This window comes from Bufo gargarizans, chromosome 2 (assembly GCF_014858855.1).
Source record: "Bufo gargarizans isolate SCDJY-AF-19 chromosome 2, ASM1485885v1, whole genome shotgun sequence".
Taxonomy (NCBI): Eukaryota; Metazoa; Chordata; class Amphibia; order Anura; family Bufonidae; genus Bufo; species Bufo gargarizans.
The window spans coordinates 389,309,232-389,453,410 of record NC_058081.1 but is presented as its reverse complement, the minus strand read 5'-3'; the positions used below and the strand labels follow the sequence as shown (position 1 = coordinate 389,453,410).

The window sequence follows — 144,179 nt, the reverse complement described above, 5'->3', positions numbered from 1 at the left end:
CCTTCTTAGGTTACATCATTTCCGCTGAGGGGTTCTCCATGGATCCTGAGAAGGTTTCGGCTGTCTTACAGTGGCCCCAGCCCAGTGGTCTTCGTGCCCTGCAGCGCTTTTTGGGCTTCGCCAATTATTATCGGAAGTTCATCAGGGACTTTTCCATGCTAGCCAAGCCTCTCACGGATCTGACCAGGAAGGGCAGTAATCCCCAGGTCTGGCCGCTCGAGGCCATCCGAGCTTTTGAGGCTCTAAAGTCCGCCTTTGTGTCGGCTCCGATTCTGTCGCATCCCAACCCTGGGTTGCCTTTTGTCCTCGAGGTGGACGCGTCTGAGACGGGAGTAGGCGCCCTTCTGTCTCAGCGTAGAACACCAGAGGGTCCTCTGCTTCCTTGTGGGTTTTACTCCCGGAAACTGTCTTCCGCGGAGTGCAACTATCAGATTGGTGACAGGGAGTTATTGGCCATCGTGCAGGCTCTTAAAGAATGGAGGCACTTGCTCGAGGGCTCGGTGGTTCCGGTTCTCATCCTGACAGACCACAAGAATCTGACCTACCTCTCTGAGGCCAAGAGATTGACACCACGTCAGGCCAGATGGGCTCTGTTCTTGTCACGTTTTAATTACGTGGTCTCCTACCTACCCGGTTCCAAGAACATCAGAGCGGATGCCTTATCACGGCAGTACTCCGAGCTGTCCGGGGAGGAGTCGATTCCGACTTCGGTCATACCTCCGAATCAGATCCTGGCCGCCATTCGCACCAGCCTGACCTCTCCCCTGGGTGAGCAGATTTTGGCGGCTCAATCTGGTGCTCCCTCTGGGAGACCCAACGGCAGATGTTTTGTGCCTGAGGAGTTGCGCACTCGGTTGTTGCGAACCTACCATAACTCCAAGGCCGCGGGGCATCCTGGAAAGAATCAGCTGTCCTGGGCTGTTTCACGTCTGTTCTGGTGGCCTTCTCTACGTTCCGACATCGCCGCATATGTAGCGGCATGCTCCGTTTGTGCCCAGAGTAAGTCCCCTCGGCACCGTCCGTTGGGCCTTTTGCAACCCATAGCCACCGGGGAGCGTCCATGGTCACACCTGGGGATGGATTTCATTGTGGACCTCCCTGCATCCCGAGGCCATACGGTCATTCTCATGATTGTGGATCGGTTTTCCAAAATGTGCCACTGTGTTCCTCTCAAGAAGTTACCCTCTGCACAAGAGTTGGCCTTGATTTTTGCCAGGGAGGTCTTCCGGTTGCACGGTTTGCCCAAGGAGATTGTGTCGGATCGGGGGAGTCAGTTTGTGTCCAGGCTCTGGCGCTCCTTTTGCTCCCAGTTGGGGATTCATCTCTCTTTCTCCTCGGCCTACCACCCTCAGTCCAATGGGGCCGCAGAACGATCCAATCAGGCCTTGGAGCAATTCCTTCGTTGCTATGTCTCCGATCACCAAGACAATTGGGTTGACCTCCTGCCTTGGGCTGAGTTTGCCAGGAACACGGCGGTGAACTCTTCCTCTGGGACGTCTCCCTTCATGGCCAATTATGGGTTCCAACCTGCCGTGTTACCGGAGGTATTCTCTCCCCAGGATATTCCGGCTGTGGAGGATCACCTTTCCGTCCTACGTGCTTCTTGGGTACAGATCCAGAGGTCCCTTGAGGTCTCTGCGCAGCGCCAGAGACTCCAGGCTGATCGCAGACGAGCGCCCGCTCCTTCCTACCAGGTCGGAGACCGCGTATGGTTGTCCACCCGCAACCTCAACCTTCGAGTGCCCACTCTCAAGCTGGCGCCTCGCTTTGTTGGCCCCTTCCGAGTGCTTCGCAGGGTAAACCCGGTAGCCTATGCCCTTGCGCTTCCTCCTGGCATGCGGATCTCCAACGTGTTTCATGTCTCCCTGTTGAAGCCACTGGTGTGTAATCGTTTCACTTCCTCGGTTCCTCGGCCTCGTCCGGTCCAAGTGGGCAATCGTGAGGAGTATGAGGTGAGCAATATCCTGGACTCACGCCTGGTCCGCGGTCGGGTGCAGTTTTTGGTCCATTGGCGTGGTTATGGTCCAGAGGAGCGTTCCTGGGTTCCCTCCGCAGATGTCCATGCTCCTGCCTTGCTCTGAGCCTTCCACGCACGCTTCCCTCAGAAACCGTTCTTTACTCCGCGGAGGAGGGGCCCTTGAGGGGGAGGTACTGTCATGGTCTTACCTTCTTGCTGTTCTCCTTCGTTTGACATGTGCTGGCGGCCATCTTGGTTTCTGGGTTTCTTGTAGCCTCCCACCCTGCGGCTTCTCCTTCCCACTGGGAGGAGCTGGATGCCTAGCTCATATATATAGGAGGTCTGTGGCTTCAGTTCCTTGCTTGGTCCTCCTGTGTTCACATGCTTCTAAGCCTGCTGCTGCTTCTGGTTCCTGATCCTGGCTTCGTCTGACTACCCTGCTGGTTCCTGATCCAGGCTTCGTCTGACTACCCTGCTGGTTCCTGATCCAGGCTTCGTCTGACTACCCGGCTGGTTCCTGATCCAGGCTTCGTCTGACTACCCTTCTGGTTCCTGACCTCTGGCTTCGCAAGACCCTGCTTCGGTTTAGCCATCCGTTTGGACTTTTGCCTTACAGCTTGATTTTCAATAAAGCCTTCTTATTTCCACTTATCTCTTGTTGTACGTCTGGTTCATGGTTCCATGACAGGCCCATGCGGTCATACTGGAGGTTCCAAAGAGCTCAGTGGGAGAGAAGACAGTATGTTGTTGGCTTGGCTTAGGTCTAGAAGGAGGGGATAACTGTGTCAGAGAGAGCAGCAGATTGGAACATTTCTTTTCCGCATGTTTGCTGCTGTCATTATACTGATTCTGACTCTTATGTGCCTGGATTTAGGCAGATAAGAACCATTTGGCCCATGGGGGGCCTTTTGGGGATGGGGGCTCTGGCCAATTGGCCAGTCCTCTCTCCCACCCAAAGCCAGCTCTGGTCACAATGACAGGCTTTTAGGGGCAACCTCTCAGTCCAGCAGATGAAGGGGAGGATAGCAGAGGATCCAGGATGATTCACAATGAGGATCTCTCCTACTGAACCATGGAAGCTTCCGGTGTTTGTGAGTCCCAGGGGTGGATTGGTCATAGACCCCACAGGGAAATTTCCCAGTGGGTCGATGCCCAGGGGGCCACCCAAGCCCTCTTCTTTCTCTGCCGCTGGTCGGTATCAGGCTCTTATGTACCCGGCCAGCGACTACGCATGACCTCCTGAATTTAGCTGCTGTGGCCTGCATCTCACCTCCTAAACCCCCTGCTCCATATCCTAGAGACAACTGGAGGAGAAGGACAGTAAGTGGCAGCTATTTATGGCCACCATAGAGGGACAGCAATATATTGTACTGTACTGTGGTATATGGTTCTAACTGGAAGGTATTTGTGTTATGGTATTTCTGACCTCACCTACTTGTATTGCCCCACCTTCTGGACCAACAGAAAACACGGGGCCACTTTTATTTTTTTATTTTTTCCAGGACCAATTTAATTTCCCAGTCCACCCCTGGTGAGTCCAGTTGGAATTTAGAACACTGGTACCAGGCAGGTTCTAGATGTCATTAGAACATCCAAATGTCTACAGTGATTCTCTCGGTCAAGCACAATCTAGAACACAGATTTTGGAGCTGTCTTTTTGTGCCAAAGAGTAATGTGAATGAAAATCTGCTTCCATTATACCACCAGTTTCAATTTTCAAACAGTTTTCTGGCATTGAAAAGCAGCAAAATATGTACATATGGCATCTTGTGCAAATATTTGTGACTTTTTCAATTTTACACCAGTCTTGCCTCTTTTGAAAAAGCGAGCACAATGTAGCAGTCCTCCAGTGGCCTGATTTACTTTAATTTTCACCACAAACAGGTATAATTAATTGCACAAATCTACAGCAGCTCATAGCTGACATAGATTCACTTTTGTAGCATACGGACTGTAAGAAGATGCTCCAAATTTATTGGCACAACTTATTCCAGTACACTTCCTTTTAAGACTGGCTTGCTTTTCCACTGGCCTGCTTTAAAATTGCTTATTTTTTTCTGTACATTGAATGCATAATTTTTGGGGCCTGTAGTTCACTAACTACAGGCCCCAAAAATTATGCATTCAGCGTACAGAAAAAAAATAAGTATGAGGCTGGAGGTAGATTACACGATCATTGGATATCAATTTTAAAGCAGGCCAGTGAACTACAGGCCCCAAAAATTATGAATTTAGCATACAGAAAAGAACACGTAAGTATGTGGCTGGAGGTAAATTACACGGTCATTGGATATCAATTTTACAGCAGGCCAGTGTACTACAGGCCCCAAAAATTATACATTCACCGTACAGAAAAGATCAAGTGATTATGTGGTTGGAGGTCTATTAGACAGTCAATGGATATCAATTTTACTGAAGGCCAGTACAAATACAGGTCAAATACATATGTTTAAAGAACTAAAAATATAAAATTGTATTAAAAACATGGGTAATGAAATCCCCCCTCTTGAAAAAAAACCAAATAATAATAGTTGAAATGTTGAATTCCTCCAAGGCCCAAAACATTAGGCATTCACCGGACAGAAAAGGCCTTTTATGCCGCTGTATTTCCCTAAGACAGGGACCATTATTTGTTCTGGGTGGTGGTGGATATTTGTGGGCTGTCATAAGGAAATTCAATTACACATGGTCGTCACATGTGTTGAATTCCTCCAAGATCCATGCCTCATTTATTTTTAGAAATGTAAGGTAGTCCATATTGTCGTGAGCTTATCGGTCACAATCCCCCCTGCTGCACTAAACATCCTTTTGGACAGGACACTCGATGAGGGGCAAGCCAAGAGTTCCACAACAAAATGTGCCAGCTCTGGCCACAGGTCAAGCCTGCACACCCAGTAGTCCTGGGGTTCCTCGCTTCTCAGAGCGTCCACATTGGCCATTAATCCTGTCGGTCTAGGCGTTCCCTGAGGCTGGATCCAGAGGGCAGCTATCGACGGGTTGGCTGCAAGAATGATCTCATATCCGAAGTGACCAACACATCTACAAACCGCCATCTTCTTGCATGCTCTGTTGGATTGGTACCCGCAACAGTTTCTCTGTGAGTGGAAATTCCTCTGCCAGCGCCTGCAAAAGCAGGATGCAGCATTTCTCGAAGCAAGGCCTGGAAATGCTGCATTCTGACAGCCCTCTGTGATGCTGGTAACATGTATCGGGGGTCTAAGTACATTGCCACCCAGTACTTGTCCTTGCCTTTTATGCTTTTTATACGGGGGTCCCTCTTCAAACACTGGAGCATGAAGGCCCCTATTTGCACTAAACTGGAAGTGGTGGAGTGGCCTGGCTCCTGCTCATCGTCCAGGATAATGTCGTCCTCGGTCGCCTCACCCCAGCCACAGACAACACCAGGGATCCCAGAAAAGTTTAAAGCATGCTCTTCTTCCTCCTCCTCTGCCCAGGCACCATCCTCCTCTGACTCCTCTTCAAACTCCTGTTGACTTGTCTCAGATGGAGTAGCCCCCCCTGGGAATTCATCCAGCATTGCAAATTCCTCATCTTCCTGCTCCTGCTCCTCGACGGCTTGATTTATTACACAACACAATGCACGCTCCAGATGGCACCCTGGCTGCGACTGACCAGTTTGGTAATCTCATCAAATGGCTGCAGAAGTCTGCATGCGTCGCGCATGAGCAGCTACTGGCGTGGTGGAAAAAAAAAGCTCCCCAGAACCTGTCCTGCCGCAGAGTTCGTACAGGTAGTTGTTAACTGCACGTTTTTGCTGGAGCAGCTTATCAAGCATATGCAAGATGGAGTTCCAGCGCATCAGGTAGTCACAAATCAGACATCTGACAGGCAGATGGTGTCGCCACTGAATGTCAGCAAGGCTAGCCATGGCTGTGTAAGATCTTCTAAAATGTCCAGAGATTTTCCTTGCCTGCCGCAAAATGTCCTGGATCCCGGGGTATTTGGCAATGAATTGCTGCACGACTAAGTTCAGGACGTGTGCCATGCACGGCATGTGTCTCATTTAGCCCTGTTTCAGCGGGCTCAGCAGATTGACACCGTTGTCGCACACCACTTTACCAACTGTCAAATTGAGCAGAGTTAGCCACTGATCAGCCTGTGACCGCAAAACTGAAAGGAGTGCAGGACCGTTGTGGCTCTTGGCTTCCAGGCACAACAGCCGCAGCACAGAATGGCACGTCTCACCTGGCAGGTCGAATAGGCTCTGGGGAGCTTGGGGGCACAGCGGAAGAGGCGGTAGCAGTAGAAAAGGAGGAGTCAGCCAAGGAGGAGACGGAGTATGGAGTAGGAGGAGGAGAAGAAGAGGCAGGCCTGCATGAAATCTGTGGCGGTAACACCAAATCCACATGGGTGCTACGGGTGGCATGCTTGACAGCGTTCATAAGGTTTACCCAGTGGGCAGTAAAAGTTATGTACCTTGCCTGCCCGTATTTGCTAGACCACGTGTCTGTGGTCAAATGTATCTTGGCACCGACACTGTGTGCCAGAGATATATTCACTTGCCGCTGAACGTGGCCATATAGTTCAGGGATGCCCTTCTGGGAGAAATATTTCCTTCCAGGGATGTTCCATTGCTGTGTGCCACACATTTTCTAAAGGCCTCAGAGTCCTCCAGTTTATATGGCAGTAGTTGACTGGCTAGCAGTTCCAACAAAACAGCAGTCAGCCGTTGGGTAAGAGGGTTATCCGGCGTCATCATCTTTTTACACGCGAACATTTGGGCCACGGAAGCCTGCCTTTTGCCAGATGAACGGGACGACGGCACGGTGGAAGGTGGAGTGGAGGACAAATTGGAGAAGAGAGGAGAAAGAGAAGAGGCAGGACGTGGAGCGCCAATAGTGTGGTTTTGTGGGTTCTGGCGTTGTTGCTCCCACTGGACTAGATGATGGGAGGCCAGGTGCCTTCTTAATGCGGTCGTCCCTAGGTGAGTGTTGGGCTTACTGTGACTTATGCGTTGACAGCACAGGCTGCAGATGGCAACACTATTGTCAGCAGTGGACACGTTAAAAAAAAAAAAAAACACTGCGGAGCCATGTGCTGGCGTCCTGGGAGCGCCAGATGTGACCATGCAAGGTGGGTGGCTCATTCCAGATACATTAGCAGTCTGCTTTTTGCCTCCTGTGCACTGTAAGTTCTGCCTTCTTCTCCTCCCTCTCCTCCCTATCTGCTGCTCCGTCTCTCCTTCTGAATTCCCCTCCTCTTCCTCTCTTGTGGGCACCCATGTGACGTCCATTGACACGTCATCGTCATCACCTTCACCACCACTGACTATAGAGATCTTGGAGTAGGCAGCAACAGCAGGGACCACCCAACTTGGGCTGATCTGGGTACTGTCGGCAGACTGCTGGGTGGCGACCGTTGATACCTCCTCTTCCTGATGGCTGAGCATCGGTAAGGTCTTGGAATGGATGGGAAAATAATTCCTCTCACTCGAACTGAGGGGATATGGTGGTGGTGGTGTCTTTGGGGTTCACACAGCAGAGAGTGAAGAGGGTGCAGATAGAAAGGATGAGGAGGGTGCTAAAGCGGAAGGCTGAGTGAGCCACTCAACCAACTCTGGGGCATCCTTTGACCAAATCGCACGCACATTCTGCAACTTCCCACTTAGGCTTTGTCCTGGTACATCTGCCCAACCACTCCCACCCCTGCTGAATGGCCTGCCTCTTCCTCTGCCTGTCATTTTCAAAATGACCCTGTGACAAAAGTCCCTATAGAAGAGCAGTTTTTGTGGAAGACGGTATATCACACCCCTGCCTCAATTGTTTTTTTTGGGTGGGTAATTGGAATATCACACCAGTAGAAATTATTTGTTCCAATAGCGTTTGTCACTCTGCGTAGCTGCGGTAACGCAGCAAAACCGCAAACAAATGCTGCACTACCCAAATGCACTATATAGAAAGTATGTTATTGGTACATAACACCCCAGCCTCAATCAGTTTTTTGGGGGGGCAACTGGTATATCACACAAGTAGAATTTATTTGTTCCAAGAGCGTTTGTCACTCTGTGTAGCTGCGGTAACGCAGCAAAACCGCAAACAAATGCTGCACTACCCAAATGCACTATATAGAAAGTATATTATTGGTATATAACACCCCTGCTTCAATCAGTTTTTTGGGAGGGCAACTAGTATATCACACCAGTTGAAATTATTTGTTCCAGGAGCGTTTGTCACTCTGTGTAGCTGTGGTACCGCAGCAAAACCGCAAACAAATGCTGCACTACCCAAATGCACTATATAGAAAGTATATTATTGGTATATAACACCCCTGCTTCAATCAGTTTTTTGGGGGGGCAGCTGGTATATAACACCAGTAAAAATTATTAGTTCCAATAGCGTTTGTCGCTCTGAATAGCTACGGTAAGGCAGCAAAACTGCAAACAAATGCTGCACTACCCAAATGTACTATATAGAAAATATATTATTGGTATTTAACACCCCTGCTTAAATTAGTGTTTTTTGGGGGGCAACTGGTATATCACACCAGTAGAAATTATTTGTTCCAATAGCTTTTGTCGCTCTGTGTAGCTGCGGTAATGCAGAAAAACCACAAACAAATGATGCACTACCCAAATGCACTATATAGAAAATATATTATTGGTATATCACACCCCTGCCTCAATCACTTTTTTTGTGGGGCAACTGGTATATCACACCAGTAGAAATTATTCAGTTCCAGTAGCGTTTGTCACTCTGTGTAGCTGCGGTAACGCAGCAAAACTGCAAACAAATGCTGCACTTCCCAAATGCACTATATAGAAAGTATATTATTGGTATATAACGCCCTTGCTTCAATCTGTCTTTTTGGGGGACAACTGGTATATCACACCAGTAGAAATTATTTGTTCCAATAGTGTTTGTCACTCTGTGTAGCTGCAGTATCACAGCAGAAATGCACACAACTGCTGCACAATACAAATGCACTATAATATATTTTCTATGTTAGAAAGTATATTTTAAGTATATCACACCCCTCAGAAAGTCACACCTATCGATAGCACACATATACCAGTCCTTAAAAATACTTTTGTGGCCCTATTAGCTAGAGTTTGGTGTCCCTAACAGTCTGTCCCTGCTCCACACAGCAACCTTTCCCTACAGTGACAAAAGACTGATTATAAAATGGCGGCCAGATTGGGTTTATTTATAAGGTAGTGGGTATGTCTATGTGCTGAAACATCTCAATTGGCTGTCCTGTACCACCTGATGGATGTGTCATGGGTAAAAGTTCTTCACAATGTAAAAGAATATGGTGCCGGCGGACATCGCCAAATGTTCGCCCGTTTGGCAAATCTTGAGTGGCGAAACGACCGCCGGGCTAACCGCAAGGCTATCTCTACTGGTGGATTTACAACTTTTCTATGCAAAAAAGAGGCATAAGGGGAATGCTAAATTTCCTCAATAGAATGAAAAATAAGTGTTAAAGAGGTTGTCCGGGCTTTTACTATTGATGAACTATCCTCAGGATATGTCAATATCAGCTTGGCGTGCGCAGTGCACAAGTGCCATCTCCCTTCTCTCTTCCTGTCCGCTGGTCTGGTCTTTGCCAAAGACAGCAGCAGTGGACAGTAAGAGAGACGGCACATGCGCACTTTCTCCTAATACAGCTGATTGGTGGCAGTGCTGAGTGTTGGACCCCCGATGATCTGATATTGATGACCTATTCTGAGGATATGTCATTAATAGTAAATAGAAAAACCCCTTTAAATGGTGAAGCCCTTAACCACCTTAAAGGGGTTATCCAAGACTATAAAAATGCCCCATTATATGCCGGGCCCCTCACAATGAATATACTTACCTGACTCCCCACTCCCTGCGCCGCTCCTGGTCCCTGCACTGCTGCTGCAGCTTCATCATTTAGTTGGTCTTTATTAAAAATATTGAGCCGTTCTGTCACAAATAAACCTTATCTCTAAACTACTGAGCTATAATGAGTATTTATCATGTCAGAGAGCAGAGATAAGGATCCTGTCAGCTCCAAACTGACAGAAAGGACAGAAAATCCATAACAACCCAGCCATTTTTTTTCACTGCTGTAAGTCAAAGGGGCAGGACACTGTTAAGGGAGCGGAGTGCTGTGGAGGTCACAATTCTGGGGGCCTGGTAGGGTGGCCATTCAGGCCACCCTCAAAAGATGAACTTAAAAAACCCTGCCCACACCTCAAACCGAATTAGGTCACGCCCTCTCCCACTCCGCAGCCAACGGGATTGAAAAAATGAAGGTAAAAATTAACTTCTGTCAGCTGCAGGGGGTGGGAGAGAGGGTGGCTTTTTCTCTGCAGCTTACACTCAGACAGCACAGTGCAGACAGAGTGAGCTGTTCAAAAGAACATCCCTGTGTCCGACCAGGCTTTGCGCCGGACGGAGGACAGGGAGTCTGAAAGTCTGACTGTCTGGCCTAAAATTAAACCTCTGGCCACCATAGGGGCAGGCTGCTGTGGAGGTCACAGTTAAAGGGATGGTCTGATATGGAGGTTAGTGTAAAGGGGCAGATTGCTGTAGAGGCCACTGTTAAGGGGACGGGGTGTTGTGGAAATCACTGTTAAAGGGATTCTGTCACCTCTTTTTATCCTATAGAGATGCGGACATGCACAGCTAGATCGCCGCTAGCATGTCTGCAATATACCTGTCCTATATCTCTGAGTGGTTTTATTGAGTGTAAAAAACTATTTTATATATATATGTAAATCAGCCTTGTAAGGAGCCCAAGGGGCTGTACTAACTGTTCTGGAGCCCAGCCACGCCCCTCTGTGAAGGAGCCCAGCACTGCCTGTACCCACGAATCTCCTACTTGCTATAAAGTCAGATTGCCATAATCTCGCGGTGCGCAAGCACGCGCATGTGCAGTTCCTTTCCTGAAGCTACCAGCACAGGTAAGGAACACTATGCCGGCACTGCGCATGCACGAGCTTGCGCATCGCGAGATTAAGGCGATCTGACTTTGTGAGCAAGGAGGAGATTCGTGGGTACAGGCGGTGCTGGGCTCCTTCACAGGGGGGCGTGGCTGGGCTCCAGAACAGTTAGTACAGCCCCTTGGGCTCCTTACCAGGCTGATTTACATATATATAAAATCATTTTTTACACTCAATAAAACCACTCAGAGATATAGGACCGGTATATTGCGGACATGCTAGCGGCGATCTAGCCGTGCATGTCCGCATCTCTATAGGGTAAAAAGAGGTGACAGAATCCCTTTAAGGAGATGGGATACTATGGAGGTCACTAATAAAGGGGCGGCCGCTGTGGAGGTCACTGTTAAAGGGGTGGTCTGCTGTGGAGGTCACTGTTAAGGGGCCGGGATGCTGTGACGGTCACTGTTAAGGGGGCAGGATGCTGTGGAGGTCACTGTTAAAGGGGTGGTCAGCATATACACAAAGATAATACACAAATGTATATCCAAAAATATATCTTTATTGAAGTCGATAAAACAAATAAATAGATGCATAAATTGGGAAAGACAAACACAACCACATGGAGAGTGCACAAAACACATTGGGACATCGAGTTATAGCATTGCAAGTAATGGAGAAGGTGGGATGGAAAAACAAGAATAAATAAATACAAAATTAAACCATGTTGCTTACCCACCTAGACGGGTCTCTATTGTTTATATGTTGTGAATCATGGTGTTTTATCTAGGTGGGTAAGCAACATGGTTTAATTTTGTATTTATTTATACTTGTTTTTCCATCCCACCTTCTCCATTACTTGCAATGCTCTAACTTGATGTCCCATGTGTTTTGTGCACTCTCCATGTGGTTGTGTATGTCTTTGCCAATTTATGCATCTATTTATTTGTTTTATCGATTTCAATAAAGATATATTTTTGGATATACATTTGTGTATTATATTTGTGTATATGCTGAGTGCCTGGGCTTGTCCCATCTAGGAGCTATTCATTTTTGACACTTGCATTCTATTCGTGTTGTACAACAGTATTTCGGTTTTGTGTTTTATTGCTCATTGCTATCTTGTTAAAGGGACGAGCACTGTGGAGGTCTCTGTTAAGGGGGCAGGGAACGGTGAAGGCCGATCCGCTATGGAGGTCAGTGTTAAGGGGGCGGGGTGTTGTGGAGGTCACATTTTAAGGGAACGGAGCTCTGTGGAAATCACTGTTAACAAGACGGGGTACTGTGGAGGCCACTAATAAAGGGGTGGCCGCTGTGGAGGTCACTGTTAAAGGGGAGAGTGCTGTGGATGTGACTGTTAAGGGGCAGGCTGTTGTGGAGGTCACTGTTAAAGGGGCAGGGTACTGTAGATGTCACTGTTATAGTGTATTCTGTTGATATCTTTTAACAACACACACAAAGATTAAATTAAAAAGATGAAATATACCCATGCGAAACTGTGTAACTGTGTCCTTCTGCTAGTTTTTAATAAAGACCAATAGAAAAAAATATTTTTAGCTCAAAATGAGTACAATGCAATAATAAAAAATAAAAAAAAGCCCCAGAAGGTATACATAGCCTTTAACTGCTCTGCCCCAGCTGCGCTCTGGCAGCTAATATCTCCTGCATAGTAGCAGCTAGAAGCATGGCATTCCAGGCTTTCATATAAAACCAAAATAACAGCATTACAAAATAAAAAAAGAATTTAGAAGAAAAAGTTATGACTTCTAGAACACAAAGGGGGAAATATTATTGGTTCTTAAGGCTAAAATTAATTATGTCACCAAGGGGTTAAAAGGGCAATTGTGTCCCCTGAGTTGTGCACCAACAAGATTTACTGCAGACACACATTAAAAATAGACAATAAAAAAGTGACATTTTGAAGAAGACATATTTTAATGTGCCTGTTAGGAGGCTAAGAACGCAGTTATTTTGTTATCATCACATGCCGAAACACATTGTGACACATACTAAAACTAGGACTTCTGATGCTAGTTTTATTTAGCTGCCTACTACTTAAATATGCACTGAATAATTAAAGGAGTATTTTGGCTATATGAAGGTATCCCCTATCCAGAGATGGCTGAAATGCCAGCTTTCTGCCCGGACAGATTACCGAATTTCAAAACAGAGATGTGAACGTCTCCTTACCTGACTGCTAGAATAGATTTCTGGCAGATTTAGGCCAGTTTTCTGGAGTACATGCTGCTAAATATGGTGTGGTAGCGTCTGCAGGCAAGTGACATGACCAAGAGAAGATGCAACAACTCAGACAATTGTCGCAGGTGGATCAAAGAGTCCCAAAACATCCATTTTTGTGAAACTCCCATAATCTATGCTTGTTTTTTTGGGTGGGATAAGTTCCATTTTTTCATTTGCACTCTTTTGTGGTACATACAGGTCCTTCAAAAAAAAAATTGCATATTGTGATAAAGTTCATTATTTTCTGTAATGTACTGATAAACATTAGACTTTCATATATTTTAAATTCATTACACACAACTGAAGTAGTTCAAGCCCTTTATTGTTTTAATATTGATGATTTTGGCATACAGCTCATGAAAACCCAAATTTCCTATCTCAAAAAATTAGCATATTTCATCCGACCAATAAAAGAAAAGTGTTTTTAATACAAAAAAAGTCAACCTTCAAATAATTATGTTCTTATGTGCTCAATACTTGGTCGGGAATCCTTTTGCAGAAATTACTGCTTCAATGCGGCGTGGCATGGAGGCAATCAGCCTGTGGCACTGCTGAGGTGTTATGGAGGCCCAGGATGCTTCGATAGCGGCCTTAAGCTCATCCAGAGTGTTGGGTCTTGCGTCTCTCAACTTTCTCTTCCCAATATCCCACAGATTCTCTATGGGGTTCAGGTCAGGAGAGTTGGCAGGCCAATTGAGCACACTAATACCATGGTCAGTAAACCATTTACCAGTGGTTTTGGCACTGTGAGCAGGTGCCAGGTCGTGCTGAAAAATGAAATCTTCATCTCCATAAAGCTTTTCAGCAGATGGAAGCAGTGGACCAACACCAGCAGCTGACATGGCACCCCAGACCATCACTGACTGTGTGGACTTGACAATGGACTTCAGGCATTTTGGCATTTCCCTCTCCCCAGTCTTCCTCCAGACTGGCACCTTGATTTCCGAATGACATGCAAAATTTGCTTTCATCCGAAAAAAGTACTTTGGACCACTGAGCAACAGTCCAGTGCTGCTTCTCTGCAGCCCAGGTCAGGTGCTTCTGCTGCTGTTTCTGGTTCAAAAGTGGCTTGACCTGGGGAATGCGGCACCTGTAGCCCATTTCCTGCACACGCCTGTACACGGTGGCTCTGGATGTTTCTACTCCAGACTCAGTCCACTGCTTGCGCAGGTCCCCCAAGGTCTGGAATCGGTCCTTCTCCACAATCTTCCTCAGGGTCCGGTCACCTCTTCTCATTGTGCAGCGTTTTCTGCCACACTTTTTCCTTCCCACAGACTTCCCACTGAGGGGCCTTGATACAGCACTCTGGGAACAGCCTATTCGTTCAGAAATTTCTTTCTGTGTCTTACCCTCTTGCTTGAGGGTGTCAATGATGGCCTTCTGGACAGCAGTCAGGTCGGCAGTCTTACTCATGATTGCGGTTTTGAGTAATGAACCAGGCTGGGAGTTTTTAAAAGCCTCAGGAATCTTTTGCAGGTGTTTAGAGTTAATTAGTTAATTCAGATGATTAGGTTAATAGCTCGTTTAGAGAACGTTTTCATGATATGCTAATTTTTTTAGATAGGAATTTGGGGTTTTCATGAGCTGTATGCCAAAATCATCAATATTAAAACAATAAAAGGCTTGAACTTCTTCAGTTGGTGTGTAATAAATCTAAAATATATGAAAGTCTAATGTTTATCAGTACATTACAGAAAATAATGAACTTTATCACAATATGCTAATTTTTTTAGAAGGACCTGTATAACTTATTGATGAGATTTATTAACTCTTTCGAAAAGGATGAAGAAAAGTACTGCAAAATACACTGCAGCTTGTTCTTTTGGTTCCTGACATTTCACTATATCGTCTGTCAGAATGCTGTTATTTTTTGAAAATCTACTTACATGATCATACAGTCCATACTAATGGACTATAAGTGTCCATTAGTATGGTCTTTTTGCACATTGAACGTGACTGTAATGTGATCTTTTCAGCAGGTTCAACTGCTCCAGGCACACCACACAATTGAATCTGTTCATCCTCTTCTGCTGTGACAGCTTGCAGGGCGCCTTTCATGTTGAACATGGTGACTGAGCTGCAGGCAGCATGTTATAGAGCAGGAGGAGCGGAGAAAATATACAGTTTTATATGTTTTGTGGGAAAAGATTTAGTAAAACCTGTGTTTCATTGATTTAAAATTCTGCTTATTTGTGGCTTTGAAGTCAAGGAGGTGGTCCTATTAGTGATGCACAGCCTTCCCTCTACGATTATGTATACAGAGATAGCTGTCAATCACTGATAGGAACTCCTTTTCTACTTTAAAGCCTAGAATGAGCAGTTATTTAAATGAATAAAATACATGTTTTATTGAATCTTTTCCTATAGAATTACGATGCACCTAGGTTTTTTAGGAAGAAAATAAGAAAAAATATATGTTTGACCAAAAGGTGTGCTTTTGGTGGGTTTTGAACTAATGGTGGTCTGTGGATGACACTATTATGGGGGATCTGTGGATGGCACTGTCATGGGGGCATCTGTGGATGGCACTGTTATGGGGGCATCTGTGGATGGCACTGTTATAGGGGTTATGGTGGCATATGTGGGTGGCACTGTTATGGGGGTTATGGGGCATATGTGGATGGCACTGTTATGGGGGTTGAAGGGGCATCTGTGGATTGCACTGTTATGGGGGCATCTGTGGATGACACATATAGCATCTTATCTAATGTGTCATCCACAGATCCCCCATAACAGTGTCCCTGTGTAGTGAATAGGGGACGGCATCTGGTTCTGTAATGGCAGGGGGCCCGATACAGTCACTGTATTCTACTACACCGGGCCCCGCTCTCTGTAGTATCATCATATCTAACTTGTAGATATTGTTAAACTATTCAAATATCATCTGAAATCCAGTGCTTTACTTACTACTAACTTCATAGTCAGGAAGCCGGGCGGGCGATCGCAGCGTGACTCACTACGTCACGTGCCTGCTTCATTCATAAAGTGGGCGGAGCAGGCGCGTGAGGTAGTGAGTCATGCTGGGAGCGCGGTGTAATACAGCGACTGCATCGGGCCCCACTGCCATTACAGAACCAGATGCCGGCCCCCAGCCCCTTCCTCCCTCTCAGCCGTTACACCCGACGGCTGCAGCATACGCCTCCATAAGACGCACTGCTATCCCCCCCCCCCACACACACACACACTTTTGGGGGGAAAAGTGCATCTTATAGGGCAAAAAATATGGTATATATATAAATCTGCTTAGCTTCTAACAACTCACAGGCACATGATACTACATCAAAATGGAAGGAGACCCAACTAAAAAATATTTGAGAGAGTTAAAAAAGGTAATCAGTGGTCTTCCTGCAGGATCAACATAACTTTTAGAGTTGGTACCTAAGAATCCCAGGATCAGAGTATTCTACATACTTCCCAAAACACACAAACCAGGTAATCCAGGGAGACCAATCATTTTAAGGTATGGGATCATCACTGAAAAAATCTCAGGTTGGATAGAAGGCATCCTCAAACCATTAGTGAGAAACACAAGTTATCTACAGGACACCACTGACTTATTGAACAAACTGTCAACCATAGGTCCTCTCCCTAAAGGCATAATCTTGGCCACCATGGATGTGGAATCCTTGTATTCGAATATCCCACATAATGATGAATTAACTGCTTGCCGAGTATACCTGGAGGCTGATGGGACTGCCTCAGAGTCTGTACTGCAACTCATCAAATTCATCTTCACCTACAACTATTTCACTTTTGGCAAGGAGATATATTTACAATGCACTGGGCAGTAAAATGACACTGCAATATGCAAATCTTTTCATGACAAAACTGGATAATTACTTTTTGGTATCCTGCCCCAAAAAACACTTGGCCTAGTTTAAAAACCTATTGACCGGTCTACATACCTCAAATGGGATAGCTTCCACCCCAAACATATTAAAAAGTCTATCATCTATAGTCAGGCCATCCGATATAATCGGTTCCAGCCCATCAGACAGGGATGAGCATTTACAACATCTGAAAAGGACATTTTTACACCAGAGCTATCATCCTACTTCAATTGAATATCAGATCACAAGAGCCACTAAGATCTCCAAAAGTCAACTTCTCCAACACAAGGATAAGAAAGAGAACCAGCATGTACCTGTACCTCTGGTTGTGACCTACACCCCACAACTAGAGGTACTGAGGAAAACTGCCCAAAAAAATGACACCATGTCCTACATAAAGATGACCAGCTAAAAACAATCTTCCCAGATCCCTTACCAATAACCTCCACATCTGAGGAATATTCTGATCATAAGTTCATGGCCATGTACCACAGAAAAAGGAACCCATCCCTGCAATATAAGAAGACGCAAAACCTGTTCCTATATAATGACAACAGATAAGATCCAGATCCCCAACACATAGCAGGACTATAAGATCTCTGGGACATTCACATGTTCTACATCTAGTGTTGTGTATCTGAATATCTGCACTAAATGTCCTGTTGGGGCCTCTATGTTGGAGAAACAGGACAGAAAGCAATGATAAGGTTCGACCGCTGCACAAATAAAGAGAAGAAGCTACAATTTTTTTGTGAATAAGCATTTCTGTAGCCTGGGACATAAATGTTCTCATATTAAAAGGTAATTTGAAATCTTAAAGAGCCAGAAAAACTTGTGAATTTATAACACTGACACTTTGAATACAGGTTGTTTCTTTGATAGTAGAAATTTTTCATTCAACATGCGGCGATTATCATGTTATGTTTCAGCTCGCAGGCCTTCCTCAGACACTAAGCCGCAGGTGTGGAAAGGAAGAGCACAAGGGTGAAAGCATCAAATGCAACACTTGACGCCCATTTCCCTGACATGTGTCTCTACACATCACAAGTCTTGCGTCTGATGATTTCACCCTTCTACTCTTCCTTTTCAAACCTGCAGCATAATGTCTGAGGAAGGCCTGCGAGCCGAAACATAACATGATAATTGCTGCATGTTTAATAACATTTTTATGCTGTATGCAAAAAAAAAAAAACTGTGTGCACTAAACTATGAGAGGAAGAACACACAGAGCTATATTTACCACCTAATCAAAGTTGCCTGTGGAAAAGGCAGGGCATATTGCACAAAAAACACCCCCAAGGTGGAATAATAGGAGCGCATTCAGACTTGAAGGTGCCACTCCTTCAAGTATATACTACAGACAAAAAAAAAGACTAAAAAAATATTTTAAAAAAAGATCCTGCAAGATATAATAAATAAATATGCAGATGTACATGGCTACATTTAAAAAAAGAAGAATCACTGAAAATAATTGCACTAACAGAATAGATGCAAAAATTATAGGTAAACTAAGTAAGGGGCACATTTATTAACCCCTTAGTGACCACCCATACCTGTTTTTACGGCGGTCCTTAAGGGCCCCACGGCTGGGCCGCCGTGTTTTTACGGCAGCCCAGTCTAAGTGCCGATACGGGCTATTTAACCCTTTACATGCCGGGCGCAATGGCGCCCGCTGCATGTAAAGTGGTGACAGAGGGAGCGGACTCCCTCTGTCTCCCATCAGCACCCTGAAAATGCGATTGAGGGGTGCTGATGTGTTTGGAAGCTTACCTCGCTTCCGATCAGGGCCTCGAGCCTGTCTTCAGTTCTCTCCAGCAGGCTGTGCCTCTCTGGCGCAGCCTGCTGGTCAATCTTTGAATAGCATTGCTATTGAAATGTAATGCATTATAGAGATAATGCATTACATTTTAAAAGCAATCAAAACACTGTATATTATAGTCCCCTTGTGGGATGCTCTTTTTTTCCATTGAAAATACGCTTTTCAATGAAATAAATTGCAAAAAGAAAATATCCCCCATATGTTTGGTATTGGCGCGTCCGTAACCAAACATATATAAATTATCCCCTATGGTGAACGACGTAAAAAAAAAAAAAAAGACTGAATTTCTAATTTATTCTTAGTTTCCACCGAAAAAAACGTAATAACAAGCGATCAAAAAGCGGCATTTACTCCAAAATGATACCAATGAAAAATACAAGTTGTCCCTCAAAAATCAAGCCCTCACACATAGAAAAAGAAAAAAAAAAGTTATGGGTCTTCTGAAGTGGCAATGCGAAATCATTTTTTTGTTAATAAAAGGGGTTTTATTGAAAAAAAAAGTAGTAAAACTTAAAAAAAATTATAAGTATTTAGTACCACTGTAATCGTACTGACCCAGAGAAGAAAGATATTATGTTATTTGTACTGAAAAATGAATGTAAAATTTATAATGTAAAAAAGCAGTGGCAGTATTGCTATTTTTCCCCATCTCCCTCCCAGAAAGAGTTAATAAAAGTTAATCAGAAAGTTATGTGTACCCCAAAATGGTGCCATTAAAAACTACAACTTGTCCCGTAAAAAACAAGCCCTCATAAAGCTATATAGAAACTAAAAAAGTTATAGCTCTTAGAAAAACGCATGGTCATAAAGGCCCAAACAGGCTTGGTCACTAAGGGGTTAAGGCCAGCGTTTTAGACACCAATCTTAATAAACCCCTAAGCTTGTGAGAGATCCACCAGGGTTATGAAGAGACGCCGGCCTCTTAATAACTTTGGCAGATCCTCCTCTAGTTCTAAATTTAGGAAAGCTTCCTAGCTGTCTTACATTTAGACCTTTTTCTGCGCCTGAAACAGGCATAGAAAATGGTAGATGAGATGGCCTGTCCCCTTTCCTGCCGACACCACGCCCACAATTTTAGACTGGCGTGAGCGAGAAGCCGCAATCTGTTCCTGAAATACGCCTAATAAATGACCCTAAGCCCTTATTCTAATATAAAATCAGAGATTATTAGCTGATATATTTTGATCAAAACACATCTGTGCCTGCCTACCAGCAACAAGGTCATCTCAGACAGGCACAGGGGACTTTGATTAGGTGGAACATATAGCTATGCATGCTCTTCCTCTCATTGGAAGCTTGACTACACACAGAGGTAGCAAGTAGCAGCACACTATATGTGCAAGGTCTGCTCTCCTGAATGTAGATGCCCAATTGCAGAGAGATAGGTTTTAGAGTAGGTCCTGCCTGACTTAGATCACCTTATTGCTGGTGTATGGGCACAGATATGTTTTGATCAAAATATATTGGCTAAAAATCCCAGGATTTATCATATCAGAATGAGGGCTATATACAGAGTTGTGAAAAATGATTTGCCCCCTTACATATTTCTTTTGTTTTTGCCCATTTGTCACACTTAAATGTTTCAGATTATCAAACAAATTCGAATATCAGACAAAGATAATCTGAGTAAATACAAAAATGCTGTTTTTTAATGATGATTTCATTTATTAAGGGAAAAAGCTATCCATACCAACCTGGCCCTATGTGAAAAAGTAATTTTCCCCTAAACCTTATAACTGGTGGTGCCACCCTTGGTGGCAACAACTGCAATTAAGCATTTGCAATAACTGGCAATGAGTCGTTTACATTTCTGTAGAGGAATTTTGGCCCATTCTTTCTTGCTGAATTGTTTTAATTCAGCCACATTGAAGAGTTTTCAAGCATGGACGGCCTGTTTAAAGTCATGCCACAGCATCTCAATTGGATTAAAGTCCAGAATTTGAGCAGGCCAATCAAAAATATTCATATTCTTTTCAGCCATTCAGAGTTGGACTTTCTGGTGTGCTTCGAATCATTGTCCTGCTGCAGAACCAAAGTACGCTTGAGCTTAAGGTAACAAACTGATGACCAGATATTCTCCTTCAAGATTTTCTAGTAGAGAGCAGAATTCATGGTTCTATCAGTTACAGCAAGTCGTCCAGGTCCTGAGGCAGCAAAACAACCCCAGACCATCATACTACAACCACCATGTTTGACTGTTGGTATGATGTTCTTTTTCTGAAATGCTGTTAGTTTTATGCTAGATGTAACGGAATGCACACCTTCAAAAAAGTTCAACTTTTGTCCCGTCAGTTCACAGAATATTTTCCCAAAAGGCTTGGGGATTATCAAGATGTTAAATGTGAAACAAGCCTTTGTGTTCTTTTTGGCCAGCAGTGGTTTTCACCTTGAAATTTTCCCATGGTTATAATTTTTGCCCAGTCTCTTTCTTATTGTTGAATCATGAACACTGACCTTAACTTAGGCAAGTGAGGCCTGCAGTGCGTTAGCTGTTGCTCTTATATCTCCTGGATAAGTCGTCGCTGCGCTCTTGGAGTAATTTTGGTAGGCTAGCCACTGCTTAATAGGTTCACCACTGTTCCAGGTTTTCTCCATTTGTGGACAATAGCTCTCACCGTGGTTCGTTGGAGTCCCAAAGCCTTAGAAATGGCTTTGCAACCTTTTCAAGACTGATAGATATCAATGACATTCTTTGTCAGCTGTTCTTGAATTTCTTCAGATCGGGACATGATGTGTTGCTTTTTGAGATCTTTTAGTCTACTTCATGTTCTCAGACATTTTTTAAGTGCCATTAATTCCATGGCGCTGCACATATGAAAAGTTTTAGAGTATAGGGGATGCACGGGAGAAATCTTGGAGATGATTGTGGGAAGAGGCTATAAGAGAGGAGAGAAGTAACTCTTGTGAAGATCAGAGATTACGTGTGGGGATAGTAACATAGTTTATAAGGCCCAAAAAAAGACATCTGTAATATTATTACACTCCAGAAATATACCCAGGCCCCTCTTGAACTCTTTTAGTGAACTCACCATCACCACTTCCTCAGGCAGATCATTCCATAGTCTCACTGCTCTTACCTTAAAGAATCCTGTGGTGAAACCAACCTCGCCACTGGGTTTTGGAGGGGCCTGTTTGCTAGCCTCTTGCCCCAGGATTATGGGCCCTCTCATCAGCCAGGCTTCCTTTGTTCACAAAGGACTGGTACTAACTTGAACCCCTGGTCTAATTCGTGCCATTTTGGGATGTTAAATGTCTATACGTATTGTAAAGGGTGGGACATTGTATACGTTGAGTAGTGAGGTCTGTGTGTATTGGCGATGTCCCTTTGTCCTGAGAGATAATTGAATTACGTCTCGGTTGTCTCCAGTACAGAGGACATTGTGTATTCTCCTGTCTGTGGTGATTATGTTAACCATGGGGTACCATGATTATATCACAGGCAGAGGGAAGGATTCTATGTGGGTTGTAGCCTTGTGTTATTGGTAATTGTATTTTGTTGATTGCGTCTCAGACAATGCCAGTGTGTTAGTTAATTGCGTCTCAGACAATGCCAGTGTGTTAGTTAATTGCGTCAAAGACAATGCTCATTTTATTTTGTTGAGTGCGTTACAGACAGAGGGAAGGGGGTTTTGTGTACAATTGCTGGAAAGGTTTCAATACTGTAAATGCATGAGATTGGCTGTTTTAACAAAACCCTGTGGGTGGTAACCTTGTTGGAAGATGTGTATAAATCAATGCTGTGTGTTCAAATAAAGAGTTCCTGTTTTTACATTCAACATAGAGCCTCGTCGCATGTGTATGGGGATTGCTATACGTGTATACTCTCCTGGCTATTACTCCTAGCTCTTGTAAGAGCTGTTCCTGGTTCCTGTGTTGGTATCAGTGTCGAGCGGAGTGCTTGGAGTCGTCGGGAGGCACTGGGAGCATCCATTAACGGAGGTACCCGGTCGGGATGCCAGGACATCCTTTACAGAGGTGGCAAGCGACGGGATCGTTCCCACAGCCAGAAGGACAGCTACAGGAGATACCATTCCATGGATTTTACAATTTGAGGGCAACGCATGTCCTACTACAGTGACCCTGACAGCACCAGAATGGAAACAGCAGTGGAGTACGATGAGGGTGTCATGGATGACCGAGATACAGCCCGCAAAGGCATCTGGTATCAGGCACTGGGTATTGTGGCGTATCTGCGGGACGAGAGACTCCCCACGGAAGACCAGCGGTTGCAGAAGCGAGTATCCCTGCGGATGCCCTTCCTGGTAGAGCAGCCCCGGGAGGAATGGGTAAAGTGAATTGGAACTCCTAGCATGGCAGGAGCTGTGGCTGGAAGATGCCTACCAGGCGCTCCGGTGGTATGGGGCACAGTACCTACCCAGGACAGCTGAGCATGACAAGCCAGAGGGAGAGGAGTTTGATGGTGCTGGCTTGTTATGGGAGACTTTTTCAGAGCTGGAGTTTGGGAGCCCTACACAAGCCCAGTTTCGTGATCTCTTGGAATGGAGGGAGAGCAGGTATGACTGGGACGACACTCATGAGATTGAGCAGGACCTGGTCCACCTGGTCACCCGGGAGATGGAGCTGGAACAGGGCTACCAACAGCTGTTCCACTACAGTGAGAAGGCTCAGCAGGAGAACAGAGTGTCAGACCCAGGTCCAGAGCCCTTCAGCTGGGAGGATATTGTGGATATTTATTGGGAAGAACCCCAGGTGGCCGGTGGAGATGGGACCGAGGTCTCTCCACTGCTCCTGCAGGGAATTGGGAGCCCAGTCTCCATTCCCTAGTAGCAGGCTGAGTTACAGGGGGCAGAGACAGTCAGTCCTGTTCGCCAGCGGCAGAGTGTCCTACAGGGAATAGAGAGCCCAGTCTCCTTTCCCCAGCAACAGGACACTGTATTGGGAGCGGAAACAGTTGGTCTCCCTCCCCAGAGGCTGGAAGTATGTATGGGAGAGGAGCTTGTTACTCCCTCTCCCTATTGGCAGTGTGAATTGCAGGGAATTGGGAGCCCAGTCTCCATTCCCCAGCGGCTGGGGGATTTACAGGGAATTGAGAGCCCAGTCTCCATTCCCCAGCGGCCGTGTGATTTATTGGGAATTGAGAGCCCAGTCTCCATTCCCCAGCGGCAGCTTAACTTACCAGAGGGAAACAGTAAGCCCCACAACTGTGCAGATGGGACCGTGGTCTCTGCACTTACAGCACAGGCGGTGGGGACAGTCGGTCCAGTCCGCCAGCAACAGGGCTGTTTAGCCAAAGGGGAGACAGTCGCTATCCCCCTCCAGCAGCAGAGATGGGTATCCAAAGGGTAGACAGTTGGTCTCCCCCTCCAACCACCAGGCTCCAACCAGGCTTCTTCCGTGGTAGCGCTGGCACCAGGGCAGAGTACCGCTGATCCCTGCCCACAAAGAAACCTGCACTCCAAGCAAGGGAGCAAGACAGAGACCGGGAGTACCAGTTACCAACATAACCTTGGTGGACTCACTGGACAGATACAGGCTACTAAATTAAACAGGTCCAGTATTTGGTTGTTGGTGAACTGCCAGACTAAATCAGGTACTGACCGGTGTGAGGTCAGGTACCTGGTTAGTCTTCCCTGGAAGGGGGAGATGTGTGGCGAAACCAACCTCGCCACTGGGTTTTGGAGGGGCCTGTTTGCTAGCCTCTTGCCCCAGGATTCAGCCAGGCTTCCTTTGTTCACAACTTGAACCCCTGGTCTAATTCGTGCCATTTTGGGATGTTAAATGTCTATGTGTATTGTAAAGGGTGGGACATTGTATACGTTGAGTAGTGAGGTCTGTTCCATTGTCTCTCTGTGTGCATTGGCGATGTCCCTTTGTCCTGAGAGATAATTGAATTACGTCTCGGTTGTCTCCAGGACAGAGGAAATTGCATATTCTTCCCCCCCTTCAGAGGGGAGGATTCTATGTGGATTGTAGCCTTTGTGTTATTGGTAATTGTATTTTGTTGATTGCGTCTCAGACAATGCCAGTGTGTTAGTTAATTGCGTCTCAGACAATGTCAGTGTGTTAGTTAATTGCGTCAAAGACAATGCTCATTGTATTTTGTTGATTGCGTTACAGACAGAGGGAAGGGGTTTTGTGTACAATTGCTGGGAAGGTTTCAATACTATAAATGCATGTGATAGGCTGTTTTTACAAAACCCTGTGGGTGGTAACCTTGTTGGAAGATGTGTATAAATCAATGCTGTGTGTTCAAATAAAGAGTTCCTGTTTTTACATTCAACATAGAGCCTCGTCTCATGTGTATGGGGATTGCTATACGTGTATACTCTCCTGGCTATTACTCCTAGCTCTTGTAAGAGCTGTTCCTGGTTCCTGTGGTGGTATCGGTGTCGAGCGGAGTGTTTAGAGTGCTTGGAGTCCTCGGGAGGCACTGGGAGCATCCATTAACGGAGGTACCCGGTCGGGGTGCCAGGAAATCCGTTACAAATCCTCTTTTATGTTTGTGTACAAACCTTCTTTCCTCCAGACTCAGAGGATGTCCCCTCGTCACAGTCCTGGGGATCTGACCCCTAATATAATAGATCTCCCCTCAGTCACCTTTTTTCTAAAGTGAATAAAGCTAATTTTGATAATCTTTCAGCTATTACTTTAGTTGCTCTAGATAATCCCATTCCAGTTATTACTTTAGTTGCCCTCCTCTGAATCCTCTCCAGCTCTGCTATTCTGCTTTGTTCATAGGAGCCCAGAACTGTACACAGTACTCCATGTGCGGTCTGACTAATGATTTGCAAAGTGGTAGGACTATGTACTCATCACAGGCATCTATGCCCCTTTTGATGCAACCCATTATCTTATTGGCCTTGGCAGCAGCTGCCTAACACTGATTTCTACAACTTCATTTGCTGTTCACTAAAATTCCTAGGTCCTTTTCCATGTCAGTGTTACCCAGTGTTTCACCATTTAGTATGTATGGGTGACTTGCATTATTCCTTCCCATGTGCATAACCTTACATTTGGCAGTGTTAAACCTCATCTGCCACTTCTCTGCCCAAGCCTCCAATCTATCCAGATCCATCTCTAGCAGTATACTGTCCTCTTCCGAGTTAATTACTTTACACAGTTTAGTTTCATCTGCAAAAATTTATATTTTACTATGCAAGCCTTCTACAAGATCATTAATAAATATATTGAAGAGAATAGGGCCCAATACTGAACCCTAAGCTACTATTGGTTAATACTAAGTCCAGTATGGCTGTCCCTCTAGTCGGGTCCTGAACCAGTTGGGAAAGGTAATTGTCTTTGGTTAATGCATGTGTAGAGGGAAGTCAAGTGGGTGTATATATAGATATATATACAGTACAGACCAAAAGTTTGGACACACCTTCTCATTCAAAGAGTTTTTTTTATTTTCATGACTATGAAAATTGTAGATTCACACTGAAGACATCAAAACTATGAATTAACACATGTGGAATTATATACATAATAAAAAAGTGTGAAACAACTGAAAATATGTCATATTCTAGGTTCTTCAAAGTAGCCACCTTTTGCTTTGATTACTGCTTTGCACACTCTTGGCATTCTCTTGATGAGCTTCAAGAGGTAGTCACCTGAAATGGTCTTCCAACAGTCTTGAAGGAGTTCCCAGAGATGCTTAGCACTTGTTGGCTCTTTTGCCTTCACTCTGCGGTCCAGCTCACCCCAAACAATCTCGATTGGGTTCAGGTCCGGTGACTGTGGAGGCCAGGTCATCTGGCGCAGCACCCCATCACCCTTCATGGTCAAATAGCCCTTACACAGCCTGGAGATGTGTTTGGGGTCATTGCCCTGTTGAAAAATAAATGATGGTCCAACTAAACGCAAACCGGATGGAATAGCATGCCGCTGCAAGATACTGTGGTACCCATGCTGGGTCAGTATGCCTTCAATTTTGAATAAATCCCCAACAGCGTCACCAGCAAAGCACCCCCACACCATCACACCTCCTCCTCCATGCTTCACGGTGGGAACCAGGCATGTAGAGTCCATCCGCTCACCTTTTCTGCGTCGCACAAAGACACGGTGGTTGGAATCAAAGATCTCAAATTTGGACTCATCAGACCATCATATTTCCACTGGTCTAATGTCCATTCCTTGTTTTCTTTAGCCCAAACAAGTCTCTTCTGCTTGTTGCCTGTCCTTAGCAGTGGTTTCCTAGCAGATATTCTATCATGAAGGCCTGATTCACACAGTCTCCTCTTAACAGTTGTTCTAGAGATGTGTCTGCTGCTAGAACTCTGTGTGGCATTGACCTGGTCTCTAATCTGAGCTGCTGTTAACCTGCGATTTCTAAAGGCTGGTGACTCGGATGAACTTATCCTCCGCAGCAGAGGTGACTCTTGGTTTCTTTGTAGCGCTTGATGGTTTTTGTGACTGCACTTGGGGACACTTTCTAAGTTTTCCCAATTTTTCAGACTGACTGACCTTAATTTCTTAAAGTAATGATGGCCACTCGTTTTTCTTTACTTAGCTGCTATTTTCTTGCCATAATACAAATTCTAACAGTCTATTCAGTAGGACTATCAGCTGTGTATCCACCTGACTTCTCCACAATGCAACTGATGGTCCCAACCCCATTGATAAGGCAAGAAATCCCACTTATTAAACCTGACAGGGCACACCTGTGAAGTGAAAACCATTTCAGGTGAATACCTCTTGAAGCTCATCAAGAGAATGCCAAAGCAGTAATCAAAACAAAAGGTGGCTACTTTGAAGAACCTAGAATATGACATATTTTCAGTTGTTTCACACTTTTTTGTTATGTATATAATTCCACATGTGTCAATTCATAGTTTTGATGCCTTCAGTGTGAATCTACAATTTTCATAGTCATGAAAATAAAGAAAACTCTTTGAATGAGAAGTTGTGTCCAAACTTTTGGTCTGTACTGTATATATCTGCCCCTTCATTGATATATATATATATATATATATATGTATATCTGTATATATATTGGCCCCTTGTATGGCCAATAAGGATATATTTCCCTATATGGCTATATATATATATATATACATATATATATATATATATATATATATACAGTGGGATGTGAAAGTTTGGGCAACCTTGTTAATCGTCATGATTTTCCTGTATAAATCGTTGGTTGTTACGATAAAAAATGTCAGGTAAATATATCATATAGGAGACACACACAGTGATATTTGAGAAGTGAAATTATGTTTATTGGATTTACAGAAAGTGTGCTATAATTATTTAAACAAAATTAGGCAGGTGCATACATTTGGGAACCACAAAAAATAAATTAAATCAATATTTAGTAGATCCTCCTTTTGCTGAAATTACAGCCTCTAAACGCTTCCTGTAGGTTCCAATGAGAGTCTCGATTCTGGTTGAAGGTATTTTGGACCATTCCTCTTTACAAAGCATCTTTAGTTCATTCAGGTTTGATGGCTTCCGCACATGGACAGCTCTCTTTAAGTCACACCATAGATTTTCAATTATATTCAGGTCTGGGGACTGAGATGGCCATTCCAGAACGTTGTACTTGTTCCTCTGCATAAATGCCTTAGTGGATTTTGAGCAGTGTTTAGGGTCGCTGTCTTGTTGAAAGATCCAGCCCCGGCGCAGCTTCAGCTTTGTCACTAATTCCTGGACATTGGTCTCCAGAATCTGCTGATACTGAGTGGAATCCATGCGTCCCTCAACTTTGACAAAATTCCCAGTCCCTGCACTGGCCACACAGCCCCACAGCATGATGGAACCACCACCATATTTTACTGTAGGTAGCAGGTGTTTTTCTTGGAATGCTGTGTTCTTTTTCCTCCATGCATAACGCCCCTTGTTATGGCCAAATAACTTAATTTTTCTTTCATCAGTCCACAGCACCTTATTCCAAAATGAAGCTGGCTTGTCCAAATGTGCTTATGGCTAAGCAACAAATCTTTGTTGCTTACCATGATGGTGAACAATCTTATGCACCTGCCTAATTTTATCTGTAAAAAATAAATCAAGGCAACTGGGCTTACTGTTGATTTCTTGAAAAAGTTTCACTTGTTCTTCCAACGAGCTTTCTCAATTCGGAGTGACTGTACAAGAATTCTCTGGGAATAAATATGTAACTGAATCAACATCTGGTAATTATACCCAGCATGGGGGCAGAGGTCATTATACTCAGCATGGGGTCAGAGGTGTTGAGTCAGTAGGTGATAAAGACTTCCCCAAAAAAGGTGTCAAGACAGCATTGTATGTGTCAGACAATAGATGTCTAAACATCTATTTAAGCTAGTTGGAAGAACGAGTGAAACGTTTTCACGAGATCTACAGTACGTCCAGTTGCCTTGATTTATTCTTTACAGATATATCACGACCTGGATAAATGAGAACCTTCACAGACATACTGCCTAAGGTTACTTTCACACTAGTGTTCGGGGCTCCGCTTGTGAGTTCCGTTTGAAGGCTCTCACAAGCGGCCCCGAACGCATCAGTACTGCCCCAATGCATTCTGAGTGGATGCGGATCTGGCACCGCTTGGCCTCCACTCCGCTCAGCAGGCGGACACCCGAATGCTGGCCGTGCGGAGGCAAACGGATCCGTCCAGACTTACAATGTAAGTCAATGGGGACGGATCAGTTTAAAGTTGACACAATATGGCTCAATTTCAAACGGATCTGTCCCCCATTGACTTTCAATGTAAAGTCTGGACGGCTCCGTCTGACTAACTTTCACACTTAGAAATTTTTCTGAAATATAATGCAGACGGATCTGTTCTGAACAGATCCCATCGTCTGCATTATAGGATCAGATCCGTCTGTGCAGACACCAGATGGATCCGCTCCGAACGCAAGTGTGAAAGTAGCCTAATTTTGTTTAAACAATTATAGCACACTTTCTGTAAATCCAATAAACTTCATTTCACTTCTCAAATATCACTGTGTGTGTCTCCTATATGATTTATCTAACTGAAACCAACGATTTATACAAGAAAATCATGACGATTAACAAGGTTGCCCAAACTTTCACATCCCACTGTATATATTGGCCCTGTATGGCCAGTGTGTGCCCAGTATATGGGTATATATGTGGGCTTATATTTTCCCATTTATGACCCAGGTTTATCTCATGTGTGTGTATATACATATATATATATGTAGATATGCCCTAAGAATATATATATATATATATATATATATATATATTTGTGGTCATGGCTACGGCCAAGAGATATCCGAAGAACCTTAGGGAGAGAAACCACGGGAACAACCTAACCCAGCTAGGCGTGTCTGCCAACTTGACTAAATGGCTTGTTGTGTGCCCTAAGCCATGATCGTGGGTAGGCCTATAAGTGGGCAAAAACCAAGCCAAGTAGGGTAGAAAAGGAACTCGAATGGCATGTGCAAACTAATCCCCAAGCCGTCAGGGATCTAGAGCGAAAATTCGGGCTGTATGAGGCAAGACCAGAAGGAGACATACAACCCATCTTGTGGATGACAAGGCCAGAGACATAATGCTCAATATTGCGGATACTGCCCCGAAGCGGAATGGAGGACCGGGAATACGTTGTGAAATGGATCATGGAAACCAACTGAACCTTGTAATGTTTTGGTTCTAGTGCAAGTACTGGCAATGCCCTAGCCTCAGGAGATCGTGGGATCGAAACCTAACTGCCTAGACTAGGCAGGAATGAGGGCCAAAAAGAACTATGTAGATAGTAAGAGAATCCTTGAATAGTTCCCCAGACAACAGCTATCTGCTAGCCGTGGTCCGCGCGTTGTTCTACTGTGTGCCCGAGAATTGTTTTAACACTTGAGACGTGAAGACTGACCTACTGTCTGAATCTTTTACCGTGAGGAAATGCTGGACCTTGTCCAAAACCTGATTCAACGTGATTGTAGGGAGTCTGAGGTTAGTGCGGCAAGAAGCTACAAAGCCATAATATACAAGATTCTGTCTATGCCCTCCCATTAATGAGGGAATGCAATTGCAATAAAGCTACCTGCAAAAATAAATTCCTGGTCGTGGTAAAAGGCAATGACTTTGCGCAGGGACCTGGTTGACAAGATATGATCGACTACGGTCAGAGACTGAAATGCTAGAGGGAATTGACCAACTTGTTCCTCCTCGGGCAGGACCTGAACAAAACATGAACAATTAAAACAAGACGAAATATCTGCGTAAGACATGGCAATGATGCTGTAGGGCGAACCGGACCAGTTTGCGGTCAAAACATAAAGTGAGCAATTAACATGGATTATTAGGAATTTAGAGAAGCAGATATGTATGTAGTATGTGTACGGGCCAAATCATCCCAGATGCACAGATGGACAACCAACCAGGCAATCAGCCCAGCAGGACTGAAAACAGTCATCGGGCCTCCGAAGCCATGGGGCCGAAGCTGTCATCGGGCCCCGAAGCCATGGGGCTGAAGCTGTCATCGGGCCCCAGAAGCAATGGGGCCGAAGCTGTCATCGGGGCCCCAAAGCCATGGGGCCGAAGCTGTCATCGGGCCCTCGAAGCCATGGGGCCAAAGCTGCCATCGGGCCCCCAAAGCGATGGGGCCAAAGCTGTCATCGGGCCCCAAAGCCATGGGGCCGAAGCTGTCATCGGGCCCTCGAAGCCATGGGGCCGAAGCTGTCATCAGGCCCCCGAAGCCATGGAGCCGAGTTTTTTCAAATAAATTATAACTATAATAAGTGACCTGAATAAGGTGCAGGTGAAATTAAACCATGAGCCTGACCGATGTGGCAGGCGATACCTAAGAAACCACGTGGCCTGAATAACATGCAAGGCGAAATATCGTTAGAAACGAGACCTGACCGACGTGGAAGGTGACCCCCAACATAATTTCAATTGCATGACCTGAAAAGACAAAAGGAAACATGACGGACATTAACTAAAATGAAACCTAAATAACATAAGCTGGCAAGCAGGTAAAGATGTGAGCCATTCAAAACCAAAAGCATAGCTGCACAGGTGGACAGACAACCATTGGTCGGACCCCTGAAGCCATAGGGCAGCGAACCCTAAGAATTAAGGACAGCTGGGGAAAAGATTGGGGCTTAACCCAACGGGTTTAGTAATCAACCGGGACTTGATAACCTAGAAAGACAAAGACATGGGGTAAGCTTCTTAAATGAAATGAGGCTGAAATGAACCGCAAGTACTAATCTGTAAAATATAAATGACCAAAAGAAAACTTCTGAAAGGTGTGCCATGGAAAATAGTATCAGATGGCCATATGACCTGTCAATGTTGATGACTATTTTAGTCCTGGTTGCCATAGTAGGAGCGGGGAGCGGGGGAGCGGCATACTTACAGTCTGCGCGGCTCCCGGGGCGCTCCAGAGTGACGTCAGAGCGCCCCATGCGCATGAATGACGTGCCATGCGATCACGTCATCCATGCTCGTGGGGCGCCCTGACGTCACTCTGGAGCGCCCCGGAAGCCGCGCGGACAGTAAGTATGCTGCTCCCCGCTACACTTTACCATCGCTGCCAGGACTTTAGCGTCCCGGCAGCCATGGTAACCACTCTAAAAAAGCTAAACGTCGGATCCGGCAATGCGCCGAAACAACGTTTAGCTTAAGGCCGGATCCGGATCAATGCCTTTCAATGGGCATTAATTCCGGATCCGGCCTTGCGGCAAGTCTTCAGGATTTTTGGCTGGAGCAAAAAGCGCAGCATGCTGCGGTATTTTCTCCGGCCAAAAATCGTTCCGTTCCGGAACTGAAGACATCCTGATGCATCCTGAACGGATTTCTCTCCATTCAGAATGCATTAGGATAAAACTGATCAGGATTCTTCCGGCATAGAGCCCCGACGACGGAACTCTATGCCGGAAGAAAAGAACGCAGGTGTGAAAGAGCCCTAAGAGAAGTCTCTTATCGTGACAAACAAATGAACAGCTTGTGAAAACATAGCAGGAAACTTGCTCCTATTGACCCACTGACCTCCGCTGAGGAACTTTTTGGTGAACTGGGGCAGGAGACCAATCTGAGTGAATACGAACCAGAAGTAAAACGAGACCAGTCTGAGGGATTTTGAACCAGGATTAAACAGAAAAGTAGGCCTATGGAATGTAACAGACCACCGAGGAAAAGAACGTAGGCCTGAAAAGAACGCAGTTATGTTTGTCAGAAGAGAGGTATTAGAGTGGTGGGTGCAGACTGCCTCGACGTAAAAACCATGACGTAGCAATGAACAGGAGAATGCAGCTTTGAGTGGTAGCAGAGTACAACACATGATGTAACAACAAATGGGTGAATGGAGTTTTAGATGTGAGTGGTACCTGCACCTGAGAACACACGCCTGTGAGTGAGGCTGTGGCTCGTATATGAAGAGCCTCTGCCCCTCCCACAAATGCAGGCTGACTAATCAGCCTTACCAACATATACAGTACAGACCAAAAGTTTGGACACACCTTCTCATTCAAAGAGTTTTCTTTATTTTCATGACTATGAAAATTGTAGATTCACACTGAAGGCATCAAAACTATGAATTAACACATGTGGAATTATATACATAACAAAAAAGTGTGAAACAACTGAAAATATGTCATATTCTAGGTTCTTCAAAGTAGCCACCTTTTGCTTTTATTACTGCTTTGCACACTCTTGGCATTCTCTTGATGAGCTTCAAGGGGTAGTCACCTGAAATGGTCTTCCAACAGTCTTGAAGGAGTTCCCAGAGATGCTTAGCACTTGTTGGCCCTTTTGCCTTCACTCTGCAGTCCAGCTCACCCCAAACCATCTCGATTGGGTTCAGGTCCGTGGATTCAGGACTGTGGAGGCCAGGTCATCTGTCGCAGAACCCTATCACTCTCCTTCATGGTCAAATAGCCCTTACACAGCCTGGAGGTGTGTTTGGGGTCATTGTCCTGTTGAAAAATAAATGATGGTCCAACTAAACGCAAACCGGATGGAATAGCATGCCGCTGCAAGATGCTGTGGTAGCCATGCTGGTTCAGTATGCCGTCAATTTTGAATAAATCCCCAACAGCGTCACCAGCAAAGCACCCCCACACCATCACACCTCCTCCTCCATGCTTCACGGTGGGAACCAGGCATGTAGAGTCCATCCGCTCACCTTTTCTGCGTCGCACAAAGACACGGTGGTTGGAATCAAAGATCTCAAATTTGGACTCATCAGACCATCATATTTCCACTGGTCTAATGTCCATTCCTTGTTTTCTTTAGCCCAAACAAGTCTCTTCTGCTTGTTGCCTGTCCTTAGCAGTGGTTTCCTAGCAGATATTCTATCATGAAGGCCTGATTCACACAGTCTCCTCTTAACAGTTGTTCTAGAGATGTGTCTGCTGCTAGAACTCTGTGTGGCATTGACCTGGTCTCTAATCTGAGCTGCTGTTAACTTGCGATTTATGAGGCTGGTGACTCGGATGAACTTATCCTTCGCAGCAGAGGTGACGCTTGGTCTTCATTTCCTGGGGCGGTCCGCATGTGAACCAGTTTCTTTGTAGCGCTCGATGGTTTTTGTGACTGCACTTGGGGACACATTCAAAGTTTTCCCAATTTTTTAGACTGACTGACCTTAATTTCTTAAAGTAATGATGGCCACTCGTTTTTCTTTACTTAGCTGCTATTTTCTTGCCATAATACAAATTCTAACAGTCTATTCAGTAGGATCAGCTGTATATCTGCCTGACTTCTCTACAACGCAACTGATGGTCCCAACCCCATTTATAAGGCTATAAATCCCACTTATTAAACCTAACAGGGCACACCTGTGAAGTGAAAACCATTTCAGGTGACTACCTCTTGAAACTCATCAAGAGAATGCCAAGAGTGTGCAAAGCAGTAATCAAAGCAAAAGGTGGCTACTTTGAAGAACCTAGAATATGACATATTTTCAGTTGTTTCACACTTTTTTGTTATGTATATAATTCCATATGTGTTAATTCATAGTTTTGATGCCTTCAGTGTGAATCTACAATTTTCATAGTCATGAAAATAAAGAAAACTCTTTGAATGAGAAGGTGTGTCCAAACTTTTGGTCTGTACTGTATATATATATATATATATATATACAGACGTGGACAAAATTGTTGGTACCCTTTGGTCAATGAAAGAAAAAGTCACAATGGTCACAGAAATAACTTTAATCTGACAAAAGTAATAATAAATTAAAATTCTATAAATGTTAACCAATGAAAGTCAGACATTGTTTTTCAACCATGCTTCAACAGAATTATGTAAAAAAATAAACTCATGAAACAGGCATGGACAAAAATGATGGTACCCCTAACTTAATATTTTGTTGCGCAACCTTTTGAGGCAATCACTGCAATCAAACGCTTCCTGTAACTGTCAATGAGACATCTGCACCTCTCAGCAGGTATTTTGGCCCACTCCTCATGAGCAAACTGCTCCAGTTGTGTCCGGTTTGAAGGGTGCCTTTTCCAGACTGCATGTTTCAGCTCCTTCCAAAGATGCTCAATAGGATTGAGGTCAGGGCTCATAGAAGGCCACTTTAGAATAGTCCAATTTTTTCCTCTTAGCCATTCTTGGGTGTTTTTAGCGGTGTGTTTTGGGTCATTGTCCTGTTGCAAGACCCATGACCTGCGACTGAGACCAAGCTTTCTGACACTGGCTAGTACATTTCTCTCTAGAATTCCTTGATAGTCTTGAGATTTCATTGTACCCTGCACAGATTCAAGACACCCTGTGCCAGACGCAGCAAAGCAGCCCCAGAACATAACAGAGCCTCCTCCATGTTTCACAGTAGGGACAGTGTTCTTTTCTTGATATGCTTCATTTTTTCGTCTGTGAACATACAGCTGATGTGCCTTGGCAAAAACTTAGATTTTTGTCTCATCTGTCCACAGGACATTCTCCCAGAAGCTTTGTGGCTTGTCAACATGTAGTTTGGCATATTCCAGTCTTGCTTTTTTATGATTCGTTTTCAACAATGGTGTCCTCCTTGGTCGTCTCCCATGTAGTCCACTTTGGCTCAAACAACGACGGATGGTGCGATCTGACACTGATGTTCCTTGAGCATGAAGTTCACCTTGAATCTCTTTAGAAGTCTTTCTAGGCTCTTTTGTTACCATTCGGATTATCCGTCTCTTAGATTTGTCATCAATTTTCCTCCTGCGGCCACGTCCAGGGAGGTTGGCTACAGTCCCATGGATCTTAAACTTATGAATAATATGTGCAACTGTACTCACAGGAACATCTAGTTGCTTGGAGATGGTCTTATAGCCTTTACCTTTAACATGCTTGTCTATAATTTTCTTTCTGATCTCTTGAGACAGCTCTTTCCTTTGCTTCCTCTGGTCCATGTCGAGTGTGGTACACACCATATCACCAAACAACACAGTGATTACCTGGAGCCATATATATAGGCCCAATGGCTGATTACAAGGTTGTAGACACCTGTGATGCTAATTAGTGGACACACCTTGAATTAACATGTCCCTTTGGTCACATTATGTTCTGTGTTTTCTAGGGGTACCATCATTTTTGTCCATGCCTGTTTCATGAGTTTATTTTTTTACATAATTCTGTTGAAGCATGGTTGAAAAACAATGTCTGACTTTCATTGGTTAACATTTATAGAATTTTAATTTATTATTACTTTTGTCAGATTAAAGTTATTTCTGTGACCATTGTGACTTTTTCTTTCATTGACCAAAGGGTACCAACAATTTTGTCCACGTCTGTATATATACTTATGTTCCCCCCCAGTCACGGGTGCCCCCCCTCTGGTATGTGCCTGCAGAAGGAAGAGGCTGACAACTGGACAATTATGTCCAGTTTCGGCCACTTTAAAGGACAAGGGATCAATAAAGATCCTCTGCCCTTTGATAACATCTTCGGCAGCGCCGGAGATGTTATGCATAACAGAGTCAGGGGAACAAAGAGCTCCCCTACCCCTGTGTGCTGTGTACCTCCATTACCAGATGTGTGCGATATCGTCACAGGCGGGAGGATCAAAGGATCCCCCCACCTGGAAGTGCGCACCAGGACGCACAAGCTGGTGCGGTGACGTCATATCACTGCGCCAGTCCACGTGGACTCGGCTGAGCGTGGGAAGACAGGTGCGAGTGCGGCTGGGTTTAAATACCCCAGCCGTCCCCCCTCCAGGAAGAAAGCGCAGTTGGCGCTGTACTAGGCAGAATGCCGGACACCCCCCATAAGTAGGAGAGCGTAGCCAGCGCTCAGAGGAGTGACCCCCGACCTGCCCCAGATGCCCTATTCACCCAGAAGAGAAGAGCACAGGCAGCACTCAGACAAGATCCCCCTAGAAAAGGAAGAAGGCAGGCGATACTGCGATCAGGAAGCCGACCTGCCCAGAGAGGAGAGTGCAGGATCCCGGCAGACAGCTGGCAAAGTATCGCTTGCCCTGCCTCCTCCATTACCCCTGCAGCAGTAACCCCTTCACTGCCTGCTGTACTACTGCCATACCCCTCAGGTGTTAACCCTTGCCCTGCCATTCCCTGCATTATTATGTTTTATTCCTGTGTTCCCCAGCATTCAGCCCTATCGTTAACCCTTTGCTGGGCTGATACCCACTGCAACTAATCTGCCTTGAACCCTTTCCCCTGCTGCTGCAGTCCCTGCACTGCAGTAACCCCTGTGGCCTCAGTGGAGAGTGTCATACCAGGTGTTAACCCTTTCTTGGGTTAACCCTTGCCCTGCTTTAACCCCTTTCCCATCTACCCCTGAACCTAATACCCCTGCGTTCCACCATTAACCTCTATTGCACTGCAGGTCCTTAACCCCTGCATTCTCAGAAACCTTGCAGTGCCACTATACCCCTGGTCTGCATTGTATTCCCCGGCCTGCTTGTATATTAACCCTTGCAGTGCCACTCCCCAGTAGGAATACATCAATAGGGAGTCGCACTCGCCAGATCTTGCGGTCGTTCGGAATGCAGCAGGCCACCTGGAGCCCTAGATCCACAGAGGCTCCTGAATGTACAATCCAATAAACGATGACGGAGGCAGCATGTCCGGTGAAAATCCCTTTATGGGAACTGCTTACATGCAAAACGTTGTTACAAAAGTTGCTACGTTTCGGCTATAGCATAGCCTTTATCAAGCACAGTGTGATCCCCAAATGATACTGCTTATAAAGTGCAAGCCACACCTCCCCAAACGGCCGTGGTCAATCACATAATTACATATTACACTAATCATCCACAGTGTATCAAAGTGTGTGCACATACATTCACTTAAAATATATATAAATATCCTCCCATGTTGAAAGTAAAACTCTATGGAACACATACCTTCGTGATACACGCTTACAGCGCGTCCCCCTGCATCCAGTGGGCATGTCTGGGGAGGAGGAGACGTTCCCTCACGTGACCGACACTAATCACATGATCGCAGACTAACCCGTCCATGCGATCATCAGTGCCGCCAAGCCGCCTCCTACTCCTCCCCTAGGCTACGCTCTGTTACTAGGGATGCATAGCAAACCACCCGCCCCCACCCAGAGCCGCTGGCAGCAGACATACCCATAATAATCTTAAGGACCAGCGATTGTGCATTCATTCCCAGTTAAGGGGGGGCAAGTTCCTCCACATTGTGAATCAAGGAGCAGTGTTCAATGTGCAGAACATGGTGATCTAAGTGAATCTAGCCGTATAGATACAAAAATTAAAAACAGGTACATATTACAAATCACTATACTGAGTACAGAGTCATCATTACGTCCCATGGATAACCTATATATTCCCCACATTAAATTCAATGTTCATCCCATAGGATTCGATCCCTATCGCCCCCACGTCTCATTTTACCAACTGAATCAATAATCCGGAACCGTAGCTGATTCACTGAGTGTCCACGCTTGACAAAATGCTTAGCTACTGGTTTATCCACTTGTGCCCTTCTAATGTTACTCTTGTGGGAGATGAGACCACAAGGGCACGTGATCATGTAAACTACGTCACGAGATCTACATGTATAGAATTATTTTATTTTATTTTATAGGATTTACCGCTATAGGGGTGGGCAAAGGTATCTCCTTTCACCATATTGCCACAGTTGCAGCAGCCAAGGCAGGGATAATATCCCAACCTCCTTGGCACCAGATACCTTTGTCCATCCCCTCAGGAATCCATGACTTCTGTCCTCACCAGCTTATCACGTAAGTTGGCGCCTCAGATACCGCAATGGTAAATTCTAGGCCAGGTACCATATTGTTTGGATGTTGATGAAACAATTGCAATTCATGTAGGGTGCCACCCCAGATCACACAAATGTCATCGATGTAGCGCCACCAACACCGGGATCCCCCAAAAAGGGTCGACCTATATATAAATTTGTCCTACACCTCCGCCATGAACATATTAGCATATGTGGGTGCCATGTTAGACCCCATGGCCACTCCACGCTGCTGCTGGTAAAAGGTGTCCCCAAAGCGGAAGTAATTCCGGAGGAGTAGGAGGCGGCTTGGCGGCACTGATGATCGCATGGACGGGTTAGTCTGCGATCATGTGATTAGTGTCGGTCACGTGAGGGAACATATCCTCCTCCCCAGACATGCGGGGGGGGGAGGGGGCGCGCTGTAAGCGTGTATCACGGAGGTATGCGTTCCATAGAGTTTTACTTTCCACATGGGAGGATATTAATATATATTTTAAGTGAATGTATGTGCACACACTTTGATACACTCTGGATGATTAGTGTAGTATGTAATTATGTTGATTGGCCACGGCCGTTTAGGGAGGTGTGGCTTGCACTTTATAAGCAGGATCATTTGGGGATCACACTGTGCTTGATAAAGGCTATGCTATAGCCGAAACGTAGCAACTTTTGTAACCACGTTTTGCATGTAAGCAGTTCCCAATAAAGGGATTTTCACTGGACATGCTGCCTCCGTCATCGTTTATTGTACTCCCCAGTAGGGACAGTGTGTAGCCAGGTGGGTGGGTGCAGATAATTACGTGTGTGTATGTAAGTGTGTTATTTAGGTAGATTTGGGGTGGAATTGTGTATTATATTGTACTGTGTGTAGTGTAACTAGGTGTTTATTTTAGTGCTATTACTGTACTGTGGTGTGTGCGTCTATATGTACAGTATATATATTTATAATGTGAGGATTCGCTCTGGTAGGCAGGGGAGGCGTACGCAGAACAAAAGAAACAATTTGTAAAACAAAACTTCATTGTTTATTCACACAGGAGAAAAAAAACTAAGCAAAGCAACATTTTTCAGTCTTAGGGTCCATTCACACGTCCGTATGTGTTTTGCGGATCCGAACAATGTGCGTTTCACATGTTGCGGTCTATTAGATTGGTGGTGATAGCCACCTCGTGGGTCCACCTGCCGGCAACCGTGGATAGAGACACCATAGCAGTGGGATAGTCTTTTAAGTCTCCATGAATACACATGACCCCAACTTTCCGGCCAGTATACTCAGTGGACCGTACCAGGGTAGCCCTTACCAGGTAGCCTCTGCTGGAGTGTCTCCCACCTGCACCTGGCACAGGTGATTCAGAGTCTCCGGGGCACCCGCTGCACACAGCTTCCTAGCATATAACGACTGACGGAAGCAATAGTTCGTGTCCATGGGTTCCACCTAAAGTGGACAGTCAGCTTGTACATGGCCAGGCTACCGACACTGCAGACTATCGGAGCTGGATCCACAGGGGGTACATCCTGAGTGGGTTTGGTGGGCACAAATCGCTGGGTCTGGGGTGGAGAGTTACGAGTTTTAAATACTCCCCTCTCAAAAGCACCCCCCTGTAAATCCCAGGTAGCCTCGTAGCGCTCCACCAGGTAGACCATCTCAAGAGCATTACCTGGAGAGACCTGGCCGATCCATTGCTGGAGAGGGGGTTGCAAAGCCCTCCAGAACATATCAGCCAACAGACGGTCCAGCATAGCAGTAGGGCTCAGCATGTCAGGCTGTAGCCACTTTTGCAAGAGGTTTAGCAAGTTATAATACTGGGGTCTCACGGGCTTAAACCCCCACTGATGCACCCGCTGGGCCCAGACCAACACATTCACCCCCAGTCTTGCCAGAATCTCATCCTTGACTTTTTGGTACCGTAGTTGGCCGCTTGATCGGCCGGCAAATCAAAATACACCCAATGGGAATCAGATGTCAGGAACGGAGCAATGACCTCAGCCCACTGATCTCTGGGTAGATTCTCGCTTGTGGCCACCTTCTCATACATCGCCAGGTAGGTTTCGACGTCATCTGATGGTGTCATCTTGGGGATCGCTGCACGAACCGCTTTCAGGACATCATGGACACTCTGGGACGCTCCTGCCGTCTGTAAAGCCATCACGTGTTGTAACAGCAGCTGGTTTGTTTCTTGCTGGCGCGGATTAGCCTCCACGAGGGATTTCATTACAGCCTCCATTTTGTCATGTGACACAGGTTTAAATTTAGCTGGTTTAATCCAGGATATCCAGCCGTACCCGAAAAAAATATTTTGAAGTTTACGCCAGCCTCACTGCATGTGCCCGCTCCAAGCCACCATTTGTAAGTATTCGCTCTGGTAGGCAGGGTAAGCGGACGCAGAACAGAGGCAAAAGAAACAGTTTGTAAAACAAAACTTCAGTGTTTATTCACACAGGAGGAAAAAGCTAAGCAACATTTTTCAGTCTTAGGCCTCACACGGGCATTGCGGGAAAATGTGCGGGTGCGTTGCGGGAACACCCGCGATTTTTCCGCGCGAGTGCAAAACATTGTAATGCGTTTTGCACTCACGTGAGAAAAATCGAGCGTGTTTGGTACCCAAACCCGAACTTCTTCACAGAAGTTCAGGCTTAGGATCGATGTTCTGTAGATTGTATAATTTTCCCTTATAACATGAATTCTGAATACAGAATGCATAGTACAATAGCGCTGGAGGGGTTAAAAAAAATTAAAAAAAATGTAACTCACCTTAATCCACTTGCTCGCGTAGCCCGGCATCTCCTTCTGGCTCCTTTGCTGAACAGGACCTGGGGTGAGCATTAAATACATGAACAGGACCTGTGATGACGTCACTCTGGTGCTCACATGATCCATCACATGATCTTTTACCATGGTGATGGATCATGTGATGACTGTGACGTCACCAAAGGTCCTTGTTACTGCACAAAGCTCAGATGAAGACAGAAGGAGATGCCGGGCTTCGCGATCAAGTGGATTAAGGTGAGTTAAATTATTTTTAATTTTTTTTTTAACCCTTCCAGCGCAATTTTACTATGCATTCTGTATTCAGAATGCTATTATTTCCCCTTATAACCATGTTATAAGGGAAAATAATAATGATCGGGTCTCCATCCCGATCATCTCCTAGCAACCGTGTGTGAAAATCTTGCTTGCGGATGCTTGCGATTTTCACGCAACCCCATTCACTTCTATGGGGCCTGCGTTGGGTGGATTATCGCACCGCAACGCACAAAGAGGAGCATGCTGCGATTTTCACGCAACGCATAAGTGATGCGTGAAAATCACTGCTCATGTGAACAGCCCCATAGAAATGAATGGGTCGTTATTCAGTACGGGTGCAATGCGTTCAACTCACGCATCGCATCCGCGCAGAATACTCGCCCGTGTGAAAGGGGTCTTAGTGTTCTTTCACACAAAGGAAAGTCCAAAGCACAAAACAGTGTTAGCAGGTTTTTTCAGTGGCCCAAAGCCCTCATGCATGCGGCTCTCAGCCCTCTAGTATGGCACCATGCCAAGAGGAGGTTGGTAAACTCACAGCGAAAGTGCATGACAAATTGCAACAGGCGAAACAATGTGCGCCTCAGGGGGATCGATGATTCTATTGGGGCAGAGGAATTAAGTCCGCTGCTTAAAACCCTACTAAAAGAAGCTTTGCCAGGATTATCAGAGCTAGACATAACGATTGACAGAATCCATCGCATTCCAAAACCTGCAGGATTGAACCCGTCCACCCCTAGAGACGTCTTAGCAAGAATACATTTCTTCCATGTAAAAGACGCTTTCATACGAGCCCTAAGAAAGGACCCACACCCCTCTGAATCATTCAATGGAATTACAGTGTTCCCGGATCTATCAGCTGCGACACTAGCCAAAAGGAAAGAATTTGCAGCGATCACCAAAGCATCGAGAGAGAAGCAGATCCGGTACAGATGGGGTTTCCCTGTGAAGCTGCTAATTAAAAAAAAATGGCACCCCACACGTGTGCAATACTCCAGTGGAGGCTTTGAAGAATCTACGATCCTTTGGCCTACTGTCCAGAGAAGATCTCCTTCCCGGAGGTCCGCAGCAAAAACAAGACAAGATCCCAGTTGAATGGATCCAGACCTGAAGGGACATTAATCCTATGCGGTGTTAAGGTCACATCATGGTTCCTTTTTTCTCACCCCACTCACATAGGGGTGCTCGTCCCACCTACAGCTTCATTCATGTGAAGCATTCTGGACTTACTCAGTTTTGTCACGTCTACAGTTCTATACGGTTATATGTTCTTTTTATGTTCTGTTACATTTATTGTTATAGGAAATGTACCCTGCAGGCATGTTTCACCACACCTTTGTTTCCAATGAGACAGACCACGCTGATTCAGTATTGGCTGGACATAGATATGATTGTACATGATTCTAATGGGTCTTAAACTGTTGTCACTAAATGTGAAGGGGTTAAACTCCCCTTATAAAAGAAGGCAACTATGGGTAACAGCTAAGGAGTCAAGCTGTAACATATTAATGGCACAGGAGTCCCATTTACTACCGGAAGATACACTCAGGTGCAGCCACGTAGATTATCTGCACATTTCTCCTTCCCCAGCGTTTAAGAAGAAATGTGCAGGCGTCTTATTGGCTATAAAGAAAAACTTATCTTTCTCCCTATCATCATTGACCACAGATTCCAGAGGCCGCTTCATCATTTTAACTGGAACACTGGAGAATAAACCCATTACTTTAGTGACAGTATATGCCCCCAACAGAAAACAGCCAAGTTTTATTAGAAAATTTCTAAAAAAACTGCAGACATTAGTGTAACGGACCGATTCAGCAGACAAGGGGTTAAAATCCGTTTAGGCGATATGCCCCTTTCTGAGAGACAGGCACAGCTACTGCAGAACACCAACCTCCCGAACTGGATACAAAATAGCACTCCAAACTGGAACCTCGCAAATAGCTGCCAGCAGACGAACAGGAAAAGCATTCAGTCAGCTTACACTCCTGGCAATCAGTCTCCAACAGCATACAGGGAATCCCCCCAATGACGAAACAAGGCTCCGTGATCAGGGTCAAGCAGTGGTCTGACTGTACTTCAAGTACAGCCTCTTTTATTGATAAAAACCAAACATAGTACTGCCCACAGGGTTTTGAAATCCAACCAATCAGTAATTCACAACACACACAATGTAAATACAGCAACCAATCGTTCCCGCCCCCTAGAGGACCAGAAGGGAGACTGCGACACAGGACAGATACAACATATCCCCACAATGCATCATGGTTTCCTCCTCTCTGCCTGGGAGACGACCGAAGACAATCCAATTATCTCTCAGGACAAAGGGGAGATCACCAATACACATGTGGAGACAACAGGGCAGACATCACCATTTAAACACACAATGGGACAATAGAACCACACCCAGCATATTCCTCCCAAGCTGACAAGTTACACTTATTATAAGTTGTTACAACTTTTTGAGGTTACATTGTCCATACATATAACTTACATCAATTTAAACAGTATAACTTGGGGGACAAACCTATCCAAAATTCCCTGGAATAGGTTCAGGGGTTCAAAAGTTAGCATGGGCCATAATCCTGAGGCAAGAGGCCTTCAAACAGCCCCCTCCAAAACCCAGTGGCGAGGTTGGTTTCGCCACACATCCCCCCCCCCCCAGGGAAGACTAACCAGATACCTGACCTCACGCCGGTCGGTACCTGAGTTAGTCTGGCAGCCCACCCACAACCCAATACTGGACCTGCTGAATTTCGTAGCCTGTCTCTGTCCAGTGAATCCACCAAGATTATATTGGTAGCTGGTACTCCCGGTCTCTGAGTTGCTCCCTGGCTTGGAGTGGAGGTTGCTTTGTGGACAGGGATCAGCGGTACTCTGTCCTGGTGCCAGCACTACCACGGAAGAAGCCTGGTTGGAGTCTGGTTGTTGGAGGGGGAAACCGACTGTCTCCCCTTTGGCTAAACAGCCCTGTTGCTGGGGGACAGGACCGACTGTCCCTACCCCCTGTGCTGTAAGTGCAGAGACCATAGTCCCATCTGCAGAGTTGTGGGGCTTACTGTCTCCCCCTGGTGCGTTAAGCTGCCGCTGGGGAGAGGGGGTAACAAGCTCCTCTCCCATACATACTTCCAGCCGCTGGGGAGGGCGACCGACCGCCTCCGCTCCCAATACAGTGTCCTGCTGCTGGGGAAAGGAGACTGGGCTCTCTATTCCCTGTAGGACACTCTGCCGCTGGGGGACAGGACCGACTGTCTCTGCCCCCTGTAACTCCGTCTGCCGCTGGGGAATGGAGACTCGGCTCCCAATTCCCAAAAAATCATGCTGCTGCTGGGGGGCAGGAACAACTACCTCTGCCCCCTGTAACTCAGCCTGCCGCTGGGGAGGGAGGCCGCTGCTCTCCCCTCCCTGCACTTCACACTGCCGCTGGGGAATGGAGACTAGGCTCCCAATTCCCAAAAAATCATGCTGCTGGGGGGCAGGAACAACTACCTCTGCCCCCTGTAACTCAGCCTGCCGCTGGGGAATGGAGACTAGGCTCCCAATTCCCTGCAGGACCTCGGTCCCATCTCCACCGGCCACCTGGGGTTCTTCCCAGTAAACATCAACAATATCCTCCCAGCTGAAGGGCTCTGGACCTGGGTCTGACTTCTTGCTGTCCTGCTGAGCCTTCCCAATGGAGTGGAAGAGATCTCGGTAGTCCTGCTCCAGTTCCCACTCCAGGGTTGCTAGGTGAGCCAGGTCTTGCTCTACCTCATGGGGGTCATCCCACTCATGCCTAGCCTCCCTCTCATAGAAAATGTCCTGAAGTCTGGACTGTGCAGGCCTCCCGAAGTCAGGCTCTGCAAAGGACTCCCATAACAAGCCAGGACCATCAAACTCCTCTCCCTCTGGCTTGTCATGCTCAGCTGTCCAGGGTATAAACTGTGCCACATACCACCAATGCGCCTGGTAGGCATCCTCCAGCCATAGCTCCTGCCATACCCGGTGCTCTAGTTCCTTCACCCATTCCTCCAGGGGCTGCTCTCCCAGGAAGGACATCCGCAGGGCCACTTGCTTCTGCAACTGCTGCTCTTCACTGGGGAGACTCTCACCTCGCTGGTATTGTACATTATCCAGGGCCTGGTACCAGATGCCTTTCCTTAATGCATCCCGGCCATCCAGGTCCTCCTCCTCGTATAACACTGCTGGTTCCATCCTGGTGCTTTTAGGGTCGCTGTACTGGGACATGCGTTGCCCTTAAATTGTAGAATCCACAGAAATGGTGTCTCCTGTAGCTGTCCTTCTGGCTGTAGGAACGATCCCGCTGCTTGCCACCAATGTAACGGCAAGGGGTTAAAATCTGTTTAGACGATATGCCCCTTTCCGAGAGACAGGCACAGCTACTGCAGAACACCAACCTCCCGAACTGGATACAAAATAGCACTCCAAACTGGAACCTCGCAAATAGCTGCCGGCAGACGAACAGGAAAAGCGTATCCGTCAACTTTACACTCCTGGCAATCAGTCTCCCACAGCATACATGGAATCCCCCCAATAACGAGACAAGGCTCCGTGTTGAGGGTCAAGCAGTGGTCTGACTGTACTTCAAGTACAGCCTCTTTTATTGATAAAAACCAAACATAGTACTGCCCACAGGGTTTTGAAATCCAACCAATCAGTAATTCACAACACACACAATGTAAATACAGCAACCAATCGTTCCCGCCCCCTAGAGGACCAGAAGGGAGACTGCGACACAGGACAGATACAACATATCCCCACAATGCATCATGGTTTCCTCCTCTCTGCCTGGGAGACGACCGAAGACAATCCAATTATCTCTCAGGACAAAGGGGAGATCACCAATACACATGTGGAGACAACAGGGCAGACATCACCATTTAAACACACAATGGGACAATGGGACAATAGAACCACACCCAGCATATTCCTCCCAAGCTGACAAGTTACACTTATTATAAGTTGTCACAACTTTGTGAGGTTACATTGTCCATACATATAACTTACATCAATTTAAACAGTATAACTTGGGGGACAAACCTATCCAAAATTCCCTGGAATAGGTTCAGGGGTTCAAAAGTTAGCATGGGCCATAATCCTGAGGCAAGAGGCCTTCAAACAGCCCCCTCCAAAACCCAGTGGCGAGGTTGGTTTCGCCACAATTAGCAACAGGGTCGGTCATTATTGGCGGTGACTTTAATACCCCAGTAGACGTCGAGCTAGATTGTGATAGAAACTCTATGTCACACAGGCCGGCATTAAAGGCTTTACTTAAAGAATCCTATTTGCATGACATATGGAGATATCACCATTGGGGAGAAAGAGATTACACTTTCCTCTCCCCATTCCACTTTTCCCACTTCAGAATAGATTATTTTTTAATCTCCACTGACCTACTACATAAAGCATCCAAATCTACAATAGGAATCACCATGTGGTCAGACCACGCACCTATAACACTAGAGATCCAAAGAGAACTACCCAACCCCCCCCCCCCCCCGATATATTTGTCACTACACTATGGAATGCCCAAAAACCTTATATGAGAGGCATGCTACTCCAAACTGCTGCTCGCTTGAAAAAACAGAGAGCACAACAAATGTCAGATGCAGTGGAAAACCTGACCTCCTTAGAAACAGCATATAAATCACAACACACCCCCAGCTTGCATAAACTAATATTTCAAGCCAGGGCCCATCTCAGGTCCCTTCTAATATACGAGCATGAACGCTCCATGAGACTAACTTCTATCATATGAGAGACAAAGCTGGTGCATTATTAGCAAATAGAGTTAAAAGGAGAACGGCAGCAGGGAAAATTGCCCATCTTAAATCACAGTCAGCAGAACTTATCACACATCCTCAAAAGATTGCAGACACCTTTGCAGAATACTGTGAGTCACTGTATAACCTCAAAGGAGACGTCTCCACCCCCCAGCCTCACTCTGAGGCAATAACCTAATTCTTACACTCCCTATCTCTTCCTCAATTAACTAAGGAGGAGCTAGAAGAACTAAATTCTCCTATCTCTATCAGAGAAATAGAAAGCGGTGAATGCCGCCAAACTACACTCTGCCCCTGGTCCAACATGTCTAGAGCATTTGGGCCCAACTGCGTTTATTTACTCACTTTCTGAATACAGGACAAATTCCGTCAGAAATGCTAAAAGCAACGATAATAACACTACCTAAGCCAGGGAAAGTGGCGGACACGCCTGCAGAAAAAGCTTTCAACAAAGTACACTGGGGGTACCTGGAGGAAGTTCTGACCAAGTTTGGGTTCTCTGGACCAATAGTCTCTGGCATCATGGGCCTGTATACCAATCTTCAGCAAGAGTGTTAGCATCAGGGTTTCTCTCTCTCTAACATTCCATATTACAAACGGCACGAGACAAGGATGCCCCCTATCCCCTCTAATATTTGCATTGGTAATGGAGCCTTTGGCACAAGCTATTAGGTCAAACCCTGTTATCACAGGTATTCAAGTGGGAACACATTATCACTCTATATGCTGATGATATCATTCTAACTGTTAACAACCCAATGATCGCTAGAAAGTATATGGAATGTCCTAAAGGAGCTTCTCTGAAGTCTCATATTATAAGCTAAATGTAACCAAATCCAGCGCTCTCCCAATTGATGTAAAGAATAGTATATTACAGTCGAATAACTTCCAGTGGCCCAAGACCACATGACGTACTTGGGAATTCTGGTAACCCCCTCGGTAGGGGAGTTGGGTGGCGTGAACTTTAGAGTTTTATCAGAACTCAAAAAAGATCACAACTCCTTGAAATGTCACAACCTCTCCTGGATTGCTAGGATAAATATTACGAAGATGCTAGTCCTACCTAAACTGCTAGATTCCGTTGCCTGCCCATTAAAATCCCCAATAGCATTCTGCATCAGCTTCAACAGGATATGCTGAATTTCATATGGGGCTCCTCCAAACCCAGAATTTGCAAGGTAGCTTTATATTCTTCTATGAAACTGGGTGGACTGGGTGTCCATGATGTGAAGAAGTATTACTGAGCGTCCCTAGCAACACAAACCAAAGAATGGTGGCAACCCTCCAAACCTCAAAGGTGGTTACAAATTGAAGACTCACTTATAAAAGGCTCTTCACTCAAGAGCTTCCTTGCGGCGCAGGCTCTGAGGAAATTTAGCTGGACCCTTCCTTTAAACACGATGGAAGCCGCTCTGGAGGCTTGGCATCATCTACTTTCACATTCGGGGCACATGGCTAGGTTTGACAAGAAACGCTTTCCTCTAATATCCTTAGAATATCACAGACCCAATTTATTCCTGAATAACTGGACAAAGTGAGGGGTAGACACGCTTGGGAAACTATATGATGATATGAATTTACTACCATTTGAGTCATTACATTTGTAATTTGCCCTTCCGAACACTATTTTTTTATCAGTATCTACAAATACGTCACTTTTTAAATTCCATAACTATCGAGCCAAACCAGTCCCCTCCTACCAATGTAACACAATATTATGATCGATCTACGGAGGTCAAGAGAGGCCTATCGATTGTGTACTCTTCTCTTTTCACTTCGCACATACCAGCTAAGCCAACCTTTATGCTCAAATGGGAAGAGGAACTTGGGACTTGCTTTTCAACTGGAGAGAAAAAACTGGCAAAAAGCACTGCTGTGGGCAATTAGATCTTCTAAATGCATCAATCCCGCAGAACAGAATAGAAAAATACAACTGAGATGGTATCTCACTCCTGATAGGCTGGTTCATATGAAAAGCGGGTATTCAGCCCTATGCTGGCGGGGATGTGGACAAATAGGTTCTCCTTCGCACATGTGGTGGTTCTGCCCTACAGTTTCCCCCCTATGGCAAGAAACTCGAGCTTTAATTTCGGAAGTGATAGATGTACACTTTTTTCTAATTCCGGAGCTGGCTATACTCTGTATTGGCCTACACCAGATCCCAAGTGAATTTAGATGGGTGGTTGCACACATCCTTACCGCTACTCGTAATATATTGGCGAGACACTGGAAATAGAATGTCACCCCGTCGATATTAGAGGTTAAAAACTTAATAAACCAGCATATGCACCACAAAGTGGTTTTTGCTCCCACACTACAACTTAGAACACGTGTTCTGAGCCAATGGATGCCGTGGCTCTCGTGCGTACATGCGGCTCCCCTGCCTGAGGTGGTTCTATAGAAACTTTATTTTACAGCCAGGCTTGTCTTCTAAAAGAACGCAAAAAACGGCCCGCAAAACGGGAAAAAAACGGTAGTGTGAAAGAGGCCTTAATCCGATGAATTTGTCTGGCAGAAACCTTCCTCATTATGCCTTTATCTAGATGAACCCGTCTGTGCTCTCAATCAGCCACAAATCTCTTCATAGTACAATGATCACGCTTACGTTTTCGTGAAATATCTAACGTTTTTATAACTTGTCCAAGGCATTGTTCTATTTGATGCTTTCCGGCAGCAGAGAGATCCTTTTTCTTTCCTATATTGCTTGGCACCTGTGGCCTGCTTAATAAGGCTACTTTTACACCAGTGTTTTTGTTGGATCCGTCATGGATTAACAAAAACGCTTCCGTCATGATAATACAACTGTCTGCATCCGTTATGAATGGATCCGATTGTATTATCTTTAAAATCACAGGTGTCTGATATTGATTTCAGGGATCTAAAGAGCCCTGAGACACAATACAATCCATGAGTTTAATTGGAAAACAAAAAATTTCTTCTCTATGACACTTAAAGGAGTTGTCTCATCTCACCGTTAATAAGGCGAAATGAGACACAGTCCCGCCAACCTCCAGGCCGGGAAACAGCATCAGTGCAATTATCTTCAGTAACTTATCTATATGTAAGGCCTCATGCACACGGCCGTGTTCCGCGGCCGAGAGCGGACCATGGAAACCCGTCTGGGATTCCTCCTGACAGCATGAGCGCACGGCGTCATTGGTTGCTATGATGCCGTGCACTTCATGCAGCCGCTGCTGTACAGTAATACACCTCCTGACAGCATGAGCGCACGGCGTCATAGCAACCAATGACGCCGTGCACTCATGCTGTCGGGAGGAATCCCGGCCGGGTTTCCACAGTCCGCTCTCGGCCGCGGAACACGGCCGTGTGCATGAGGCCTAACTCTGTAACTTACTTTTGAATAGAATATGTCATAGTCTGAAAATAAAGGTTTTCAAAGGCATCTAAAATGTGTAACATATCTAACCCCTTCTCTTCTGGGATAGGATAGTTGATTTATGTCACATTTTTATTATTTTTATTATTTCACCAGCAGAGATGACCATAGTTGCACTGTGAACTCCGGAGTCTGATCTGTGGCCGAAAAGGTCTGCATGATACTGGAACATCATGGAGACAAACTGGGATTGGAGATCAGCTATGTCAAATACGGAACCCAATAACTTTCTGTTAAATAGAACATGTCATAGCTATCAATATGTAATCAGTTTGTTTTATTAATAGCTTTGATCCACGGTTTAACAACTGATCGCCTTTTCTTCAGGTCAAAAAGCATTTTTTTCCCCCTGTGGCTCAAAATGTGTGAACTTTGTGAACTTGTCAAAGCTTTTTGCCTTCTGGATGAATAGCTTTGGGCATAAGCATGGTCTATACACAGCTCATGTTAGAAAATCAAATCTCTGCTTCCTCATCGCTCCTTGATATTATGAATATTCCCACAAATTCCTGCAGCGTCTATAACTGGGTACTGTATTTGGTAAGTGTACATATGTGCTTGCTGGTATGTAAAGAGGATGTGCACATGTACTTTATATAGTAAATGTGTGCATTATATGTGTATACTTTAATATTGTTACCATCAGTTATACCATCTGCTATAGTCCAGCCTAAGGGAAACCTGTCAGGTTTAGAATGGCATCTGAGCTGAAGGCAGAATGTTACAGATCAGGTGAAGCTGAACAGATTGATATGTGGATTTATGGGGAAGCATTCGATAAAACATGTAATTTATACATTTATTGTATATCCGTGCTGATTCTGGACTTAGACATCAAGGAGGCGGTCCTATCAGTGATTGACAGCTATCTCTGTATGCACGGTCATAGAGGGCAGGCTGTCAATCACTGATAGGACCGCCTCCCTGACGTCAAAGCAAAGAATGAGCAGGAATATAACTGTATAATTTACAAGTCACTCTGAATGTTTTCCCACAAAACTATATATCCATCTGCTCTGCTCCTCCTGCTCTATAACCTGCTGATTGAATTTTAATTTGTATTTTCATGGTGACAGGTTTCCTTTAAAGGTGTTTTCCAGGAGTTTACTGGGAGGGACTGGCGAAGACCCAGTGGTCATGGTCCACATTGGAACTAATCTTAAAGGTTGATTGAGGGTCATTATAAATGATCTCAGGGACCTCAAAGGCAAGGACCTCAAAGATAGTGTTTTCTAAAATACTACCAGTCTCACGAGCCACACCAGAAAGGAAGCAGGAGATTGGAGAAGTAAAAAAGTGACTCAAGAACTGGTATAGGAAGGAAGGGATTGGGTTTCTGGAGAACTGGGTCATCTTCTCTGTCAGCTACAGGTTCTACAGTACAGATAGGCTGCACCTCAATGTGGAAGGGGCAGCTGTTTTGGGTGAAAAATGGCTAGAAGTTTGGAGGAGTGGTTAAACTGGGGGGGGGGGGGGGGATTACATTAAGGAAGTGCAGAAGTGACCTAGGGTGAGGTAATGCAACTGGGGGTAAAAATGGAAGGCGGGACTGGAACAGTTCAAAAGGAAAGGTGTAGGGTAAAAAATATACATAAGCCTCTCAAATGTATGTATACTAATGCCAGAAGCCTGACTAATAAAACTGGGGAGCTGGAATTAGTGATGTGTGAGGAGGACTATGACATAGTGGGAATAACTGAGACATGGCTGGCAGTTAATGTACAGGGTTACAGTCTGTTTAGAAAGGATCATATTTTAGGTTTCATTTGGAGGATAACTGCTAATTATTATAAAAAAGTATATATTTTTTAATTATAGCTTTTTATTTCTTAACTCTTAAAACTAACACAAAAATTAATTATTGCAATGGGTTCCATATTTTGTGACGATCGTTTTCATATATAACATGTATAGGTTTGAGAGAACGGGGCGACTATGGTGACGGTTTCTGTTAGCGACGGCATTTTAAATACTTTTTTTACATTTTTTTATTTTAATAAAAAATTGGGACATAATCTGTCCCCCAGGAAGTCAATAAAAGACCTCTGGAGGACACTGACTTTTTTTTTTTACTGTTTCCACTGTAAATGTGGGGGCATTACACACAGGCAGAGCTGATCAGGGTCTCCTTAGACCCTGCAGCTCTGCTCCTGCCCCTGCTCCAGATTAAAGCGCTGCCAGCACGTGTATATACATGCTAGCTGCACAGGACATGTGCAGATAGCACGTATATAGCATTATGGCAGTCAGGAAGGGGCTAAAGGGAGTCTGTCACCAAAATATGATGTTATACACCGCTTACACGGCTCTCTAGCACACCTATCCATGATTCTGTCATATTTTGGTGACAGACTCCCCTTAAAGGTTTAATCTAGACATGCTCAACCTGCGGCCCTCCAGCTGTTGCAAAACTACAACTCCCAGCATGCCTGAACAGCCTACAGCTATCAGCCAACAGCAGGGCATGGTGGGAGTTGCAGTTTTACAACAGCTTGAGGGCCGCAGGTTGAGCATCCCTGGTTTTAATCCAACACAATTTTTAATTTTTTTTTACTGACCCCTTTAAAGTGGCTGGACCTGCGGTGTTTTCATACTTAACTGGTCCCATCCGCTGGATTCCAGCTGCATAGCTTCATGGTCGCTTCTGCAGGTTTCTGCAGAGATCTGTCACCCATGTCACTGGGTCGTCTGCCACACGTATACGGGTCACCAGAGATTGGCTGCAGCGGTCACTTGATGCCTATCAACAGAATTTGGATTGGCAGAGACCCAGGAGTCAACATATCCATGGCATATGTACCATTTTGAACACTGCATGCTGGGAGTACCAGGTACACCCCTTGTGTCCGGTCTCTTTCTGTCAGCATCTGCCTCTGATCATGCACCAGGACTTTCCAGCTGAGTATACCAGGGGCATGGATTTCCAGGAAGAATCATAGGAATTGATGATTTCAGGTTGTGTGAAGAAAACTTCTCATTCCTTCCATTAAGGTGAATATCTGAACAGCGCTAATGTACAATGTATTATTTAGAGGCAGGGCTTGTGACTGCAGGTAGACTGGAATGTTACTAATGTGCTGCACATATTCCTCCACATGTAATATTTATTACAGTACATTTCCTCCCTCAGTAATGTAATGCACTCTGTCTGGTAACTAATTAGGAAGGTACTGGGCAGAGCTCTGTGCCAGCCTAAGCCATACTAACTGCATACTGCACGTATGAGTGGAAAGATGAAGGCAGCCAACTGTTCGCCATTCAACAAAGAGCCCCCCTACTCCCTCGTGACGTCATGACAGATTTATATAGAGCACGAACATCCCCGAGGGTTCACAAATAAGGGCGGCATCTAGTGACAATCCCAGTGACCAACCACTTTGAAGACCTGACTGAAGACTCCGCCCAGTCAGGGCTGTTCTACCAATCATCGTTAAGAGCTCCATGACAGCTACTAGAAGCGATCAGAGCCGTGTGAACGGGAATCCTGTTAATGCTGATTGTAAAGTTCAGCCAATCAGCAGTGTGTCCGGGGGTGCGGCTGCTCGCTGATTGGTTGGGGTGGGTGTGGTCTGTGATTAGCAGCAGGGTGGTGGGAGTCTGGCAGAGAGTGAGTGGCCGCCCGAGGCTCGGAGCCCCTGGCCAGGCCAACCTATGGAGCTCGAAAATATAGTAGCCAACACTGTGCTGCTGAAAGCCAGGGAAGGTGCGTATATGCATGCACTGGGGTGGCGGAGACGGGCACTAGCTGGGGGCAAAAGTTACATATGTCTTCATGTGTGCACTGCACGGCAGTTGTAGATGTGTACGAGCCTGTGCATAGCTGGGTACACAGTGTGTACTGTAGTAGGGGCATGTGTACCACAAGGAGTAGCAGTTATCATGTGAAACGTAATGTCATTTGGACATTCTTTAAGAAAAATGAAAGGGACTTCCCTTGAAGCTGCCATTCCAGACATGGGGGTAATATGATTAAGAAGAATTAGAAAAAACATAGGGATTGTTGTGGGTCCTAACATCACTGATATTAGTAACCTCCCATCATCTGGTCCAGGCAGGGACCTCTGAGCTGTTAGTAATGAGCTAAGAAGCCTAGCATGGCTAGAGAAGGGTTAATCGGACATGTCAGAAGAGGTTCTGAAGTGTAATGCACAGTTCTTCACCCCTAGGCCCACGTTTGGTGTAAGCTGTGAAATAAAAAGTAACCATTCATGGCACGTACCAAATTTGAAAGTGCTGAGGAGAGGGGTGTGGACTTCACGGTTTAGGTTGATTTATTTAGCTCACATTTGTTCCAGTTTTGTCTTTTAGTCAGTTTGGTGCCGGTCAGCAACCTTCATCACCTCAGCTGCTGTGAAACTACAACTCCCAGCATGCACACTCTTCTGACTCTTCTTGTAACTCCCACAGAAGTGAATGGGGTGCCGTAGGTGGCTGATCTCTCAGAAATGGCGGCTTCTTCACATGACAGTCAAGTCAATGGGGCTGTTCTCACATCCATGATTTATATACTGATCCGAGCACTCGTTACGTGTCCTGTTTTGGTCTGTTTTTACAGATCAGAATAGACCATTCAATGTACAGGAGTGAGAAAAAACTGATCCGTTTTTTTGGGGCAGAAAATCGCACACGGTCATGTAAATGTGGGCATAGCCTATGTAAATCAGGATGCTGACGATGTGTCAGAAATGAAAGATAAGAGATTTGTAAACTGTAAAGTCATTTCCATTTATTTGCATTTTAACAATGTTTTTCCTGAAAAGCGTGCAAGGCCTACTATTCAAAGGCGACCATGGATTTGCCTACACACGTGATCATCTGGAAGCATCTGCTCTACAGAACGATATCTGATGTCTCCCATTTATCTGCAGGTGGAGGGGGGAACCGGAAAGGAAAAAGCAAAAAATGGCGGCAAATGTTGCAGTTCCCTCATATCAGTGAGTGCGAGGAGTTGAGGCGTACACTTGGTGAGTTGTATTTCCTAACATAACCAATATGTAATCCCCCCCCCACCTCTGCCTGCGATTCCTCATCTGCCTCGAACGCAGTTAGTGTTGACTAATATCATTTCATCGCTTCCTCTTCTATGGTGTTCTAACCACTTCCTGTACAAGTGTGTAAATGGGCCATATTACGTGTTTCACAAGTAACTGTGAGAGTGAAAATGTTCTGGATATCAGCTAGTAGTACCAGGATACGATCCTATCGTATTATCTTACATTTTTATTGCTCCAGTACATCTAAGGCCCCATTCACACATCCGCAATTCTGTTCCGCAGTTTGCGGAATGGAATTGCGGACCCATTCATTTCTATGGGGCCGCACGATGTGCCGCACTTCCGGGTCCGCAATTCTGTTCCCGAAAAAATAGAACATGTCCTATTCTTGCCATACAGTTGCACCGTCACTATAGAGTTCCATTGTAAAAAAAAAAAAAGTATACTTTTTTTTTTTTTTTTTACCGGACTCTGCAGGATACAAGAACGTGGTGTGCTGCATTTTTGTATCTTTTTTTTTTTTTTTTCTCTAACGTATACTAACATGTAGAAAAGTGGTGAGGGGCAGAGCAAACCCCCAAAAAGTTGTAAAATTTTCACAAACAAGGCGTGCACCAAACTTTGACTATTTTTGCACCAGTATTGTGGCGTACAGGGGTTGATAAATGTCTCTCAAAGAATATTTTACCATTTAGCTAATCCAAGCAATCGGAGAACCCATAGTCTATTGCATCTTTGAATAGATTGCTCCTCCTGCCCGTCCCAGCCACTGTCACTAGTGATGTACATCAGTGTGTACACAACACCATGTCAGTCACTGCTCCGAGGGACAGGGGAGGTGGGGGAAGCACTCTGCCCCGGAGTACAGAACACTCATATCCAAACTGTAAAGTACGACCTTGTACATGTATTTGGGCAGGAACATACAGGTGCCGGGTCTACAGATCCAAATCGTCCTTATGGTAACAAACTACAAAGAAACTAATATTCTGTTATCTGATGCTGTGGTAATATTGCAATCCATAGGTTCCTTCATTTTTGCTGACCTACCAAATGTAAATTAGTAAGACATAGAAAACAAATGAAAGGCAGTACAAATGCAAGATCAGACTATACAGGCTATACACAGGTTGTTTGTCCCCTGCACTGCCAATTTTTGGAAAAGTGATGAGTGGGTGCAAAGGCCTCAAGGTTGCACATTTTTGCACAAGCGAGATGTGTGGCATAATTTAGAACTTTTTTAAGCCAGAAAACTGCAGTTAGGGGAATGATAAATGTCCCTCTAGGTGCCCATTTTGTTCTGCTCATATTTTAGCTGCCTCTTAAGAGGCCAAACAATTATCATAGATGAAAGTTGGTGCAAAGGTTTGGTCCCAGTAATTGCCCTATGATGTAAAGGTCCTGCCAGTAAGCTGATAGATAAGCAAATACTTGTATGTGAGGTGATCACATCCTTTATATGGCACATAAAATAATCAGTCATCAGCAGCACAGCTGCCATCTACAAGACAAACATTTTAAGGATGGACAATCGTAACGATCATTCATGCCCATATATTACTGATCATTGCTTCATGTACCATATTTTGCGCCCTATAAGACGCCCTTTTTCGGTGAATGCAGCACTCCCTGGCTTCTGTACTCACTGCTTCCTGGTCCTCAGCTGCTTGCTGTGCTGTGACTGCACACAGCGTAAGGACATCGGCGCACTATGACCTCACGCAGTGCGTGTCGGGTCACGGCACAGCCGGCGACAGGAAGAAGAGCGCTGGGTGTGTGAAGCGGGCCTTGCTGAAGAGGTAAGTTGATCTGAGCTTGGGGGTCATTAACGTGGAGGTCTGACTGTGGGTCATTCACATGGAAGTCTGATCTGAGGGGGGGACTTATTAAAGAGGTTGTTCAGGTTTAGAGCTGAACCCGGACATAACCCTTTCTTCACCCCTCCAACCTCTCTGAGTCGAGCATCGGAACATTTCATGCTCCGATGCACTCCATTGCCGTGCATTGCATTGCGCAGGGCAAGGGCTGTTTTGTTTACATCCGCGTAGCAGTGTTCCCGGTGACGTTGCCGACACTAATGGGCGGAAGCCTCCACCTAGCATTCCCATACAGAGACCTGGTACGTCACTAGATCTGCTGAAAAAGCCCTTGCCCTGCGTGATTCAGTGCAGGTCTTGGGAGAGCATCGGAGCATGAAATGCTCTGATGCTCCACTCAGAGGGGCTAACTGGATGAAGAAGGGGGTTATGTCCGGGTTTAGCTCTGAACCCGGACAACCCCTCTATCTTTGGGAGTCTGTGGGGGTCTGATGAAAAAGTATTGTTCTTATTTTCCTCCTCTAAGGCTGCTTTCACACTAGCGTTCGGCTGTCCGCTCGTGAGCTCCGTTTGAAGGGGCTCGCGAGCGGACCCGAACGCTTCCGTCCAGCCCTGATGCAGTCTGAATGGATGCGGATCCGCTCAGACTGCATCAGTCTGGCGGCGTTCAGCCTCCGCACCGCTCAGCAGGCGGACACCTGAACGCTGCTTGCAGCGTTCGGGTGTCCGCCTGGCCGTGCGGAGGCGTGCGGATCCGTCCAGACTTACAATGTAAGTCAATGGGGACGGATCCGTTTGAAGATGCCACAATATGGCTCAATCTTCAAACGGATCCGTCCCCCATTGACTTTCAATGTAAAAGTCTGGACGGATCCGCTCAGGCTAATTTCACACTTGGCAAAAAAAAGCTAATATAATGCAGACGGATCCGTTCTGAACGGAGCCTCCGTCTGCATTAATATGATCGGATCCGTTCAGAACGGATCCGATCGAACGCTAGTGTGAAAGTAGCCTTAAACCTAGATGCATCTTATAGGGCGAATAATCCAGTAAATGCTACCAAACGCGCAAACGCTGTTCGAGAGTGAACATTTCTCTTCCAGATCAGTGCCTGCTCTCATAGCCCCTTATTCTGCACCTTATTAAATCCATTCACTGTGTGGGAAGAGTACAAGCTGTCCTGTAAGTTCTCATTTTGTTCCTAGCACAGATGTTTTACCTGATTGCTTCTTTCTATGTGTCCAATAGAGCATGACTATCACAGTCTTTGTGACCGACAACCAATAGGACGTCTCCTCTTTCGCCAGTTTTGTGAGACTCGACCTGAGCTGCTGCGCTGTGTCCACTTTTTGGATGCTGTGGTAGGACTTTTGGGTGACCATGATATATTAAAGCATGTGTGGGGTAAACATTTCTTCATCACATTCCATTTATTTGCAGGCTGAATATGAGGTGTCCCCAGATGAGAAACGTAAAGAGTGTGGACAGCAGCTTATCGAGAAGTATCTCATTATCACGGTAAGGAATTTGATTCAGGAATATGTAGTTTTCTATGAAAAGTTTCAAACTGCTTGTCGCCAGCACTTTTAGCAGTATTAGACGGGAAATGCCTGGCATATGTTTAAAGAGTCCTCTGCTAGATGCATCGGGTCAAGCAGATGGGGGGACAGTTAATGACAGTGCTCGATCATTATCAGGAGAAGGTCCATAGAACCTCCTGCAGTATCCTTCACAAGATGCCATGCAAGGACCTAGAGTTGCCAATTTCTTCGGGAAGAATTTATTTGGGAAAAACTGAATTATGGCTAATACCAAAGGCTCCCTTTCAAAATTCTTTCCTTCAAACTGGACTCTATAAAATCAGTGTGAATTTGTCTGACTTTTATGGCTGCTTGAAGGTTTCCTTATCTTGCTCTTGTGCTTTAGGATCCTTATAGATTGTTACTTCATCCAATGTTTTTTTTTTTTCTGCATAAGAAAATCTGAATGCAGATAATGGAAAGAGTTGGCTTTTTCCAAGCATCAATGAGAATGCAAACCAGAATAGGATTTTAGTAGCTGCATACATCCTACATGACCAGTAAATCTTCCATATAGTGATTCTTCAGATACAGACCATGCTCGGCACCAGGGGTGGATTGGCCATAGACCTTATAGGGAAATTTCCCTGTGGGTCGATGCACAGGGGGCCGCCTGGGCCCTACTCACTGCCGGCCAGTGGAAGTTTTTGAGGATGAATTTTGTGCTGCTGGCAGTATTTTGTGATGGACTGTGGTATTTGGCTCTGTTGGGGCGGTATAATGTGCACAATATGGTATTGCTGGCCCTGCCTTTCATCAGTTTGGACCCGACTACAAAACGGGGCCACTTTTAATATTTTTTCCAGGGCCACTGTAAGTTCCTAGTCCGCCCCTGCTTGGCACTATCAAGCATATAACAAAGTAGAAGATGATAATCTTTATTTATATAGTGTCAACATATTCCGCAGCACTTTACAATCAGAGGGTTCATGTACAAATAATCTGTGAGGAAATGCAAAAGATAAAGAGCTTGTTTTGTACAATGCTCCTGACATCTTAAAGGGTTTCTGTCATCAGAAAAATCGTTATGTAGGTGGCTGACATTAGCAATGTGCTAATGTCAGGAGAACATAACTGTATGACTTATATCTCCCTACCTGCTGTTCGCGCTAAATAAGGACTTTTATAATATGCAAATGAGCCTGTAGGTGCTAGTGGGGCGTTGGCTGCAGCACCTAGAGGCTCTGTCCTCTCACCGTTTGGCACGCCCTTTTGTAAAGGTGATTGACATCCTCGGTCTCCTCCATACCTCTGCAAATCCCGCGCCTGCGCCGTCCATTTTAGTATTAGGCGCAGGCACAGTGAGTGAAGGACGCTCGCCTGCTGCCATCCTTCATTGCTTGGGGTAGGACATTCCAGAGATCCAAAATGTCTTGGAGACTGCAATGAGAGTTTCGGATTATGGTGGATGTTAGTGTTAAATTTGCAGAGTGTAGAGTGGTAGATGGAGATATAAGGGGTGCAGCATAGTGGATGAGAGTAAGAATTTAAAATTGACTCCTATATTGTATAGGCAACCACTGCAATGACTGGCATATGGTGGAGGCATCAGAGTAGTGGCTAGAGAGATTCAAGATAGATTGGAGAGGGGAGAGTTTAGTGAGGGGAAGTCCAATTAGTGAAGAGTCACAGTAATGAAGTCGAGAATGGCTCAGGGCAACAATGACCGTTTTTGTTGTTTCCACAATAAGAACGGTATGGATTCTAGAGATGTTTTTGAGTTTTGGCTGTATGAGAGGGCAAGCGATTGAATATAGGGGGCGAATGAAAGACACCGAGACAGCAGGCATGCTGCCTCAGAGTTGTGGTAGTGTCACAGACTAACAGGGAGATAGTAGGTTGAGGTAGGCTATAGTAGATGGTGAAACAGAAGTTCAGTTTTTTTTAATAGAATCTGTGTCAGATAAAGTGAAGGTTACAAAAGATGGAAGATGCACTCCTTTGGGGAGAGGTGCAGTGGTATAAGGGTGGGACCCAGTAATAGTCAATATGAATGAAAAAATAAAAAAGTAAAAAATAAATTAAAATATTAACAAATCTCCATATGTGCTACAGATGAAGCATTTTGTTTCGGTCAGATAGACCTTTATCACATCTTCGCTGCAAAAATAGTACAAAATAGAAATATATTAGTGCTAGGGATTAGGAGTAAATAAAGTTATAGGGAGAAGAATAAAAGAAAACTCAATGGTAAACTAGATCATATAGTGAGTTATAAAACCAGGCAAATAAGGAACAAGGTCCGTAAGACAAATAGAGTATAGGTAGTATATAGCTGGACGGCTGCACATAAATACTGCATATATAGTGAGCTATAGTTCCATGGAAATAAGGAACAAGGTCAATAAGACAAATAAAATATAGTTAGTATACAGCTGGACGGTTGAGGTCATGTCACAGGGCATGGGGTATACGACCAGGAGTAGAGGTGGAAAAGAGAGGTGATGCAAGGCTGAGTACAGTGGAAAGATAAGATGCAGAAGTAATGTATAGTATTGCAGACCGATAGTAAACCAATGTGGCAGGGAGAAAAAGGAGAGACAATGCGATTGTATCACACAGGTATAATTATGGTGCTGCCGGGATGCCGCTCTGGAGTAAAGACTTACCTTAGGAAAGGAGAGGTAGGTGTCTAAGCGGTGGCGTCCCACGTGGAGGACGCTGGACCGGGAGAGAGATGGCTGCTGTGGGGTACAGCGGGGAGACAAGAGCACTGGGGACCGGAAATCTGGCCGTAGGTGAGGATGGTGCATGCCCAATGTCAGGGCTCCAGACAAAAAAAAATATCAAGGAGCCATTGGCTCTTAACCTGAAAAATTTAGGAGCCAAATAAAAAAAAAATTGTTGCCAAATTTAAAATACATATAATTACGGTCTAATAATAAAAAAAACACTCGTCTTACCTAGGGTTGTCACGATACCAAAATTTTCACTCTATTTCGATACCATAAAAAAGTATTGCGATACTTGATACCACGTGCAAAAAAAAAAAAAGACAAAAAAGTGTGCATTGCAGATTTTATGGAACGTCTGGACCATAATAGAACAGTCCTAACCAAATTTTTGTCGATACAAGGTGACAAAAAAACGGCAAATTGCACGTTTTAAAAAAAAAAAGTTTTTTTTCTGTTACGGCGTTCAACACATAGGAGATATTTAAATAGTTTGCACTTTTTCAGGCGTGGCGATATGTAATTTTTTGTTTTTTTTATTTATATATAAATATATTATATGTAAAATTGGGCAAGGGGTGATTTAAACTTTTTTTTTATATATATATATATATATTTTTTTTTTAACCTTTTACTTTTTATTTAATAACTATTTCCATGCAATCCCTACATTTCACCCAGCAAAAAACAAGCCCTCACACTGCTCCATCAATGGGTGTCAGACTAGGGGGACAGGAAACAAGTGTCAATTTTTGGGGATTATTGGATAGTGAAGAGATCGGAGTTGGTCTGTTTGGTAAGTTGGTGGGTAAAGTTATAGGTTTTTAGCATAAACCTATACTGGAGGAAATCATGGCTGGTATATGAGATTTTCCCCATAGGCGTTCAGCACTCCTTGAGCATCGTTGAAGAAAGCGAGTTTGAGGTATGTACTTTGATCTCTGTTGGGAGGTTCTGAGTTTAGGGGGCACTACTTCATCCAGAGTGCTTCTGATGGTATTATTATAGTGTTTTGCAGTCAGATCAGGACAAGAGAGGGAAGAAATTCAGCACAATGATGACTGTAAAGTGTCTAAGTTTCCGAGGGTTAATGGCATGTTGATTTCTGTGATGTGTGTTAAGTAGGAGCGTGCTGTGATGGATGAGATTTTGCAATAGTGAAGCAGAGAAGGTTGTGGTCAGAGAGCGGCAAAAGAGAGTTAGTGAAGTCAGAAACCAAGTAAAGCCGGAGGAAAACCTGGTCAAGTGTATTGCTGTCTTTATGCGTCTGTGAATTGGAAAGTTGTGAAAGACCAACAGATGAGGTTAGAGATAGAAGCTGGGAGGCAGGCATGGAGATCAGGTTGCCCAAAGTGTGAATTGGTAATTCTGAGGACAAAAAACGTGGAAGCCATGAAGCAAAGTGATCCAGGAACTGGGTGGGAGAGCCAGGAGGGTGGTAAACACCTGCCACTTTCAGGGAGAGTGAGTTGAAGAGTCTGAGTGTTTGCACCTCAAAAGATGAGAATGAGAGTGAACCTGGAAAGTGCATTTTGGGGAAAGAAGTATGCCGACTCCACCACCATTTCTGAGGGTATGAGAAAAATGTAAGCCACCTCAAGAGCAGCAGGGGAAGCTGTGTCAGATTGCTGAATCCAAGTTTCAACGAGAGTCAGCAGGTTAAGAGAATTAGAAAGAAAGATGTAATTAATATAGGGGAGTTAGTTGCACACTAAAGCATGGATTCCACACTGACCAAAGTCGTGGTATACTCATGGCATACCTGTCTCCTGCCGTGTCTAACTGTCCGTAAATGTAAGACACTTTGCCAAGACATCTACTGCCCTTGTGCCACCCCTATACTATGTCTAAAGTTTTTAATTTAGGAGGGCACCTGCCGCTGCCAGCCATGTCCATAAGTACTTGATGCTTCTAGCATTAATTAATCAGATGTACCCAGCTGGTGGCCTTGAAGATAGCTCGAGAGGCCCCCTGGGCATCGGCCCAAAGGGAAACTTCCTTGTAGGGTCTGTGGCCAGTCCACCCCTGCTTGCTCACTGTCAATACCAGTTTCATGTTTTTAATGTTTATGTTTATTCAGTAAAAAAAATTATAAATAACAGAAAGGGGTCCTTAAAGGGGTTGTCCGGGTTCAGAGCTGAACCTGGACATGCCCTTATTTTCACCCCGGCAGCCCTCCTGAGCCTGGCATCGGAGCATCTCATGCTCCGATGCGCTCCTGTGCCCTGCGCTAGATCGCGCAGGGCACAGGCTCTTGTGTTTACAATAACACACTGCCGGGCGGTAACTTCCGCCCAGCAGTGTGTTCGGTGACGTCACCGGCTCTGAGGGGCGGGCTTTAGCTCTGCCCTAGCCGTTTTACTGGCTAGGGCAGAGCCAAATCCCGCCCATCAGTGCCGGTGACGTCACCGGGGTTCCTGTCAGCCCCATAGAGAGCCCCGGTACGTCACCGGAACTCAGAAAAATGCCTTTGCCCTGCGCGATTTAGCGCAGGGCAAAGGAGAGCATCGGAGCATGAACTGCTCCGATGCTCATGTCAGGGGGGCTGCCGGGGGGGAAATGGAGGGCTGTCCAGGTTCAGCTCTGAACCTGGACAACCCCTTTAATAGTGTAATATGTTGACTATGGAATAATAGTATCAAATTCACATGAAGTAGGGTAGTTATGTAGCTATCACACTAGCCTAATTTGTGCTAGGTGATAGGCACAACTCTCTTGAAGGCTTTGATCACAAGAGTTCTGGTTTTGACCAACCTTTTTCTGAATAAAACCATCAGTTCCCCCTCTACTGGTAACTGTGAATGTGTGTTCACTGTATGCTGTCACTTTATAACAAGCAGTGTCCCTGTAATCTCCCTGTTAAACTAAAAATAACTTTACAGGCAAGAATGTTCTGCCAGGTTTGTTAAACAGCTAAAGAAAAATTACGTTGAAGCTATAGTTTATTGTCTAACATAGTAGGTTCACAGGTTTACTCTCCCCCCACGCGCGCACACACTTTTTTTTTTTTTTTTTTTCTTCATAGAATGCACTTAAAGAGGTTATGTCGTGATTGATGTGAAATCTGACATCATATAGTACATGACATTGCCTTTCTAACAAAACTAGAACCAGCCTTGTACCTCACATGGATCCAGAGATCTCCACATTCACTGCTCCAATTTCTCTGCTAGATTATCTTCAGCCTGGCAGCTCAGGAGATGTGTCCTTTCTGCTGCCGCTTCCATCTTGTAACTGCCACCGCTTCTAACAGAACATATGGGTGGTGGCAGTTGAAGATTTAAACTGAGCATGTTCAACCAGCTCTGTGAGGTGGACAAGAAATAAGGAAAAGAACAAACAGCAGGTGGCGCTATACAGATATATTTTATTGAATAGCTCAATTACATGCAATTAAAAAAAGTATTCAGATCCAGGTGCTGGTTTGAAAATGTAGAATGTTTTGTAACAACCAGGATCCAGGTATTGATGACTTATCCTCAGGATCAATATCTGATTGGTGGGGGTCTGGCAGTCTCCGGCTGGAAGCAACACTCCATTCAAAGTGTAGTGGCTGTGCGCAGTTCCCTGAGGGCATCTACTTTTAGGGGGACCTCCTGGGATGGGGAAACAAAGCCCAGGAGCAGAAGAGACGGATGGGTGGGAGGACTACTTGGGCAGAAAGGGTGGCTATTTTACTTAAGTTTTCAGTACACCACAGTTCTGCTGTTTGTCACAGGGAAAGGGAGATCCATTCATAACTCTCCATATATGGACAGAGCTATATATATATATATATATATTTTACAGTCGTAGCCAAAAGTTTTGAGAATTACATAAATATTGGAAAAGTTGCTGCTTAAGTTTCTATAATAGCAATTTGCATATTCTCTTGAATGTTATGAAGAGTGATCAGATGAATTGCATAGTCCTTCTTTGCCATGAAAATTAACTTAATCCCCCAAAAAAACTTTCCACTGCATTTTTATTGCTGTCATTAAAGGACCTGCTGAGATCATTTCAGTAATCGTCTTGTTAACTCAGGTGAGAATGGTGACGAGCACAAGGCTGGAGATCATTATGTCAGACTTGACCTGTTAAAAGGAGGGTGATGCTTGAAATCATTGTTCTTCCATTGTTAACCATGGTGACCTGCAAAGAAACGCATGCAGCCCTTCATTGCGTTGCATAAAAATGGCTTCACAGGCAAGGATATTGTGGCTACTAAGATTGCACCTCAATCAACAATTTATAGGATCATCAAGAACTTCAAGGAAAGAGGTTCAATTCTTGTTAACCCTTTCATGACCAAGGGTCATTGATGCCCCAGTGTCCAGGTCAAAATTTACAAATCTGACATGCGTCACTTTATGTGGTAATAGCTTTGGAACACTTTTACTTATCCACGCCATTCTGAGATTGTTTTCCCATGACACATTGTACATCATGATAGTCATATATTTCACCTTTATTTATGAAAAAATGCCAAATTTACCAAAAAGTTGGAAAAATTCACAATTTTCCAAATTTCTATTTCTCTGCTTCTAAAACAAAGTCATACCTAATAAAATATTTATTACTTTACATTCCCCATATGTCTACTTTATGTTGGCATCATTTTGGAAATGTCATTTTCTTTTTGTAGGACGTTAGAAGTTTAGAAGCAATTCTTACAATTTTTAAGAAAACTTCCAAAACCCACTTTTTAAGGACCAGTTCAGAAGTCATTTTGTGGGGCTTACAGAGTGGAAACCCCCATAAATGACCCCATTGTAGAAACTACACCCCTCAAGTTACTCAAAACTGATTTTACAAACTTTGTTAACCCTTTAGGCGTTCCACAAGAATTAAAAGAAAATGGAGATGACATTTCTAAATTTCACTTTTTTGGCAGATTTTCCATTTTTTATATTTTTTTTTTCTTTCTTACACTTTATGGGGCAATGTGACCCAAAAATTGGCTGTTTTGGAACAGTTTTCATTTATTTATTTTTACAGCGTTCATCTGAGGAGTTAGGTCATGTGATACTTTTATAGAGAAGATCGTTACGGACGTGGCAATACCTAATAATATGTTAACTTTTTCTTATTTATTTAAGTTTTGCACAATAATAGCATTTCTGAAACCCAAAAAATGATGTTTTAGTGTCTCTATAGTCTGAGAGCCGTAGCTTTTTTATTTTTTGGGCGATTGTCTTAAATAGGGTATCATTTTTTGCGGGACGAGGTGACTGTTTGGTACTATTTTGGGGGTCATACGCCTTTTTGATCGCTTGCTGTTGCACTTTTTGTGATGTAAGGTGACAAAAATGGCTTTATTTTTACACAGTTCTTATTTATTTATTTTTTTATGGTGTTTATCGGACGGGGTTTATCATGTGATATCTTTATAGAGACGGTCGTTACAGACGCGGTGATACCTAATATGTGTAGTTTTTTTATTTTTCATTTTTTATAGGAAAAGGCAATTAATTATTTTAATTTTACATTTTTATTTATTATTATTTTTTATTTTTTTTTATCAAGTCCCTCTTGGATCTTGAAGCTCCAGTGGGGCTGTACTATACTTTGCAATGCTCTTGCATTGCAAAGTGTAATACAATCAGATGCCCTGTAGGTGGCAACAGCGGACGCTTTTGCAAAGCTCAGCAGCCCCGATGGTGGAGAGAGGGAGCCCCCTCCCTCTATTAACCCCATGGATGCCGCTGCCGTCTGACACTCTGATGGTGGCTCAGGAATGGAGCCGCCGCCATCAAACACAGCAGGGAGGCAGACCGAACGCGGGGCAGCTCTGGAAGGGGGGAGGGTGTCACGGCCAGCAGGAGGAATGGAGGGGGCGGACTCGAGGAGGGGCACTGTGGACACAAGATGGGGCACAGATCGGGGGGGGCACGAGGACACTGTGATTTCAGGCTCTGATCTGCAGAGCGCAGATCAGAGCCTGAAACCGGCATTTTTTCACTGCCGCGATCCGATTGGTTAGTCTGCACAGACTAACCAATCGGATCGATTGCCGGCAAGGGGCCACTCTGATTGGTACCTTGCCGGCATTACTGCACTGTATGCTGTCCGTGACAGCATACAGGGCAGGGGCAGAAGCTTTAATTCAAGCGCTTTGCAGCGCTTGGATTAAAGAGCTGCCAGAACGTTTATATACGTGGTAGCTGCACGGGGTATGTGCAGCTATCACGTGTGTATATATATATATATATACGGATTGCGGTCGGGAATGGGTTAAGAAGGCTTCAGGGCGTCCAAGAAAGTCCAGCAAGCGCCAGGATCTTCTCCTAAAGGGGATTCGGCTGCGGGATCGGAGTGCCACCAGTGCAGAGCTTGCTCAGGAATGGCAGCAGGCAGCGCATCTGCACGCACAGTGAGGCGAAGACTTTTGGAAGATGGCCTGGTGTCAAGACGGGCAGCAAAGAAGCCACTTCTCTCCAAAAAAAACCCATCAGGGACAGATTGATCTTCTGCAGAAAATATGGTGAATGAACTGCTGAGGACTGGGGCAAAGTCATATTAACATAGTAACATAGTACATAAGGCCGAAAAAAATTAGTCCATCCAGTTCGGCCTGTCATCCTGCAAGTTGATCCAGAGGAAGGCAAAAAAAACCTGTGAGGTAGAAGCCAATTTTCCTCACTTTAGGGGAATAAAAATTCCTTCCCGACTCCAATCAGAATAAATCCCTGGATCAACGATCTCTCTCTAGTAGCTATAGCCTGCAATATTATTACGCTCCAGAAATACATCCAGGCCCCTCTTGAATTCCTTTATTGTATTCACCATCACCACCTCCTCAGGCAGAGAGTTCCATAGTCTCACTGCTCTTACCGTAAAGAATCCTCTTCTATGTTTGTGTACAAACCTTCTTTCCTCCAGATGCAGAGGATGTCCCCTCGTCACAGTCACCGTCCTGGGAATGAATAGATGATGGGATAGATCTCTGTACTGACCCCTGATATATTTATACATATTAATTAGATCTCCTCTCAGTCGTCTTTTTTTTCTAAAGCCAGAACTGTACACAGTACTCCATGTGTGGTCTGACTAATGATTTGTAAAGTGGCAGGACTATGTTCTCATCACGGGCATCTATGCCCCTTTTGATGCAACCCATTATGTTATTGGCCTTGGCAGCAGCTGCCTGACACTGTTTTTTGCAGCTTAGTTTGCTGTTTATTAAAATTCCTAGATCTTTTTCCATGTCAGTGTTACCGAGTGTTTTATCATTTAATAAGTACGGGTGACTTGCATTATTCCTTCCAATGTGCATAACTTTACATTTTTCAGTGTTAAACCTCATCTGCCACTTATCTGCCCAAGCCTCCAATCTATCCAGATCCCTCTGTAGTAGTATACTGTCCTCTTCAGTGTTAATTACTTTACACAGTGTAGTGTCATCTGCGAAAATTGATATTTTACTATGCAAGCCTTCTACAAGATCATTAATAAATATATTGAAGAGAATAGGGCCCAATACTGACCCCTGAGGTACTCCACTAGTGACAGTGACCCAATCTGAGTATGTACCATTAATAACTACCCTCTGTTTTCTATCATTGAGCCAGTTACTTACCCACTTACAGACGTTTTCTCCCAGTCCGAGCATTCTCATTTTATATACTAACCTTTTATGTGGTACAGTGTCAAATGCTTTGGAGAAGTCCAGATACACGACATCCATTGATTCGCCGCTGTCAAGTCTAGAACTTACCTCCTCATAGAAACGGATTAAATTTGTTTGACATGATCGATCCCTCACAAAGCCATGCTGATATGGCGTTATTTGCTTATTTCCGTTAAGATGCTCTAACATAGCATCTCTCAGAAAACCTTCAAACAGTTTACCCACAACAGATGTTAAACTTACCGGCCTATAGTTTCCAGGCTCTGTTTTTGGACCCTTTTTGAATATTGGCACCACATTTGCCATTCGCCAATCCTGTGGGACATTCCCTGTCAGTATAGAATCTGCAAATATCAGAAATAAGGGTCTGGCTATGACATTACTTAATTCCTTTAGGATACGGGGGTGTATGCCATCCAGTCCTGGCGATTTGTCTATTTTAATCTTTTTAAGTCGCTGTTGCACTTCTTCCTGGGTCAGACAGGACACTTTTAATGGGGAATTTATTTCAACATTCGGCATGTCATCTGACAGTTTATTTTCCTCAGTGAATACATTCTCCGATGAAGCCTCTTTCCGATTGTTTGGGGCATCGGGAAAAGGGCTTGTCCGGAGAAGAAAAGGTGAGCGCTACCATCAGTCCTGTGTCATGCCAACAGTAAAGCATCCTGAGACCATTCATGTGTGGGGTTGCTTCTCATCCAAGGGAGTGGGCTCACTCACAATTTTACCCAAAAACACAGCCATGAATAAAGAATGGTACCAAAACACCCTCCAACCGCAACTTCTTCCAACAATCCAACAACAGTTTGGTGAAAAACAATGCATTTTCCAGCACGATGGAGCACCGTGCCATAAGGCAAAAGTGATAACTAAGTGGCTCGGGGACCAAAACATTGACATTTTGGATCCATGGAAACTCCCCAGATCTTAATCCCATTGAGAACTTGTGGTCAATCCTCAAGAGGCGGGTGGACAAACAAAAACTCACAAATTCTGACAAACTCCAAGAAGTGATTATGAAAGAATGGGTTGCTATCAGTAAGGAATTGGCCCAGAAGTTGATTGAGAGCATGCCCAGTCGAATTGCATCGGCATCTGATCAGTAGGGCCCTGACACTCAGGACCCCGACGATCAGGTGTTAGAGAAGGCAGCGGTGCTCGCGGCCTTTTCTCTTCTTACCAAACACAGCACCGTACATTGTATAGAAGATGTGCTTGGTATCACAGCTCGCCCCATTCACTTGCCAACCACCTCATGTCTATATTCATCTGGCAATTTGGCACATAGCTCTGCATAGATGTTTTAAAACGTCTGTGCAGAGACTGCAGCTGCATGCTACCAGAGCGGAGAGACTGTTGTCAGTCCCAGCAGAACTCCCCATAGCGAAGACAGGGATGTTTTTTCACCGACCCTGCCTCCCTAACCGCTGTATACACAGCGCTGAATGAACACTGTGTACAGAGATCAGAAAGCAGCAATGCTGTTTTCTACGCCGCCCCAGTGATTGTGATTGCCGAAGACCAGGAGTCTGCACAAGCTGGTGGGTCTTGGCCAGATCAGCGTTGCAGTCTTGTATGACCTTATGGGGACATAACGTGTAAAGCTAAAGGGGTTGGCCCCTCTGTTAGCACTTATTAAAACTGTAAAGAAAGGTGGGAGATATTACACTTACTAATATATCTTCTTGAGCAGATCTGCCTGGTTTTCCTGCTATTGGCAGCCCCGTCCTGTCTCCTCCATCCCTGCAGGTGCCATGGAGGAGCTACCTCGTCCATGCCTGAAGGAGTGTGCTGCTGTCTGGGTCCTAAAGCACCCTGCTTGTATCACAGGTGGCTTCTGGCACTCATGGCTGTGCAGGGCTGGCAGGGGCTTAGCAGAGATACTTGTTAAAAGCTGAAATAAAGAAACTTTTGCAGGAGGAAGGGAGACTGTGAGGAGAAGCTGTGATGGCTGATCTGACTGCAGGCTCTGGCCCCTCTGTCTCTCCTGTAGTGAGAGGATCCTGCCAACATGTGAGGATGTAGCCGAGCCAGGAAGGTTCTGAGGACCACAAACTGTGAGGAATCCAAGTGTCTGTCCTGTTTATGGCCCCTCTGTTCTGTGTTCTTCTCACAGACATGATATTACAGCCAGACCAACAGTTCAGGAGCTTTAACCCTTTGTGACCTGTCAGTATGGCTGAGGTCAGTGATATCAGCAGCAGTCACTGGTTTTTATCTGTATAAATCTGTGCCCTCTCCTTCCTGCACTCTGTATATGGTAATATGTGACCCCCACCACTGCATATAGAGATCCCTGACCCCCTGTACACTGTATACAGTGATGTGACCCCCCCCCCACAACTGTATATACTGATATGTGACCCCCCACCATTGTATATAGAGATCCGTGACCTCCTGTACACTGTTTATAGTGATGTGTGACCCCCTGTACATTGTATATAGAGATGTCGGACTACGCTCGTTCCCCTTTTTTTCCCCAAGTGAAGGCCAGTCATATATTCATAGATGATTTTGCGGCTGTCAGCTGGGAAAAGGTTGTGTGATGATAGACAGGAGGCTCCTCGCTATGTGAGCAGATCGATTTGTATAAATGTATTCATCAGAGTTCTTGTGCAAAAAGGGTCTGTCCCCCCACTCAAAAGATCCCTCTCCTCCGGCAGTCCGTGCACCTAAACAGAAATCTCTGACAGCTCAGAGCCGCCGTGGATTTCTGGCTTCATTTGAGTCACGCCCCCTTTTTTTTTTTTCTTTTCTTTTAAAGGCGCAGTTAAAAAGTTGCAAACACATAGTTTGCCAGTTTTTAACGCCACTTGTCAGAAACAAGGAAATTGATGAATCTCCCTCTCTATTCATTCTGTCTATGGCTTACCCCCCTGCAGAAACATATGTGTGCGGTGGGTAGTAAACTCTCTTTACTGCTGGGACGGGGCGTTCCTTCTATTACTATGTCTGTATAGCTTACTGCTGGGACTGGGGCGTTCCTTATATTGCTATGTCTGTATAGCTTACTGCTGGGCCTGGGGCATTCCTTCTATTGCTGTGTCTGTACAGCTTACTAGTGGGACTGGGGTGTTCCTTCTATTGCTGTGTCTGTACAGCTTACTGCTGGGACTGGGGCATTCCTTTTATTGCTGTGTCTGTACAGCTTACTGCTGGGACTGCGGCGTTCCTTCTATTACTATGTCTGTATAGCTTACTTCTGGGACTGGGGCGTTCCTTATATTGCTATGTCTGTATAGCTTACTGCTGGGACTGGGCGTTCTTTCTATTACTATGTCTGTATAGCTTACTGCTGGGACTGGGGCGTTCCTTCTATTACTATGTCTGTACAGCTGTACCTCCCAACTTTTGAAAATCGCAAATATTTGCGGCACACATCACCGCGTTTTTTTTTTTTCTCATACCAGATCACTCCTATAACTCTGCCCAAAGCATAATTACTGACTCCGTCACAACTGCAGCAGCTGGGGATCAGTAAGTTCCTTTTTTTGCAGCATGTGGAGCTCCTGAGATTATTATTATTATTATTATTATTATTATTATTATTATATTTTTTTTTTTTTTTTTTACACTTCAATAGCCAATTAAATATTAGCAGAAAAATCACCGGATTATAGATATTTTAACCCCTTCCCAACATGTGAAATACTATTATGTCATGAAAGTCAGTGACTTCCCGCATTTTAACGTAATAGTACGTTATGGTGATCGGGCGGGCACCGGAGCAGTGCGCGCCTGATCACTGCAGGAGTCCGGCAGTCCCTGATAGCTGGGCCCCTGCTGTCTGCCGCCATTGCTGTTAACAGCGATGCCAGCATATTAACCCCTTCTATGCCGTGGTCAGCGCTGACATTGAAGGGGTTTGCTGCGGGTGAGGGAGCCCATCGAGTCTCTGCGCTGCTGTGGCAGGGCCCCGATAGGTGACAAGGCAGCCCGATGCTGTGCAGAGGCTCCCCAATGCCTTGCACAGCATCGGGACTTGCCTTCTACAGGTGCCGAGGAGATCCAGCTTCAGGTTGGTCTCCTAGGCAACCTGTTAGTGTATTATCTGAGTAATACACTAACAGGCAATGTATTACTACACAGATGTATTGTAATGCATTGCAGAGGGGATCAGACCCCCCAAAGTTGAAGTCCCAGAGTGGGACAGAAATAAAGTTTTAAAAAAAAAGTTCAAAAAAGTGTTTTTAATAAAAAAAGAAAGTTTCAAGTAAAAAAATAAAAAAAAGCCCCTTTCCCCAGATTTCATAATAAAAAATAGAAAAAAAAGAAGAAAAACACACATATTAGGTATCGCCGCATCTGTAACGACCGGCTCTATAAATATTTCACATGATCCACCCCGTCCAATAAACACCATGCATTTTTATTTATTTATAAAAACTGTCAAAAAAAAAAAAAGCTATTTTGGTCGCCTTACATCACAAAAAGTGCAACACCAAGTGATCAAAAAGGTACCAATAAAACTATCACCTCAAAATGAGACCCTACCTAAGACAATCGGTCAAAAAATAAAAAAACGATGGCTCTAAAACATAACTTTTTGGTTTAAAAAATGCTATTATTGTGTAAAACTTAAATAAATAAGAAAAAGTATACATATTAGGTATTGCCACGTCTTTAACGATCTGCTCTATAAAAATATCACATGACCTAACCCCTCAGGTGAATGCTGTAAAAATAAATAAATAAAAACTGCTAAAATAAATAAAAATTTGGTCACCTTGCCCCATAAAGTGTAATAATGAATGATCAAAAAATCATATGAACCCAAAAATGGTACCAATAAAACTGGCACCTTATCCCCTAGTTTCCAAAATGGGGTCACTTTTTGGGAGTTTCTACTGCAAGGGTTTATCAGGGGGACTTCAAATTGGACATGACATCTAAAAAACAGTCCAGCAAAATCTGCCCTCGAAAAAACATATGGCGTTCCTTTTCTTCTGCACCCTGCTGTGTGCCCTTACATCAGTTTACGGCCACATGTGGGGTGTTTCTGTAAACTGTTGAATAAATATTGAGTTTTGTTTGGCTGTTAACCCTTGATATGTTAAATAAAAAAATTGATTATCTGCTAAAAAAGTGAAATTTAGAAATTTAATCTCCATTTTCCTTTAATTCTTGTGGAACACTTAAAGTGTTAACAAAGTTTGTAAAATCAGTTTTGAGTAACTTGAAAGGTGCAGTTTCTACAATGGGGTCATTTATGGGGGGTTTCTACTATGTAAGCCTTTTTTTTTTCATAATTAAAGGTGAAATATATTGACTCAAATTTATGACTATCACAAAGTACAATGTGTCGCAAGAAAACAATCTCAGAATGGCTTGGATAAATAAGTGTCCTAAAGCTATTACCAGATAAAGTGACACATGTCAGATTTGTAAAAAATAACCTGGGCAGAAGGGCAAAAACTGGCCCGTGGTAGAAGGGGTTAAGGTCTAAATTGCACAAAATAATGAAGTTATGGTCTAATATACAGGTTATTAGTAATGGCTCTGGACATTTATGGCATCCAATAGGCTCTGCCATAGTTTTCTGATAGATGGGGGTAGGACCTACTCCTATCTCAAGGATGGGGCCCCTCCATAAATATGTGGCTTCTTCTCCATTCACTGCTATTAGAGTAATGAAAATAGTCTAGCCAATGTCTTCTCCATTTATTTATACTCACCTGATAAATCTTTTTATTTTTTATTTTTTTAATTCTACCACATTCCCTTTTTTAGTATCTTTTTTTTTAATTTTTATTTTTTTAATCTTCGACAACCCTTTTAGGCTTCCTATAAGCAAAGCTAACCGTTACAGCAAACAGGAGTAACGGGTAATATGACAAGTGCTCTAGGTGAGTAATACTTAAGGAATTCCATGAAGAGCAGAATGGCACTTCTGTGTGCTATTATTTACCCGCTAAAATAAAAAACTGGACCGTAAATCTTGCATAAGTCCTTGAGTTATGATTTTGTCAGGTTATTAAACTCTTAATAACCAGCTAAGTTTTTCAGTTTTGCCTCTCCATGTTTAAGCAGTGTGGGGATTCGCTCTGGTAGTTAGGACCGGCTCTTACTTCACCGAGGCCAGGAATGTCGTGACATACCTTCCATCCTATGATGATTGATTCCAGGTACTTTCTTACATACACCCCCCCCCCCCTTCCCCCTTTGTTCAACCCTGAGGGGGAATATGCCATACAGTATACCCGGGACAGGGCATCCGTGTTTCCCTGCAACCGACCTGCCCTGTGTTCCACTGAGAACTTAAAGTTCTGTAAGGACAGGAACCACCTGGTGACTCGGGCATTTCTCTCTTTTGCCTGGCTCATCCACTTGAGAGGGGAGTGGTCAGTCACCAGGCGGAACGTTCTCCCCAACAAATAGTAGCGGAGAGACTTGAGTGCCCACTTGATAGCCAGTCCACTATGCTATACCTGGTTTCGGCTGGGGTGAGCTTGCGGCTTAAAAAGACAACAGGATGCTCCTCCCCGTTGATTTCCTGAGAGAGTACAGCACTCAGGCCTACTTCGGAGGCATCTGTACCACGAACTCCCTATTGAAGTCGGGCATCACCAAAACTGGTGACCCGCACAGGGCTGACTTCAAAGTGGAAAAAGCCTCTTCCGCCCGCTCGTCCCAGTGAACCATCACTGATTTTCGTCCCTTCAAAAGCCCTGTCAAGGGCGCAGGCTATAGTGGCAAATTGGGGAACAAATCTCACGTAATAGCCCATCATTCCTAGGAACGACTTTACTTGTTTAGTGGTGACAGGTCGGGGCCAATTTCTTATCGCCTCTATTTTGTTTACCTACGGTTGGATCACTCTGCGACCAATGACATACCCCAGGTATTTTGTCTCCTCTAACCCTATCGCACATTTTTGGGGGTTAGCGGTTAATCCTGCTTTTCGAAGGGAGTCTACTACAGCCTGCACTTTGGGCAGGTGACTTTCCCACTCGGTACTGTGGATGACAATATCGTCCAGGTAAGCCGATGCGTACTGACTATGTGGTCACAGCACAACACCCATTAGCCTTTGGAAAGTGGCGGGGGCGCCATGCAGACCAAAGGGTAACAGCTTATACTGGTACAGCCCCTCTGGTGTGATGAAGGCCGTTTTCTCTTTGGCAGCCTCCGTTGAGTGTACCTGCCAATACCCTTTGGTGAGGTACCAAAACAGAAAAATACCAGGCTTGCCCTAACCTCTCAATCCGCTCATCCACCCGGGGCATAGGGTACACGTTGAACTTGGATACCTTGTTTAATTTTCGAAAATTGTTACAAAACCGCAACGTCCTGTCTGGTTTGGGTATCAGTACTATAGGGCTGGCCCACTCGCTTCTAGACTCCTCGATGACGTCTAGTTGCAGCATTAATTGTACTTCTTCAGAGATGGCCTGTAGCCGAGCCTCAGGTACCCAGTATGGTTTCAACTGAATTTGGCCTGAGGCTCAGTGACAGTGTCATGCTGGATTATGGAAGTGTGTCCAGGGAGGTCTGAGAACACATCTGTGTTCCTGCTGACGAAGTCCCTGGCCTCCTGAGTCTGTTTAGAGGAGAGGCTGTCAGCAATCTTCACTGTGGCAACCGCTTCCCTTACATCAGACTTAGGGGCGAGAACCTCTCCCCCTAGAAAACTCAGCGTCAGCACTGGTCTCCCTATCCTTCCACGGTTTGAGTAAATTCACATGTTACACCTGCTCCGGCTTCTGCAGCCCTGGCTGGTGTACCTTGTAGTTTACTTCTCCAGTACCTCGTAGGTACCTCTTCTAGTTCTTCTAGTACCTCGTAGGGTCCCTGCCACCTAGCCAGTAACTTGCTGTTCACTGTCAGTACCAGAACCCAATCTCCCAGGTCAAAGGGTTTCTTTCATGAGAAAAATCGTTATGTAGCTGACTGACATTAGCGATGTGCTAATATCAGCAGTACATAACCGTATGATTTATAACTCCCTGCCTGCCGCCGTTCCCTCAAAATAAAGACTTTTATAATATGCTAATGAGCCTCTAGGTGCTAGAGGGGCATTGCTGCAGCACCTAGGGGCTCCGTCTTCTCACCCTTTGGCACGCCCATGTACAGTTGATTGACGTCTGAGTTCTCCTCAGTGTCCCGTAAGTCCCGCACCTGCGCCATCCCGTTTAGTATTCGCGCAGGCGCAGTGAGTGAAGGCTGCTCTCCTGCTGTTGCCTTCCTTCAGCACAGGAGTCCAGCAGCACCTCCGCTTGAGTGACTCCCACTTCCACCTGGCACAAGTGGTCTAGCGCCTCCTGGGTACCTGTGGCACACAGTTTCCTATTATATTGCGATTGTCGGTAACCACAATTAGTGTCCGTGGGCTCAACCCGATGAGGGCACTCAGCCCTGGTGTGGCCAGGTTCCTGACACCGCCAGCAGATTAACTGGGTCCCATAGGTGGAACCTCCCGGGGGGTGGTTTCATTGGCTGATACCGGTGGGCCTGGGGTGGGGAGTTCTGGAGTTTGCCTGCCCTGTTCCCAAAAGAATAACCCTTGAGATTCTTGGTGGCCTCATAGCGCTCCACCATTTTCAGGAAATACCTGACCGATCCAGTGCTGTCAGCTAATAGTCTATCCAGCATAGCCGTGGTACTTGGCACATCAGGCTGTAGCCACTTTTGCAAAAGGTGTAGTAAGTCATAATATTGGGGTCTCGCGGGCACAGCCGGCATAAACTCCCACTGATGTACCCGCTGGACCCGGACCAACACATTCACCCCCATTCTTGCCAAAATCTCACCCTTTACCTTCGGGCAGTCGGCCGATTGATCGTCCGGCAAGTCGAAATACACCCGCTGGGACCTCAGCCCACTAGTCTTGGGGCAGCTTTTCCCTGGTGGCCACTTTTTCATACATTGCCAGGTAGGTTTCGATGTCGTCTGCGGGTGTCATCTTATGGATCGCTGCACGGACTGCTTTCCGGGCATCGTGGACGCTTGGGGTTGCTCCTGCTGTCTGCAAAGCCATCACGTGTTGTAGCAGCAACTGGTTGGTCTCTTGCTGCTGCTTATTAGCCTGCTGTTGGTGCAGGTTGGTCTCTCTCTGCAAATTATCCTAAGAGGGCCTTCACAACAGCCTCCATTTTGTCGTGGGACACAACTGATTTGATGTACGACATACAACTATGCCCAAAAATGCAAGCCCAAAAATATATCGGCGTTCACGCCAACCTCACTGCGCTTGCCCGCATCCTCCACCAATTGTGGGGATTCGCTCTGGTAGTTAGGACTAGCGGATGCAGTATAAAGGCAAAGTACACAGTTCTTGAATCAAACAGCGGTGTTTAGGTGTTTATTTACACATTGGTGTATCACAAAACGCAGGTGGCTTGGTGTTTGTTCATACACAACGAAAGTCCATAAACCTTAAGTCACCTTTTTCTCCTGGGTGTTAATTCAATCCCTGTTAGCCATTCAGCCTCATCAAGTCCATAAGTGTTCGCCTTTAGAGGGGCCTGAGTCCTCCAGCCCGGCTCAAACCTCAAATCCCAGCACAGCCCTCAGTTCACAGCACACAGACTTCTGAGCTTCACTGTCAGAGGAAGGTAAATCCACACACCTGGCAGTGCTGGCTGGTTTTTATGCCTGGCAAAACCCGGCATGGAACATGGGGAGTAGTCACCCACCCAGAACTTTGACTAATCCCAGTAAGAGCCGTCCCGGATCAGCTATAACGGCCATGCTAAATCTTTAGGTGTCAATTAGCAATAGTTGCTGCTGACACATAAAATACCGGCTCTTACTTCACCGAGGCCAGAAACCTTACAGTGGATATAAAAAGTCTACACACCCCTGTTAAAATGTCAGGTTTCTGTAATGTAAAAAAAAAAGAGACACAGATAAATAATTTCAGAACTTTTCCACCTTTTAATGTGACCTATAAACTTTACCACTCAATTGAAAAACAAACTGAAATCTTTTAGTTGGAGGGAAGAAAACAAAAAATAAAATAAAAATAATGTGCACACCCTCTTATAACTGGGGTTGTAGCTGTGTTAAGAATTAAGCAATCACATTCAAAATCATGTTAAATAGGAGTCTGCATACACCTGTCATCATTTAAAATGCCTCTGATTAACCCCAAATAAAGCTCAGCTGCTCTAGTTGGTCTTTCCTGAAATTGTCTCATCCCACAGAAAAAGCCATGGTACACAGAGGGCTTCCAAAGCATCAGAAGGCTCTCATTGTTAAAAGGTATCAGTCAGGAGAAGGGTACAAAATAATTTCCAAGCCATTAGATATAACATGGAACACAGTGAAGACTGTCAACATCAAGTGGAGAAAATATGGCAGAACAGTGACATTACCTGGACAAGGACAAGAACTGGATGTCCCTCCAAAATTGATGAAAAGACGAGAGGAAAACTGGTTTGGGAGGCTACCCAGAGGCCTACAGAAACAATAAAGGAGCTGCAGGAATATCTAGCAAATACTGGCTGTGTGGTACATGTGACAACAATCTCCCGTATTCTTCATATGTCTAGGCTATGGGGTAGAGTGGGAAGATGAAAGCCTTTTCAAAAACACATCTGAAGTCTCCCAAAAGCATGTGGGAAAAGGTGTTATGGTCTGATGAAACCAATGTTGAACTTTTTGCCCATAATTCCAAAAGATATGTTTGGCCCAAAAACAACACTGCACATTACGAAAAGAACACCATACCCACAGTGAAGCATGGTGGTTGCATCATCATGCTTTGGGACTGTTTTTCTTCAGCTGGAATTTGGGGGCCTTAGTTAAAAGGAACCTGTCACTGGGATTTTGGGTATAGAGCTGAGGACATGGGTTGCTAGATGGCCTGAGATCAGTCAGAGCTTGAAAATATGACTCTTCTCTGGTCACACAAGTAAGATATGACTCTTATGTTAATTTGCATATGTATCAAATTGTTTTTTTTTTTTTACACAATAAATGCACAGAGAGCTATGGGGACTGGGTATTGCAGATGTGCTAGTGGCCATCTAGCAACCCATGTCCTCAGCTCTATACCCAAAATCCCGGTGACAGGTTCCCTTTAAGCTAGAGGGAATTATGAACAGTTCCAAATACCAGTCAATAATGGCACAAAACCTTAAGGCTTCTGCTAGAAGGCTGAACACGAAGAGGAACTTCATCTTTTAGCATGACAACGACCCAAAGCAACAAAGGAATGGCTTCAGCAGACGAAGATGAACGTTTTGGAATGGCCCAGCCAGAGCCCAGACCTGAATCCGATTGAAAAGCTGTAAGGTGATCTGAAATGGGCTGTGCACAGGAGATGCCCTTGCAATCTGACAGATTTGGAGTGTTTTTGCAAAGAAGAGTGGGCAAATCTTGCCAAGTCAAAATGTGCCATGCTGATAGACTCCTACCCAACAAGACTGAGTGCTGGAATAAAATCAAAAGGTGCTTTAACAATTAGTTTAAGGGTGTGCACACTTATGCAACCATATTATTTTTATATTTTTTTCTTCCCTCTACCTAAAAGATTTCAGTTTTTTTTTTTTTTTTAAATTGAGTTGTACAGTGTATAGGTCACATTAAAGGTGGATAAAGTTCTGAAATGATTTATCATTGTCTCCATTTTTTTACATCACAGAAATCTGACATTTTAACAGCGGTGTGTAGACTTTTTATATCCACTGTACCATCCACAGTGATTCCAGGTACAATCCTACAGCAGCCTTTAACTTTTTTTGATTTTTCACTGACATGGCTGTACAGAGGTCGCACTACATTTTTTCTGGAAGAGTAAAAATACTCCTCTTACCTGAAAATTGCAGTTATTCATACGTAGTGCTACATAACATTAAGGGGTTGCTATTCATGCAGGAAAACCATTACTAGTCTCCGCTATAATGTCTTCCATGCAGTAATAGCAAATTTTGAAAATTTTACCTTTCTTTAAGGGTACCTGCTTTTATAGACCCTTGAGACTCTATTAACACTTATATCAACATAAGGTCATCTAGAAAAACAGCAGGTACATCGTCTTTTCTCAGCAGAGGCTCCGTTCCCACCATGCTGTCCCTGGCACTTCGTGAGCAGTCAGCAGTGGCGTGTGCTCCCTGTTTTCATAATAACGGAAACATTGTGTGTTCAGTGCGCGGGAGAAGGGGGTTGTGAAAGGAGCAGCCAATGGCACGGCAGCCCACTGATACTAGCAAATCAGCAGCCTCCTACCTAATTACAAAGCTCTGTACTGTGTGGAGCTCTGTTATTGGAGCTTTCAGGCACCAGCAGTATGCTGTGCTGCCTGTGCCGTTCACAGCTCTCAGTGCTCTCATGAATGGCAGTGAAATCATCAAGCTTATTTTTTAGGGAGCAAAACTGCTTGTACAGGCGTTCTTGCGACCTCTGTGGCTTTATAATGCATAGTTTCGTGTGAGAGAAATTGCGTCGCTCCTGATGCTCGCACAGGAGGGATGCTAGTGAGGTTCATTACCATGCGGGCATCAGAAGCAATGCAGGTGCTGAGGAGCGAGGCAAGTATAACCTGTGTGAGGGGCCTGGGCATTTTGGGGAGCATTTTAGGGGTTGGATAACCTCTTTAAGGTTGAATTTTTTTTTAAATATATAATCGAAACGAAATTATTTTAAATTTCTATACTTTGTATTCTATGGCACAAGACTGCGGTTAGGGCAACACTATTGTTCCCCTTCAGCAGGATTACTGAACTTACAGCCCTGGGGTCCCTTCTAGATCCCCAGGGCTTACTGCTTATGCAGTTTCCTATCAAATCACTTGGACCTAATCAGAGGGGGAAATCACCTTTTGATCATGCTGTGGTCACCAACTGCAGCAATCAAAGGGTTAATAGTTCAGCCTAGAGCTACCTCTGATCCTGGTTGTAGAGTAAAAGGCAGTGCTGAGAGCTGGAGATGTTGGTTACAGTTCATTTGTAGAGCAAGGGTCCTCACTGAGGCCCTTTGCTTCCTCTCCTCTAGAGCGGCGACTACAAAAGACAGTGGGTGGTCCAAGTGGTTAAAACACTTTCCAACTGGTTAATTACTCTAGGAGCGGTGGATGAAGAACACACTTTAATGTCTAGCTTTCCTAGAATGCAAACTGGCAAATCGTCGTGTTTCAGTCAATCTGCACAACTTGGCAATTTTACCAATACAGGGGTCTAGTAATAATGAAACTTTGACTTGTGGTTCAATTCTTCATTGTTGTCAAAATCTCTGTTTGCTGTCTGAAACGGGGAACATTCCTCAGACCATTCTCATTTAGCTACAAGGGCCAAAGTCCCGTAGAGATCTAGTCCTGCTCCAGTATGCATGCTAAGTGATTCTAGGTAAATTAGACAGCCTGGACTCCAAGCTGACTATTTCCTGGCCAGAGTTCTTTTGTAGCTTATTAAATAAAGCTTTAGCTTCATGAAGAAAAGTTTCCTACCATTTTTCTATTATAGAGTCTGAGCAACTGCTGTACAGCTGAAACTCGAAAAATTAGAATATTGTGCAAAAGTCCATTTATTTCAGTAATGCAACTCAAAAGCAATTGCATAAATGCAACTTAACCCCTTAGGGACATAGCCTTATTTCACCTTAAGGACCAGGCCATTTTTTGCAAATCTGACCAGTGTCACTTTAAGTTCTGATAACTTTAAAATGCTTTGACTTATCCAGGCCATTCTGAGATTGTTTTTTCGTCACATATTGTACTTCATGACACTGGTAAAATGAAGTAAAAAAAAAGAAAAAAAAATTTAGCATTAAAAAAAATACCTAATTTACAAAAAAATTTGAAAAATTTGCAAAAGTTTGTTTCTCTACTTCTGTAATACATAGTAAATACCCCAAAAAATGTTGATGAATTTACATTCCCCATATGTCTACTTCATGTTTGAATTATTTTGGGAATGATATTTTATTTTTTGGGGATGTTACAAGGCTTAGAAGTTTAGAAGCAAATCTTGAAATTTTTCAGAAATTTACAAAACCCAATTTTTAGGGACCACTACAGGTCTGAAGTCACTTTGCGAGGCTTACATAATAGAAACCACCCAAAAATGACCCCATTCTAGAAACGTAGGTCACGGACAAATCTAATTTCCCCTCGAGAACAGGGAAACAGAAAAAGAGAGAGCTCACAATAGTGTAGTATGTTCAACCGTATAAGAATATCAAAGTGAGAAATATCCAAACTCACCTTATAGGGTTGTGCTCCGGCAGGCACAACTCTACTGTAGACTTAATGCTGCGTCGGCGCGAAATCACTAGTGGAAGCGGTCTTTATAGATGTATTCTTCTTTTAATCAGAAACAATGCGTTTCGGGGATAAAAGACTCCCCTTCATCAGGTTTCACAAACATATAACAAATATTACAGCAGGATAATATTTATAGGTAAATTCTTGTAGGAGGAGCCATCCCCAGGTGTCATCCAAACATGCAGGCCTTCTTGGCATACATAACATTAGGTGGAAATAGTTAACTGTTTACAGTACTGGGTATTACAGCTAGAATCGCATCTTTATTTAACTCAAATTCACAGCCGATTGTTTAATCGGAGATGACATGTAATTCCCGGTCATGTGATCGCTAGTACAAGCGTCACATGACTCGGGAGTCCGGAAGTGCTGACTGCCTCAGCGCCGCTCTCATCTGGCCAACGGGGGCGGGCGGAAGTGGCAATGCTAAGATCGTTCTGGCAGCGCATGCTCACACAGAAGATCTGAGCCGGCGGCTGGAGTCAATAGCAGGGGGTATCACATGATCGCAAATGTGCGGTTATGTGACCTGTCATCTTGCAGCACGAACGTTATTAGACACTGTGGATCTGTATATTTTCCATAGACATAGGGCTAGTTTCCAACCTATTTAGGACAATCCTTAGTCTCTATGTATATGAAAAACATATAAAGAGAGGGGAGAATATATATAGCAGCCTATTTTATAGATCATAAAATATTTTCCATAGATAGATATAGGATTGGTTCCAACCTATTTTGGACAATCTTTAGTAGCTATGTATATAAAAAACATATAAAAAAAGGGGGAGAGTGTATATAGCAGCCAATAGATCATAAAATATTTAATACAATTCAAATGAATCATATAAAATTATAATAAAAAAGACAAATTGAATAGATTTATAATAAAAAAGGGGGTTAAGTCCATATATATCTGTAATACGGACAATATAAAATTGTGATATATATATATATATAGACTTTTGTTTATTTATATCCTTTCTTTTTATAGATTGATTTCAAAGGTCTCATTGAGCCCATACGGATTGAGGCTATTGAGTTTAAATATCCAATACATCTCCCGACGTCTGATGTATTGGACGTCTGTTTGGAGATGTATTGGAATGAGTTCAATCGGTGTTATAGTGAACCCTACGGTATTGCCATCATGGTGTTCCGCCGCATGTCTAGAAACACTGTGTTTCATATATCTTTTTGGGATTTTCGAGCGATGTGTGTTAAAACGTTTGCGTAGGGTTTGTATTGTGCGGCCTACGTATTGTAGGTGACAGGGGCACTCTAGTAGATAAATAACATAGTTGGAGTTGCAGGTCAGGTGATATTGAATTTGGAATAATTCCCCGTTGCTCTTGCTATGAAAAGATGATCGTTGATTAATGCTATTACAGCAGAGGCATCTTGAATGACCGCATTTAAAACTTCCTTTGGGGGCCTCAGTATCCTTATCACTAGCTTGGAGCTAGGATGTTTTTCAGAGTTTTGGCTCTTCTGTATGTAAATTTAGGGTTCTCCGGAATAATTTGGCTAAGTATGGGATCTCTTTTAAGGATATGCCAGTGTTTCCCCAGTGTCGCCTTAATGGCGTTATAATTTTGGTTATAAGTTGTTATGAAGTTATAACAATACGAGCTGGTATCATTTTTATCCTCTCTTTTTTGAGGGGGGGGGGGGGGGGGCTAGGCTTTCTAATTGGGTTAGCTTATTCGCTTTTTCTCTGGCACCAACAATGATGTTACTAGGGTACCCCTTTTGGTTAAACCGGGATGTCAGAATATTGCATTGATCCGTTTAAATTGGCTAAAGGGGACATTTGACTTCCACTTTCTGTAATGTGTACTGCCAAAGTCAAGATAGCTGTTGCTATCTACCTTTTTTTAAAGAAGGTTCGTGTTTTAATTTCATTATTCAGGATGAAAATTTCTAGATCCAAGAATTCAGTTTTTGTTTTGTCATATGTGCCTGTAAATTTAATACCCCAGTTGTTGGTATTTAGATGAGATAGATTAGATGAGAAATTCCTCTATTGTGGATTGTTCACCATCCCAGATGAAGATCAAGTCATCGATTGTATCTTTTAAAGTAAATGATGTTTTTGTGCCAGAACTTGGTTTGGTATATGAAGCATTCTTCAAACCTACCCATAAACAGATTTGCGAAGCTTGGCGCGAAACGCGTCCCCATCGCAGTGCCCCGTATCTGTTTATAGGTCTGGTCCTGAAAAGAGAATATATTGTGGGTGAGGATAAATTCCATGCCTTTGCTGATAAAGATTTTTTTGCTCTAAAGGCATTCCTAGATCATTGTTTAGAAAGGCAGACACACATTCCAATCCTAGATTGTGTGGTATATTCGTATATAGAGCTGATATATCTAAAGTTAACCAATGATAGTTTCCTTTCCACTTGATAATTTTTAGGGATGTTATTAGTGATGCGGAGTCTTTGAGATGTGATTTAAATTTTTGAACGTATTTTTGGAGGTGTACATCAATGTAGTGGGAGAGGTTTCTGGTCAGAGTGGACACCCCAGAGATTATCGGTCTACCGGGGGGATTTATTAGGGCCTTGTGTATTTTAAGCAGATGGTAAATTTACAGGCACATATGACAAAACAAAAACTGAATTCTTGGATCTAGAAATTTTCATCCTGAATAATGAAATTAAAACACAAACTTTCTTTAAAAAGGTAGATAGCAACAGCTTGACTTTGGCAGTACACATTACAGAAAGTGGAAGTCAAATGTCCCCTTTAGCCAATTTAAACGGATCCGCAGAAATTGCACATTAGATTCAGACTTTAACTTACAATGCAATATTCTGACATCCCGGTTTAACCAAAAGGGGTACCCTAGTAACATCATTGTTGGTGCCAGAGAAAAAGCGAATAAGCTAACCCACTTAGAAAGCCTAGCCCCCCCCCTCAAAAAAGAGAGGATAAAATGATACCAGCTCGTATTGTTATAACTTCATAACAACTTATAACCAAAATCATAACGCCATTAAGGCGACACTGGGGAAACACTGGCATATCCTTAAAAGAGATCCCAAACAGACGTCCAAATTATTCCGGAGAACCCTAAATTTACATACAGAAGAGCCAAAACTCTGAAAAACATCCTAGCTCCGAGCAAAATGAGACCAACAACACATCCCGCTAATGATAAGGATACTGAGGCCCCCAAAGGAAGTTTTAAATGCGGTCATTCAAGATGCCTCTGCTGTAATAGCATTAATCAACGATCATCTTTTCATAGAAAGAGCAACGGGGAATTATTCCAAATTCAATATCACCTGACCTGCAACTCCAACTATGTTATTTATCTACTAGAGTGCCCCTGTCACCTACAATACGTAGGCCGCACAATACAAACCCATGCGGCGGAACACCATGATGGCAATACCGTAGGGTTCACTATAACACCGATTGAACTCATTCCAATACATCTCCAAACAGACGTCCAATACATCAGACGTCGGGAGATGTATTGGATTTTTAAACTCAATAGCCTCAATCCGTATGGGCTCAATGAGACCTTTGAAATCAATCTATAAAACGAAAGGATATAAATAAACAATAGTCTTTTGAGAATTTTTTTATATATATATATATATATATATATATATATTAAAAAAAAATTTTTTTTTTATTTTTTTTATATTGTCCGTACTACAGATATATATATGGACTTAACCCCCCTTTTTATTATAAATCTATTCAATTTGTCTTTTTTATTATTATAATTTTATATGATTCATTTGAATTTTATGAAATATTTTATGATCTATTGGCTGCTATATACACTCTCCCCCTTTTTTTAATATGTTTTTTATATACATGGCTACTAAAGAAAATATTTTATGATCTATAAAATAGGTTGCTATATATATTCTCCCCTCTCTTTATATGTTTTTCATATACATAGAGACTAAAGGATTGTCCTAAATAGGTTGGAAACTAGCTCCTATGTCTATGGAAAATATACAGATCCACAGTGTCTAATAACGTTCGTGCTGCAAGATGACAGGTCACATGACCGCACATTTGCGATCATGTGATACCCCCTGCTATTGACTCCAGCCGCCGGCTCAGATCTTCTGTGTGAGCATGCGCTGCCAGAACGATCTTGGCATTGCCACTTCCGCCCGCCCCCGTTGGCCAGATGAGAGCGGCGCTGAGGCAGTCAGCACTTTCGGACTCCCGAGTCATGTGACGCTTGTACTAGCGATCACATGACCGGGAATTACATGTTATTTCTGATTAAACAATCGGCTGTGAATTTGAATTAAATAAAGATGTGATTCTAGCTGTAATACCCAGTACTGTAAACAGTTAACTATTTCCACCTAATGTTATGTATGCCAAGAAGGCCTGCATGTTTGGATGACACCTGGGGATGGCTCCTCCTACAAGAATTTACCTATAAATATTATCCTGCTGTAATATTTGTTATATGTTTGTGAAACCTGATGAAGGGGAGTCTTTGATCCCCGAAACGCGTTTTCTGATTAAAAGAAGAATACATCTATAAGACCGCTCCCATTCTAGAAACTACACCCCTCAAGGTATTCAAAACTGATTTTACAAACCTCGTTAACTGTTTAGGTGTTGCACAAGAGTTATTGGCAAATGAGGATGAAATTTGAGAATTTCATTTATTTTGCCTAATTTTCAATTTTAACCCATTTTTTTCACTAACAAAGCAAGGGTTAACAGCCAAACAAGACTGTATCTTTATTGCCCTGACTCTGCCGTTTACAGAAACACCCCATATGTGGCCGTAAACTACCGTACGGCCAAACAGCGGGGCGTAGAGTGAAAGGTGCGCCATTTGGTTTTTGGAAGGCAGATTTTGCTGGACTGGTTTTTTTGACACCATGTCCCATTTGAAGCCCCCTGATGCACCCCTAGAGTAGAAACTCCAAAAAAGTGACCCCATTTTAGAAACTACGGGATAGGGTGGCGCGGACGCGGCGATACCAAACATGTGTAGGGAATTTTATTTTTTTCATCCACAGAACTCATTGTGCCAGCTGCACAAACAGGCGCTCCACAAACATTGCATCAGCGCTGAGCAGTGAATAAATTAGCAGTGGGGCGGTGCTGGGCTCCGAAGTAATGGGAGCAGCTGGGCTCCAACGGCCGGAGGGACAGCCCCTTGGGCTCCTTATTGAAGTACTTTGCATATTAATAAAAGCGGTTTTGTAGACAAATTACACAGGGCAGTAATACTATTATATTTTAATGTAAATCGTGGAGACTAAAGTGGTGATGTTAATAGCCCAGTAAGTGAAATCCAGGTGACAGTGTCCCTTTAAGTCAATAGTCCTTATAGTTTTTAGAACTAACAAAAATTATAATCACATTTGGGAGATTGTGTCGCTGTTTTAGGTTATTATTTATATTCTGGGTAAACCAATCAGTGTTTTTATGCCCAGCAAGTGTGTTCGGTGATGTCACTCACTCTTATGGCCAGGCTTTAGCGCTGCCCTAGCCTCCGGCTGGCAGCCCTATGGAGAGCCTGGTTCGCCACCGGAACTCTAGAAAATGCCTTTGCCCTGCGCGATTTAGTGCAGAGCAAATGAGAACAATGGAGCATGAACTGTTTTGTGACGCTCTGAGCTGTGATTGGACAGCGCTACAGCCAGGGAGAAGGAGACTCCCATTGAGAAACCCTGGCGTCTCCTCCTCCCTGTTCCGATGCTCAGTATTAGCATACTAAGCAGGAGAAATCCGGCGGGGAACAGTGGGGCGTAAGAGGCAAAATTAAAATAATCAAGCAGGGTGGCAGCATCAGCGGGGGGTACCCCGCAAGTACAGGTATATATCTCCCTTTAATAAAATTGGTTTTTGACTGTCCTTTGCCTGGAATAGTAGGTGTACCTGGCTGAGTAGTTATCACTGCACTGTTCTGCTTGGCCATTCTCTGTTGCATAATGTTTGTGTCCAATTGCATTTGGATGAACTGGGTTTCTGTGTAAATGGCTTCTGCTTATTTTGTGGAGTGGCCAAGCAAAACCTCTTTGTATACTGCTTGTAAATATTTGTTTTAGCTGGTCAATGTCATTCATATTTCATATAGTTTTACACGAAGTTTAAATTCAGTCTGAAGATCTTCCAGAAAAAACAACTTTGTGTATGAAATGCGTCACAGGCCAGTGCATTCAGCTTTCAACCATGATACTTACTTGATATGATGCCCCCAGCCACCGTCGCATACCAGTCTCGGCACGTGACAGCATTAATGGGTCATTGAGAAGAATTAGACAACTATCCACATTGCATTCTGTAAAGAGATTTCTGGCAAAAAAAAACAAAAAACATTTTGTCCAGATTTCTTCCTTTAAATTGTAATTGGGTTAGTTTTAAGAACACTTTTGATTTGACATAAAGACATGTAAAAAAGTTTTGATTTGCGGAGGTCTTTTTTCTCCTTGTTTTCTAGTGATCGGTAGGGCTCTTGGCACTCAGACCCCCCCCCCCCCTCCCAATCACAACATTTTTATATATCTTCTAATTGCATTCAATTGAAGAACAACTGTGGTCAAAATGAATTCCTATACCAGAAACTAGCACGTCTGATAGAGTGGAAGATATCATAGTCTAGCCTTGGCCTAAGTAATAATTGCCATTAGTTTGTCATTTTATCTCAATTAGATCATGTGCATCTCCCAAACCTCACTCATATCTACATATAAGTCCATTCTCTCCCTTGTTTGTGTACATCTTCTCGGGTTTACCCAGTAATGAGGGACATAAAGCCTATGGAATTGCATCCACTTGTTGTACCTACCATATCTGCTGATGACTGACTATGTTCCTCTGTCCCCTCAGAGTGAAGACTATATCACAGAGGTCCCTGAGCAGCTAGTCGGCAAATGCAGGGAAAGTTTAGAAAACAATCCCTGCAAAGAACTTTTTAAAGATTGTTCTAAGTAAGTTATGAAGTTGTGCATAATTTCTGTATAATGTAATTTACCTCATGGCATGAAAGAAAAGATTTACAAATGCATGAAATCAAGTTAGACAACCTATAAAATGGTCATGTGAAGAGGAAGCATGATGCCTTCTTTCTGTGGTTCTAATGTTTCATTTCTTTCAGACTTGTCCATGACTTCCTTAGTATGGCTCCATTTTCAGATTACCTGGACAGCCAGTATTACAACCGCTTTTTACAGTGGAAATGTCTGGAGAGGTAAGACTGTAACAGTAGAAAGCCACTGCACACTTCTACTATCTAAATACCATATATATAATTTTTATTTTATTTTTTTGGCATGTTTAGACATTTGTACTTTTGACACAGTAAGACAAGACTATCATTTAAATCTGAATATTTTTTTTTTTTTTTTTTTTTTTTTTTCCTTCTTTTTTTCCTTTCTCGTGAGTGAACCCTCCTTACATTTCTCCAGTTTTTTTTGGACTGGGTGAGATCCTATTAGGTTTTATAGCCGTCTTTCTATATTGTCTTGTCAAGTGGGTGGAGCGCTGTGTGTGTATAAAATGAAATTTTATAATTTGTGTGTGTTTATATATGTATTATATACACAGTGTCTTTTTTAATTGTATTCTATCTTTTTTTTTTTTTTTTTTTTATAACGGCATGTATTATATTTATGTATTTTCTATTATTTAATTTTAATTCTTACTTCATAGGGAACCAGTCACAAAGAACACATTTCGTCAGTACAGAGTTCTTGGGAAAGGAGGTTTTGGAGAGGTATGTTACTTCACATTGCACTGCACATTCTATGCTTCTTGTGTCACTTCCTCAGAGTGATCATTGATCCTGAAGAATTCTCATTTTGTTAGTTATACTATCCTAACCAACTATTCTGTAACCCATGAAGGTCTGCTTTTTGCTTTTGTTTGTTAGTAAACCTGGTAATTTCATTTGAATAATATATTTTATTTTTAATGCACTCAATTTAATCTGTATGTCAGGAAGTATATATTAAACCGATGCATGTGGGGTTAACAGTTTTTCTAGCTGTGTGACTGGTACACTACCAGGATGTTCTAAACACTTATTTATGCCACATTGTCCAAGAGCAGAGATGAGGAGACCATCTGATCCCCAGATGACGGAAAAGGCAAAAAAATTCACTACAGCATCTTGGCTATGTGCACAAAAAAAGATTAAATTTTTTTTTAATAAAGACCAACTGCAAAATAGATTTTTACCTCAAAATAAATACAATGCAATAATAATAAAAATTTGCCCCAAAGGTTTACATAGACTTTAACTTAAAATATTTTATTGCATAGCGTTGTGTGTACCATAAAAATGGAAAATGGCAGTGCGTTTTATACTGCCATTTTTACTCTGTTAACACTGATACATCGCCGACCGCGATGCATCAACGGGGAGGGAGGAGGGGCTGGCAACTGCTGTTGAAATTGCGGCGGTGCCCGGTGCAGTCACTGTACTCTATTACATCGGGCCCCGCTCACAGCAGTATTCATATGTAAAGTGAAGTAATGGGTAAAGCTTTGTTAAGGTATAGCAATCCTCTGTAGCAGTAGCTCAATCCACGTAGTACTCACTATGAAACTCCCGTAGCAGGCAGGCTGGCCGGTCACTCACTTCGTCATGCGCATGCTCCTCCCACTTTATTAATTAAGCAGGCAGAGCAGGCACATGACGAAGTGAGTGACGTTACGCTGCCGGCCAGCCTGCCTGCTATGGGAGTTTCATAGTGAGCACTACGTGGATTGCGCTATTGCAGAGGATTGCTATACCTTAACAAAGCTCCCATGCTTACACTTTACATATGAATACTGCTGTAAGCGGGGCCTGGTGTAATAGAGTACAGTGACTGCATCGTGCCCCGCCGCGATTCCAACAGCAGTTGCCGACCTCCACCACCTGTTTTGGGGGTCACTATTTACACAGGGACACTGTTATGTATAGCATAAGATGCGATATATGTTTCATCCACGGATCGCCCCCATAAGTGTCATCCACAGATCCCCCCCATAACAGTGTCATCCACAGACCCCACCCCCATAACAGTGTCATCCACAGATCCCCCATAATAGTGTCATCCACAGACCACCATTAGTTCAAAAGCACACTTTTTGGTTAAAAAAAAATTTTCCTCCTCAAAAACCTATGGGGTGAAAAATATGGTACATCCTTTATTTAGTGGTATACTAATGCATGCCAGCCAATCAGGGCTGAAAGCGCACCCTTTTGGCCTACATCTGACAAATGGACCCCTAGGTACAGGATGAGCAGAGCAGATATAGATATATATAGATTTTATATATATTCGTTTTGTGGAAAAAGATTAGGTAAAACTTGTATTTCATTCATTTGAATTCCTGCTGGTTCTGGGCTTTGACGTCAAGTAGGCAGTTCTATCAGTGATTGACAGCTATCTCTGTATACATAGTCATAGAGGGCAGGCTGTCAATCACTGATAGTACCGCTTCCTTGCCTTTAAGCAGGATTTAAAGTATAACTGTCGTATTTATTTATTTTTTGGGAGTATTGGATTGTGGTGATTTAATATCTCCTTGGTGGCCCTATTTCAACTTTTCACTGTGTATTCAATTACCCCTTAATTCCACAGTTTTGTTCCCTGTACTGCCTACTTTTACCTATGCTTAAAATAGGGTTGCTACCAGGCATGGTTCATCTATCTGTTGAAGGACGGAGGACGCAGAAGCAGGCAGCCTGCAAGTTCACATTACTGACAGCTAGGGACTGTAAGTAAATGATTAAAGCCAGGTCCTCCCCAGCAGCTAACAGTGCCTGGGCTGTGTGCACTTCTCCCTGCGCTTGGCAGACGCTCCCTCACTCAGCAGACTTGGAGAATGCAGAGTTTAAGCAGCGCAGACCAGGGAAGGGAGGTCTGCTCAGTGTATAAATGAAAGCAACATGTGGTAAGAGGACCCCTTTGTGCTGCAGGAGATTAACCCTTTAGGGGGAGGGCTCTGGTTACTGACACTTTTCGGGGGCTATTGTTACTGGCTAGTGAGGGCAGTGGCGGCCATCTTAACTGAATAGTGAAATTGCAGTTTTATGCAGACTGGTTGCTAAGGGCTGAATCTTATTAAATATGGGGTAAGTCGGTCTAATAGTAACTGATTCTGGAATATCATGTTATTAGTAACTACATATATGAAAATTGAAATTAGGGTCTAAGTGTGACAGTTATCCTTTAAATGATTGAAATACAAATTATATTGAATCATTTCCTACAAAACTATATATATCCATCTGCTCAGCTCCTGCTCTATAACATGCTGCCTGCAGCTTAGACACCCTTTTCAGTTAGACTGATTCCCTTTAAAGGGAGTCTGTCAGCAGTTTTGACCATGCCAAACTGTTGACGGCTGTAAACAAGGGCTGGAGACCAGGACAAACATATCATTTGTGGAACTTTTACTATAAGGAGTAGTGAGAATATGAACTTTTTTTCTGCCTGGTACTGTTCCTGCAAGAGACCAAGAGACAATGCTTCACTATGAGGTGCTGTCTGCATTGAGCTTCATCGGTCCACCCCTCTGCTTTATGTGACAACTGTAGCATCCAACCATGAGACCACTACAGCTGAGCAGAGGGTCTGTAAAGAGGCTCAATAAAGAGAGCAGAGTGCATTTCACAGTGATGCTCTGCCTCCAGGGCACTTTCTGGAGCAGAATCTGGAGGTGTGAACGTTTACATTCGCATTACTCATGGTAATGGTATCTTTGTACTGCTGTCCTAAGCACCTACCTATTGCTGCCAGCTGTTTAGTATTTTAAAAATTGCTGAAGAACTCCCTTTAAAATTTAAGGGGCCTTCCAGGAGACTTATCCAGAGATAGGTCATCAACATGTGACACCCAACACCCTCACTGATTTTGGTGCTGCACTGTACACTGTATAGTTTCCAACGTCGGCAGCTATCTGGAACTGCTGATTGATGTGGGGTTTCAGACCCTACCAATCTGATATTGATGACTTGTCCTGGAAAATCCCTTTATAATATGGAGTAAATGTTATTTTAAAGATCGATCACAAGGCTTACATTACACAAAATGTTAATAAACTAAATCTGTTTGCAGTTATGAATAGCACTTTTCTAGGGAAGTGAAGATATGCATAATTGCAGCTCCTACATGTGCGTGTGTGTGAGGCTGGAAGGAATCTGGCAGGAAGTGGCCCTAAACCATATCACCTAATCTTTTGTCATTTCTACTTGTGAAGTTTTCTAAATTATGTCATGAGGAAAACAAAATACATGCTTATACTATGAATCTAACCAAATACAAAAATATAAAGGTCATCAGGGTTATTGTGGCTATTGTAATGCAAAGGAAATGCAAATGGGCAGATTTACTAATCCAGTGACTGTGGATCTTGCTGGAAATAAGACAATTTCAGATAACTTTACACAAGTGCATGTTACTTTTTTTTTTTTTTTTTTTTTTTTTTTTTTTTATCATCACACTTGCATTAGTAGTCCACAAATTGTGTTGTAAGTTGGTTCTCCATAGGAGTGAATTGAAAAATAAATGCCATTATGATTTAAGCATAGTAGAATTTTATTTTGCAAGCATGGCAGAATGTCTCCTGTCTTCCCATGCTAGCATAATATATCTGCGTGGAATTCCAGAGCTCAGACTCTGATAATAACAAAGTGCATTCAGAAAGTCTTCAGACCCTTTCACCTTTTTCACATTTTGTTAAATTGCGGCCTTGTGCTAAAATATAAAAATAAAAAAAATCCCCCCATCAATTTTAAATTTCGTATGGACAAAGGTATTCAGATCCTTTGTTTTGACACTTGAAAGTCAGTTCTGGGGCCCACCATTTCTCTTGATTATCTTTTGAGATGTTTCTACACCTTGATTGGAGTCCACCTATGGTACATGCAGTTAACTGGACATGATTTGGAAAGACACAGGCCTGTCTATATAAGGACTTACAGCTGACAATGCATATCAGAGTAAAAACCAATCCATGAGGAGGAAAAAAACTCTGCAGACGGGTACTAAAGCAATTCTGCTGTTCTGAAGTTCCCAAGAGCACAGTGGCTTCCATAATTCTTAAATAGAAGAAATTTGGAGCAACTAGGACTCTTTCTAGGGCTTCCAGCTAATCAAATTATATAATTGGGAGAGAAGAGACTTGGCAAAAGAGGTGACCAAGAACCCAATGGTCAGTCTGGCTGAGCTCCAAAGATTCTGTTTGCAGTTGGGAGAATCTTTCCGAAGGCTATCCATCACTGCAGCATTCCTTTTAATCTTTATGCTTTATGGCAGAGTGAACAGAAAGAAGCCTCTCCTCAGTAAAAGACACATGAAAGCCCACTTGGAGTTTTCAAAAAAGCACCTAAGGGACTCTCAGACTTACTGACTTTGACAGGGCCAAACAATGAAAACCTCATCATAACTGTCCCTTTCAATGAACAGAGGGTGGTAGTTGTAGAGAGAACAGAAGTTTTAGGTGTAACAACAAAGGCTCATAAAGGCTCCTAAAGGCTCATTGGCATATGTTAAAACATCATTTTTCTTAGCAATGCCAGAACATATGAACATGGGACCAACACAAATGCCTTCAGCAGCCAAGTGCACGTCATAGGTATAAGTCTGCTGACAGCTGTCCTTTAATGAAAACCTAATCCAGAGTGCTCTGGACCACACATTGGGTCGAAGGTTCACCTTCCAACAAGACAATAGCACATAGCCTAGACAACACAGGAGTGGCTTTGGAACACAGTAAATGTCCTTGAGTGGCCCTGCCAGAGTCCTGACTTCAAGCCAATTAAACATTTCTGGAGAAATCTGAAAATGGCTGTCCACCGACAGTTTCCACTCAACCTGACAGAGCTTGAGTGGATCTGCAGAGAAGAAAAGCAGAATATTCCCAAATTCAGGTGTGTAAACTTTGTGACATCATACCCAAGAAGGCTGGAGTGGTGCTTCAACTAAGTACTGAGTAAAGGGTCTGAATATTTATGTCAACGCAAGATTTTAGTTTTTCATCTTCAATAAATTAGCAAAGATTTCTAACATTCAGTTTTCACTTTGTCAATATGAGGTATTGAATGCAGAATAATGGGGGAAAACGTGATTTTTTTTAATTTTTTTTTAAAGGGATTCTGTCACCAGTTTTTGACCCCCACATTCAAAAATATGGTTATGTGCATGGTGCCCTTGTGATTCCTAATGTGGTCTTATAAGCTAAATCTGTGTGCTCATTTACTGTAAAAAACGTTTTATCTAACCTGTCATTCATCAGATTAAGGTGCCCAGGAGGACGCTCATGTCTCCAAGATGCCGCCCGCAGCCGTTCGTGCCCAGGTCCTCCTTTGCTTTCTGAAGCGATGTGCCCAGCTCCTCCTTTGCAGTCCTGCTCCAACGGTCTTCAATCTGCCCAAGGGGCGGCGTTTCACCTCTCCTGCGCCCAGCCAGCCTCCCCCAACTGCCGCTTTGAAGCGCCGCCCAGCTCATGAATATTCAGTTTGCTGGGCGGCTTCTGCGGTCCCCGCTCTGAAGCGATGCGCTTAACAGTGCCCTGCGCAGGCGCCGGATCTTGTGAAGTCGGGGACAGTAAGCGCCGCCCAGCGAAGTGAATATTGATGAGCTGGGCGGCGCTTACTGTACCGGACTTCACAAGATCCGGCGCATGCGCCGGGCACTGTTAAGCGCAGCGCTTTAGAGCGGGGACCGCAGAAGCCGCCCAGCAAACTGAATATTCATGAGCTGGGCGGAGCTTCAAAGCGGCAGTTCGGGGAGGCTGGCTGGGCGCAAGAGAGGTGAAACGCCGCCCCTTGGGCAGATTGAAGACCGTTGGAGCAGGACTGCAAAAGAAAAACTGGGCACATCGCTTCAGAAAGCAAAGGAGGAGCTGGGCACATCGCTTCAGAAAGCAAAGGAGGAGCTGGGCACGAACAGTGGCGGGCGGCATCTTGGAGACATGAGCGTCCTCCTGGGCACCTTAATCTGATGAATGACAGGTTAGATAAAACGTTTTTTTACACTAAATGAGCCTACAGATTTAGCTTATAAGACCACATTAGGAATCACAAGGGCACCATGCACATAACCATATTTTTGAATGTGGGGGTCAAAAACTGGTGACAGAATCCCTTTAAGCACAGGGTCACACCATAACAAAATGTAAAAAAAAAAAATGTTAAAGGATCTGAAGACTTTCCGAATGCATTGTAAGTGTAATTATGGCTTTCATCACTCATGTAAATGCAGCTAATTACATATTGTTATTTTGGATGTCCGTAAAGGACCCATTACGCGCTGGCCAAGAATCCTAAAGATATTCGCTAACAAGCGTTCATAGGAACACTCGTTAGAGATTATCTGGCGCTAATTCATCAGGTAGTCCAATTGTTTGTGTACACACAAAAATTGTTGTTTGCTGGCAGAAGATTGTGCTGTGTAAACATGATCTGCTGTCGACAAACAATGATTTAGTATGGGGATGAGTGCTGGCATTAGCGATCACTCCTCCCCATACTATGCAGGAGATCGCTGCCTGTAAATGGTCTCCTCCACCAGCAAGAATGCTTCCTTCCCGACAATCTGCTGCTCTGTCGTCCCATGTAAAGGGACCTTTAGGACCCTCTTACAGTGGCCCAGGATTGAGCCAATTATCAGAAACAAATGTTCCTTTGGCATCAACAATTGGCCCACTAATCACCCGAAACACAAGAAAAATGCATCTTTCCTATGACCCCGAAAATCATTGTTTACACAGGGTAAATAGCTGCTGACCATAAGCAAATTAAATGGATCATAATTAACTATCGTTTGCATTGTTTCATTTTGTATCAGGCCATGTAAAAGGCACTTTAAGTACGCAGTGATTGACTTGCATATCTTTGATCAGCACTAGTATATTGCCCAGCGTTGGCCTATGTAAGAGGACCCTCCCTTCCTATCTCTGCCCATTATATCATTGTATTACATATTTAGGCTCCCAATCACTTGAGTATTGTTGGCTGAGCCTACTATTTTTGGAGAAATCAGACGACGATTTAACATCTAAGGGAAGCTCAGAACTCTGATCCAATACATGATATCAGAGGAGAGAAGAATTGAGTTACAACAACCAATTATTTTGTTCTTCTATGAGAGAAGCTGCTGCTAGATGTGTCCGACAATGTCTTTTACCTCTCACTCTCTAATGAAAGCACATACATGTTGACCCGAGCCTGGCCTGTATGAATACCGGGGCGGGGGGAGGTTTTAGTGAGCTAGCCCTCGCCCAACTTCTGTTAAAGGTGTATGGGCACCTTAAAAAAATATTGCATGAAAGAATAAAAGAAAGAGAAGATAATACTGTTTGACGTATTTGTGATTAAAAGAAATGGTACTTGATGTTTTTTATATATATATATTGCTGTGAATAGAAATTGCTGTGAAAATACTTTTCTGAATTGAATTTCCTCTTTCCTGCAGGTCTGTGCCTGCCAAGTGCGAGCAACCGGAAAAATGTATGCTTGTAAGAAACTGGAGAAGAAACGTATTAAAAAAAGAAAAGGGGAATCCATGACCTTGAATGAGAAACAGATCCTAGAGCGAGTCAACAGCAGGTTTGTAGTAAGTACAGATCCATCTGAAGGTCCAGGGGAGGGCAATGGTAGTAGCATTACATAACAAAGTGTTATAAGGTCACATGTCTATTGGTCCTGTTATATACATTGTTATATTGGCAGAAAATGAATTTGGATGTTTTTGGCTGGTAAAGAGATGAAGTTGTGGACAACCCCTGTCCATATGCCATATTAGAGAATCTGGACAATGTAGGGACCACTTCCACATATGAGCCAGGACTGTAAGGACTACGATTAGCGTATACGCTGGGAAAATCTCCTGTAATACACACTAAACATATCCATAGGGCTCCATGTACCTGACAGAGGCCAAGTGTCCATTTGGATTTGAATTACCGTAGCAATTACTCTAATGCACAGATCAAGAGTAAGCACTATATTACTGTTCACACTGTGTGTATAAGTGAAAACCCGCAGTCATGTCCCTGAACTCGTTGGTTCCTTCAATGATCCGGTGTGTAATAAATTTAAACTCCTCAGCGATGTCAGCCTGCTTAACTCAATTGAAGTATTTCTCATGGAGATCTCACACGCTGAATGAGGATATTCCCCACTGGTGCTCTGTTAGTCACAGATGTAATGCAGGCTGGCATACATACATCCGGAGAGTTGCTCCATCCATGCATTATATGAACAGACATTCATATCATGCTACAGTCCTTTCTGTATATTTCACATTTCTATTTTGATCCAGTTCTGGTGGCAGCATTTTCTGAAAAACACTGTGTGAAACCACCCTAAGGGCCGCTTCACACGAGCGGATGCCGTGCGTGGCATCCGCTCCGTGAAAGAGTGCCAAGACCCGCTGCAGACTGCAGAGGCACGGAGCAGTAACATGACTGTTAATGCTCCGTGCCTCTGCAGTCTGCAGCGGGTCTTGGCACTCTTTCACGGAGCGGATGCCACGCACGGCATCCGCTCGTGTGAAGCGGCCCTAAAGGCCTCTTTCACCTGTGAACACTTGTTTACACTGTACATACATTATGTGGCCAAAGTTATTGGGAGACCTACACATTACTACAGGAGCTTTAAAAGCTATGTTCACCTTCGGGGCAATTTTTTATGATTGCATTTTGCTCATTTTGGGCTAAAAATATTTTTTTTTTGGGCTTTATTAAAAATATTGAGCCATTTTAAAGGGTTAACTGCTTTTCTAGCTGTTTTTCTAGTCATCTAATAACCCTTATCTCTAAACTACTGAGAGGTCATAAACACTTATTTAACCCCTTAAGGACCAAGCTCATTTTCACCTTCAGGACCAGGCCATTTTTTGCAAATCTGACCAGTGTCACTTAGTGGTAATAGCAGTAATTGCAAGTTTCCAAATACGGGATAGGGTGAAAGTATTGTTGGTACTAGTTTAGGGTACATATGATTTTTGGTTGCTCTATATTATACTTTTTGTGAGGCAAGGTAACAAGAAAAGGCTTTTTTGACACCGTTTTTTTTTTTTATTTACAGCATTCATCTGACAGGTTAGATCATGTGGTATTTTTATAGAGCAGGTTGTCACGGATGTGGCGATACCTAATATGTATACAATTTTTTTAAAAAATTTATGTAAGTTTTACACAATGATTTAATTTTAGTGTCTCCATAGACTGAGAGCCATAGTTTTTTCAGTTTTTTGGCGATTATCTTAGGTAGGGTCTCATTTTTTGCGGGATGAGATGACTGTTTGGCGCTATTTTGGGGTGAATTTGACTTTTTGATCCCTTGCTATTGCATTTTTTGTGATGTAAGGTGACAAAAAAAGAGTTTATTTAGCACAGTTTTTATTTTTTACGGTGTTCATCTGAGGGGTTGGGTCATGTGATATTATTATAGAGCTGGTCGATACGGACGCTGCGATACCTAATATGTATACTTTTTTTTTTATTTATGTAAGTTTTACACAATAATATCATTTTTGAAACGAACAAAAAAAATCATGTCATGTCCCATAGTCTGAGACCCATAGTTTTTTTTATTTTTGGGACCATTGTCTCATGTAGGGGCTCATTTTTTGCGGGATGAGGTGACTGTTTGGTACTATTTTGGCGTACATGCAACTTTTTTTATTACTTTTATTACCTTTTTTTGGGAAGTAAGGTGGGCAACGGTATGGAAAGGGTTAAACGGCTGACATCGCAGCACAGAGTCAGGGACCGCGAGGATCAGAAACTGCAGAAAGTGCTGCAAACCGCAGGTCTGAATTGACCTGCGGTTTGCAGCGATCGCCGATAGGGGGGTCACAGGATCCTCCTCGGCATTGACCCTGGGTGCCTGGCTGTGTGTAACAGCCGGGGACTCAGCGTTGTCACCATGTCTGCAGACATGGTGACAGTTTTAATGCCATGACGTGTATACTCGTCATGGAGCGTAAGTAGCAGTGCTCCATGACGAGTATACTCGTCATAGGTCGGGAAGGGGTTAAAACCCTGAAACACAGTGGCCAACATTTACTATGCTAACGTGCCGCTTTCATGTTGTTAATTTGCAACAAAAGTGTTGGCGCAGCTTATTTTAGACATGTTTATTATGCAGATATGCCAAGCAGACATTCTCAATTTTTTTTTACCTTTTTGTGATCTCTGACATAATAGTGTGTTAGCACGGCGCAGGAGGTGTATGGAGCCGCTCTATATGGGGTGGTTTACTGCCATGTTATACAGCACCTGGACCCAACGACATGCATCATTTAACAGCACTGATACCATGTACAATAGCTACTGCGGCATCTGAGCAGTAAGACAGCGGGAGTGGGTATTCAGATGACGATTAAGGGGACATTACTCTGGCCGATGAATATTTGTTTGCCCGCTCAGCGCAAGATGTAAAGATGCCACCAATCGCCCTGGTTTATCGGGTGACTATATCTTTTATGTGTCATGAAAAATCATTGGCTGTTGGAAGCACATCTCCCTTTGTAAAGAGGGATGTGCTGCTGACAATAATGAAAGTGTATGTCCCACCGCTCACATTAACAATGGTAGCGGAATCCATAACGGAATTCTTAGGTAACCCGAACTTTGTACATCGAATTTGAAAACAGAAGTTTGCTCCACACTACTAATAAATGTGGCCATGTACATCCGCATATTCAGTTATTATATCGTGCAGGATGTTTTGTATATTTTACTGTAAAGAGTGGTAATTTGCAGTATAGCTATGTATAGCTGCATATATAGAGAGCAGTCATCGGCAATGGATATGCCCAAATGATTGTTAATGTGAGCGGTGGGACATATACTTTCATTAAGCCAGGGCGATTGGCGGCATCTTTACATCTTGCAATGAGCGGGGGCGAACAAACATTCATTGGCCAGAGTAATGTCCCATTAATCCTTATCTGACTAACCATGTCACTGAGGCATAGACCTCGCATGTAATAATCAGGCTGGAATATTTCTACATGTATACAGAATGGAGCTGAATATTGATCTTGTCCCATTTACACTCTAGGTCAGTCTTGGCTATGCATATGAGACAAAAGATGCTCTGTGTCTGGTGCTAACACTAATGAATGGTGGAGATCTAAAGTTTCACATTTATCACATGGGAGAGGCTGGATTTGATCTGGAACGTGCTGTATTTTATGCTGCGGAAATCTGCTGTGGACTTCAGGATCTACATGAAGAGAGAATAGTGTATAGGTAATGATTAGAATGAATCGCCTAAATTCTGCACTGTCAACTGCCTATGTAGATTCCCTTAGTAAGTACTCATTCTTTCTGTGGAGATCCAACTGGCAGAAGCCTTAAAGGAATCTTCCTACTAATAGTACTTATCCCCTATGGAATATCTGTGGGACTGCCAAATACAGCACTTGCGTTTTGTCCAGCAGTCCCATTGAAGTCAACAGAGCAGTGGTCACTCGTGCACCTCTGGGTGTCCTAACTGCGGGACCCCTGTTGAACAGGCCCGTATTCTCTATCCTGTGGATAGGTATTGTTATTGGGGAAGCCCCTTTAAAGGGTTGCCTGATTGCAAACACTTATCCCATGATTCATTTTATTTATTTAATACATTTATATAGCACTACTATGTTCCGCAGCGCTTTACAGACATTAGCATCAAGCTCACAATCTAAGGCTACTTTCACACTTGCGGCAGGACAGATCCGGCAGGCTGGTCTCCCTGTCGGATCCGTCCTTCCGCCGGACCGCCGCTCCGTCCCCATTGACTATAATACAGCGCAGTACGGCAGTTCGCGGTCAGAGACCGCTGGACTAAAGTCGTACATGCAGGACTTTTAGTCCGGTGGCCTTTCGCCGTGCACTGCCGAAAAAGCGTAAGGACGGATCCGACAGGGAGACTAGCCTGCCGGATCCGTCCTGCCGCAAGTGTGAAAGTAGCCTTAGGTCCCTATCAGTATGTCTTTGGAGTGTGGGAGAAAACCGGAGTACCCAGAGGAAACCCACGCAAAAACATGTAGAACATACAAAGTCCATGCATTTTGTTGTCCTTGGTCGGATTCAAACCTAGGACCCCAGTGCTGCAAGGTACCAGTGCAAACCACTGAGCCACGGTGCTGCCCATAACTAATGTAGATTAATGTAAAACTTGAGATTCAGACCTCATATAGTACATGACAAGCTCTTTCTAACAAAGCTGGCACCAGCCCTGTACCTCACATGGATCCAGAGATTTCCGCATTCATTGACCCAATTGCTCTGCTAGATTTATATCAAGCTGGCAGCTCAAGCGGAGTGTCTCTTCTTCTGTGGCTCCCTCCTTATCACAGCTCAGGAGGCAGGTGAAGGATGAAACTGAGCATCTGCAGCCATGCCACAGAGCCGGACAAAGAAATAAAATAACAAACCGCAGGTGGCGCTATACGGTCTTGAATAACTCAGTAGCTATCCTAAATGTTTAATTACATGCAATTACAAAAGTATTCAGATCCAGGTGCTGGTTTGAAAACTGTGGAAAATATTTTTCGTGGGACAACCCCCTTTAACCAAAGGATAGGGGAAAAGTGTGTGATCCCTTGGGGTCTCGTGGGCCCCATGTTACCTGATTTCAAGTCAAAATAGACTGAGTTGCAGTATGAGAATGGTCACTACACAGAATACAGAGCTGTGGTGCACTGTTTACTTCCTGGACCACGGCTGCAGGTAACAGCTGATCATGGGGGTGCTGGACCCCTACCAATTTTGATATTGATGACCTATCCTGAGGATAGGCCCTCATTATCTTAGTCGCACAAAATCCTTTTGATAAAGGCCTGCTGATTAATTGCCGGTAATGACTAAAACACAGAGCAGAAAGCTTATAATGATGAAAAACTGAGTGTGAGAAAAACTTTGCATAATCCCGTAAACTATTATTTTCTTTGTTTGTGCTTGCTGGCTGCTTTGTCAATCAAATAACTGAAATGTATTTTTTACAGGGATTTGAAACCAGAAAATATTTTGTTGGATGATCATGGTAAGAAATATTATACTATAACACTATAGTTTCAAGGGGAAATCCACCCAAAATGTTTGGCTTGACATACCATACAGATATGTAAGCAGAGAATCTGAGCAAACTGACATTAATGTGAATGGGTACTTGCCTACAGTTTTGTCACATATATCTAACATTGCTTTGTGGTGCTGAATGTTCTGGGAATCAGTGGTGATCAATGGACTACACTAATGTTCTAGTCTGACCCATATCTATGACATGTCAAAAGATCAGCTTTGGATAGAGTAGATTTGCCCTTCTAGTGTGTACATTTAACAGGCCGTTGGTGTACCAGGTAACTACCTGACTAGCCTCACTTTGTCTTCTTCTTCTGGAGGGCACATACGGATCTCGGATCTTGGACTTGCAGTGCACATTCCAGAGGGCCAAACCATTAAAGGAAGAGTAGGCACTGTAGGATATATGGGTAAGTAAAGATCCTGCAGCAGTTTGGGCAGGATGATTTATACAGAATTGCTATTTCATGCTTCCTTCTCTATTAGCACCAGAAGTAGTGAGGAACGAGCGCTACACGTTCAGCCCAGACTGGTGGGCACTCGGTTGTCTGCTGTATGAGATGATTGAAGGACAGTCTCCATTCCAGCAGAGGAAGAGGAAGATAAAGAGGGAGGAGGTGGAGCGACTTGTTAAGGAGGGTCAAGAAGAATATTCTACCAAGTTTTCTCCAGAAGCAAGGTCTCTATGTACTATGGTGGGTAGATACTAGTCAGAAATTACCTTGTTGCCTATCGTTTCTCTGCCTCTTGAGTACACTCCTCTATATGATTCTACGACTGTTAGGCCCCATTCACATGACTGTATTTTTGGACCCACAATGGGACCGCAAAAAAAAATGCTGACGGCACACTGTGCTAGCTCTCTGGCATAAGTACTAGCACTCGGCTGAAAAAATTCCGGAGGGAGAGAGAGCGAGCAGGAGGCTTTCACAGCATGTTACAGAGGGAGAGCTGGAGGCGTCACAGAAGATTATGAGGCGGCGCTGGGCACGAACGGCAGCAGGTTAGGGCGGCAGCTTGGAGCCATTTATATCCCCTTGGGCACCTTATTTTTATGACTGACAGGTTAGTAATAGTGTATTTTTAGCAAAATGAGCCCACAGATTACATTTATAAGACCACATTAGGAATGGTTAAAGCTCCCTGAACATAACCATATTTTTATCTGGAGGGGGTGAAACCTGGTGACAGAATCCCTTTAAATGGGTATTCCAGGATTTTGTTATTGAAGGCCTATCCTCACGGTAGGCCCATCAGTATCTGATTAGTGAGGGTTTAACGCCCCGCATCACCGCTGATCAGCTGTTTCAGTGTAGTGCTGTAAATGCACAGCTCCGCCATTCTGTAGTGGACAGAGCGGGGTACTGCAGCTACTGCTGCTCTTCTCTTCACAATTTCTGACTTCTTGTGTTGTTGTGCCATAATTTGTTCTACTTCTAAAAATAAATGACCTCTACAGTGACAAGCTAAAAAAAAACTTTTGAGATTCCATCTGAAAACAGCGACATTCTTGTGCTTAGGCCGTGTGTGACGTTGCAGCACAGCCCTATTTAGCTGAATAGGGAGGAGCAGAGAGTTCAAGTAAAATAAATGAAGAAATTATAAGTCTCGCTGAATCTTTTTATATATCAGTCTATAATATACTGCCTGCAGCTTGCACTGCCTTTTCATGGTGCCAGGTTTACCTTAAAGAATTAGTACGGTTCAAGCCTGCAGTAATATGTAAGAAATTACATAAAATTTACTTTGCTGTATTTCTACCTGTACCAACATCTTGTAAAGTTCTCACCTGACCTTTATAGCTAGCAAAGTGTCAAATTAACTAGATCTCAAACGGAATCTTTGAATGATCTTATACTTATTTCTAAAGCCACCCAATTTTTCCTTTTGCATGCGTATTACTGTAGCTCTGAATTATGTGGAATGAAACAGAGCCCAGCATTTAATTGAAGAGGACCAGTCATTCTGCAGCATCTGTTCTTTTGACTATGCTGTGTCATTCCTCCTACAAATTTATGACTAAATGTACAACTGGGTGTTACTAGTTGGGGGCGTCTAACACTGTTTACTCAGGTCAGTACAGTGTAGGGACACAACCCCAACTTGTAACACCTAGCTGTTAATCTATTTCTTAATTTCTAGGTGGAATAACCAAGGAATGGTACAACATAGTTATAAGAAAAGATGCTTCAGGCTTGTTTTTTTATGGGGAATACAACTGTTTACTAAGTCAGGAGAGGTGACAGCCCTCATTTCACTGACAGATGTTTAGTTAATTTTATATTATGATTATTATTTATATGAAGGTGCCATTAATTCCACGGCGCTGTAGAAGGATACATACATAATATAAAACAACACAAGTACAATGTAAATGAACTTAGTAACAGACTAATACAACGGGGGAGAGGACCCTGCCCACAAAAGGTTACAATATATGAGGGAGAGAGGAGAAACACATTACGTGGGTGTAAAAGCTGCTCATCTGGCTGTGTGGTAGCAGCATGTTTTCTCTGGTGCTAAACTTTCCGGTTGAGGTTTTTTTCAGGTTACTTTTGAAGGTTTGGATGTTGGAGGAAGTCTGATGTGTTGGGGTAATGAGTTCCAGAATATGGAGGATACAAGTGAGAAAACTTGTAGGCAATTGGAAAACAAACAATAGGAGTACAAAGAAGTAGGTTATGTGAGGATCGGAGATTATGTTTGGGGATGTATCAGGATAGCAGGTCAGGAATGTAAGGATGGGACAGGTTGTGGATGGCCTTATATGTAGTTGCTAGTATTATAAACTGAATTTGCTGGGCAATGGAGAACCAGTGAAGGAATGGGGAGAGGTGGACTAACCGTTCAGCAGAGTTGAGAATAGATTGAAGGGATGAGAGAATGCTAAATGAGGATGTTGCAGTAGTCCAGATGGGAGATGACAGTAGTGTGTACTAGCATTTTAGTTGACTCAGGGATGAGGAAGGAGTGACTACGAGATGTTCTTGAGTTGAAAGTGGCAGGTGGGTGTGGGTTTGGATGTGTGATTTGAAGGACATGGCAGAGTCAAATTTTATCCCCAGGCACAGAGGTTGCAACAGCACCTGTACAAGTGTCATAGACGCCTGTTCAGGCCATTTTACTTTCTGAAAAGTTTTCTCTACCATGCATGAGTGCTGGCACAGGCAGCACAGAGATGCTGCTGGTACCTGAAATAACCAATACAAAGCTCCGTTCGGCAAGAAGCGTCGTTATAGATTGGTTTGGGCGGGCTGCCGGAGTGATATTGTGTCTGGCAGCAGGAGGCAGTTGGCGGGAGCTGTAAAGAGGAGGGGCTAGCTTTCGAGAGTTGTTGTACTCCGGAGAGTAGTTGGAGCAGTGCACTGTGCCCGAGGACACTGGTGAACATGGTGTCAGTGGAGATGAGGAGGAGTGGACTTCCAAAGTGACGGACAACTACAGCCCGGACATCTAGTTGGACGTGCAGGATAAGGTTTAATGTATTGATGTGTGAATTGGATGTGGTGCGGTGTGTGATAGTTGTAGTGAACGGTGTAGTGAATGCACAGCAGGCTATTATAGCCAAGTGATAAAGTTCATGGAAGATCCACTATATTGGACTGTACTTTATCACTTGGCTATAATTGCCTGATGTTATTTAGATTAGTAATGGTTCCCCTGGCATCCGTTAACGTGTGTGTGTGTGTGTGTGTGTATGTATGTGTGTATATATATATATATATATATATATATATAATATATGTATATGTGTATATATATATATATATATATATATATATATATATATATATCGTATGTTAAATGTAGGACAAAAATGAGATGTGGACCCAGCCTAACTGACAAAAACAGAGCTGAAGAGACTCCATTAACTATGATTCAGTTTCTGTTCAGGATCCTGTCTTTTTACCAGACCAAAAAATCCTGCATGCGAGGCTTTTTTGCCCTGTCTTTATGACTGAATCTGGAACAGAGGGCCCGAACTGAGCCTCCAACGCACTTGTGAAAAAGTGTAGGCCTATGTATGATGTATTTGCAACTTTCATACTCCTCATGAGCTAAAAAATACTTTACAAAAATGCTAAGAGGGGTATTTTTACTCTTTCAGAAAAAAAGTTGTGTGATCTCTGCTCAGGCAGCTGACCTGTGAGACTGGAGAAATACATGGTGCTGTTAACTGTAATGGATACCTGTTAGGGGGCTTAGTCACTTGGAGGGTGGGGAGGGGGGACATAATGAATTCAGTTTTTTCCATGTTGAGTTTGAAAAATCAAGAAAGAAGATATAGCTGATAGAAGGGAAAAGACATCTGGGCCAGCTCTGAGCTGTCCCAGGCCAAATGTATAAATGGGAAAAAAGTAGGGGACCCAGGGCAGAGCCTTGAGGAACATGGACATGGTAGGGAGATATATCAGAATGGGTAAGGCTGAAAGTTTTGGTGTTGCGGTACGAGGAGCTCCAGGAGAGGATTCGTTTTCTGATTCAGAGCGAAGAGATTGTTTATTTGCAACTAGAAAGAGAATCAACTGTGTAAAAGGCTTAGGACAGGTCAAGAAGGAGGAGCACAGAGTAATGGCATATTGTTCTGGCAGCTAGCAGATCATGATGACTTGTGTTTGGGAAGTTTCAGTGGAGTGATTGGGTCGGAGGTTGAATTGTAAAGATTCAAAGATTGTGTGGGATGAGAGATAAGAAGACAGTTCAAGGCAGACACGTTGTTCTAGGAGTTTTGATGTGAATGGGAGTAGTGAGAAGGGACGATAGCTAGAGAAAGAGGAAAGGCTTCTTGAGTATGGGTGTGATGATGGCACGTTAAAAGAGAAAGGGAAGATACCAGTGGCCAGTGATAGGCTGAAGACGTGGGTTAGGACAGAGATTACTATAATGTTTAGGTTGGGGATCAGGTGGGATGGGATTGAGTCAAGGTCACAGGTGGTGAGGTGTGATTTTGGAGATTAAGGTTTTCCTCAGTGATGGTGGTAAATTGGGTTAAGTGGGAAGAGCATCAAGTTGTGTATAAGAATGGTGGGTATTGTTGGTTGAGGCTTTCTCAGATTTTGTCAATTTTATGTTTGAAATATGAGGCAAAGTTTTTGGCCGAGATGAGGAGTTTGGGAGTGGGCACTGGGGGGGGGTTGAAGTAGAGAGTTAAAGCGGTTATCCAATGTCTCCAACAGCCTCACATGTAATATACTTGTGCTGTTCCTGTTCCCTGCACTGCCGCTGCTTCTCCCTGTACACAGATGAAAACATCTTTTTTTTTTTTGGGGGGGGGGGGGGGGGGGTTGGAAAGGAGCAGCCAATGGCAGGCGGGGACGAGCCTCCCTAGCATCGCAGGTGATGCTAGGGAGGCTCATCGCTGTCCCCGCCTGCAATTGGCTAGTTGGTTGAGAATGCAAGAAGACTGTGGTCAGATAGGGGTGGAGGAGAGTTTGAGAGATTAGGGAGCAGAGACAGGTAAAGACAAGGTCTAGTTTTTCTCTCTCTGTGGGTGGCTGTGGAGCACCATTGTGTGTGGCCAAAGTAGGAAGTAAGACACGGGAGTTTGAAGGTAGTTGAGTTGCATGTGTCAGTAGGGATGTTGAAGTTTCCTGTGATGATAATAGGGACGTCGGCAGAGTGGAAGAGTAGAAGCCAGGTATTGAAGTGATCAAAAAGGGCAGTAGCCGGGCCTGGTGGACGGTATTTGGAGGGAGAGTAGATGTGGACAGAATAAACTTTGAAAGAAGGCAGGTTGAGGTGGAGACGGGTAGAAGGAGCAGTTACCTGTTCGGAGGTGGCCAACACCACCACCATGTCTGTATGGACGGGGAATGTGGGTAAATTGAGGTTATTCATAGCAGAGCAAGTCAGAGGACGCTGTGTCAGTGACTGTCAACCATGTTTCGGAGATCAAGGAAGGTGTTTTGGGGAAATGAAGACGTAGTGGATGTAGAAAAGCTTATTGCAAATGAAACATGAGTTCCATAATGTTCTGGAGAGAGAAACTGGGGGAGCAGGGGTCAGGTAAATGGGTATGACATTTGAGGTGAAAGAGAAATTTGTGGTAGGAGCTCGGCGATAGAAAGAATAGCGGGGATAAGTTGAGATATGTCTCCAGCAGTAAGAAGTAAAGCGAGGGATAGCAGGTGTGAGCAGAGGTTGCAATAACGCCTGTACAAGCGTCATAGACACCTACTGTACCTGTTCAGGCAATTTTACTCTTTAAAAAGCCAATATGCCTTAGACTTTTCCTTGCCTTTCATGAAAGCAGGGCAGGCTGTGAATGGCACAGGCAACACAGCAGTCCTGCTGGTGCCTGAAAAACACAACAAACCGGCCCTACAGCAAGGATCTTTGTTATTGTTTGGTTTGGGCAGGCTGCTGAACCATTCGGCACACCGCCCTGAAACTGTGGAGGGAGCCTCGTGCATCAGCACCGGGTGGAGTAAGCGGCCTCCTTGTTTTCAGTGTGCCTTAGTTTTAGAAGCTTTTGATATATCATAGGGACATATCAAAGGTGTTGATAGACGGTTGGGGGGTCCAGTGCTGAGATCCCTGCTGATCTCTAGAGTAAGAAGTTTAAAGCGCAGCGCTGTTTCTCCTCTGCTGAGCGCGGTAGTGAAGATGGTACCATAGACTTTCTATTGAAACTGTCTTCAGTATCATGCCCAGAGGGGATCTCAGCACTGGGATTCCTGCCGGTTAACACTTTTTATATGTCTCTATGACATATCAAAAGTTTCAATAAAGTGTAGTTACTTTTTAATATTGGGCAGGAGGCCTGTCTGGGGTTTCTCAGCCCTGGGGTGGTCTGGAAGGAATGCAGGCAGAGTCTTATACTCAAGCGATAACGTATTGGGAAGATGAACTATGTTTGACTGTACTTTATCACTTGGCTATAATAGCCTGCTGTGCATTCACTACAGACCCTTCCTAGGGGCTTATTAACCCTATCATGGTGTGGAGGGATTTTGTTATTTACATGGGACTGTATGTTGGAGGACCACAGGGAGGGGCTGGTTATTTACATGGGACTGTATGATGATGAAGAAGCTGACGGGAGGGCATGTTCACACCACTGCTATTTATTTCTGTTGTCCTGCTCTGTTCAATGAGCTAAACAACGAAAATAATGCAAGTGCTGTATCGGGCACATAACTGACCCGAACGGAGCTAAACATTGTCCATTGACTATGACTGAGTTTGTTCAGTTTTGGGATCATGTCTTGCAGGCAATGACAGAGTCTTGACAGAATCTGCAACAGAGGCCCCGAACGGAGCCTCCAACGCAGATGTGACCAAGTATAGGCCTACATATTATGTATTTGAATTACTGCAACTTTTATAGTCCTCCTCAAAAAATACTCCTCAAAAATTGTAAGAGCAGTATTTTTACCCTTCCAGAAAAAAAATGTAGTGCGACCTCTGGGTGTGAGTAACTGTAGAATAGTGCATGAGGTGGCTGAATGTGTTTAGGAGGTGGTCAGTGGAGGTAGCCAGGCAAGAGGATAGAGAAAGGATTGTGAAATAAATAGTTCCTTGCTTGGTATAATGAAGTGAGATAATGAAATATATATTTTAGGGATATGCAGGCAACAGTGGTGACACCAAAAGAAATATATTTAGTTTAAGATGTAGAGGAAAAAGATGACAGAATGAGTATTGGTGATAATTTCTGTACACCTCTAGGTCAATACCTGGTAGAAATTGATTGAATTGATATCGTGGCTCACCCGTATCTATCAATATGGTAAAGGTGCACTGTTTTTAAGATGAATCACCTATTCATCAATTGGAGAGCAAATGAAAATATATAGATAAAAACAGGCACTCACCAATTGGTATGTCTATAGTAACTATTTTATATTCATTAAAACACATAAAATATATGACTAAAAATACAATATAATATACTGAGGTTCGGGATCCGCTTGCATAGATATATTCATAAATGGATAAACAGTATATACAAATCAGATTGTGCCAAAAGTTAGTAATATACTCTAAAATAGTGTCCTGTGACTGTAAAATTAAGATTATAAGTGTTCTGTGAAAAATAAGTGCAGTTCTCCTGTAAAGAAAGTCCTTCTCCAAAGAAAAAATTAATGGTGATAAAGATTTGTATAGAAACCTTGCAGTAACTTAGTATCTTCTTATAACTTTTTTGCATATAACGTGTATCCAATGCTGTTGTTATAAAAAAGAGAGAGTCTTTCAATTTGTAGCAGCATATGAAATCCACACTTGCAGTAGTACAAGGTAACTCAAGATTGGGTTTGGTTGTTGGGGCGTCCCCCTCTTCCTTAACCCTCTTACCTTGTCTTCAAAGTGTAGCTGCCCTGAAAGTTTTGCCGTTCCTGCGCTCGCTAAGTCCGGTAATCACTGCTTGCTGTTTCGTGTTCTCTGGTCTCAGCGTTCCACGTGGTGTAATTTCGTCTCGCCTTCCAGGAAACACTCAGCTAGAGTGGCTAACTGAGGAAGAGGGAGACCCCTCGAAACGCGTCTGGCTGGTCCTTGAGAGCGACGAACTACCCACCTAAAAACCCGAGCCGAGTCTAAGGGACTATTCAGTCATTAGAAGACTTATGCGCTGGTCTGGATACGACTGAAACAGAAACCAGTCGAAGTTATCGCGAGATTTCGCGACTCTAGCTGAGTGTTTCCTGGAAGGCGAGACGAAATTACACCACGTGGAACGCTGAGACCAGAGAACACGAAACAGCAAGCAGTGATTACCGGACTTAGCGAGCGCAGGAACGGCAAAACTTTCAGGGCAGCTACACTTTGAAGACAAGGTAAGAGGGTTAAGGAAGAGGGGGACGCCCCAACAACCAAACCCGATCTTGAGTTACCTTGTACTACTGCAAGTGTGGATTTCATATGCTGCTACAAATTGAAAGACTCTCTCTTTTTTATAACAACAGCATTGGATACACGTTATATGCAAAAAAGTTATAAGAAGATACTAAGTTACTGCAAGGTTTCTATACAAATCTTTATCACCATAAATTTTTTCTTTGGAGAAGGACTTTCTTTACAGGAGAACTGCACTTATTTTTCACAGAACACTTATAATCTTAATTTTACAGTCACCGGACACTATTTCAGAGTATATTACTAACTTTTGGCACAATCTGATTTGTATATACTGTTTATCCATTTATGAATATATCTATGTAAGCAGATCCCGAACCTCAGTATATTATATTGTATTTTTAGTCATATATTTTATGTGTTTTAATGAATATAAAATAGTTACTATAGACATACCAATTGGTGAGTGCCTGTTTTTATCTATATATTTTCATTTGCAATACCTGGTAGAATTCCTGCTGTACATTTTATCGTTGCACAGAAATGACCAGATAACTACTTTTTATGCAACTAAGAAATACTAATGAATGATAGCAGGTGTGAACAAAAGCTGAGAGAAGCATAAAGCATAATAAGGAGAGAGTCGGATGCCATCAAATACAGATCTATAACAGTTTACCTCTATAGGGGATAAAAAAAATAAAAATAAAACATACCAAAACCAAAGAGCTGCGAATGTGGATCTAATCAGTTTTGAGACAGAATTGCTGGTGTCAGTGGTGCCGGCCTAAGCGGAAACATACCTGTGGTTGAGATAAATGGGATAGGAAATGGAAAGGCAATGGTGAAATAGATAATGCGTGATGTTACACGATGTTCCTGGTTATAATTCCTGCTGTAAACTTAAAGGGGTTGTGCAGCGATTTATATTAATTACCTATCTTCAAGATAGGTCATCAATTTCTGATCTGCAGGGGTCCAACACCCCCATGATCAGCTGTTTGAGGAAATGGCGCTCCATGTAAGAACCGCTTCCTCTTCATTACACTGCGAGTACTCGCTCCATTCACGTGAATGGAGCGAGTACTTGTAATTACATGACGGCGCCGCTGCAGAGGAGACATTGCCTAGTATAATGACCAGGAAGCACAACAGTAGTGAACAGGGGAACACTAATAATATGCTGGAGTGCTAGCTAATAGTACCCAAAATCAATACAATGTCAGCACTACTAGCAGGGCTATACAGGTGAAATCTCGAAAAATTTTAATATCGTGCAAAAGTCCATTTATTTCAGTAATGCAAATTAAAAGGAATTGCATTAATACAACTTAAAATTAGAATTTTGTGAAAAGGTTCAAAATTCTAGGCTCAAAGTGTTACCCTCTAGTCAGCTAATTAATCCATACCCCCTGAGCAAAGGGTACATCAAAATTGTGACTTTGGGGTTTCATAAGCTGTAAGCCATAATCATCCAAATTATAACAAATAGCGGCTTGAAATATCTCACTTTGCATGTAATGAGTCTATCACATATGTTAGTTTCACCTTTTAAGTTGCATTAATGAAATAAATAAACTTTGCACAATATTCAAATTTTTCGAGTTTTACCTGTATAAGAAAAAACTGCACATCCAATGTATAAAAAGATTAGCCTTTTATTTACTACAATTTTTTTTTTAGAACATTGTATACAATAGAAACCTTATGTAGGACTGAATATGTCCATACATCAACGCGTGCGTACCAGGGTGGGACCCTTGAGGAAGCTGATCATTCCATACGTGTGGGGCTAGGCAGTTGTGCGTATATGGGCACTCCATCTTATACCATGGGTATTGTAATTTAATCATATATATTTTTGCAGATTTTTTTTTTGTGATCTGGGCATACAAGATAGTCCGTATCGTTGGACCAGTACTCTCTTGTTTATGTATGAACATATTCAGTCCTACATAAAGTTTCTATTGTATACAATGTTTTTAAAATATTTTATGGTATTAAACAAAGACTGCTGTTTTTATACATTACATGTGCAGCTTTTTATTACATAGTCCTGCTAGTAGTGTTGACACAATGACCAGGAAGCGGTGCTCCCATGGAGCTCTTCTTACTTGAAAAAACGTTCATTGGCAGGTCCGGGGTGTTGGACACCCGCAGATCACATATTGATGACCTACCCTGAGGATAGGTCATCAATATAAATCCCCGCACAACCCCTTTAATAGTTAACTTTAGATGTTACACAGAAATGAGAAAGGTCAGAAGAGCATGATGTCCTTAGTAAGGTTAGGCTTTTGTAGGTACAGTACATTAAAGGTATAGGACAGGCATTCTCAACCTCGGCCCTCCAGCTGTTGCAAAACTACAACTCCCACAATGCCCTGCTGTAGGCTGTTCGGGCATGCTGGGAGTTGTAGTTTTGCAACAGCTGGATGGGCCGCAGGTTGAGCATGCCTGGTATAGGCGAACCAAGCATGTATTGTACTGAAAGCGTTTGTATTTTTCTCTCTTTCCACAGTTATTATGTAAAGACCCTGAGCAACGGTTAGGGAGTCGTGGTGGCGGTGCACAAGAGGTGAAAGAGCATGAGCTCTTCAAGCATATAAATTTCAAAAGACTTGAAGCAGGAATTCTAGAACCACCTTTCAAACCAGATGTAAGATTGTCATTCTGTTTTGGGACCAGCATGGAAACTCAAATTTATGTGAGCTGTTGAGTTCCTTAAAGGATTTTACCGAGATGTTACAGTAATCCTGATGACCTATCCTCTGGATACGTCATCCGTATCTGATCGGTGGGGCTCTGACACCCAGGACCCCCGCTGATCCACTGTTCGAGAAAGCAGCAGCGCTAGCCGTGTGACATAACGTTCATCGGCTGAGCTGCGATAGCAAGCACAGGTGCTGTACAATGTACGGAGAAGGCCATGTGTAAAAGAATCATCACACAAATGCGCTGTAGTCCAAAGTAACATATGGTACGTATAACCATCCCTCATTGTTGTCTATGAAAAAAGTCAGGGACACAGTGACCCTACATGATGTAATGAAGTTGCCCAACGCCAGCATCACAAATCAGCAATTGCATTTAACACAAAACACAGTACACGCTACCATTCATTGCCTATATGTGACATCAATGCTTGCCTTTCTGCAGCTTTGTTAAAGGGGTTGTTGATGGATTTCCATCTCTTCAAGATAGCTCATCAATATCATATTGGCAGGTGTTTGACTCCTGACACCGCTGGTGATCACTTGATTGGAGGGGTGCTGTCCAGGGGTTCTCTTCAATGTTTACCTACATGCTGTCTAGGTCATAGTGGCGGTGCAGTGTAATAACATCTTCTGCCTTTCGCTTGAATGGAAGTTGTAATTACAAAGCACCACTGCTACAATGTGGACAGCATGCAAGTAAAAAGTGAAGAGGATGCAGCGCACGCATAACCCCTTCAAACAGCTGATCAGTTAGGGTTAGAGTCACATCCTTGCCAATCTGATATTGATGACATTTCCTGAAAATAGGTCATCAGTATCTAAAAACCGGACAGGTCTTTTAAATCGGGCAAGGCTATACGATAAATCTCTCTCGCAAAGACTCCTACCTACACCCGTGGATCCAGGCACTGTAAATAACACCAGTATTCTAAGGCCAGGAAGAGCAATGACTCTAAGGGTCCATTTACACATAGTGAGCGTCAACTAATGAAATAGCTAGTCAATTCACACTCATTAAAGGGGTTCTGTCACTTCAGGAAATGGCATTTACGGTCCATTCACACGTCTGCAAATTGCGGATCTGCAAAACACGGACACCAGCCATGTGCATTCCACAGTATGCGGATCGCACATGGCCAGTACTATAATAGAAATGCCTTTTTTTTGTCCGTGGCCGCGGACAAGAATTGGACATGTTTTATTTTTTTTGCGGGGTCGCGGAACGGAAGTGCGGATGCGGACAGCACACTGTGTGCTGTCCGCATCTTTTGCAGCCCCATTGAAAATGAACGGGTCTGCATTTGTTCCGCAAAATTGTGGAACGGATGCGGACGTGTAAATGGACCCTTATCATGTAGAGAAAGCGAATACAAGGCACTTACTAATGTATTGTTATTATCCATATTGCCTCCTTTGCTGGCTGGATTCATTTTTCCATCACATTATACACTGCTTGTTTACATGGTTATGATCACCCTGCAATCCAGCAGCAGTGGGCGTGCTTGCACACGATAGGAAAAAGCACTAGCTTACATATGCTACCACAGTGCCAGCCACCAGAGAGGCTGGTGCTTTTTCCTATAGTGTGCAAGGAGAGTCTGGTGCTTGAAGCAATATGGACAATCACTATACATTAGTAAGTATCTTGTATTAACTTTGTCTACATGATAAATGCCATTTGCTGAAGTGAGACAACCCCTTTAACTTGCATTTCTATGTGACAATAATCATGTGGCTTTCTTTCCATTAAAACGATCGTAGGTGCAATTGTTTGGTTGCCCAATCCCCATACTGTATATTTCTGGGTTTTTCACATGTGGCAATGTGCTGCCAACCAACACTGAAACAACAAAAAAGCAAATTATTCAATCTCCGGGCATGTTTACACTGCAGTGGCTGTGAACAATCATACAGTCGCCCAGGTTTCCTTTTTTGTCTGGTCTTAAAGGCAGTGATTTGGCTAGTAGACATGTTAGTAACTAGATATTTGTTAATTTCTATAAATATATAAACAATTACACATTAATATATACATTTTATGTCTTTCAGCCTCAGGCAATCTACTGCAAAGATGTTCTAGATATAGAGCAGTTCTCAACAGTAAAAGGTGTGGAGCTTGAGCAGACAGACAGTGACTTTTATCACAAGTTTGCCACGGGATGTGTACCTATACCCTGGCAGAATGAGGTAGGTTGTTAGCATGTGTGATATGAGGAGTTCAAAGCTACAAGAAAAAGCTGAATATTTTTTTATGTATCCCATGTTTTAGATGATTGAGACAGACTGCTTTAGGGAACTAAGTAACATTCCAATAGATGGATCTGTCCCACCGGATCTGGACTGGAGGGGCCTTCCGTCCCCGCAACCAAAAAAGGGGCTACTGCAACGATTCTTCAGCAGACAGGTAATTTGGAAAGGAGGGTTGTAATTTAAAGGGTTTTCCCCATGACTAATGTAAAAAATTAAAACCAGACATGACAATCTCTAACCAAGCTAGAACCGGCCCTGCATCTCACATGGATCCAGTGATCTCGCCATTCATTGCTCTGCTAGATTTACAGTCGGGTCCATAAATATTGGGACATCGACACAATTCTAACATTTTTGGCTCTATACACCACCACAATAGATTTGAAATGAAATGAACAAGATGTGCTTTAACTGCAGACTGTCAGCTTTAATTTGAGGGTATTTACATCCAAATCAGGTGAACAGTGTAGGAATTACAACAGTTTGCATATGTGCCTCCCACTTGTTAAGGAACCAAAAGTAATGGGACAGAATAATAATCAAACTTTCACTTTTTAATACTTGGTTGCAAATGCTTTTCAGTCAATTACAGCCTGAAGTCTGGAACACATAGACATCACCAGATCCTGGTGATGCTCTGCCAGGCCTCTACTGCAACTGTCTTCAGTTCCTGCTTGTTCTTGGGGCATTTTACCTTCACTTTAGCAAGTGAAATGCATGCTCAAATTGGATTCAGGTCAGGTGATTGACTTCGCCATTGCATAACATTCCACTTCTTTCCCTTAAAAAACTGGTTGCTTTTGCAGTATGCTTTGGGTCATTGTCCATCTGCACTGTGAAGCACCATCCAATGAGTTTTGAAACATTTGGCTGAATATGAGCAGATAATATTGCCTGAAACACTTCAGAATTCATCCTGCTGCTTTTGTCACCAGTCACATCATCAATAAATATAAGAGAACCAGTTCCATTGGCAGCCATACATGCCCACGCCATGACACTACCACCACCATGCTTCACTGATGAGGTGGTATGCTTAGGATCATGAGCAGTTCCTTTTCTTCTTCGTATACAATTCAGCCATATAACATTTTGAATAGATGAGAAGGATACTACTCACATTTCAGAAGACCTCATGGTACTTTCTTAACTTTATTCTTCACAATTGAAAAGTGTTGCATGGCTCTCAGGCCCACTTGTTCAGAGTTTGCCGAGTTGTAAACCACAAGCGCGATGTTTCGGGGGTCACGCCCCCTTACTCATGCACATGAGTAAGGGGGCGTGACCCCCGAAACGTCGCACTTGAAGTCCAAGTGAGACTCTAAGGGCTGTTTCACACGAGCGGGTGCCGTGTGTGACATCTGCTGCGTGAATGACAGCTAAGACCCGATGCGGACAGCAGAAGCACGGAGCACTAACATGAGTGATAATGCTCCGTGCCTCTCTGTGATCTCTTTACTACGAAATCACAGTGAGATAAAGTGAGAGAGGCACGGAGCATTATCAATCATGTTAATGCTCCGTGCTTCTGCTGTCCGCATCTGGTCCTGGCTGTCATTCATGCAGCGGATGTCATGCATGGCATCCGCTCTTGTGAAACAGCCCTAAGTCAGCTAGAAGTGGAAAACACATAGGAGTACCCTGATTTGATTACAGTTCCTTTGCTTCTCCATACTCTTCTCTTCCCATCACTTTGGTACAAGTTGATCTTGGTCTCATCTGTCGATAGGATGTTGTCCCAGAACTGTGAAGGCTTTTTTAGATGTCGATTGGCAAACTCTAATCTGGCCTTCCTGTTTTTGAGGCTCACCAATGGTTTACATTTTGTGGTGAACCCTCTGTATTCACTCTGGTGAAGTCTTCTCTTGATTGTTGACTTTGAAACACATACACCTACCTCCTGGAGAGTGTTCTTGATCTGTCCAACTGTTGTGAAGGGTGTTCTTCACCAGGGAAAGAATTCTTCGGTCATTCACCACAGTTGTTTTCCATGGTCTTCCGGGTCTTTTGGTGTTGCAGAGCTCGCCGGTGCGTTCCTTCTTTTTAAGAATATTCCAAACAGTTGTTTTGGCCACACCTAATGTTTTTGCTATCTCTCTGATGGGTTTGTGTTTTTTCAGCCTAATGATGGCTTGCTTCACTGATAGTGACAGCTCTTTGGATCTCATCTTGAGAGTTGACAGCAACAGTTCCAAATGTAAATAGCACACTTGAAATGAACCCTGGACCTTTTATCTGCTCATTGTAATTGGGATAATGAGGGAATAACACACATCTGGTCATGGAACAGCTGAGAAGCCAATTGTCCCATTACTTTTGCTCCGTTAACAAGTGGGAGGCACATATGCAAAGTGTTGTAATTCCTACACAGTTCACCTGATTTGGATGTAAATATCCTCAAATTAAAGCTGACAGTCTGCAGTTAAGGCCTCGAGCCGCCATTTTGCAGACAAGAATAGGCATTTATATTGCCGGCGCCCGTTCCATTCCGCAAATTGTGGAAGGCAACACAGGCGGCTTCTGTTTTTTTGCACAATGGCACGGTCATGTGCATGAGGCCTAAAGCACATCTTGTTCGTTTCATTTCAAATCCATTGTGGTGGTGTATAGTGCCAAAAATATTAGAATTGTGTCGATGTCCCAATATTTATGGACCTGACTGTATATCAAGCTGACGGCTCAAGGGGAGTGTCTATTCTGCAGTAGCTAAGGGGGCGTGTCTCAGCTCTCCCTATCACAGCTCAGGAGGCAGTTGATGGATGAAACTGAACATGTGTGGCCATCTCAGTGAGCAGGACAAAGAAATAAGGAAAAAAACAAAATTCAGGTGGCGCTATACAGATAAATTTTATTGAATAACTCACTGCCTTTGCAAAATTGTTGATTACATGCAATTTCAAAACTATTCAGATCCAGGTCCTGGTTTGAAAACTGTAGAATATTTTTTGTGGGACAACCTAGTTAAGTGTTGCTAGTCTAAGATGCTGTCATAGTAAACAAAGTAACATGCAGCATACTGACTTCTCACCACATAGTTAAAGAGAATCCGTCAGCACAAAATGCAGTGCAGTCTGCAGGCATCATGTTATAGAGCAGGAGGACTTGAGCAGATTAATACATAGTTTGATGGGAAAAGATTAACTTTTAGTGTATACATTATAAATTAGACACTTGCAGCGCTATTCTGTCCGCAATGGGGACACGCAACCAAACGGAATGCATTTTGGTGCATTCCGTTTCATTCAGTTCAGTTTTGTCCCCATTAACAATGAATGGGGACAAAACAGAAGCGTTTTTCCCCGCTATTGGGATCATATGACTGATCCCAATAGCGGAAAGGGAAAGAGCAGATGTAAAAGTAGCCTAAGTGTGTATATACAGATAGTACCATCAGTGACTGACAGCTATCTACGTGTACAGCTATCCATGACTGACAGCTATCTCTATATACACACACACTTAAGGTCCTTTACATGGCACAATACAGAAGCAGATTGTCGGGAAGTAAGCATTCTTTCCCGACAATCGCCTGCTCTTTGGTGGAGGAGACCGCTGCATTTACATGCAGGCATCTGCTCTACAGTATGGCATTAGTGATCACTTGTCCCCACACTGAATCAGTGTTTGTCGGCATTTACACAGCCGTATAATCGCTAATGAGCGTTAGCAGGGGTGGATTGGCCATAGACCTTACAGGGTAATTTCCGGTGGACTGATGCCCAGGGTGCCGTCTGAGCCCTCCTCATGGCCAGCCAGTGGAAGTTTTTAGGGATATATTTTGTAATGGACTGTGGTGTATGGCACTGTTGGGCGGTATAATGTGCCACAATATAGTATTGCTGGCCCTGCCTTCCATCATTTTGGACCCAACTACAAAATCGGGCCACTTTTAGTATTTTTTTCCAAGGCCACTTTAAGTTCCCAGTCCGCCTCTGCTCGTTAGCGATTAGCTTCTCAATTCTCAGCCTGTGTAAAGGGCGCTTTACATAGTTAATGGTGTCAATCATTGATAACACCTCCCATGTCAATGCATAAATTGCAAGTTTTACTGAATGTTTTCCCACACAACTATACATCAATCTGCTCAGCTCTTTCAGCTTTATAACCTGCTGCCTGCCAAACCGAACATACCGTACATGCAGCTGAGGCCTCTGGCATGGTGTAATAGGATGCAGGTAAAATTGCAGTACATTGGGATATAGAAATATTGCATGTTAAAGTATTGTAGGAGAACTAAAAATGGTTTAAAAAAAGCTTAATAAAGTTAATAAAATCTTAAAAAGACAAAAAATATTAAAAGCTTCAGAAAAATAAAAATAGCAAGAAAGCAATAACTGGCATCGCCATGTCTAAAAATTTCCCCCCAAAATTCCTAAATTGCTTCTTTTTTTTTTTTTTTTTTTTTGCTCCTTTCACCTAAAAATAAAATGGTATAAAAAAAACAATTAAAACGTATCTGCTCTATAAAAGTACACCATATCATGGCAGCCATGTTTTTATTTTACTGTTGATGGAACTGTGTGAACACTTGTTTTTTTGCAGGACGAGCTGTATATTTATTGGTTCACACAGCTCCATCAACAGTAAAATAAAAACATGGCTGTCATGATATGGTGTACTTTTATAGAGCAGATACGTTTTAATTGTTTTTTTATACCATTTTATTTTTAGGTGAAAGGAGAAAAAAAAAATAAGAAGCAATTTAGGAATTTTGGGGGGAAATTTATAGGCTGTCATAATATGGTGTACTTTTATTGTCCAGGTACTTAAAAAAAATTGGGGGGAAAAAAAATCATTTTTCCTTTGCATTGCCATATTCTGACCCCCATAACTTATATTCTTATGTGTATGGAGCTGAGTGTGGGCTAATCTTTTGCGGGGCGATCTGTACTTTTTATTGATACCATTTTGCGGTGTATCTGACTTTTTGATCATTTTTTTATTCAATTTTTTGTGGGGGTAGCCATTTTGACTTCTTTTTCTGTTTTGCTGTTTGCCATATGGGATAAATATTTTAGTATTATAAAATATAATATAGTATTATATTTAGAATTTTCACACTCACACAGCTCAGTCGAGAGCAAATTTAAAAAAAAGTCAGAAAATGTCTGTACTGGTATGTCATAGGCTGTTCAAAAGCAACATTTGCTGCAAAAGCCAAAAGGTTGCGTTTCCCTACTGAACCCTGCAGTGTACCCAAACAGCAGTTTACATGTACATTTATGGCATTTCAGTACCCAGTAGAACCCACTTAACCAGTTTAAAGGGTGTGGTGTGTCTCAGATGGCACAAGCTGGACATAGCATATTGGGCACTGAAATTCCATACCCTTGGAAAAATTCATTTCTGCAAAATATCTGTAGAGTCAAAATGCTCACTCCACTCCTCAATAAATATCTTGAGGGGTGTAGCTGCCAAAATGGGGTTACTTCTCAGGGGTTCAATTTATTATTTCAACCTACAGCTTCTACAGTCAGCACAAGATGTGTATTTCTCCACTTTGGGCCACAAATGCGCATCATGTTTATTTCGTCCTGAGACCTGTTATATGTACAGGCAAAACATTAGGGCCACATGTAGGGTGTTTCTAAAACCAGGAAGCATGACATAATAATAAGAGGGCTTGCTTTTCACGCGGGCATATGCTGGGAGCAACAGATTGACCACTGAAATGGCATGTGTGTAAAAATGGAAAATTTCACTTTGCACCATCTGCTGTGAATTTATTTCTGCAAAACACCTATGGGGTCAAAATGCTCACTACACCTCTTGGTAAATTATGTGATGGGTGTGGTTTCTAAAATGGGGTCCCTTCTTGGGGGTTTCTTTTTCTTATTTTACCTCAGAGCCTCTGCAGTTGTCGGCCAGTGGTGCTCCTTTCTCTTCTGAACCCTGCAGTGTGCCCAAATGGCAGTTTACAACTACATATGGGGGGTTGCCATATTCAGGAAGCAATGAGCAAGAAATTGTAGGGTGTTTTTTTTCCTCCTGTTACCCCATGAAAAAAATTGAAACTGTGGACCGAAAGTGATATTTTTTTGCATAAAATGTCATATACAGACGTGGACAAAATTGTTGGTACCCTTTGGTCAATGAAAGAAAAAGTCACAATGGTCACAGAAATAACTTTAATCTGACAAAAGTAATAATAAATTAAAATTCTATAAATGTTAACCAATGAAAGTCAGACATTGTTTTTCAACCATGCTTCAACAGAATTATGTAAAAAAATAAACTCATGAAACAGGCATGGACAAAAATGATGGTACCCCTAACTTAATATTTTGTTGCGCAACCTTTTGAGGCAATCACTGCAATCAAACGCTTCCTGTAACTGTCAATGAGACATCTGCACCTCTCAGCAGGTATTTTGGCCCACTCCTCATGAGCAAACTGCTCCAGTTGTGTCCAGTTTGAAGGGTGCCTTTTCCAGACTGCATGTTTCAGCTCCTTCCAAAGATGCTCAATAGGATTGAGGTCAGGGCTCATAGAAGGCCACTTTAGAATAGTCCAATTTTTTCCTCTTAGCCATTCTTGGGTGTTTTTAGCGGTGTGTTTTGGGTCATTGTCCTGTTGCAAGACCCATGACCTGCGACTGAGACCAAGCTTTCTGACACTGGCTAGTACATTTCTCTCTAGAATTCCTTGATAGTCTTGAGATTTCATTGTACCCTGCACAGATTCAAGACACCCTGTGCCAGACGCAGCAAAGCAGCCCCAGAACATAACAGAGCCTCCTCCATGTTTCACAGTAGGGACAGTGTTCTTTTCTTGATATGCTTCATTTTTTCGTCTGTGAACATACAGCTGATGTGCCTTGGCAAAAACTTCGATTTTTGTCTCATCTGTCCACAGGACATTCTCCCAGAAGCTTTGTGGCTTGTCAACATGTAGTTTGGCATATTCCAGTCTTGCTTTTTTATGATTCGTTTTCAACAATGGTGTCCTCCTTGGTCGTCTCCCATGTAGTCCACTTTGGCTCAAACAACGACGGATGGTGCGATCTGACACTGATGTTCCTTGAGCATGAAGTTCACCTTGAATCTCTTTAGAAGTCTTTCTAGGCTCTTTTGTTACCATTCGGATTATCCGTCTCTTAGATTTGTCATCAATTTTCCTCCTGCGGCCACGTCCAGGGAGGTTGGCTACAGTCCCATGGATCTTAAACTTATGAATAATATGTGCAACTGTACTCACAGGAACATCTAGTTGCTTGGAGATGGTCTTATAGCCTTTACCTTTAACATGCTTGTCTATAATTTTCTTTCTGATCTCTTGAGACAGCTCTTTCCTTTGCTTCCTCTGGTCCATGTCGAGTGTGGTACACACCATATCACCAAACAACACAGTGATTACCTGGAGCCATATATATAGGCCCAATGGCTGATTACAAGGTTGTAGACACCTGTGATGCTAATTAGTGGACACACCTTGAATTAACATGTCCCTTTGGTCACGTTATGTTCTGTGTTTTCTAGGGGTACCATCATTTTTGTCCATGCCTGTTTCATGAGTTTATTTTTTTACATAATTCTGTTGAAGCATGGTTGAAAAACAATGTCTGACTTTCATTGGTTAACATTTATAGAATTTTAATTTATTATTACTTTTGTCAGATTAAAGTTATTTCTGTGACCATTGTGACTTTTTCTTTCATTGACCAAAGGGTACCAACAATTTTGTCCACGTCTGTATCATTTTTTTATGGCCAAGTGTTTCTAAATTCTATGAAATGCCTGTGGGGTCAAAACACTCGCTACACCTTTCAATAAATTCCCTGAGGGGTGTAATTTCCAAAATGGGGTCACTTATAAGGTGTTTCCACTAGGGCTGCAGCGAGTACTCGTAATTCAACACAAAATTGTTTGTCACGTGACCACGGAGCGGGAGTGAAGCTTTTGCTACTACTCCCACTCTGTGGTCTCCCGCTGGCCCACAATGCGCTCAGAATACTCATCTTTCCAGCAGGGGCCCTCCGGACACTCCACAGCACATCCATGGTCCCTCGCTGCACTGACGTACGCACGCCGTGACCTGATGCTCTGTGTGACGTCAGGCCCAGAGCAGCGTGGAACGATGGAGTATCGGCGGCGCCCCTGCTGGAAACCTAACCAATGATGTTGTGCACTCCAGGTTTCAGGAGGAGAGCAGCCTAGGCTTTCACGGACCGTGCATCCACTGAAGTGTGGCCCAGCCTTAGGGTAGATATGGCACAAGGGGAGCAGAGACTATCACACAAGAGGGAGAGAGCTTATGGCACAAGGGGGAGTGTAGCTGAAGGCACCTGTTTGTTGCCTGTGTAAACATTGTGGTGCCAAGGCCCTGGTAAGCAAAATGGCAGTGGTCATGTGATTTATTCACATGACCTCTTACTTTTTTGCCTAAGGGTGCTGTACGTTTTTCAGCACTTGAGCTGACCAGCAACTGATTAAGCATCTGCTCAGAAAAGGATGCAGTAGCCTTAGACGTGGTCACGTGAGTAAACCACGTAATAACCCTTTTTTCGTTTTGTTTTTTCTTTGCTTGCAATGGAAACTGCAACTGCTGCACTGTGGTACATAGATAATGGATGAGCATCCGGGAGTTCGGATGACTTAAAAGCATGTTATAGGTTTACTCTGCCACAGAATGGACTGTTTGGTAATTTCAGAAATATTCTTCTGAAGTGCTCAACCCTCTGTCTTTCTGATGCAATGCCGCAAATCACTTACATAGACATGCACGTATAGTTGTTTTCTCTCCTGATTCTGTGACCTCCATGGGCTGATTAAGTGCATGATAGGCTCGGGGCTGTCTACCGAACTTGGGTCCCTCCCTCCATTTTAGTTTTAGTTTTTCAGTAGTGTCTCAGTAGACACAATAGCGCTACCTTACGCTTTGTAATAGAGGAGCATGCAGACAACTGTGAATAAAGATATTGGGGGAGATTTATCAAACTGCTGCAAAGTAGAATGGGCTTAGTTGCCCATAGCAACCAATCAAAATTCCACCTTTCATTTTTCACAGCTCGTTTGGGAAATGAAAGATTGAATTGGATTGGTTGCTATGGGCAACTAAGCCAGTTCTACTTTATACCAGTTTGAGAAATCTCCCCCATTGTTTGTAAGCAGGGACAAGAATTAAGGGAAACAAAGTCTTTTATGTTGGTAATCCCATCCACAGCAATCTCTGGAAGCATGAAAACAACTTTACCCCATAGACTTGGGCAAGATAATGAAAATGAAAAATGAGCTATGGGGGTGTCATCTTTCCGATTTGGGTATTTTTCTGTAATTTTTATAATCGTGAAAAACCCTTTTATTTTTGTGCAGGGGAATCGGAGCTTTTAGCACTATAAACATGGGTTAAGTAATTAATGAGCACAGAATGTTCAATCTCACAATAGCATGTTATTAAAGGTGGAGATTCACTTTAAAGGAGTATTCTGGTTGTTAAAAGTTAGCCCCCATACTGTGGATAGGGGATAACTATTACATGGGTGGGGTCCTACCTCTGGAACCCCCACAGATCACAAAAACAGTTACCCTGTACCCCTTGGAGTCCCCCAAAATAAACAGAGCTGCTTCATTCATCTCTATGGGAGTTCCAGAAATAGCAAAGCACCATACTCCGATGTCTCCAGACCTCTCATACAGATAAATGGATAGGCAGTGCATATGCTCAACCCGGCGCTCCATTCATTTCGGTGGGGCTACATGGAACCCATTCTTGTGATCAGTGTGGGTACCAGTGTTACCAAGGGGGCACCAAGACCCTTACCAATCTACAGCCCACAGGATAGGGGATAACTTTTAACAATCAGAATACCCCTTAAGGACACAGCCTTTTTACACCTTAGGACCAGGCCATTTTTTGCAAATCTGACCAGTGTCACTTTAAGTGCTGATAACTTTAAAACGCTTTGACTTATCCAGGCCGTTCTGACATTGTTTTTTCGTCACATATTGTACTTCATGACACTAGTAAAATTAAGTCAAAAAAATATTTTTTTTTGCACCAAAAAATACCTAATTTAACAAAAATTTAGAAAAATTAGCAAATTTCAAAGTTTGTTTCTCTACTTCTGTAATACATAGTAATACCCCCAAAAATTGTGATGACTTTACATTCCCCATATGTCTACTTCATGTGTGAATTATTTTGGGAATGATATTTTATTTTTTGGGGATGTTATAAGGTTTAGAAGCAAATCTTGAAATTTTTCTGAAATTTACAAAAACTAAATTTTTAGGGACCAGTTCAGCTCTTTGCGAGGCTTACATAATAGAAACCACCTACAAATGACCCCATCTAAGAAACTACACCCCTCAAGGTATTCAAAACTGATTTTACATATGTTGTTAACCCTTTAGGTGTTGCACAAGAGTTATTGGCAAATGGGGATGAAATTTGAGAATTTCATTTTTCTGTCTAATATTTCATTTTTACCCATTTTTTCCACTAACAAAGCAAGGGTTAACAGCCAAAAAAGACTATCTTTATTGCCCTGACTCTGCAGTTTACAGAAACACCCAATATGTGGCCGTAAACTACTGTACGGCCACACAGCGGGGCGTAGAGTGAAAGGTGCGCCGTATGGTTTTTGGAAGGTTGATTTTTATGGACTGGTTTATTTACACCATGTCCCATTTGAAGCCCCCTGATGCACCCCTGGAGTAGAAACTCCCTAAAAGTGACCCCATCTAAGAAACTACACCCCTCAAGGTATTCAAAACTGGTTTTACATACGTTGTTAACCCTTTAGGTGTTGCACAAGAGTTATTGGCAAATGGGGATGAAATTGGAAAATTTCATTTTTTTGCCTTATTTTCCATTTTAACCCATGTTTTCTACTAACAAAGCAAGGGTTAACAGCCAAACAAGACTGTATCTTTATTACCCTGACTCTGCCGTTTACAGAAACACCCAATATGTGGCCGTACACTACTGTACGGCCACACAGCGGGGCGTAGAGTGAAAGGTGCGCCGTTTGGTTTTTGGAGGGCTGATTTTTATGGACCGGTTTATTTACACCGTGTCCTGTTTCAACCCCCTTGATGCACCGATGCACCCCTGGAGTCGAAACTCCCTAAAAGTGACCCCATTTTGGAAACTAGGGGATAAGGTGTCATTTTTTGGGGGAGTATTTTTTTTGGTAAATATAATTTTTGGTTGCTCTATATTACATTTTTGTGAGGCAAGGTTACCAAAAATTGAAATTCTGATATTTCATCTCCATTTGCCATTAACTGTTGAACACCTAAAGGGTTAATAAAGTTTGTATAATCAGTTTTGAATACCTTGAGGGGTGTAGTTTCTTAGATGGGGTCAATTTTAGGGAGTTTTTACTCTAGGGGGGCATCAGGGGGGCTTCAAAAGGGATATGGTGTCAATAAAAAAGGCCATCAAAATCGGCCTTCCAGAAACCATGTCGGTCCTTTCCTTTTGCGGCCTCCCTTTTACGGATACAGCAGTTTACGACCACAAATGTGGCGTTTCTGTAAACTGCAGTATCGGGGTAATAAATTTTAACTTTTGTTTGGTTGTTAACCCTTGTTTTGTTACCGGAAAAAACGGACTGAAATGGAAAAGTGCCAAAAATAGCGGTTTTGGCACCGTTTTTTTTATTTTTTTTTGACCGTGTTAATCTGGGTAGTTAGGTCATGGGATATTGTTATAGAGGAGATTCTTACGGATGCGGCAATATCTAATAAGTCTACTTTTTTTTTTTTTACAATTATTTAGGTTTTTGACTTATCTTTTTTGATACAACATTTTTTTGGGGTATCTCTAAAGTCTAAGTGTCATTTTTTTAATTTTCTTTTAGCCAATTATCTTATATGGGGGCTCATTTTTTGTGGGATGAGCGGACGGTTTTATTGGCACTATTTTGGGGGCTATATGACTTTTTGATCGCTTGCTATTAAACTTTTTGTTTTGTAAGGTGACAAAAAAAAAATTTTCTTGCACCTATTTATTTATTTTTTTACAGTGTTAATCTGGGGGGTTGGGTCATGGGGTATTTTTATAGAGGAGATTCTTACGGACGCGGCGATACCTAATAAGTCTACTTTTTTTTTTACAATTATTTAGGTTTTAGACTATATTATCCTTTTTGATACCCTAAAAAAAAAATTGTATCTCTAAAGTCTAACCCTGGGTTCACACCTAAGCGTTCCTCAAACGCGCGTTTTACGCGCGTTTTTGTCGCGCGTTTTTATGCGCGTTTTTTTGTAATAGTAAACGCGCGTTTGACGCGCGTTTGTGTCATTGACTGCAGTGTCCTATGGCCACAAACGCGCGTCAAAACGCCCCAAAGAAGCTCAAGTACTTGTTTGAGCGTCGGGCGTTTTACAGCGCGTTCGTACGCGCTGTAAAACGCCCAGGTGTGAACCCTTCCCATAGGGAAGCATTGGTTTTCATGTCTTAAGCGTTTTACAGCGCGTTTGAACGCGCTGTAAAACGCTCAGGTGTGAACCCAGGGTTAGAGTCATTTTCTATATATTTTTTTTTATCTGATTATCTTATGTGGGAGCTCATTTTTTGCGGGATGAGATGACGGTTTTATTGGCACTAATTTGGGGGCTATATGACTTTTTGATCGCTTGCTATTTAAACTTTTTATTATGTAAGGTGACAAAAAAAAACTTTTTTTGCACCATTTTTTTTTTTTCTGGACCGTGTTAATCTGGGGGGTTAGGTCATGGGGCATTTTTATAGAGGAGATTATTACAGACGCGGCAATACCTATGTCTACTTTTAATAAATTATTTTAGTTTTTTGGGGAGTCTCAAGTCTGAGAACCATTTTTTTTTTTTATCCGATGTCAGTGCTAAATTGGGATATAAATTTAGTACTCCATGGAAGTGTGATACTCCCTGAAGCAACCGTCAATGCAGAGGCCCGGATGATCGGGGCATGTGTCGCACTGAGTAGTCGTGTCCTTCCGTATCCCCCTCCTGCGACACACTCTGCACTTTTGTTGGGTTCGTCCCTTCTTTCCAGTATGGGGGACCACACCTGGAAAGTGTTTGCCAGGGACGATCCGGGCGCCTACAGTTCCCGAGGTACTCCGGCCTGCTCTTTCCCGGTCCGAAAAGATCAGGGCCTTGAGGACTGCCTCATAGAACTGGAGGAATGTCCCTGTGCTGCCAGCGCTTCGGGATAGTACTAAAGAGTTGTACATGGCAACCTGTACCAAGTAGACCGCAACTTTTTTGTACCATGCCCGGGTTTTGCGCATGGCGTTATATGGCTTGAGGACTTGATCCGAGAGATCAACTCCTCCCACATACCGATTGTAGGCGACGATACAATCGGGCTTGAGGACCGTTGCCGCGGTACCTCGCACAGGGACAGGGGTGATGCCGTTACCATGAATTGTGGACAGCATAAGGACATCCCTCTTGTCCTTATACCTGACCAGCAACAGGTTTCCAGTGGTAAGGGCACAGGTCTCACCCCTGGGGATAGGTACCTGGAGGGGGTGGGCAGGGAGGCCGCGTTGATTTTTCCGCACGGTCCCACAAGCGGACGTGGATCTGGCGGCAAGGGACTGGAACAAGGGGATACTGGTATAAAATTTATCCCCGTACAAGTGGTAACCCTTATCCAGCAGTGGGTGCATAAGGTCCCACACAAGTTTCCCGGTAACACCCAGAGTGGGGGGACATTCTGGGGGTTGAATCCTGGAATCTCGCCCCTCGTATACACGAAATTTGTAAGTGTACTCTGAGGTACTCTCACAAATTTTGTATAGCTTCACGCCATACCTCGCCCGCTTGGAAGGCACATACTGGCGGAAAATGAGTCTCCCCTTGAACGCAATGAGAGACTCCTCAACCACGACCTCCCTTCCAGGTACATAGGCCTCCATGAATTTGGCCCCAAAGTGATCGATGACCGGCCGTATCTTATACAGACGGTCATGGGCAGGATCACCTCGGGGTGGACATGCTGCATTATCGGAATAATGCACACATTTCCGGATGGCCTCAAACCGGGAGCGTGTCATAACCGTACTGTAAAGTGGGGTCTGATGTAGGACGTCCCCACTCCAGTACAGCCTGGCACTGGGTTTCTTGACCAGGCCCATATGCAGCACGAGGCCCCAAAATGTCCTCATTTCGGCTGCACTGACCGGCGTCCAGCCACCGGGCCTGGCCAAAAAGGAGCCCTGGTGTTGAGCGACGAACTGTTGGGCGTACAGATTCGTCTGCTCCACCATCAGATTTACCAGTGGGTCACTGAAAAAAATGACAAAAAAAGTCATATTCAGTGTAGCCCACTGTGGAAATCTGGATTCCTGATTGGCCTACGAAATCAGGAATCACGGGCTCGTATCGCTCTGGGCTACACCAGACAAGTTCACCGGCAGGGTGCTCCGGTGGATTTAACTGGTGGGCTGGGAAACCAGTACGAGCCCCAGAGCGGCTCGTACTAGTGTGGGCCACAGGGTCCCTAACATGGCGCTCCCCTTGCTCCGCCTGGCGGCGTCTGCGCCGCCTTGGGGGCTCATCATCATCGCTAGATGATGAGGAGGATGCGGATGACAACAGGAATGTGGGGTCATCCTCATCCTCACTGGGACTCTCTGACTCGGAGGCAAGCTGGGCGTATGCCTCCTCGGCCGAGAACGTCCGGCGGGCAATAGGGGAGTGTGTGTCTGCGTGTATATGTGTGTAACTCTTTATTTGGTGTGCTTGTGTGAGGGGGCACGGGTGTTCACGAACTCACCCTAAAACTAACAGAAAAAATAAATAAACTAACTAAAAAAAGGGCAAAAAATGTGGGGAAAAAAAATTCAAAACTGCTGATCAACCGTCCGAAGTTGATCAGCGGTGGGGTGTGCGATGCGCTAACAGTGGCCGGAAGCTAAGTGCCGGCCACAGTCTACTCCTCCGCCCACCTGCTGCTGATTCCTATGGAAAATAACTGTCATTCAGCAGCAGGTGGGCGGGGACAGTCAGGAGCTCATAATATTCATGACTCATCATTATCAGCTGGAGCTTTTCAATACAAGATGTTGCAGATTGACTGGGTCAATTAAATAAAGTGACCCAGCATTTTGCTAAACGAATCAGTCACTTATTTATGTTGCCCTTAGTTAGGACACCATAAAACTGGTGACAGGTTCCCTTTAAGGTAAGTTTTCTTATGACATTTCATAAATAAAGCATCATATGTGTGACTTTCCTTCCAAAACCATCACACCTGTCTTTGCTTTTCTTTTTCAGGACTGTTGTGGCAATTGCAGTGACAGTGATGAGGAGCCAACTCGCCTATAGCCCTGATGGGACAGCATAAATGAACGAGTTTACACTTTTTTTGCACATTTATTGGCCCCCACTTTATTTGCAGAGTGACATTGCAACACGGTGCCCTCTATTGTTCCTCAATCATCTGCTAAAGAAACTGTTAAATATATTATTGTAATGTATAAATTAAGCTCTATAAATATAGGAATGTATATTTTCAATGTTTTTTGCCATCACCAGCTTCGATAACTCCTTTCTTTGCTGCAATAGGCCAAAGGACTGTTCAGGTCTCTCAGGATGGACTGGCTAGGGAAATCCCACAATGTCAATTGCTTTTATTTTGTACAAGAAAGTGTATTATTATTTTTTTTTACATATATAACTATGTAGAGCGGGATATGTAGGTTACTGAATGTGCCATTTTTCCTTTACACACTTGCAGAAGTGGTATATGATTGAAAAATTTGAAAAAGTCATATACTGGCCCGATGCCTGCAGAGCCCCTACTCCGGCATCAGTACAGTACTCCTGGGTCAGCATTTTCATATGTAGATACTAATCCACACGTCATCTCCATGACTATGGTCTCCATTTAAAACAATATTAACAACAGTGGACCAGAAGAACAGGAGATGTTGTAGACTTAATGAAGGTGTTGGGTCTCTACACTGTGCATTTTTAAATGTGATAAAGGGTCTTTCTTAAAGGTGTAAGTAATTTTTTTTCAAGGCTCAGAACAATGAATAATAATATGTCATGCCAAACCAATCCCCATTGCTCTTGTTACAATGCTTTCCTCTCCACCACCAAAGTGACTGCAGCAGTGATCCAATGCAGCCAGTGATTGGCTGATCTGTCCTTTCCTGTATGTTGAGAGGGACCTGGAAGCAGAGACTGATGGGAGACCGGAAGGCTTTGCAACAGGAGCAGCAGGGGATTGGTAAAGGAGAGTATGATTTTTTATTATGAGCCTTTAAAAAAATGCTTTCCTACAACTCCTTTCAATACAGTTTATTTTTTTTAGTGCTTTGTAAATTGCAGATGAAAGGTTGAGACCTTTGTACTCCAGTATATGATATGCACTCTTCAAGCAGTGTAAAGTGTCATTTTAATGTCAATAATTTATTGCTGTTTAGGGTCACACTGGGAATTATTGGAGCCAGATATTTCTCCACATATTGGGGAAGACATGAGAATTGTAGTCAATGCATTGTGCATTTCTGTTCAGGAAGTGATTTATTTATTAAGAATCCCATTTATATACAATACCTATGATATATACCGGTAATCAATGAAACCCACCACACCTCTTATTGTATGTATAGTTGTGAAGCACAAAGCATTTGTAGTCATGTCTTACCTATGGTCACACACCGTTAAAGGGAACCTGTCACCAGGATTTTGTGTATAGAGCTGAGGACATGGGCTGCTAGATGGCCGCTAGCACATCCGCAATACCCAGTCCCCATAGCTCTGTGCGCTTTTATTGTGTAAAAAAAATATATTTAATACATATATGCAAATTAACCTGAGATGATTCCTGTACATGAGATGAGTCAGGGAAAGGACTCCTCTCAGGTTAATTTGCATATGTATCAATTTTTTTTTTTACACAATAAAAGCACACAGAGCTATGGGGACTGGATATTGCGGATGTGCTAGCGGCCATCTAGTAACCCATGTCCTCAGATCTATACCCAAAATCCCTGTGACAGGTTCCCTTTAAAAGTCACCTCTCCAAGTGACTGGAGGGTTGCATGATCTGGAAGAACTTGAGTGCCTAACGCTTCTTGGTTACTTGTCATTCCAGCAGGCTGGAAGAAGGACCAGACTCGTAAGTGGCTAGAGCTGTTTAGTCTCTTGTTCCTGTTCTGGCTGTGTTTGTGTAATCTTTTACCACAGCACTTATTACCGCAGCACTGCTGCAATGTCACCAAATGCCTGAATTATTTTATCGTTTCTTTTATAACTTTGTTGAGTTTATATATTTTTGTTTTCTTACAAAAATTGTCTTGTGGTCTGTGTCTATTTGCGACTGAACAATAGCACAATGCTCAACCATGAATATTGCTGTACTACTTTGTAAATGCAGAATGAGAGAGCTTTGATTTTTACTATATTCTTTCCTTGTCTGAGATCTTCAGAACATCCTGTGTGTGCTAGCATTTCGCCATCTAGTGGTGAATTTCTTGAATACAACTTTTTTTTTTAACAAATGCAATCTTCTATGATTTATTAACTAAACTATCAAATAGAGATGAGCAAATGTAATATTTTTAAATTCGATCATGCTTCGTTTGTTGTTAAAAGGAGAATTGCGTTATGGATTCCGTTACCACGGACCATAATGCAATTCTATGACTGAATGCCTTTAGAGGCTTTCCGTTATTCATTCCGACATAACAGAAGTCTATGGCCTGCAAAATGGATCCGTCCCGTGTCCGTTATGCAGTCTGTCATAGAATTCCGTTATGGTCCATGGTAACGGAATCGATAACGCAATTCTGCTTTTACCACCAAACGAAGCGTGAATGAATTTCGTCACATTAAATTCACTCATCTCTACTGTCAAACTACACATCTCCTATAACAAAGGTGTGTATATCCAAAAAATCATTCATAATCCAAAGTTGTCGTAAAATAATATATTCTTTAATTAATCACCGTATTAAAAAACATAAAAAAAGAGCCCACACAACATTGGCAAAACAAACAAGTAAGGGATCGCTGGAAGAAGGCAAGCAACAATTATATACCACATGAAGAAAGGCTGACAACAAATATAGTAAGATCTGCTTATTACCAGAAAAATAGCCACAACTACAGATAAGTCTTGAGCATGAGCCAAAAAAGTATATCTACCATAACAGTGTCCCTTCGTCAGGGGACTGCTTTGGCTCATGCTTTGTCTTTCTTCATGTGGTATATAATAGTTGTCAGCCTTCTTCCAGTGGTCCGTCACTTGTTTGTTTCACCAATGTTGTGTTTTTTTATGTTTTTTTTTTTTTTTTTTTTTATACAGTGATTAAATAAAGAATATATAATTTAAGGCAGCTTTGGATTATGAATGATTTTTGCGTATACACACCTTTGTTATAGTTTTCCTAATACGTGTGGCCCTCATAGGTTGGTTAATATAGGTGTTCTACACTTTCAAACAAGCAAACCTCGTTCTCATCACAAATTCAAGAGCAAATACATCACCCTGCATAAACTCCATTAAAAAAAAATCTTTACTTTATTTATTTTTGCTCTTAAAAAAAAAAAAAATCATTCTGTCAGTGGACAAAAGATTGTACAATATGCTTCAATCTATTTTCAATCTCTTACAATTCATATTAAAGTGTTTGTCCCATCTGGACTTTCATGGTATAGCCACACCTTGTGCCACAAAGGTCTGAGAGGTGCTGCCCCACCCCCCATCTAGAGAATTGGTCCCTGTCTCCTGGACGATGAAACTTTCTCCGATTACTTCAGTGGGAATTCCCAACATAGCCAAGTAAGCATGCTTAACTATTTTCAGAATTTCTATAAATCTTAATGGAGACAACCACACATGCTTAGTATACCGCTCCATTCACATCTGCTACAAGACAGGGTCCCATTTCCGAAATAGGTGGGACCCACACCTGTCTATGCCATAAATGTACAGATGGTAATAACCCTTTAAAATGATTCTAAGGCTCTTTGCACACTGCATCTGAGCCTTTTTTTTGGAGGTATGCATCAAGAAGATTTCCCAATATATTTCTCCGACCAAAGTCTCCAACATATGCCACTTATAAGTATACAGTGGTATACATTGATCATAGGCTCCCATATTAAGTTTTTTTATTTGCAGGATGCTTGTACATTAAATGGAGCAGCCCGACTAAGACTAAAAGGACACTCTTCTGGCCTCTGTTGGGTAACTGGAGCACTATGGATACAATTTTATATATATGTTGGGAGCTTTTCCTGGCATATATGCCATATTGTAGGGCTTGAATGCAATCTGCACAGAGCCTAGCATCAATTCCTTAAAACCTCATTTGGTAATGACCCAGCTTCATTAAAATTGGCCAACATTAATAATTATTTAATAATCAGCACGTCTGATTCTGCATAGGTCAAGACATTTGCATCTAAAATTGTGCAACATTTTCTACATTTTTCTTCTCGTGGGTGAGAAAAATGTGCATTCTCAAGCTGTAAATGTACTTTTAAGCTAGTTTCACACTAGCGGTAAATTTTTCTAGTAGGCTGCTCCAGCAGACGAAACACCCTGTCGGCAGACTTCATATAGGTCAAGGCACTGCCAGGCCCTATTGTATATAATGTGACTCGGTGGGGATCCAGGCCTGTTTCCGGCTTTAGTGTCAGGATTTGTCCGAATCTTAGAAGCTTAGACTTAGTTATCAAAGGCAAGGTAAAAAAAATGCTAATTAGTGGATGGTGTAAAGGTAGAAAACGATATTCCAACATTTCCATTCATACCAAATTTACTAAACTGGGAACAATTCTTACCAGCTACCCTCTCATATATTTTAGCTGCAAATTATGGCCAATGGATTTTGTGAGGGAAAAAAAAATTGTAACCAAATTTTCTAGTTTTTCACTAGCATGCAGTAAGTCTCAGACACGGCTTTTTTTTTTTTTTTTTCAAAGGGAGATTGCTAAGAAAGTAATCCCCCAACTTCAAAAGCCAGTCCACAAATTCACTGATTAGTACTAGACTAAAATGTCGGCATTTACTTTAGCGCAGAAGATGGCAAGAGAGGTCATGGAAGTAAATAGGCATAATTCACTCCTGCAATGTGATGGGACTTGGATCAAATCTTCTTTAGCTGGTAAACATGGGGGCCATAACATACTTCTTCCTGAACCAGCTTAGGAGCAAATCTGAGGATTTGACTTTATTGGATAGGAAAAACATTGGGCCAGATTTATCATTAGCTCAAGTCAGAATAATGGAGTGAAAAAGTCGCAAATTTTTGCGCAATCGCTAAAACTGCGCAAAAATTTGCGACTTTTTTCTGTTCTGCACTATGCTTGCCAGTTTTCTGAAAGTGGGCGTGTTTTCTTATGTAAATTAATCTCTAGACAGATTTACTATTGAGACTATTAAAAAAGTCGCAAAAAATTGCGCAATTTCACTCCAGTGAGGACCATGCTTATCTTATGAGACTTTTTAATAGAACGTGCGACTTTTTCGTAAAGATGTGCGACTTTTGTAAAGCTGCTTACTGACGGATAAACTGCTACCGTCAAACCACATTTATTACAGTCTTAAAGAGCCGATCATAAATCTGACTTGGCTAAAACTGACTTTAGCCATATGTGAAAGTGGAGTGAGCTGTCAGTCATGATAAATCTGGCCCATTGTGTTTTTGAGGCAGATTTTTATAACATTATAAAGAAATAGGGAGTTGGAACTGATACCTAAAAAGGTATAAAAGATGCCCCCAGGAGAACACGTGTCTACAATATAAATTATCTGTCTACGCCATATCTTCCTCCTGTATTCAGTTCCTGTATTTGATTTCATATTTTTTTAAAAGGTTGAGCAAAATTAGAGAAACAAGTATGCTTTTCTTTTCTCAGAAACAGTGGCACTCTTGTCCATGGGCTGTACCTGCAATTATAGCTCATCCACACTGAAGTGAATGGGACTGGTTTGTAATAAGAGTCTCAGCCCATGGACAACCCTTTTAACCCCTTTTATATCTTTCAGTGGGATGCCAAACACAGTAACTGACTTTGCGGTAGCACTTTGGAAGGATTTTTTTTTAGCATTGAGCAGACTTTTTCATCAGCTTTTCGACTGATAGCAGCCGACTTGATATCTGCCGACGCTTCCCCAATGGCAGAAAAAGTAAGGGAAAAAGATTTGGATTTCAATATGCTCATTCCTGTCATGGCAATACTCTGTGCTAGCTGCTATCTGGAACTTGAAAGGGCGTTGCATCACTCGCCTAACTTCTTCCCAGGGCCGGCCGCCATACTCCTGTTTTGCAAGCTGCTAGGTCGCTTTCTGTTTGTGCATTAGTGTCTGGCAGGGGTTAATTCCCCTTTTTTGATCTGTGTTCAGCTGTTTGACTATTGAGCTCATTAGCCCTCCTAGTAGGCTTGCTATGCCCTGCAAAAGCGCAGTTTATGTACCAACTTCTGCCCGGATCCTGACTTTCTGCCTCCTAACCTAACCAGTTTGTGTTGACTGTACTCACCCTAATCTGCCTACCTTGACCTCTGTACTGTTCAAGGGATTTGCACATACTCTGCCTGCCCTGTCCTCTGCCTGTTTCATGACTAAATGTATTTCCTGAACCCCCTGGTGCTTGCCACCAATGTCTCTGACCCTAGTGGGTCAGCAGTCAACCATATAGAACTATTCCAAGAGTTGGCAGTGTGGAGGCTCCCCTGTGGTGAAGTCCAGATCCCTGTATAGGGGTTAAAGGGTGAAAACCAGGGGAGTGCCAGGATCACACCTTCAGGACTAGCCCAAAGTGAAACTTGCTGATTGGCACAATAAGTCCAAACTCGCTGCCCATAATAGTTCCATTTGTTCTCAGGGAGATAAACACCTGCCAGAGGTGTCTGGTTGTGGCTGTCCCCATTAACACATGCACGTAGGCATGGTTGGCAGAAAAAGCTGTTTAAGGGTGCTCCCACACTATATTACACTGCATGTATACTATATTCTATATTGAAACACGTGTAAGAGAACCTGTCACTGAAAAATGCAGTGCAGAATGTTATAGAGCAGAAGTAGCAGACTGATATATAGTTTTATGGGCTAAAAAGAAAACCTGTAATGTATAAATTTTATATCTCTGCTCTTTCTGAACTTAAGACCGCCCTGTGTACAGCTATCAGTGACTGTCAGTTATCTCTTTATACACACACACGCAATGCTATCAATCACTGATAACACCTCCCCGTGTACAGCTGAGCACAGAAAAAGCTGATATTTAACTTTATAAATTACACGTTTTACCAAATCTTTTCCCATAAAACTATATCTCAATCTTCTCAGCTTGTTTTAATGGCAACTCATCATGAAATGTTACTATTATGTTTACCATTTGTATAGGTAGCATTTTAATTATTGCACATAAAGCTGTTGTACATGAAGGATTTCCTAACAGTTTCCTATGTTTCACAAACTGTCAGTATGTGCATTGCCCAGATTTTGAGGAAATGAAAAAGTGGACTTGTACTTGGACATCATTGCAGCTAGAGATGAGCGAATTTCATATTTTGATATTCGTTCAGGCTTTGTTTACTGGTAAAAGATGATTTGCTTTATGGATTCAGTTACGACGGCCCATAACACAAGTCTTTGACGGAATGCCTATAAAGGCATTCAGTCATAATAGAAGTCTATGGGCTGTAAAACTGATCCGTCCTGTTTCCGTTATGCAGGGTCCTGCATGCCTTCATAGAATTGCGTTATCGTCCGTGGTAACGGAATCCATAACGCTATTCACCTTTTACCAGTAAACGAATTTCATAACCCGGAATTCGCTCATCTCTAATTTCAGCGTTTATATGCAGCAGTGCTCAGTTCAGTAACCACCTTATCTAGGGAAGGCAGATATTATATACAGAACACGTTGGATATTTCTCAGACATTTTTAATTTCAGCAGGAAGTTTGGTGGCATTGGCTGGATCTTAAAAGCAATCAACTGCAAATCTGTTCTTTCTTTTAAACCTTCATAAAATTCTTTGTCTTGTACATAATTAATAATACTCAAACTATATTGTATTATAGCCCCAATATGCTTTGAGAAAGGCATTGGGAATATTAAAATAATGTATTTGGATATTTATCATGAATTAATTTAATCAATACATCTTCTGAAAAACTATTCTAACATTTTGCTAACCTAATTTGGCAAGCTACTTTAAACTATGTTCATTTTACAGTACATGAGTAGACTTCTCAGGGACTCCTATTATATTTAAAAATAGTTTCCATTATGTGATAACCTCTTAGGACCTGCTTCTTTCATAAAAATGGGGGTATCTTAATCTGATGCATAGTTATTTGTGTCAGGCCTAAAGGGGCCATAAACATGTCATTTGAACCCACAGATTTCAATGGGATTTGCTAATTATCTAACCTACATGAGGGTCCTCCGACAGTGAAGTTCAGCATGCCCAATGGGAGATGGGGAGATTACTTCCAAGATGTTGGCATTGGCTCATTCCTTCTCCCAATTTAAAATCCTTATGTATGACCAAATTGGGAATTAAACATTTGTCCAACAGCTCTTAAAAGGCATCTGTGTTGGTCCCATGTTCATTAGTGCCTGCATTGCTGAGAAAAATTATGTTTTACTATGTGTAAATGAGGCTCTAGGAGCAACAGGGGCGTTGCCATACACCTGGAGGCTCTGATCTCTCTGCAACTGCTCTGCACTTTGGCAGGGCCATGTGTGATGATGTTTTGCCTAATACATAAATAATTACCTAATTAAACCGAAAAAGGAAACTGAAATCCAGTGGGATTGAAATTCCAGAGTCTTTGCACTTGCATGTTCCTCTAAGCATAGCAATTAAACACAAAACAACTAAAAGTTCTGGAACCTTACAGCTGTAACAAGGTCCTATGCTCCATGAGATTGTTTGTTGTATTTTTTTGGACGGACACAGCAAGTTGTCTGTTTACGGCATACATATTAGGACATCATCCACAACTCCCTCCTCCATCAGACAAAACTCCATCAGTCCTCCTCCCTCAGCCCAAACTCCCTCCTCAGCAGTGGCGTAGCGTGAGTAGCCAGCACCTGGGGCAAGCCAAGTATTTTTCTCAAAATAATGTAATAGATGTCACCTGCAGTCCTATGTAACACCACAGATAACACAGTGATAACTCTGAGAACAGATAATGTAGTAGATGGGTTTGAGGCCCCAGAATTCAGAACACACACAGTGCGACCTGAAGTCTGGGGCCAGGCTGAGGCAGTGTGGGACAAATTCTATATACCCCCTACCCTACCGTGAAACAGATATTTGGATGGACATTACATACATTGCTATGAAATATACAGGAGAATACAGCACCATACCTGTTACATCCAGTGACCTCTCCTGTGATGTAGACTTTCCTCAACGTCCTCATTCGGAGATAGGACCATCATGACACCTTCTTTCAGCCGCGTCTCGTCTCTGCAAATTTTCGCAGAAAATGTTTTAGATTCCTCACTTTACTATCATCCTCAGATAACAGACCTCCCTTTCCCCTGTAGTGCCTATAAGTATAATGCTCTCTGTATAATTATAATATATAATGGCCCCCTCTGTATTATTATTATAATGACCACCTCTGTAGTATTATAGCAATAATTATGGCCCCCTTCAGCCCCTCCAGCATAGAGTCCCGTGTAAGATACAATACACCCCCTGCCTTTAGTCCTTCTTGCAAACAGTCCCATATAAAATACATCACTATCCCTTCAGCTCCTCCAGCATACAGTCCCATGTAAGATACAACCCCCAGAGGATGCCATCTGCCCATCTCTCCTGTCCATATACCAGGCCTACCAGTATTACCCCTTCAAATACCGCCTGGTCACCCCACACCTAACAGTCTGAGTCACTTGTCTCCGTGAGTGTTAGGTGGGGTGACCAGGCAGGCAGGTGGTATATCAAGGGCTAATGCTGGTAGACCTGGTATATGGACAGCAGAGATGGGCAGATGGCATCCTCTGGGCAGTACTGTCTCTCTGGTCATCCTGACTGCCACGGTCCTGCTTGGCCTGGCTCTTATGGCACTTCACTGCCTGGTGCTCGGCTATCAGCACTGAGTGGCTCAGTCAATGTTGCAGTGTGACTGAGTCACTCAGCGCTGATAGCCAAGCACGAGGCAGTGAAGTGCCATGAAGGCAGGCCAAGCAGGTGGCAGTCAGGGTGCTGGTGAAGGGTGACCAGAGACGGTAGTGACTCTAGGATTCCATCTTCCGCCCATCTCTGCTGTCCATACCAGCCCTACTCCAGCGTAGGCCTGGTATAGAGATGGGCAGATGGTATCCCAGAGGCAGTACTGTCTCAGTGCCTCTCTACAGTTATCCTGCCACATCAGAACCATGAATGCCAGACTGCCATGCCACCTATTTGGCCTGGCAGAGATCTGGCACTTCACTCATTGATTTATTACTATTATTATTGCATGCTCAGTCTGGCTCAGACAGTGGTGCACACTGTAAACCCACCAGCTGAGCCAAACATCCCCCCACACACAGACTCAGGGAGGGAGGTCATCATTGTGACATCTGACATGGCCACCCAACTTAATCACTACTAGTG

The 144,179-nt window shown here is 43.5% G+C and overlaps 1 protein-coding gene across 1 annotated transcript; it reads left to right on the top strand.

Moving 5' to 3' along the window:
• The first annotated feature begins 54,559 nt into the window (after positions 1-54,559).
• GRK6 (G protein-coupled receptor kinase 6) lies at positions 54,560-135,322 on the top strand. Its single transcript, XM_044277743.1, has 16 exons — positions 54,560-54,693; positions 55,859-55,954; positions 59,050-59,162; positions 59,242-59,319; positions 90,703-90,803; positions 90,971-91,063; positions 91,525-91,588; positions 99,285-99,425; positions 102,884-103,074; positions 104,814-104,851; positions 105,210-105,299; positions 105,376-105,584; positions 116,207-116,344; positions 118,452-118,589; positions 118,672-118,806; positions 133,868-135,322. Exons 1-16 carry the CDS (start codon positions 54,642-54,644, stop codon positions 133,916-133,918), a joined length of 1,728 nt encoding a protein of 575 aa, XP_044133678.1. The 5' UTR covers positions 54,560-54,641; the 3' UTR covers positions 133,919-135,322.
• The last annotated feature ends 8,857 nt before the right edge of the window (positions 135,323-144,179 follow it).

Excerpts from the sequence above, each read along its gene's own strand:
- GRK6 (XM_044277743.1), top strand. The coding sequence starts at position 54,642 with ATGGAGCTCGAAAATATAGTAGCCAACACTGTGCTGCTGAAAGCCAGG. Across the intron at positions 54,694-55,858 it reads GCTGCTGAAAGCCAGGGAAG|GTGGAGGGGGGAACCGGAAA; the intron begins GTGCGTATATGC and ends ATTTATCTGCAG. Across the intron at positions 118,590-118,671 it reads CTATACCCTGGCAGAATGAG|ATGATTGAGACAGACTGCTT; the intron begins GTAGGTTGTTAG and ends CCCATGTTTTAG.